The sequence below is a fragment of the Ananas comosus genome, linkage group 2 (assembly GCF_001540865.1).
Source record: "Ananas comosus cultivar F153 linkage group 2, ASM154086v1, whole genome shotgun sequence".
NCBI classification, from domain to species: domain Eukaryota; kingdom Viridiplantae; phylum Streptophyta; class Magnoliopsida; order Poales; family Bromeliaceae; genus Ananas; species Ananas comosus.
Window position 1 is genome coordinate 12,522,532 of NC_033622.1, and position 123,280 is coordinate 12,645,811.

Consider the following 123,280-nt stretch of genomic DNA (forward strand, 5'->3'; position numbering starts at 1 on the left):
AGAGCGCGAAGAAAACGAAGAGAGAGAGAGAGAGAGAGAGAGAGAGAGAGAGAGAGACTAAGAACAAATAGAAGAGGAGGAGAAATAAATAAATAAAGAAAAAAATCTTCTTTTTTTTTTTTATAATTCGTCGGTTTGAATCAAGGTGGCGTATTTATATTTGTTGCGACAAATTGACAAAGAAAAATCGCTGCTTGTAGAAGCGCTCCTGGTCAAAGCGACGGCTCAGTTCCTCTGGAAGAAAAAAAAGACCCTTCCTTTTCCTTTTCCTTTTTCAGAACAAGCAGCAATAATAATAACAGTAAATAAAATACATCCGGATTTTGCGTTGGAGAGAATTGGGAGCCTCACAGCGCCTCAAAATCAACGGTCCGTTCCGCGTTCAAATTATGAATATTTATTTAATAGCCGTTGGAGCCGTGGTGGCTGGTTGAGACTTGAGACGTGCTAGTTTTCCTTTATACTTCGCAGGGAAGCTACTGTATAATTTGATTTATTAATAATAATTTTTTTTAGAATTATTATCTTTGATTTTAGTCCAGTATAAATAACCGAAAATTCTAAATTCTAAACTTAAATGATTCACATTTCTAACTGTATTTTTTTTTCTCCTCTCTAGGGGGCACCATCATAACTTCTGAGACCTAATATGGCGGCTAATTTATTAGTGATGAGTAAATTGCACCATTGATCCTCCAAATTTTTGGTCAAAGTTTTATTTTAAGCCCTTAATTTTTAAGTACATTCGTATATCACACATTAAATCCCTTAATTTTAGATCTTAAATTTTCAAAAAAGTTGCAGTTTTGTCCGTAAATTGTTGTCTACATTTTGTGGACCTGTGTGTACATTCGTATATCACACATTCATATCTTATATTTAATCCTACTATTTATTAACTTATAACTTTTTAATTAAATAAAAAGTTAAACTCTTGAACTGAAAGCAAATACAATATGCATGGATGAAAAAAGACTAATAAATATGTAATGTGGGGACATATATATATACCAATAAACTAATAAGTGTAACAAACAATTTTTACTCTCAGATAAAAACTAAAGTTAATCATACATTATCTAAAAGTTAGAGAGTAAAATAAAATATTGTATGAAGAATTGAATACTCGAAAGTCAAATTGAAAAGATGAGGATAAAAATGTAACTTAAGTTAAAGTGAAGGTCCGAGGGGTTAGTAGTACAATTTACTTAAAAATTAAAAAACAAACCAAAGTTGAGAGGGTGTAACTTAGTGTTTCTCCAAACATTTTTGCCTTTTAAATAATAATATTATTAATTATTATTTAACGAGCAATTAGTGCTACTTGTACACCTATACTAGTTTCTTCATGGCTAGAATTTTTTTACTTATCTGATCAACTTTTTTTAAAAAAAAACTAAAAATCGAATACGGTGGTTTGACCGTTAGAATCTCAAAGACGTAAGATTTACACCTTACTCGAATGTATATGTAACATTTTTCTTATTTAACGGTCATTAGAACGGTACATAATTGCTTAACTGAGATATTTTAATTGTTGCCTTAGGTACACAAGCTATTGTATAATTGACAGATTTGTGATGCATTTACTAAAATTTTACGCGCACACAATTTATTTATGGATTGAAGCAAGAGTGTACACAACAATACCTTAAGTATGAATTGAAGCAAGAGTAGTTTAGGGTTTACTAGTACAATTAAAAGAAAAAAAAAAAAAAAAACCAAAGTTGAGGGGTTGTAGTTTAGAGTTTCTCCAAACATTTTTTTCTCCGAATCAAAGTTACATGTAGGTGCCAGAGCTATACATACAGTATAATTGTCCAAAAAAAAAAGCAATTTCATTTTAATTATTTGTCAATTAATAACTATTTTGGCAATTACTTATTTAAAATGAATACGGCAAACCATTCACGAGTATTCAACTCTCGAATGAGAGCATTGGTGCGATCATTGTTGTTGTTGCGATACAAATATCCGGTCTATATAGGCTCTTATACCTAAATGTATATAACAGTACGAAATCAATGGTAAAACCTGCAGATTCAGAGGATCGAACTTTGGGACTTGTTTGGCAGAACGGAGTGAGCTCGTTGTTAAACGAACCTCTACTTTGCGCCCTCCTCTCGACAAATCTAGACGAGCCACACGACACAGCTAGCTAGTCACTCCTCGTACAATACTGTACATAGTTACTTTGTGCGCGATCTCAAACTTCGAAAATTGATCAATCCAATAGGTGGTCTCCAAGATCGATCTTGTTGAACAACATGTGAGTTACGTCGAAACAAACAGACCCATTCCCAACCTCGTGAAATTCGAAGCATCAAAATCTGAATAACAATACCTGGTGGAAGGCTACAATTGGCGGCGCGTGCTACACGCGTCCTCGTTCACCTGGATTAATTACTCGTAGTTAGTAAATAATTAATCATGCTTTACCTGAACGCATTTACCTCTACGGTCCGGATTATTTTTAATATATTGAGAAATTATTGTGTAAAATGAAGTAAAAGGAGCAAACATGATTGACCAATAGATGTTGGCCACGTAGACTTTGAATTTATTCACTTTGACTGCGATTAGTAACATCTTATGTATCAAAAGGAGATGTGTATGCATAAGAAATAAATACCCAATATCCTTAAACTAATCCATTCCTTATTTCTTGGTTGCTTTACTTTACCTTATTCTTATATTTTATTTGACGCGCCAAACTCGGCAATCATAACACTCGGGGTACGTAAAAAATGGTGCTTACACAGCTGTATTTCAAACAACAACTATATATATTTATCATGTTCTACGTTAATCACGTCTGTTTCTAGTTGTTTGCGGATTTGGATTATTGTGATAAAATACTCACTTATATAAAATCTGTATTAAGCTAGAATCCAAAGGAATTTGTTAAGATTGGATGTTGTACCCAAAAATATGATTAGGTGCATCATGCACATGGTAGTAGAAACGGGACCAATCATGACAGAAAAAATATTGGGACACATCACAAGTAAGAATTGGTATTTGCACATTTTTCTTTTTATTTATTTTTTTAATGGGCATATTCTTTTCAAACCATCATTTTGTCTTGATAGAAAAGATTAAAAGAATTTAAGCAAGTTGAGTTGCACTGTTTAGGTAACAACTGGTGAGGTCAAAGATGAAGCAAAAATATATCCAAAGCTGAGCCAAATAGCTAAAATGCTAACATGGGATCCACTTCTTTCCAAGTAAACATATTTATGTACAATCTACTAAGCTATTATTATATATGCCTACCTAACAATTGATTGTGGATGTTACATTTGAAAATTATAAACCAAATCGAACATAATTTTTTATTGGGTTATAACTTGTGAGTGAATTAAGATACTGTGAAATACAAACGACACACTATTTAGAATTATATATATTAGTATAACAAAACAATTACAACGTTGCAACAAAAGCGTATGGTACTGAAGCAAGAGAGCTGCTATAGTAGTATGCAGGACAAAAGAGGGGGACCAAAAAGAAAGAGTTGTGTCTCGTCCTTGAAACCTATCTAACCTAGAGATTTGTGTTTTAGTCGTCTTAAGCTATCAGAGACCGGTTTTTCAATTCTTATATCCAACAAAACGATCTTTTAGGATTGGTTTTTCAAAGTTGAATTTATAAACTAGGAAGTAAGAAAATAGGTGCTAGCCCATAATTGAATGGATAAGGTAGGGCTCATCTGTCAATGCCATAAAAAGAACGTCGCGTACGTCTTCACCCAACTCCCCCTCCTGAACGTCCTCGAGTCCCATAACCGTGATAAACTTGATAAAGACGCATTGGGTGAACAGGTGGTCCACAGATTCCTCAGTAACCCTACACAACACACAAGCCTTGTCACCAGACCATCCTTTCTTACTTAGGCTGTCCGCTGTAGGTGTCCTTTTCTTTAGAATAAGCCAACAGAACACTTTGATCTTGAGAGGCATACGGAGCCTCCATATTGAACTGCCACGTCCATCCCTTGCCCCCGTCATTCATCATTCGATAGGCCGATTTGACTGAGAAAATACCATTGCTGCTCCACCTCCAATCTATCCTGTCCTCTCTGTGTCCTACCTGAAATCTGGTAACTCTCTCTTTGAGGTCCGAAATGGTGGGGTTCAGACTCAGCGGAATAAGGGCCTTGTCGCCCAAGATCCTACTCCAATTCCAGCCATCACTTCTAGAGCAATCCCTAACCAGAGTTGGTTTACTATCCAGCCGGCCATAAACATCCGGGAAAGCCACTTGAAGTGTGGTGTCCCCACACCATCTGTCCAACCAAAAGTCCACAGATCTCCCATTGCCCAGTACAAAATTGGTCCCCCATTTAAAAATAACGTTAGTGGTTAGCACTCCTTTCCACCAAAGTGAAAGAGGCCTGAATCCTGAACCCTTCCGTAGGGGCCTTCTTCTACGGTAATAAAGATCCCGAATAATCTTGGTCCACTGCAAGTGAGGTGCTGTGTGAAATCTCCACCACCATTTGAGTAGGAGGGCCCTATTCATGACAGCTACATCTAGAATGCCTAATCCGCCTGCCGCTTTGCTCACACAAACGTTTTTATTTTTTTTATTTTTTTTATTTTTAACTCTTTGTCTTGAGGCCCTGGTTGCCTCACCTTTGTAGCCGAATTCATACTTCAATGAATGAAGCAGGTAGCGTGCTACCTATTCTCAAAAAAAAAAAAAGAAAATATTAAAAGAAGTAAAGCAAATTGAGTTGCACTGTTTAGGTAACAACTGGTGAGGTCAAAGAAGAAGCAAAAAATATCCAAAGCTGAGCCAAATAGCTAAAATGCTAACATGGGATCCACTTCTTTCCAAGTAAACATATTAAAATATAATCTACTAAGCTATTATCCCTACCTAACAATTGAATGTGGATGTTACATTTGAAAATTATAAACCAAATTGAACATAATTTTTTATTGGGTCATAACTTGTGAGTAAATTAAGATGCTGTGAAACACAAACAGTACCCTATTTAGAATTATAATAGCAGAACAAAACAGTTACAAAGTTGCAACAAAAGCGTATGGTACTTAAGCAGGAGAGAGCTGCTATAGTAGTATATATGCAGGACAAAAGAATGGAAACTAAAGGAATTAAGTGTTGTGTCTCGTCCTTGAAACCTACCTAACGTAGAGATTTGTGTTTTAGTCTCTTAAGCTATCATAGACCGATTTTTCAATTTTTTATATCCAACAAAACGATCTTTTAAGATTGGTTTTTCAAAGTTGAATTTATACACTAGGAAGTTAAGAAAATAGGTGCAAGCTCATAATTCAATGGATAAGGTAGAGCTCATCTGTCAATGCCATAAAAAGAACGTCGCCAACCGAACAATAAGTATCTTCTTTGCTTCTTTTGCCTTTAGTTTGCGGTCAATTGAAGGAAACAAAGAATAACCAATTAAATGATCTCTTCACATTGCAGATGCCATTTGAAGAAATATATATGTATGCATGTTATGATAACAACGAAATATTTTAGTACGTATTAATTGCGTTCCATCTAGAAAAATGTTTGGTCAAAACATGTTTTTGTTATACATGAGTAAGTATCTATCACATCATCAGTACTTGTTATGAGTATCCTAGCTAGTTAGCGCAACTTTGTTCGGGCCGGGAAAACCTTCTTTGTAATGCTTATATTATGCAACACATTTTACGCATAAAATATAATGTAACAAATCTTTGATATTAATTGGTTCTATAAAAACTAACAAAATGAACAAACCGTGATATAACTCAAGGAAATGAAAAATGTCATAAAAAGTAAATCCCGAGAGAAAATAAGTGGTAGGGTACTTGGTGCAACTTCGCTGAGGAGCTCCTTAGCGTGATTTTCAACAAAGACATTGTGCTGAGCCCTATAATACTCCTCGCGCACTCCGAATCGTAATTTCAATCAAAAGGCTAACACCCCATATTTATGTGTGTAACCTAGCCCCTAGGGCATGTTAGGACATGCATTTGTGGGCCAAAATTTGCGTTTTAATTAATGAGATACGAGGCCCTAAAGGCCCAATAAAGATTTGGGCTCTGGACTGAGCTAGTTCTGGGCCTTCGGACACATCAATTGTCGTGCTGAAGCCCAATGTCAGCCCTGAAAATTATTTGGGCCCGGTTTTGGGTGTGGGGTGGTCCGACCAATCTTGCTTATGAACCCGTTCAGCCTTGTTAACCAATCAGAACGCGCCACGTTTCGTGTCGTAAGAATATTTCCGCTACCTTATATGTAGCGGATCCGCTCCGACCTGACGATCGATCGAAGAGCGTCTAGGGTTTTAGGCCTTGGAGGAGGAAAAGGGCGTAGGGAGAAGAGAGAGAGAGAGAGAGAGAGAGAGAATGGGTTTCATCGGGGACGCGGTGGACTCCATTCGCTCCCTTCAAATCCGCCAAGTTCTCACCCAACTCGTTAGCCTCGGTTCGTCCCCCAGTCCCATCCCCATAATGCGATCTCTCTATTTGTTTTTCCCCCCTTTTTAATCTCTTTTTTTTCATTTTTTGTGCATAAATTTGAAGAAAAGTTGGTTTTTTTCGAGTTAGTTCGAGCATAATTTGATAAAAAAAAAAGGGAGAATTGATGCAGGGATGATAGTTACATCGGCGTTGATCATATGGAAGGGTTTGATGTGTGTCACGGGGAGCGAATCGCCCGTTGTTGTTGTTCTATCAGGGAGCATGGAACCTGGATTTAAGAGGGTGAGTTAAACGCTGAGCGAATCTATTATTTTGGCTGTTAAATTGCTTTGATGTTACTAAGTGCTCATATTTGATGTGGAATTAGGGTGTTTATTGATCTGAAGTGTTTTAAGATCTTTATGTAATTTGAAATATTTGTTTCCTAGATTAATTTCATGTATTAGAACTAGAGGCACCATTGTTTGAAACAGGAAGATAAGGAGCTCAAAAAGTTGTGAAAAAGGAACTGATTTGATGGTCCGATAGCGATAGGTTGGATATGTCAAAATGGGATATTTTTCTTCTTTTGATCTATCCATTTTAGGTTTTGCTTTATTAAACTAATGTGTTTATTCTTCGTCGATCAAATTGGTACTCCTAAGGTAAGCTCAGAGTTTTTTGCATACAAATATATATAGTCCTGTTGATTGGTGGGTGTCAAACCTAGTTGGATTTAGGTTGTGAACCATAACCTAGGACATTCTATAGCTCCTGTTTTTTTTTTCTCTGTTATGTAGAGTGTCAGATAGGTTGGGAGGTTCATATTGGTATTTATCACCCTTGTTAATTGGACATACAAATTTTGAGGTTACAAAATTGGAGTAGATAATACTCATTAATGAAGTACTATCAAATTTTCTGTTAGAGGTATATATACTAGATGCAGTTTTTTTACTGATTGCAGCTATCAAAAGGATTATGGAGTTGAGCTTGAGCTTTACATGCATTTTGCTGTATATAATAACAACTATCTGAGTGCAATGTCTATTTGTATCATCTTTTTATGTATATATTACTCTAATAATTGTTAATCTTGTAGGGTGATATTCTGTTCTTGCACATGAGCAAAGATCCTATTCGTGCTGGAGAAATAGTTGTGTTTCATGTGGATGTAAGTAATGCTAATTTTCTTTTCCTACACTGTATATATCACATTGAGAAATTGGGGATTTAGAAGAAATTAACGCTTGGTATCGGTTTTCCTTTCAATTATTATGTATCAACAAATTTCTTTCGTCAAATAATGCAAGACTGTGTCAGAAAATGGTATGATAGCTCACTAGGACAGGGCAGTAAATATCCATTGTTTACGTTGTTCATAGCATGCGAATATTCTTGTATTGATCATTTTATTTTATTGACCTTCTGTTGTAGGGGCGCGAAATCCCAATTGTCCATCGGGTAATTAAGGTAATCAGGCTTCCCTCTTATTTCCTTTGGAATGGATTCTTAGTCCCTCTAGTTTTCTCATCTCTATTTTCTCTCTGAGCATTTCTATTATTACCTGGTATGAAGAGCATTATGCTTCTTGAGCACCATTTATAATGATCTAGCTTTTAATTGGATAAAACATTAATTTTGCTAATTTGGAGCTTGATTTATTCTTTGTTCTGCTTTTAGGTTCACGAGCGACAGGACACAGGAGAGGTTGATATTCTTACAAAAGGTATTCGAATTTCATGTCCATATATGTTTCTTCTATACTAAAATGATTAAGTATGAGAAGTTGCAGAATCCCTTATTGGGTGATCTGGCCTAGCTGGGTGTAAAAGTAATGTTTAGGAGCGGTTGTTTGAAAAAGCACTAATGTTTTTTTTTTTTTCGTTAAAATCAAAATTTCAGCTTTTTAATGCATCAGAATGTTCATCTTCTATTTTGTGTGCATAAATGAATAAGCAACAGCTCGTACGATCCAAAGATTTCTGAAGCTCCATTCAACTAAACTTTTCAGGTGATAATAACTTTGGTGATGATAGACTTCTATATGCTCACGGGCAGCTTTGGCTTCAGCGACATCACATAATGGGTCGGGCCGTAGGGTCCGTATTCTCGATCAGCAACTACTGCTAATTGCCATGACTTGAAATGTCCTCGAAATTTTGTTTAATCACAACATTTTAAACATTAAACTTGCTCTTTTCAACAGGTTTTTGCCGTATGTCGGATGGGTCACCATTATCATGACCGAGAAACCAATAATCAAGGTACGTTATGAGGAGAAATGTAGGTTTAAAGGCGGATAAATTCGTCGATCAATTCCCAGTATTCTAACTAGCATCCATATCATTATTTTTTTTTTTTGTGTGTGTGTTTTAATGCTCTCTATATATATATTTCTATTTTGTAGTACTTGCTCATTGGTGCTCTGGGTTTGCTGGTTATAACATCCAAGGAGTAGAAAAGGCGTCGTTTAGCATGGAGTCTGATTTTAGTTAGCATGGAGTCTGATTTTAGTTAGCTTGGCCCACATGTGGTGAAAATGAAATGATAGTAACTGTTGTGATATGTATTAGGGGAAAGGTTTTCACTGTATTATGAGGTTGTCTCTTTTGAGTGATTATGTGCTCCATCCATTTCCTTTTATATAACCGATCCCTTTTCACCTGGCACCCTAATCAATGAATTAATGAATTGCTAGACCCTCTGTTCACGTACGAGAAACAACCTTTACAGGATCTTTAAAATGCTCTATTTAGTAATTGTTGATGTATAATTAACAGATTAATAAGGGAGGCATTAAAGCACTTTTGGAAGAGGGGGAAAAGAAGAAGCACCAAGTTAACGAAATTTAAGGCTGGGATGTTTGTTGTTTGAACGTATGCTTATGATTTATTCAAAAAATGCATAGTATTTTGTAGATAGAAAATATAATTAAACATTTTAACCGAAAACTTGATTGATAGTAAAGCTATTTTATTTTTAAAGAATAAATTAGTTTATTGTAAATTCGGTATTCGATTGTTAAAATTTGGCAAATAGAAGCATTCAATTGGAGTTCTAACGTAAACTAATTTTGCCGATATACTCATAAGAAAAAAAATTTTGACTCCTCTTCTGCGCAATCCCTCCAATCTCTAAGGGTGCAATTGGTTCGGATTATCCTAGTAATCGTGTCAGGATTACTGTATAATCCTGTATCATCATGTAATCTGATTAGTAATGTAGCATTATAAACGATATAGTATTATACCAAAAATATATTTGGTTCGTCATGTAATCTGATTAGTAATGTAGCATTATAAATGATATAGGATTATACCAAAAATATAAACGAAAGGATTTGTATCTTGGATTAGCGGCTAATCTCACATGTTATATTACAAGTTTACCCTTCTCTCTTATAAAATTACAAGTTTACCCCTCAAACTCTTGAAACTCTCTCAATATGTCATTTTAAAAATTTTAATTCAAAATTTTGAATTTTCAAATTTTATATTTAAATTTTTAAAATTTAACTTTTACATTTTAAATTTTTAAACAGAAATTTTCAAATTTTAAATTTCAAAATTTTAATTTTCAAATTTCAAATTTCAAATTTCAAATTTCAAATTTTTAAATTTTTAAAATTTTAATTTTAAAATTCTAAGTTTTAAATTTAGATTTTAAATTTTAAATTTTAAATTTATATTTAAATAATTTAAATTTATAAATTTCATATTTATATTTTAAATTAAAATATTAAATTTTATATTTTTATTCAAATTTAAAATTAAAAAATTTAAATTATTTAAATAAAATTTAGTAAAAAAATATTATTTGTAAACGGTTTTAAAAAATTTCTCAAATATTGTTAGAGATAATTTTGAAATAGACTATATTTTATTGTCAAAATTATTAAATTTTATAGATTGAACAAAATATAATAATACTATAAACACTGCAATCCAACATTATATTACTATATTAAACCAAACGCGTTAATTCAGCATAAATAGTAATCTCATTTAGAAATTCAAAATATGTGAATATATCGAAACATTATGTAATATTACATAACTCAAATCAAAAACACCCTTAACAGGCATCCGTACATTTAGAGTACTAAACACTTCGACGGATCTTATGTGGACTTAGTTTGAGATGATGAGTTGAATAGCAAGCTTGAGATGATGAGTTGAATAGCAAAATAGATTTGAAATTACTTTAGTTTGAGATCATGAATGCATCAATTAGTTTCGAATAATATAAATATATGTATCTACTACTCTAGTTGTCGCCCTTCGCTTCTTTGTTCCGCAGCAACCGCCGAACTTCTTCTGCTTATTATTATTATTATTATTATTTAGAAAAAAAAAAAAAGGGAAAAGCTTGGTTCGCCGTCGATCGCATGGGGTCGCGGGGGCGCGCGTGGAGCGTGTTCGACGCCGTGCGCTCCTTCCCCTCCACGCCCGAGGCCCTCATGGCCCAGATCGACGCCGCCATCGCCGCCCACGAGTACACCCACGCCACCGCCCTCCTCTCCGCCTCCCCATCCTCCTCTCCGCCCGACCACGACGGCGAGGCCAAGGCGGCGGCGGCGGCGGCGGCGGCTGAGGAGGAAGTGAGCAAAGAGGGCGCCGCCGCGGCCCCTGCCGTGGGCGTGGGCGGCGGCGGCGGCGGCGGGGGGGCCTTCGACGCGCGGCTCGCCGACAAGGCCTACATGGCGGCGTGCGCAGCCCTCTCCTCGGGGAGGCCCGACGCCGCCGTGCGCTCGCTGCGCGTGGCGATCGCGAATTGCCCGCCCGATAAGGTCTCCGCCGTAGCGAAGCTCCACTCCCTCCTCGCCATTGCCTCCGCTCAGCTCCAGAAGCAGCAGAACAAGCGCTAGCAGAGAGAGTTCTCGAGATCCGATCTCCAAAGGTGCGATTATTATTATTATTATTATTATTATTACGGTTTTTTTCCGGCAAAACTCGCTCTTTTGGTGCTTGAGATAACCTAAGTTTAGTTTAGATAGGAAGAGATCCTGAAACCTTAGAGCTGTTCTGGTGATAGTAAGCACCAGTGTCAACAATCTAAAATAGAATCATGAACAGAATTACTTAATTCTCATGATTTGCTTCTCTTGTGATTGTGTCACAATGTAATTACTTCTTGATTTGCTTCTCTCATGATTTACTTCTTAGATTTCTTCAATCATTGCATTTAAAGTTTTAAACTCGAAAAGCCATCAGAAATAAAATGAAAGATCAAGTATGTTAAGACAAATAGCGCATGCGGCTCTATGACTTGCTCTGCTTCCGATACGATTTTTAGCCAATAAGAGAGCTATAAAATCCGCCTGTTCGCAATTGTGAAAAAGAAAACAAGAATAGGATATCGCTTTTCGCTTGCAGCACCAACAGCTCTTATGCATACTAACAGATTTCTGAGATAGATGTCCTTATTTGTAAGGCGATGAATTTATGAGGAATTTAAGTTGTGGCATGCCATAGAAAACCACTTATCAAGTATCTGTAGTTCATTTACGAATTTTTCACAGAAGAATTTTGTCTGTCAATTTTTAGTAAGCATATATCAGAAAAAGTTCTATACTGATATGTGGCAAAATAATATCCAAGTTCGGAGAATAGCCTAGTATAAAGTACAGTAAAACTTAGAAAAGAAGTGCAGTTTTTTTTTTCCCTGCTGCACTGTTTTAGGTTCAATCAGGCTTGAAATTGACGGAGACCAAATGGGGTTTTGGTTATGTTACAATAGGTCAAGTTTTAATCCAGTTTGAATCAGGTTTGATCAAATCAAGTTCAAAGGAGATTTGGTTAAACTTGGGCGGAATTAGCTCACTCCTGAAGTGTGCCTGAAGGGTAAACCTAGTCTGTTTCTGAACTTTTGAGTTCACGAGCAGGAAGCACAAAAGTTCGAGGGAATACAAAGTAAAAAGTCCAGCAAGCAGTAATCTACCATGTGTGTTGTATAGCCGAAGCCGAGGAAGAGCAGAGGAAAAGAACTCCAACTCGCTCTCAACTCAAGAACTATTGCTACCGACTCGACAACTCGAACCCTAGAAACACCAGCTACTTCTTCAACTGGAGGAGCTACCTATTCATCTGCTACTTCAGAAGCTACAGCGACAGCTATCGCATTTCTTAGTATTTAGATGACAGCTAATGACCTATTTTCTTCGTTAGATCAGTCGCATTAGGGAATTAGGGAATGTCAGAAGGGAGATTCTCGATACAAAAAGATCATCTAATTGACTTTGATGGGGCTCATGAGTAGGGTGCCCTCGGGTTTCAAGTTAAACATGCAAATGATAAGGCTTTGTGCTTTAATTACACAATAGGTGCTTGTGGTAGGCATCACTATTTTGTTAGCAATACAATTTTGGCCTCAGTATTTGTTGTCTCAACTTTTTCATTGCGCTACTCCGTAACCATGTAGGACGATTACATACATGTAGTTGTCGACTAATTCAGGACTATAATCCGTCATGTGCTCGCATCAACATAGGCTGAACCATACCATTACCTGTGATACCCTTGTTTTTTTTTTTTTTTTCCTTAACTGTTCTTGAATGTTCATGTTCCAGCACTTATCACTTGTCATGAATCAGAATTCATTTGCCCTGACCTATGGTTCTTTTCTCTTCGCTCCAGGTAGGGTAACAGTATTATCGACTGCTCAGAAGCCCATGATTGAAGAGTTACATTAACAGGCCCCTCTTTTAATGATTCATTCACCCGCTCTGGTGTAGCATCATATTTGTTCAACAGAGATTACATAGTGTGAACAATCAAGCTGTGACTCCTTGATGACTTAGATGGCGACATGAAGGAAGAAGTCTTGGAATCATAATACTGAGCCCCTTTTCATAGGGGAAAGATGCTATTGGAATGTCATATTGTAGTACAGGATTAGTGAAATTGTTCGGATAAACAGGGGCATACTTTTTGGTTTCATTTAATTATATTTCAGAGGAACTATGGTGCATTGTGAGTAATCAGGAAATGAACTGTACATATAATTCACATAGTCTCTTACTTTCTCAACGTTGTTCAGACTGAAATTATTTATCCCAAAAAAGTCATGTTTTAGTCTGAGAAGATATGTGTGTTCATCATGCTACACTGTTAGATTGCTGTTTACTTTCCAACTTAGCATGCCAAATTTAAGAGTGATGCTATTCATACATCCAAAAATGGATGTACATTTTACACTTCACCCATCTAATGCATGAGATTAACTTACTAGTTATATTGAGTGACTCATAGAAAGCACGCGACTCATTAAATGAGGAGGGTATAAGATTTACACTCCATTTAGGATGTACAAGTAGTATTTGCCTTCTGAAAATCATCTCGACAAATGGCAGAACATAGAAGAAAATATGACACTGAACTTTCAATCCTGATCATGTTAAGGGAGAGAGCTAATCTCTACCTTATGGATTCATTGGCAGGAAAATTTCGCCTTCTACTTGCATATGAAGATAAGATTTAAGGCACTTTCAAATAACTAATCAATAAATAATACAAATGCATCAGTAAGTTTCTTCATTCACAATACTTATATGTATTTACTCTCCACGGATGGTATAAGAGTTCTAGGTAATACCCAAGCACAATTCACACAATCTGGTCTAAAGCACACAGCACACCAATGAGTTCTGATTAATACTCATAAAATGCTGCAAAAATTTTTACCAAATCCATTTTCATAACGCTAAGTTGTGAAATATGTGATCCAGATATGAGATGTGATAAACTTGATCGACAAGAGTTTCCCAGCTTACGAAACTTCGCGGATTTTTTTAACATCAAAAAATCCAGGCCGCTGCTCATTTGCTAAAGCAACATCACTAGGTGATGCGACAGCAACCACAACCCACTTATCCTTTACTGCCTCAATTGCATCAGCAAACTCCTTAAAATCTTTCACACTGCAAAGTGCATGAGGATTAGTATCAATAACAGCAATTCTTTAAGGTCAAAAGAAGTCGACCGTTTGCATAACTTGAATACATTCAGGGTCAACACAAGAAGCATAGATTTGTTCCGGTATTCAGGGCGGACCCTTCATATAATAGAAAACTTACATGGTTGATAGGACTTCTTCGTGTCTTTTCTCTCGATATTCTTCCGTAACACCTGTTAAGTACCAAAGTAGACTGAAAGATACAGAAAAACAGAGAGAATTAATACTATTGCTCATATTTTGAAGAAAAATCAGAAGGATATCACTCCAGTTACTCAGGAAAAGAAGTCAACTAAAAATTGCAGAAGAGAATTGAAGCTACACGACAAATTCAAAGGGTATACATCATTATCTAATTTCCCCCTTTTATGTTTGAAATTAGAAAAGGTGTAATACAGTTACATTCACTAGTCAGCTTCGAAGGGTTACATCCTAAAAACGTATTTCAATTAGAACCACACCTGACAATTCTTGTTATTAGTATTATTTTTCTAATGGCTCTCACCTAAATATAAAGGATTTTACTGCAAAAACAAAATCTAGCTTTCTTTTTTTTTTTTTTTTGAACGCTGAAACCTGGAATTTTATGTATCTGCTGGAAGCTAACTCTAACCAATTTGAGGAAAGACACCTAAGATTTAGGCACCTCACCCTTACCAGATTGGAGAAAACAAACTTCTGGTGTATAAAGATAATATGCATTAGATTCTTCATTTGGAAAGCAGCATCTCATACCTGCTGTAACCTTTTGCATCTGGAAGTTGATAACCTTCTAAGTCTCTAATAGCACCTATAATTGCTTTTGTCAGACTATCATCATCTAGTTCTAGCTCCCGGAGGAAGTTGGCTGTCCCATCATATACGTCTAGGGTTTTCAACAAATTGGGATCGCGATAAGAGGAGTATGAGAAAACTCCTGCCCCAGGAAACCAATTATTAGTAGAGATAAATCTAACTGTGACTCTAACTTCTGAACAATTATTTTGATTTAAACCATGGACATACCGGAATGAGCATTAAGACCACATTCTCCTCCATATGCACCACCGCTAGTTCTAAGACGATCCCATAGCCATGTCGTGTCGACATAATTAGAAATGACATAGACACTTCCATGGAACTGATATCCACTCTCATATATATTAGCAGCTTTCACAACATAATTAACCTGTGAAGATGATGAGAAAACAACATTAATTTCATAGATCAAAGATGTAACTTACAGTTGAATTCTGTTTTACAATGTAAAGTGTGAAAGGCACCTGTGTGGGAATGACAATGGCTTCATTTCCAGGAGAAAGTACGGACTCCCAGGAAGTGTTCACAGCAAATGTAGTTGGTAGGGAATCAACAAAGTTGGAAAGATATTTCGTAGCGGCCATTAGATTTTCCTTATCAGATGTCATATTAATTATGCAACCATTCCTTGAGAGAAGGGATTTACGTATTTCCTCGAGGGAAATAGAAATTTTATCCCAATCATCGTCAACTTTCTTCTCGAGATTTTGTAAAAACTCCAAATAGCTGGTTAACATATAACATACACTTCAATATTTGATCGTCTTAGTTAGAGTCAGATTCACTGAAAGTATGACAAACCAGATGTGTTCCTCGCCACAGCACTAAAATGGTTATCAAAAGAAGCAGCTGTTCAGAATTATTTGCATTTAAAAGATCATGATGAATATTTTCATATAATCTATCATCCATAGAGATGTTACTGTTACTACTAACAATTACCACATTGATATTGTAAGTCACTGATGACAAAAATAATAATAATAATACAAATATGAAAATACCACAAACTAATTTATTAAAACCGTGAGGATTAGAATTGAGGCAACAGAGGAAGATGGACAACCTAATACCACTGATTTGTTCATCAATCCATCCTGCAACATTTAGCTTAGCATTTATTCTTGTAGCTGCAATGCTAGAACCGCTGCCTTTTATTTGTGTCTGCAAAATAGATATCAGTTAGAGCAACGTAACATACAGCATTTTGAGATCATGACATATCAAAAGGAAGTCTAACGAAAAAACCTCCATCTCTGCTCTGCTTTGAGCAACAAACTGTTTAAACCGTTGCTTTTCCTTGAATTCAACTTCTTGAAGAATGCAGTTTATCTGAAACAAAAACAAATCACTTATCTATGCAATAAAATATCACTTGTTAAAAAAAGGTGCTTTTCAAAAAACTAATTTGATGCTTGCTGTTTTAGCTGTATAGGTGAAGTTCGTGAATTCCTAGCATGTAAGCTAGGAAATATTGAATCACAAAAAGTACGTAGAGAGAATGTAAATCCTGGATTCTAAAGCTGAAAGGGGTAGTATTACCAGGTTGAAGAGGTCCTCCACTCTTTCCGACAAGGCTTTTCCATGAACAATGATATAGGAACATAGATCTGACTTCTTACCAATTTTAGAAGCTACAAAGGGGCAAATATCGATTCCTCCAGTCTTTCTTCCGATGAGATGGTTAAGCTGTACAAAATCCATATCTTTTGTTCCCATCTCCAGCAAACATTGACTGTTAGAAGAGTCATCCATATCAATACAAGTTTTGTGCAACCTCCGATAAGTTTAAATAATCTTGATACTAGAGGAAAATAAATTCTGACCAGAATAGTGGTACCAGTTGAAGAAGTTCTTGCTTCAAGGGACTCATATCAAATACAACCTCCAAGTAGACAATGTTGTTTGTAAAAAGGTTGTGCTTCAAAACTTTTACTCCATTAACATCTTCAATCTAAAGAAATTGAATACACGCCATTAATTAATTATGATTTTGCTGCTAATAACTTAATATTCATGTGCGCTCATGATACTAAAAAACAGTTAAAAGATAATGAGAACTTCATTAATCATCAGGAACTTGCAGAAAATATGTCATAGGACCTAAAATATAATTAAAGAAAGAACATAGTGGCATATATGAAAATTGCTAGAATTTGACGTATAAAAACATGGAAAAGAATACTCATACTGTTGTGGGAATGTGTATAGGTTTCTTTGGAATATCTTCTAATGAAAGTTTGGGGATGCATCGTAAAGCTTCAGGTGAATCTGGGGTTTCTTGTTTTAAACGAAGCTCCTTCGTCGCACGTGCCAGCTCAGCAACTTCCTCCTCTGTCATACTAGCTTTTAGTTTTTTGAGAAGTTCATTTTGATCTGCTTCATCACGAGAAGCTTTATCTGGATCAGGCTGGAAAAAAAAAGAAGGCCCACAAATCATGTTAGATGGGAAAAAAAATAGATACCCAAGATAATAAATGGTACAATAAAGCAATAGGTATGCACCTCCATTTCAACGGTGACACAATGAGAGTTGTTTAAGAAAAATTTTTCTATGAGTGGAGAGAATACAGCTTTTGGTCCTTCTCTGGAAATATAAGACTTTAAATTTAGCAACGGCTCCTCATATAGTAGAGGCTCAAATGGATCCTTACCGTATATCCATTTGTTCTGCAACATATGGAACATCTATTAGAAAAGACTTTAAACATGAAACTTAAAGCTAAAAATTTTCTTCTTTCTTTTCAAAAAATCAGAGCAAAATAAACCACGTACAATGGAGCGAAGCATCAAAGATAAGCCTCGAGGAAATGAACCACTGTTATTCTCTCTAAGGGAGAACTCAATCGTGTTCATGGAAGCCTCCACAGCATCAAGCTTGAAACCTTCCTCTGCTAGACTCTTAAAAGTCTTCACAATTAATTCTTCAACTTTACGAACATCGTCTTTGGAGAGACCTTTCATTCCAACGGCAAATATGTGTTGAGGATACTCGTCTTCAATTCCATTACCAATAATATCATCTCCTAATCCACTTTCCAATAAGATCTTTCTCAGCGAAGAAGCTGGTGTCCCAAGCAAAAGATGATCCAAAACATAAAGTTTAAGCTCAGTTTCTACATCTAACATCTCTTCAGATAAAAGCCATGATAGATATATCATGTATTTCTTTGCAAAATCGCCATGTCCGCCAACAGAATATTTCTCAGTAATTCTCTTCGGTGTTTTGAACACCTTTTGATACTGAACCTTCGATGTTTCAGTAGAATCCAATTCGAATTGATCAAGGTATGCTGAACTCAGAAAGAAAAGAAGATTGGGAAAGAATTGTTTAATCAGAAAACTGACATTTAGCTAGAATTAGTTTGCTAAAATTTAGTAAGGTATCATCCAGGCTAAACTCAAACTCCTTTCTTGATCCTAAATTCGATTATCACTTGATCCGAAATGTTAATGTAACAAGAACATCATGCATTCATTTTATAAATGAGGTATTATGATAAAGAAACCAATCACAAGTAGCCTAACTGGGAAAATACGCTACTTTAAAAGTGTGTGAAACATCACATATACGTGAAAATATATTAAAAGATGTCATATAGTCAATCACCTAAAGAGAAGTAATTTCTTACCGGCTAAGATACGTAGTCGTTCATTGGGATCATCATCTCCATAAAACCATATCTTAGCATTGCTAGGTTTGTAGTATTTATTATGGTATTCCTAGAACAAATGAAAAGCATCTTTTGAGCATCCTCATACTGAAAAGATTTTAAAGTAACGAAATTAACAATATTAATCAACTTATCCACCAGTAACAACCAAACTAGGATGTATGCATCATATCAAGGCAAAACAATGGGGAGGATACAAGAAATTGAAGCGGGAACTGGGTTGGTTTTGTTAACAGTTTCTATGAAATTTAGAGAATGGGGCCGGCAGAATTAGTTATTCTAACAATACAGAATTGTAGTGGTCTCAATAAAAGAAAGAAAAGAGATGTAAATTTTGCTACAATGCACTTTTGTTCTCCATTGATTGGCTTTGAATGAACACCTTAAATTCGCATCTTCATTAGTGCAACAGTTCTTAGGCCCATGAGTTTGAACTAAGAAGCTTTCCTTCCTCTTTCAGTTCATCGTAACAGAGACAAGTTTAATGGCATATTCATGGAACAAAATCATCAGAATATAGTGTTTTGCCCTATTCTTTTTTCTCAAAAAGAAGAATCATTGGGATATTGTAGGCAAAATATAAGTTCATATATAATAACCTTGACGCATGTATGTATTTGTATTTACACTTAAATTTACATTGGCGTACATGAAAATTGTTATCTTGCCGTTTCGAAATGCAATAATCCACATTTATTTTTTTGTCCGTATTTATATTAACATCTATGCATACTTTTTTTTGACTCGGTACGAAATTTGTAAGAATTAGTACTGTTAAATAAGAAGTTACTATTTTAGGATGTCATGCAAAATCATGGAGTTGAAAATGCATAATGGACCTTGAATTGCTCAAATGTAAGTTGTGGAATGACTTTTGGATCACCACCACTGTCAAGACTATAAATAGTGTCAGGAAAGAGAGCCTGCAAAGGATCAATAATATCAGATATCACGATCTTTCTTCTGCTTGAAATTACACTTCTGGCACAAGCGGCCAACTTTTACTGAAAAAAAGAACGCACAGTGATTTGATGGCAGCAAAATGTGAAATAAATATGTGTGCGAGTGAATTAACTGCATAACTGTTGATGATTAAGTTCAAAATATGATACAAATTTCATGGCAATAGTATAAACGTACTCTATATTGCCATTACAATAGGTTCAATGATTTTTAACAAAAGTTGATTGCAAACTCAAGCAGATAATAATCCAAGGGAAATCAACTTGCCTTCCGAGCAACATATTGGACAAGCAAGTCAGGTTGAGAGTAGTTTCCTTTCATTTCACTGTAGACAACACCTGATATTGTGTTTAGTGAGTAAATGAAATGAAATGAATAAGGCATCCAAAATAACAAAACTTTTGAGGTTATTCTTGTCGAGAACTTATAAGATATAACCTTTTATGGATATATCTTCGGCAGGATCATTAAGCTCATAATGCCAACCCTCCTGTTGAAAAATCTGGATGTCCTCAACACATTTAGGAAAGAATACAGCATCCAAATATACATCAACTAAATTGTAGAAATCCTGCAAAAAACGGAATATATTCAGCAAGATTAACCGAGTGTAAACCAAGGTGCTCCATAAGATGTTTATAGCTTGTGTGCGCCTTATGTTTACCTTCACATTTGTCGAAGCAACTGGATAGCAGGTCCTGTCTGGGCAGGTAAATGCATTTAGGTAAGTATAAAAGCTACCTTTCAGCAATTCAACAAAGGGTTCTTTCACAGGGTATTTCCTCGATCCACATAACACACTGTGCTCAAATATGTGAGGTTCGCCAGATGAATCTCTCCTGCAGTTACCGGCATTACGGATTTTAAACATCGTGCACCAAAAGTTAGATAACGATATTCTATACCAAATTCTTTAACATTTATTGGTGTACTCGAAATTTTCCTTTTAGTTGCAACAGAAACCGTGAAACTCCTTTTCCGCCCAAAACTTAAGTAAGGAATTAATGATAAACATACGGAGGAGTACTGAAGACAATGCCGAAAGCCTTGTTTTCGTCGGAATTCGATAAAGACATAATTTCCGCACCCGTCTTCTTATGTCTATAAAGAACAGCATGCGAATAGTACTCTTTGATCGCCTTTTCAGATAACTTCTCAAATCCGAGCTCTTCGGCGACATCATAGGCGTCATTTACCTTTCCTAGAAGGTATAGCAATATGTAAATGATTGAAAATGTATCTAAACTAACACATTGATACATGTATAACGCACGAAACGGAAGATCCTCCATTTTAAAAAACAGGGGCGAAGGTAAAAATGTATCTAAACTAACACATTGGTACATGTATATAACTNATATGTAAATGATTACACAATCAAATCTATGTAAAAAAACAAAAAAAAACCTCTCCTAGAAGGCAAAGCAATATTTACATGATTACACAATCAAATCTATGTAAAAATTGAACAGAAAAAAATAATAATAATAACTCTCCTAGAAGGCAAAGCAATATTTACATGGTTACACAATCAAATCTATGTAAAAATTGAACAGAAAAAAAAAAAAATTACCTCTCCTAGAAGGCATAGCAATATGTACACGGTTACACAATCAAATCTATGTAAAAATCGAAGAGGGGAAAAAAAAAAAATTTTGGGGCATATATCCACAAGGTGTAATAAATGAATCTTACAAGCTCATTAAAGATTAATGGATGATTAATTAATTAATACGCGATAGAAGCTAAAGAAAAAAAAACGAAATTATCAGAAAATAGGAAAAATGGAAAATGAATAATTGTCGCAAGAAATTAGGAGAAATTGGAGGGAAAAAAAAAAGAAAAAAAGAGAGGGTTTCTGAGAGGATCAACTTTGTCTCTCCACTTGTGCGTGATCGTAGCCGACGATCCGACGTTCCCGTGAGCTTACACTGTAAATTTTTTTTTTTTTAATTTTTCGTCTGTTAGATTTGAAGAAAAATAAATATTTTTTAAAATCTTTTTTTCATATTTCAGAGAAAACTAGTATTTTATTTTTTAGGGTTTTTAGAAAAACAAAAAAAATCAGTTTTTTATAAAATATGAAAAAAAACATTCATAAAAATTTGTTCTCTTTAGAACCATGTGGAAAGAAAACTAAAAAAAACAGTTTTTTTTTTAAAAAAAAAATTTACACTTTTTTGAAAAATCAAGTAGCCTCTAAACATATTTTATTCCGATCAAGTTTTGCAATTACCTGTTATGTCGGAATAGTTTGTTATAAATTATTCCATCATTTCGATAAAATAATGTCATTTCAAAATTAAATTCTAATTTTATTATAATTATAAATAAATTATGCTGACATGATATATTATATATTATATTAAATTTTTTTATAAAATTATTTATTATACTATATTAACATATATTGTTTATGTTTAAATATTATAATAAATTATTTTTATTAAATTTAAATTTAAGTAGAATTTTTAAAAAATTTATAAATTTATTATAATAAATTATTTTTATTAATTGTTCCCACCACTATTCTTATTTTAAAATTTTAAAAATTAAAAATTTAAATTTTTAAAATTTATAATTTATAATCTCAAAATTAAANAAAAAAAAAAAAAAAAAAAAAAAAAAAATTCTAGAAGTAAAAATATTTATCCTAATATATTCGTTATTCTTGAACCAAATTGCATCTTAACAAAGGATTCTTCGCCATTAGATTAAGGAGAAGTGAAATTTACACCATATTTTGAAATGTTATAATTATAATCCCCTTCATTTTTTTTCTAATTTTGCACCAGCCCCCTAAACTTGTATAAAGAATAAGGAAACGAAATACTTACGAAAATCTACGGCGAGCCCCTTGGCTTTTTCGCTCCCGAGCGGCGTTTCCATCGCCGAAGCGATCGATCAGAGTTAGTTGCTGATTCGATCTCTTCGTACTACAACGTTGTTCAGAAACATGTACACGCACTGAGAGAGAGAGAGATGGATTTTGGAGAAGATGGAGACCAGTTATGAAATGGGAGAGAAGGCCATGTTTGAGTTGACATGGTCTTCCTGGTCCTCCAAAACACATTTTCTATTTTAAGTTATCCTAATTTTAACTTTATAGATCATTATTGTATTAATCACAATAGGTTGTTTGGTTGCACGAGGATACTCAGCTGCAGCAGTGAAACTAGTCTAAAAATAATTTTAAGTGTAAGTTAAGCTTATCATTCTAATAAACATTTTTTTTTTTTTGACTACTATATAATAGAGTTATAAAATTTTGCAAATTTACTCCTAAACTGTATGCGACTAGATAAACTATTTATAGTTGCAGCACTTTCTATTACTTCCATCCAAATAAAATATATACTATTATAACTACTATATTGTTAACTGGATGTATTTTTAACTACACTATAATATATCGAACCAAACAGCCCATTTAGTATAATAACAATACAATTTAGCTAATTGAATGGTAACATATAATTATATAGCGATACGTGAATATATGGAAATAAGACTATTATATTATTAATAGCACTAAGTTATTGGTGCTATTAGGTTTTCAGCCTTTTGGATGAAAAGATATGCAGTTAGGATGATAATGGTATATTAGAATAGAGTTGATGGTTGGTGAAATATTATGATTAAAGTGGAAATGATTAAAGGAGTAGATCTAACGGTGAAAAATTTGATAATACTAAGTATTTTATGCTACTGATAGCATAGTAACCAGACATTGAATAAATGATAGTGTTGTGGTTAATAACATGGCAAAATTTAAAATATCATATCTGTGACGTATCTACATTCAGCCAACAAAATCGGGCTACATATTTTATTGTAATAATTTAGAAAGGTCGAGTTATAAATCATAATAAATTAAAATTTGAGGATATCAAAAGCGTTGAATAGCTAACAAAACAAGAAAAAAAATGAAGTGTCATCCGTTTTATTCTTTGACTTTGTTGAGAGAAAAGAAAAACGTTTTGTTCTTTAAATAAAAATATTATCTTTTCGGACAGTAAATAAGAATAGCAATTACCGTAAAATAAATTTGAACGTACATAGTATTAGATGCTCAATATAAAGTTTTAAGGATCAATACCTTTTAATTATAACTCACCAAACAAATTATAGAAAAATTTGTAAATAGATAATGACATTAACAGATTTAAAATTACCAATGATAGATATACAGAGATCTAATAACATTACATCTACTAAAAGCGATTAGATATATCGAATGTAATCTACACAAGGTATATTTATTTATTAATACAATCTACACAAGGTATATTTATTTATTAATACCATCACCATCAAACATTTGAATTAGGTTCCCATGTGCCTGAATTTGGTTTGACTGTTGCATATCGACACTAAGTAGTATTATATAGATTTTTGGGAAAAAAAATTTCCTCTCTACCAGGATCTGAAAATAAAATTTTAGGAACTTTTAAATGATTCGCACATATATAATACAAAAGCATCAGTAACTTTCTACATTCACAATACTTATAATGTTTTCAGTTACTCTCCACAGATGATATAAGCAGATATAGGGAATAAACAAGTACAAATCACTCGATCTAGTCTAAAGTACACCATGTGTTCTGATTATTAATGTCCATTAAGATGCTGCAAAGAAATTACCAAGCTCATTTCAATAATGCTAGGTTTGAGATTTGTGATCCAGATTATGAGATGCGATAAAACTGGTCGACAACAGTCTCCAGCTCACGAAACTTCGTGGACTTTCTTAACATCAAAAAATCCAGGCCGCTGCTCGTTTGCTGAAGCAACATCACTAGGTGATGCAACGGCAACCACAACCCACTTATCCTTTACTGCCTCTAGCGCATCAGCAAACTCCTTAAAATCTTTCACACTGCAAAATCCATGAGAAGTATCAGTAACTCAATTCTTTAAGGTGAAAGAAATCGACCATTCTGCGTGATTCGAGTACATTCAGGAGTCGACACAAGAACCAAAAATTTGTTCTGGTTTGTCCAATGCTAAAATATCACCAGACTAAATATGAAACTTACGTGGTTGATAGGACTTCTCCATGTTTTTTCTCTCGATATTCTTCCGTGATGCCTCTTAAGTACCAAACTAGACTGAGAGATACAGAAAAACAAACAGATGCTGATGCTTCAGAAAAGAATCAGGAGGAAGTAACTCTAATTCTCCAGAAAAGAAGGAAGTGATTATGGAAGAGAAATTAAAGCAAGATGACCTGAGCCATTGTTCGCAATCAGATGCTTTTCCCTTACATGTTAAAAACTAGCTGAACCATTACTCAGTTCAACTTAAAATCATTGGAATTGCTAGTCAACTTCAAAGGGCGCACATTCTAAATCAAGATATTTCATGTTACACTTCCTATCTGAATTTAAAGAAGTGATTGTAAAAACAAATCACGGCATTTTATGTTATCTGCTAGAAGTTATGAACTTTTAGAAAGACATGCACCAAATTCATATCAGCTTTCAGAAATTAAATTAATGGGATATAAACCTAAAGATGATATGCATTTGCTCATACCTGCTGTAACCTTTTGCATCTGGAAGTTTATATCTTTCTAAGGCTCTTATTGTACCTATTATTGCTTTTGTGAGGCTATCACCATCTAGTTCTAGTTCCCGGAGAAACCCAGCTGTCCTATCATATATGTCTAAGGTTTTTACCAAGTTGGGGTCGCGGTAAGAAGAGTATGAGAAAACTCCTGCCACAGGAAACCAATTATTAGTAGAGAAAAATCTACCTCTGACTCAACTTACTCAGCAATCATTATGGTTTAAAACATGGACATACCGGAATAAGCATCAAAACCACATTGTCCTCCATATGCGCCGCCAATAGTTCTAAGACGATCCCATAGCCATGTTGTCTTGACAAACTTAGATATGACATATACACTTCCATGGAGCCGATATCCACTCTCATATATGTTAGCAGCTGTCCCAACATAGTTAACCTGTAAAGAAGATGAGAAAAGAATGTTAATTTCAAATATCAAAGATGCAACTTTAGTTGAATACCATTTTAAGTTGAAAAGTGAGAAGTGCACCTGTGTGGGAATGACAATTGCTTCATTTCCAGGAGAAAGTACGGTGTCCCAGGAATTGTTCCTAGGAAATGTAGTTGGAAGGGAGTCAACAAATTTGGAAAGATGTTTTGTAGCAGCTGCTAGATTTTCCTCATCCGATGTCATATTAATCGCGCACCCTTTCCTAGAGAGAAGGGATTTACGTATTTCCTCCAGCGAAATAGAAATTTTATCCCAACCATCATCAACTTTCTTCCCGAGATCTTGTAAGAACTCCAAATAGCTGGTTAACATATAAAATAGACATCGAATTTACTGAAAAGTATGATAGACAAAATGTGTCCCTCCCATAGTACACTAAATTGGTTATCAAAAGAGCAACTGTTCAGAATTATTTGCATTTAAAAATGGTGATGAAAAAAGAAAACACAAACTAATTTTATCAAAAATATTGTGGATTAGAGAAAGGCAATGATGGCAAGATGGACGACCTAATGCCACTGATTTGTTCACCAATCCATCCTGCAACATTTAGCTTAGCATTTATTCTTGTAGCTGCAATGCTTGAACCACTGCCTTTTATTTTTGTCTGCAAAAATAGATATCAATTAGAGCAATGTATGTACTATACAAATTTTTGAGATCATGACAAAATATAATGAAAAACCTCCATTTTTGCTCTGCTTTGAGCAACAAACTGTTTAAACCGTTGCTTTTCCTTGAATACAACTTCTTGAAGAATGCAGTTTATCTGCAACAAAAATAGATCGCTTATTTATGCAATAACCTAATATTCCAATGCTATAATGTACCGAATTGCCTAAACCACATTACGTATGCAGAGAGAACGTAAATCATCAGTTCTAAAACTTAAGAGGGTACCATTACCAGGTTGAATAGGTCCTCTACCCGTTCTGACAGGGCTTTTCCACGAACAATAATATGGGCACATAAATCTGACTTTTTTCCATTTTTAGAAGATACAAAGGGGAAAATGCGGATTCCTCCAGTCTTTCTTCCAATGAGATGGTTAAGCTGTACAAAATCCATATCTTTTGTTCCCATCTTCCGCAAAGATTGACTGTTTTAGAACTCATGCATATCAACTTAAGTATCATGCAAACATCCTATAAATTTAAATAATCTTGATATTGAAGGAAAACAATTCTAACCAGAACAGTGGTACCAGCTGAAGAAGTTCTTGCTTCAAGGAACTCATATCAAATACAACCTCTAAATAGACAATGTTGTTTGTAAAAAGGTTGTGCTTCAAAACCTTTACTCCATTAACATCTTCAATCTAAAGAAATGCATCATACTCTATTAGTTAATTATGATTTTGCTGCTAATAACTTAATATTCACGTGAGCTTAAGATACTAAAAACTCCATTAAAAAATAATAGGAATTTCATTAATCAGCACAAACTTCTTCTGGAAAATATGTCATAGGACCTAAAATATATTTAAAGAAATAATGTACTTAGTGGCATATATGAAATCTGCTAGAAAAGAATGCTCATACTGTTGTGGGAATGTGTAGAGGTTTTCTTGGAATATCTTCTAATGAAAGTTTGGGGATACATCGTAAAGCTTCAGGTGAATCTGGGGTTTCTTGTTTTAAACGAAGCTCCTTCGTCGCACGTGCCAGCTCGGCAACTTCCTCCTCTGTCATGCTAGCTTTTATTTTTTTGAGAAGTTTATTTTGATCTGCTTCATCACAAGAAGCTTTATCTGGATCAGGCTGGAAAAAGAAAAAAGGCCCACAAACCATGTTAGATGGCAAGTAATAGATACTCAAGATAATAAATGGTACAATGAAGCAATAGGCAATGCACCTCCATTTCAACCGTGACACGGTGAGAGTTGTTTAAGAAGAATTTCTCTATGAGTGGAGAGAATACAGCTTTTGGTCCTTCTCTGGAAATATAAGACTTTAAATTTAGCAACGACTCCTCATATAGTAGAGGCTCAAATGGATCCTTACCATATATCCATTTGTTCTGCAACATATGGAACATCTATTAGAAAAACCTGACTTTAAACATGAATCGTAAAGCTAAAAATTTTGTTCTTTCTATTCAAAAAATCAGAGCAAAATAAACCACGTACAATGGAGCGAAGCATCAAAGATAGGCCTCGAGGAAATGAACCAGTGTTGTTCTCTCTACGGGAGAACTCAATCGTGTTCATGGAAGCCTCCACAGCATCGAGCGCAAAACCTTCCTCTGCTAGACTCTTAAAAGTCTTCACAATTAATTCTTCAACTTTACGAACGTCGTCTTTGGAGAGACCTTTCATTCCAACAGAAAATATGGGTTGAGGAAACTCATTTCCAATTCCATTACCAATAATATCATCTCCTAAGCCACTTTCCAGTAAGATCTTTCTCAGGGAAGAAGCGGGTGTCCCAAGCAAGAGATGATTCAAAATGCTAAGTTTAAGCTCAGTTTCTACATCTAACATCTCTTCAGATAAAAGCCATGATAGATATATCATGTATTTCCTTGCAAAGTCACCTTCTTTGCCGACAGGATATCTTTCAGTAATTCTCTTTGGTGCTTTGAACATTTTTTGATACTGAACCTTCGATGTTTCAGCAGAATCCATTTCGAATAAATCAAGGTATGCTGAAATCAGAAAGAAAAGAAGATTGGAAAAGAATTGTTTAGTCACAGAACAGGCATTTAGCTAGAGTTAGTTTGCTAAATTTTAGTACTTGATTCCCAATCCTGTGAAACATGACATATACATGAAAAGATATTTAAAGATGTCATATTGTCAACCACCTGGAGAAAAGTAATTTTTTACCAGATAAGATACGTAATCGTTCATTTGGATCATCATCTCCATAAAACCATATCTTAGCATTGCTAGGTTTGTAGTGCTTACTGTGGAATTCCTGAAAGAAATGTCAAGCATATTTTAAGCATCCTCATACTGAAAAAATCATACATGCAGTAATGTAATTAACAGTATTTGAAAGACCTTCAACAGCTCTACGGATATTTCAAAATAATTATCAAAGCTCTCCATGAGGATACTGTTCCTTTATCCTTGGTGTGCAGATTAACTAGAACCTAGCTCCTCTGTTGGGCAGTTTTGTATTTGGTTTTTCCTTCTTCCTTTGTTTTATTTATTTATTTATTTTTGTTTGTTTTACTCTTTTGATTGTTTTTCTTTCGATAGATTTCGGGACCAGATAGGTCTCAAGCTTGTTCATTTTTTCAATGAATTAAGCTAGTTGGGTTTCCCAACTTTTTCTCAAAAAAGAAAATAGAAGTATTTGATCAAACTGTCAACTAAAAACAAATTAGGATGTGTGCAACTGTGCATCATATCAAGAGGAGTATCACAACAAGTTGAACCGGGAATGATGTTGGTTCCGTTAACAGTTCTATTTTGCAAACAGCACAGAATTGTAGTGGTCCCAATGAGAGAAAAAAGTGTAGATTTTGCTTCAATGCAATTTGGCTTTCTGTACTTGGCTTCAATATTCAAATTTACATCTAATATACATTAAAGTGCATGAAAATCGCTATCTTGTCATTTCAAAATGCAGTAGTCCACATATAAACAGAATTATTAGATCATGAAATGACCGTAGATCTCATTTATTTATTTGTTCATATTTATATTAACATCTTGTGCTAATTTTTTTGAATTAGCTAGAGTCTTATAAGAATTAGCACTGTTAAATGAGAATTAACTATTTTAGGCTATCATGCACAAACAGACCTTGAATTCGTCAAACGTTAATTGTGGAATGACTTTTGGATCACCACCACTTACAAGCCTATAAATAGTGTCTGGGAAGAGAGCCTGCAAAAGATCAATAATATCAGATATCCTGATCTTTCTTTTACTTGAACCTGCACTTCCGGCACAACCAACCAGCTTTTACCCCCAAAAAAAAAAAGAACGGACAGTGATTTGATGACAGCAAAATATGAAACAAATATGCAAATGATTGGATTACTGCATAACCGTTGATGATCAATAGCAATAACAGTTAAGTTCAAATTATCATACAAATTTCACCGCAATTCTACTAATGTACTCTAAACTGCCATTACAATAGGTTCACTGATTTTTAACGTAAGGTGATCACAAACTCAAGCAGATAATAATCCATGGGAGATCAACTTGCCTTCTGAGCAACATATCGGACAACGGAGTCAGGTTGAGAGTAGATTCCTTTCATTTCACTGTAGACAACACCTGATATTGTGTTTGATACAAAAGGTGAGTAATGAAATGAATACGTCATCCAAAACAACAAAACTTTCGAAATTATTCTTATAGAGAAGTTATTTAATTAGATGAAACCTTTTATAGAGATATCTTCGGCAGGATCATTAAGCTCATAATGCCAACCCTCCTGTTGAAATATCTGGATGTCCTCAACACATTTAGGAAAGAATACAGCATCCAAATATACATCAACTAAATTGTAGAAATCCTGCAAAAAAGGGAATATATTCAGCAAGATTAACCGAGTGTAAACCAAGGTGCTTCATAAGATGTTTATAGCTTGTGTGTGTCTTATGTTTACCTTCACATTTGTCGAAGCAACTGGATAACAGGTCCTATCTGGGCGGGTAAATGCATTTAGGTACGTATAAAAACTACCTTTCAGCAATTCAACAAAGGGTTTTTTCACAGGGTATTTCCTCGATCCACATAACACACTGTGCTCAAATATGTGAGGTTCGCCAGATGAATCTCTCCTGCAGTTACCGAAATTACGGATTTTAAAAATCATGCACCAAAAGTTAGATAACGATATTCTATACCAAATTCTTTAACATTATTGGTGTACACGAAATTTTCCTTTCAGTTACAACAGAAACCGTGAAACTCCTTTTCCACCGAAAACTCTAAGAAGGTATGAACTTAAGCAAGAAATTAATGATAAACATACGGAGGAGTACTGAAGACAATGCCGAAAGCCTTGTTTTCGTCGGAATTCGATAGAGACATAATTTCCGCACCCGTCTTCTTATGTCTATAAAGAACAGCATGCGAATAGTACTCTTTGATCGCCTTTTCAGATAACTTCTCAAATCCGAGCTTTTCGGCAACATCATGGGTGTCATTTACCTCTCCTAGAAGGCATATCAATATATGTACATGGTTACACAATCAAATCTATGTAAAAATGGAAGCGGGGACAAAAAATTTTACCTCCTAGAAGGCAAAGCACGCAATATGTACATAGTTACACAATCAAATCTATGTAAAAGTTGAACGGAAAAAAAGAAAAATCACCTCTCCTAGAAGGCAAAGCAATATATATGTACATGGTGACACAATCAAATCTATGTAAAAATTGAAGGGAAAAAAAAATTCTGGGGTATATATATCCACAATGTGTGATAAAATCTTTACAAACTCATCAAAGATTAATGGATGATTAATGAATGCATGAGCGATAGAAGTTAAAAAACCAAAATTAACCGCAATTATCAGAAAATAGGAAAAATGGAAAATGAACAATCGTTACCAGAAACTAGGAATTAGAAAACGAGTGGGTTTTCGAGATGATCAACTTTCTCTCTCCACCTCTGCGGCGGGTCGACACTTCCCGAGGGCTGTTTTTTTAAATAACTCGATCAAATAAGAAATTTTTTTGGCCAAATGAACCTTCTTTTTGCCGACCACAGCAGATAAATATACCAAAAGTGTTGAATAGTGATTACTAATAATAAATATAATATGATTACTAATAATAAATATAATAAAATTGGTGACTCATTTAGATACGTTTGTTTTATGAAAATTAGATTTTAGATTGAAATAGAGTTTCGTAAAAATTATTTCTCTTTTCTTCTGTTCTACTGTTTTTTTTGACAGAATCTCAACCATATTTTTATTAAGACAAAATAAATAATAAAAATAATTATTTATTGAACAAAACGGACTTCACCTTTTTTTTTTACTTTCACCCAAATATACATACTTTTATTCTATTCAAGCATCACTTTTTAAATTTTCTATGAAAATAATAAATTATTCCTAGTTTCTTTTAAAGATGGAGAATAATTTATCACTTTACTAAGTGAACTTAAACTGTAAGAAATATTTACGGTGTCAAAGAGAAGGAAGTCACTTCCGTCTTTCGCATGCAAGATGCTGGATTTTTTATTTTTTTTTTTGAAAAAGAGATAGCACTTTATTTTATTTTATTTATTTTATTTAAAAATAAATTTAGTTAAAAATATGAATCAATTAGGATTCAAATTTGGAACCTCTGATACCAATACTAAGTCTTTTGTCACTTTTTTTGGAGACAGTTGGTAAGATGCTGGATTGTTGTCCATCAATTCAGATGGGAAATTCTACTTTATATATACCCAAAAAAAAAACAAAAATAGAGAAACCGCCCCATATAAGTTTGTTTGGGCCGGATGGGCGCCGTGTGGCGCCCCCATGCCACGCGGCGCTCATCGCCTCCGCTGCTGTCCCTGAGGAGCTGTGGAAATTTTTGGTGCACCCGGTGCGCCATAATTTATTTTAAAAATTATTATTTTTAAAATTTTTAAAAGTTAGTAAAATATATATTTTATGACATGAAAAGATATATATCTAAAAAAATTAGGGTTTAAAATTTAAAATTTAGAGTATAGATTTTAGGAATTGGAATTCTCGGATTTAAAGTTTAGGTTTTATAATTTTTAATAAAATCATATTAATTATATTATATTTTAAAAATAAACTTTTTTAAAAAATAATGATGCATCAGGTGGACGGAATAATTACCCGCTGCGCTCACAAATGGAAGAGCTGGAGCCCGTTTTTGATGGGCCCCGCACGCATCTCATGCCATATATTATAGATTTTTATTGTTTGAATTTCAGGCTAACTTATATGTAGAAAGATAAATTTCAATTATTTAAATTTTAAGTCACTCTAAATATACAAATATCTATAGTGTATATATTTTAATTAAATTAATATTTTAATTTTAAATTTTTAAATTTTTATCTAATAATAGAGATGACAATCTAATTTACTGTTCAAAAACTTGCTCATATTCGGTCCGTTAATAAATAAACCGAACACGAACTAAATTTTTCAGCTCGATATTTTAGCGAGCCAAAACTAAACCCACCCCGCCTGTAGCTGGTAGACAGCCCTATTATATAATAATAATAAGACATGAAAGGACTCTCGGTTATTGAATTAAGGGGGCATAAGATTTACACAAGTTTGGAAATGTACAGTTGTGTTTTATAACCCTTTCATTTTTTGTTCTAATTTTGCACCAGCCCCCTAAACTCGTATAAAGAATAAGAAAACAACCGACCGTCCCTAGAGCAAATGGTAAAAGATTTGGTGGTTGATATCCGAAACCCAAGTTCGAATCCTAGTTGATTCATATTTTCAGCTAAATTTATTTTTAAATAAAATAAATAAAACAGGTAGCGTGCTACCTATCTCTCAAAAATATGAAATACTTACTAAAATCTACGGCGAGCCCCTTGGCTGTTTCGCTCCCGAGCGGCGTTTCCATCGCCGAAGCGATCAGAGTTTGCTGATTCGATCTCTTCTTCGTACTACAACGCTGTTCAGAAACATGTACACGCACTGAGAGAGAGAGAGAGAGAGAGAGAGAGAGAGAGAGAGATGGGTTTTGAAGAGGAGTTATGAAGTGGGAGAGAGGGCCACGTTGACGTTGAGTTGGTCATCCCGGTCTCCCAAGAAAACTATAATAAAATGCATGTTGACACTTTTTCTATTTTAATTCATCCTAATTTTAACTTATTAGATGATTATTTTATAGTTATTATAGTAATGCTGTTTGGTTGCATGATGATGACTATTGCAGCAGTTGAGAGTACAAATGCATTGGCCGTGGCAAAATTTAAAATGCCAAACCCCACCGCCATATTTTCATCTACCCTCCTAGATCAGATTATAAAATTTTATTATAATAGTTTAAAATTTTTGAATTATAAATTATAATAAATTAAAATTTAAGGTTAGAATTGCTTAAAAAAAAGAGAAAAAGTTAGGTGTCATTCATTCTATTCTTTTATGAGAGAAAAAAAAAAAGAATTCGTTCTTTAAATAAAAGTATTGACAGCGGCACACAAGCTATGATTGTTGCCAAAGAAGTGCACTAAGCCAAACAATAAATTTTCCGGTTAAAGGTTAGTATGAGAAGATAGTATTAAAACCCCTTGTTTATTGTGATTTACGCTGTTAACTTTGCTGTTTAGACTAGTAAACTCTGCAATAAGTTTGTTTTAAGAGCCACACATAGATCAGTTCGTAGTTTGTTTCAATCCATCGTGACTCGTGGGACAATGGCCTTTAGTATTTGCCCCTTTTTTTTTCAGAAAGTTTTCTATTATCATATNTATATATATATAAATAAAAGGACTAAGAAAGAATTCTTCGTACTCATAAGTTGTTTTCAATGATATAATTTTTGAATCGACAATCTACACTGTTAAATATGATCTAGAGTATTTAAAATTTTTAGAAAATAAATTTCGTAATTTTTTGAAACCATAATAAAGTCCATCAAGCGGGTAGAAAATGAACGGTCAAAATTGAACGACGCTCTAAAATTGATCGTATTCTTGTTCTTTTTCTCTTTTTTTTGAGAGATAGGTAGCACGCTACCCGCTTCGTTTATTTTATTTAGAAATAAACTTAGCTGAAAATGTGAATCAACTAGGATTCGAACTTGGGTCTCGAGTACCAACCACCAAGCCCTTTGCCACTTGCTCTAGGGACGGTCGGTAAATTGATTGGAGTTATTGATTTTTATTTAGATAGTGAATAAATTTTTTTATCAAAAATTTAACCGATTTCGATACTTTTACATCGTTAATTAAACTAGCAACTATCCTTTATCCAAGGGCTGAAAACATAAAAGCAACACTAACTTGGTACTTTTAAAAATATAAGAGCTATATTATATATATATATTAACTTGAGTAGAGCTACTATTTTTTTCGAAAATATAAGGAAGTTGCCATTTCCAACTTTTTTAATCTTTAGATTCACTTTTTTAATTATTTTTTATCTTAAGATTAATATTATTATCCTAGATTAACCATTCAATCCTAAGGAGGATCGCTATTATCCTCATCCTATAATTTTTTTATCTAAAGGTCAAGAAGTCGAAAATGCCAACTTTCTTATATTTTCGATAAGATAATAGTTCTACACTAATAACTTTACATCAACAGTGAATGTGTAAAAATTTAGTAATTCCCCGTTGATTAGAAGTGATTAGATTGATCAAATATAGTCTATACAAGCTATATCTATTAATACCCTCACCATCTTGAAAAGCAAAATTATCTAGTTTGTGCTAAAAAATTTTTCACTCGTTTTTCTTATCGACACTTTGATACATTCAAAACCTTTCTGAAAACTTCTGCATAGTAAATTGGGAAAACTTCAAAAATCCTCCCGTAGTTTCATACTTTTTCATTTTAGTATCCTATGATTTAAAATGTATCAAGTTAGTTCTATGGTTTCTCACTTTATCACTTTAGTACTCTATGGTTTAAAGTGTATCAAGTTAGTACCTTGTGGTTTTGTACTTTATCACTTTAGTACCCTGTGGTTTCATACTTTATCACTTTAGTATCCTATGGTTTAAAAAATCATAGGATACTAACTTGATACAAAATTTAAACCATAGGATACTAAAGTGATAAAGTGCAAAACCACAGGGAACTAACTTGATACACTTTAAACCATAGGGTACTAAAGTGATAAAGTAAAAAATCACAGGGTACTAACTTGATACATTTTAAACCGTAGAGTACTAAAATGAAAAAAATTGAAACCACAAAGAGGATTTTTGAAGTTTTTCCTAGTAAATTTACTAAGCGAGAAACATACAAAAACAAATTGAATGTATAAAATGTCTAAATAACTGAAATATAACGAGAGAAAAATTTTTTAGCACAAACTAGATAATTTTGCTTTTCAAGATGGTGAGGGTATTAATAGATATAGCTTGTATAGACTATATTTGATCAATCTAATCACTTCTAATCAACGGGGAATTACTAAATTTTTACACATTCACTGTTGATGTAAAGTTATTAGTGTAGAACTATTATCTTATCGAAAATATAAGAAAGTTGGCATTTTCGACTTCTTGACCTTTAGATAAAAAAATTATAGGATGAGGATAATAGCGATCCTCCTTAGGATTGAATGGTTAATCTAGGATAATAATATTAATCTTAAGATAAAAAATAATTAAAAAAGTGAATCTAAAGATTAAAAAAGTTGGAAATGGCAACTTCCTTATATTTTCGAAAAAAATAGTAGCTCTACTCAAGTTAATATATATATATAATATAGCTCTTATATTTTTAAAAGTACCAAGTTAGTGTTGCTTTTATGTTTTCAGCCCTTGGATAAAGGATAGTTGCTAGTTTAATTAACGATGTAAAAGTATCGAAATCGGTTAAATTTTTGATAAAAAAATTTATTCACTATCTAAATAAAAATCAATAACTCCAATCAATTTACCGACCGTCCCTAGAGCAAGTGGCAAAGGGCTTGGTGGTTGGTACTCGAGACCCAAGTTCGAATCCTAGTTGATTCACATTTTCAGCTAAGTTTATTTCTAAATAAAATAAACGAAGCGGGTAGCGTGCTACCTATCTCTCAAAAAAAAGAGAAAAAGAACAAGAATACGATCAATTTTAGAGCGTCGTTCAATTTTGACCGTTCATTTTCTACCCGCTTGATGGACTTTATTATGGTTTCAAAAAATTACGAAATTTATTTTCTAAAAATTTTAAATNATTTAAGGCCGAAACTCATTTCTTTAATTTTAACATTTCCAAATATTCTAATTTCCGACGTAATATAAATTAATAAAAAATTTCTGAATAATATAGTACGACAAGACATTAATAATTAATAATTTAAATTTATTGAGATTTAGATAACTGTAACGTTTTGGGGTACGCGTAACACTACACTTCTGGGAACTTCGTTTCTTCCGCGAAAGCAAAACGGAGCTCCAGTGCAGAGAAAACCCTAGAAAACCATCGTCTTCCACCGACTACATAAATCCTGGTTTCTTTCTCCGGAGCCAATCCTCCAACGAATTCGGAGATCGGATTCGGGGGCACCAGATTCTCGTTTCCTCTTCGATCGCTCAATTGAGGTCGTAGAAGAAACCGTGGCTATTGGGAGAAGTAAGATTGATCTTTTTCTTTTCTGTTTTTTTTTTTTTTTTATTTTTGTGGATTGGAATCGTGCGACGCAAGAGATCTAGAGTTTTGATTGCGTGGATTATTTTCTCAGTGTGGATTATGGGTTTAGGGATTTTGTCATGTACATTTGTTGATGAGAAAAGAAGAGTTTTGTTATGTTGTGGCATTTTTTTAGGGAATTTAGAATCTCAACCTGTTCATGATTTTATTTTTTTTTAGGAGGAATTCTTTCCCTTTCGTTCTTGTTGGTAATTCTTCGCGTGATTTTAATTTGAAGGAATTCAGGTCTCTGGTTAGCACCTATTAAAGATCAATATTTCTTGATTGAAAAATTGTTTTTTTGTTCTTTTATTGTGATTATTGTATCCTACTTTGATTAGAAAGAACCCTCTTCTCGCGGCTTATTCCCCTCGTAACAAAGATTCCTCAAATTTTGTGAAAACAATGTAAAGATTCATGTTTGTTGATGTACATCATATTTCACTCTATATCTCTAGACATATAGTGATTCTGCTTATTACAAATTTTGTTATCTCACATTCTCTTCATAAGGACTTTTTGTTTCGATATCAAAAATTCATTTTGAATACAATTTGTGCTTATGCAGATCTGAAGTGATTCACTTAGATACTACTTCCCTGCTTTGCCCAGGAATTTGACACAGAAACTCTAGTAGCAGTTATTCCTTGACACCATACAAAAATGAAAGAATTCCTTGACCTTGAAGCACAGGACGGTGTCCGGATGACCTGGAATGTGTTTCCTGGCGCAAAGCAGGATGCTGTCAGCTGTGTGATCCCTGTAGCTTCAATTTATACTCCTCTCAAACCCATTCCTAATGTGCCTGTTCTCCCGTACTCCCCCCTTCGCTGCCGAATGTGCCGTGCTATCTTGAACCCTTTTTCCATTGTCGACTACATAGCCAAGATCTGGATTTGTCCATTCTGTTTTCAGCGCAACCACTTCCCTCAGAACTACTCTTCCATTTCTGAAGACAACCTTCCTGCTGAGCTCTTCCCTCAATATTCCACCATTGAGTATGAATCCAACCCTGAGACAGGACCCACTGTGCCACCTGTCTTTCTCTTTGTGGTTGACACGTGTATGATAGAGGAGGAAATTGGTTTTTTGAAGTCCGCGCTAGCCCAGGCTGTTGAGCTCTTGCCGGAGAAATCCCTTGTTGGGTTGATTACGTTTGGGACTTACGTGCAGGTTTGTCATACATTCACTGTTTCGTGTTTCTTTTTTCCTTTTTGTTGTTTCTTCTCCTTATTATTTATATGAGATTTGTTTTATGCAGGTTCACGAGTTGGGTTTCGGCCTGTTGCCTAAATCCTATGTGTTCAAGGGAACAAAGGAGGCGACCAAGGAACAGATTCTGGAGCAAATGTGCTTCTTCACCAGGAAACCAAGGCCCGCTGTGGGGGTGATTGCTGGTACCCGCGATGGACTCTCAGCAGAGAGCATCGCTAGGTTTCTTTTACCTGCGTCAGAATGCGAGTTTGTATTGAATTCAGTTAAGTATCACTGTCTCTGTCCAGCTAAAAGTAATGCAAAGTTTATCTACTAATGTGGGTTTGCTTGTTAGTAGGGATGCTTGATTCAAGTTTCCATGTGTTGTTCTGAAACTCCTTATATTCTTTGGATTAAACTTTCATAAACTTGATTGTGTTTGGTCCAAATGATTCTTTGACGTTGATAAATGAAAATATGGTATTTTCAAGAATGTATTTTTAAAGAGAGATTCTGTGTAGTGTGTTCTATTAAACTGTGGACTCTAGGAAGTCCCGGGGGTCTTGTACAGGACTTGGGGCTATACTTATGCCTATATCTCTTTATACATTTCTATTATATATGGATGATAGATTTACTTGTTGGTTATTTATGTTGAGTCAGGTTGTTGTAGTTTACCACTAATTAACTCGTTTGGCATACTTATGTTTATATGTCGAGATTCATAAACTTCTGTGTTGGATTTTTTTCATAACATATAGGTTATAGAAGAACTTCAAAAGGATCCTTGGCCTGTACCAGCAGATCAACGCGCATCAAGATGCACGGGTGCTGCATTGAGTGTTGCAGCTAGCCTTTTAGGGGTGTGTGTTCCTGGCTCAGGGGCAAGGATTATGGCATTCGTAGGTGGTCCATCCACTGAAGGACCCGGTGCTGTAAGTTCCAATGCCAAATTTATTAGTTCCATATTGCTATTTAATTTACTTCTCCAATTCTTCCACCTTAATTTGTGAAATGCTAGCTATTATCGATAGCATCGAACCTTCTTTTTCTAGTAACTTAATTATTGTCGAATAGCTGACTGGCTGACTGTGAAGTCCTCGGTGGTTTTAACATGTCTTAGTGATATTATTATTCCTTTTGTTTTGGGATTTCTGCTAAAGGCAGATTTGATGGTGGAGTAACTTTCTTTGTTGGTTGAGACAATTATAAAGTAATGCTGCGACCTAGATGCTCCAATCGTTGCCTTTGCCTATAGTTTGTAAGGTCTGAATATGAATTAATTACTATTCTATTAGATAGAATTAGTTTGAAGTAGTGTGCTTAGTATGTATTATGGAGCGACCATGTATTGTCAGTAGTTATTTCAGCTGATGTTCATGTTGCCAGTTAAGATGGTAGCTGCGGATGGATGTGCAATATTTGTCAACAGTAGAAAGAAAATGATTAGGTGATTCAGTCATGGCAAATGTACTAAACATTTTATGTGTTTATAGTCTTAATTGTTACTCTGCTAGTATTGAACTGATGCGGAATGTTATAAAGACAGACACATGTATCATCAATATAGTGTAGGTTAAGTAGCGAAAATTGCCCAGATCTGTCTGTAGAACCAGGTATCTTTTATCAATGGTGTTTGGTCTTGTTCCTTTTCTTGCTCTCATGGAAAATTTGGAATTCCTTCTTAGTTTGTTTCTGCATATGAGAAGTTGGTAGTATACTGAAATCATTTATGGATTTGGTGTTCCTGCTATAGAACTATTCATCTCATTTCACATGTATGCCCTTCAATACGACAGGATGCAAGTTTATTATTTGAGCTTTAATTATTATCTTACTTTTTTCTCTATGTTATTTCTGTCCTGATGTTTGGAGATTCTTTTGCGAGCCAGCTATTGATATATGCTCGTAACACTGCAGATTGTATCCAAAACTTTATCTGAGCCAATTCGCTCACACAAAGATCTGGATAAAGGTTCGGTTCCACTTTATAGTAAGGCTGTCAAGTTCTATGAAGGGCTTTCAAAGCAGCTTGTGCATCAAGGGCATGTGCTGGATTTGTTTGCATGTGCACTTGACCAGGTTTATTGATTTCCCAATAATGTCTCTTTTACTTTTCCCCTGATTTCTTGTTTTAATTTTTAAGTTTTATGCAATTATACTTATTTACTGGTCAGTGAACCTCTTTTGGCAGATTTGCCATCAAATAAGATTTTGACTGGAGGAACTCGAGTCCTCCCTAAAATGTTTCCTATTGTATTCAAGAATACAAAACACTTGATATTGATTCGGACTCAAGTCATTGGAGTCACTTGTACGCTTGAAAGCAGTTTCTTCTTCTACTTGTTAGTTTGTCATTTTCCCATAATGTGAAGAATAATCTATTTCACATGTTTGGGTGGAATAATTTCTTCTATGTTTTATTTTTAATGGAATTGAGTGTTCATTAGAAGACTCTAAACCTCCTAATAGCCTTGACTTATAGGTAGTCTATCATAATATACTCTAAACAATCCTTATTTGTTTCGTAATGACTGACAACATAAAATTAGTGGAGAATCCTACTTTTGTGAATTTGTAGTTATGATTACAGTTTATAATTTCACTCTAGCCTAGTCAAACCAGTTAAATTCCATGCTTCTGTCTTGCAGCTGCAATACTTAAATTCATGAGTGAAGTTATAGCTTGTCCCTTGTGGATCATGTTGTACTTATTCCTGCCTATCGATGAATTAGTGGACATTCTTAAATTTGTAATAAGTAATAGATACATGAGGAAATTTTGTTTTTTATATATATTTATTATTCTTGATTATCGGTCTTCTTTTAACTTGTTTAATGTGTGTTACTGGCTTTACTTTTTTGTTGATTCATGATTCATGTTAAATGGAGGGTTTATAGTTTCTTTGCATCAATTAAATTCTATCCATCAGGTTGGTGTGGCAGAAATGAAAGTTGCAGTGGAGAGGACGGGGGGAATTGTTGTTCTTGCAGAAAGCTTTGGCCATTCTGTTTTCAAGGATTCACTCCGCCGCATTTTTCAGTCAAGTGAGCATGACCTAGGTCTATCCTTCAAGTAAGAAACTTCTTCTGTCTTTTTTATATGTGTCTCGCATGTAAATCTGTAGACCTCTCTAGCTGGAAGGCCTTGCAACGATTGGCATTTCATATTATTTCCTTTCTTTTAATTATATTGTATGTTGTTTGATTGTAGACCTTTATGAGAAAGGGAGTAATATGCATTGGCCTTTTTTCCTATTGATTTTTTTTTTCTATTTAGTTGTTTTCAACTAAAGATAAGATTTTGAAATTGTTTTGCAGTGGTGTATTTGAAGTTAACTGTTCAAAAGATGTCAAAGTTCAGGGCATTATTGGACCATGTGCTTCACTTGAGAAGGTATGTTGGCAAAATCATTGGTCTTTAACACTGTAAATTCTGTATATAACATGCCATTGTTGGTGAATTTTGCAGAAAGGTCCTTTGTCCTCGGAAACAGTTATAGGTCAGGGAAATACGAGTGCTTGGAAGATGTGTGGTCTCGACAGGAAAACATCTCTTTGCTTAGTATTTGACATTGCAAGAAAAGATGGTCCCGATGCAATTGGCCAACCGACAAGCAATCAATTTTATTTCCAATTTTTGACCTAGTATGAGCACTACTTATATTCTTTAATCATTTCCAGGGTATGGTTGCTATTGTGTTATCTGGGGAACAAGATATCTCTAACATATATCGCATGAGTGTAGTTACCAGCATCATGAGGGTCAGATGAGGTTACGTGCAACTACGCTTTCCAGAAGATGGGTTGCTGGACCTGGTAGTGTACAGGTAAATTTGACTCTAGTCTTGTTTACTGCAATAATTATTGTTTCAGGTTGTTTCCCTCTTAATTAACCTATTTGTTGCCTCTTTATTACATAATTGATTGTGGCTTACCCTAGTGCAACTTAATTACTATGCTAATTTAGTGTGAAATTTCTTGTTAACAGTTACTCTGTAAATTTCTTTGTGACTATAAGAGGGGTTCTTGGAACGCTTGGATCATTCGTGTTGCATTTGGTGGTATCTGTAGGAAATCTTGGTGCCAAAATGCTCTAAAGAGTTATGTCATATCCGACTCTGTTGATATCTTATTTTCAATGGCTGTTTTAGAAAGCTCATGAGTATGGTATGCCGACCATATGTATTTTAATTATGAATTAATAATTGACATCATATCCAGTCTTATAACATTAATAAATCGTATTGGGTGTGTTCTAGATGATGACTATGTGATTCTTTGTGCAACTTATCTACCAATTCTTTTTAGTAGCTACTATGTATTTTGAATAACTATTATCTGCTAATTCTTATCTTTTACTTTTCAATGCACATTTTATCATCTGGATTTTTGTGTTGTTTTCCTTGTTAGTGGTCATAAAAATGTTTGCCATTTATGGAACTTTAACGTGTTCTTGTCTAGCAGAGGCCAGAGAGAGACAGACTTTTTCTTCTTATGTGCTTGTGTCTTGGATGTTGGATGTTTGTGTATGGTGAACTTTTGGAAGCTTTGTATTGGTCTACATATCAAGTTACCTTGCATGACTGATTATGATTTTTTTTTTTTTTGGCTTGTGCTATGTTAATACCTCTTGTCCATATTTTGTCGTTTTTAAATTAATTTGAAATGCAAATTAATATTTCTTGGTGACATTACATTATATAGGAGTTGGTAGCTGGTTTTGACCAAGAAGCTGCTGCTGCAGTAATGGCACGAGTAGTTTCCTTTAAAATGGAAACTGAGGTACTTTTCATATGTTAAATTTACTGCATGTAGAACGTAATGATTGGACTGTAACGTAAATGCTACTTATTGAACAATAATATGATGATATTTTATTGTTTATCTTGTTTTTGCTTAGATTATGAGCTTAGTCACACGTTACAGAAAGTGTATAATTTGGTATGTTATATTTTGCGTGTATTGATTTTTTTTTTCTTTTTTTCGCATCGCATCGCATGCATCGAGGCCTAGTTGCATCAAACCATGCAACCTAGTTTATTTACCTTATGAATGAAGCGGGTAGCATGTTTTCTCTCTAAAAAAAAGAACATTTTGCGTGCTTTTAATCGTTTTCATCAATCAAGGAACAAGATTTCCTATAGAAGTCACTTCACTTTATCAGTTCTGTCAGTTTATCTGATATCTTTCATTAGATGTTTGTACTCTACACATGCTGACCTACTTTTTCATTCTCCATATTGTTTTTCATCTGGTGTTCCTTTAGAATTTCAGATTATCCTTGAACATATCATGATCATCTAACCTCATCCTAACAATACTGGTTGGCTAGAGCACGACTGGAAAGTTCATCAGGAGCAAAAAATATTGAATATATGTTCTTGTGTGATGTAAATGATAAATATATTGCTAGTCTGGTAGAACACTAGGAAGGACCATGTGATCCATTTTTCTGAAGGAAAATGAGAAAGGCAAGCCAGGTGAAATTATTATTTCTTATCTTGCAAGTGCAAAGGTAGTTGGATAGCTCTATCATAATGAACAAAACCCAAAAGATAGTTCATCTGTGTTTCTCTTTAATGAGAGATGCGGACAATGGAGATTACGACTGAGGATAATGTTTGATGATATAACAATGAGTTTTTTAATTGTTTTTGCCACTTATAATCATTTATATTTGTTGGCTCCCTAGAAGTGTACCTTATCTCGTCTGTGTTCTCATTTTGCCCATCTCTCTGTACAGGCTGATTTTGACCCCGTTAGATGGCTTGATCGATCTCTGATCCGTTTGTGCTCCAAATTTGGAGATTATCAGAAAGAGTCTCCTTCCTCTTTCAGTTTATCCCCGCGCCTATCTATATTTCCTCAGTTTATGTTCAATTTAAGGCGATCGCAGTTTGTCCAGGTGTGACACTAATTACTTCTGGTTCTTGTCGGTCATTCTGATGTGGAAGAACCAATTATTTGGCAGTTTGTTCGATTTACTATGACTGCTACTTGTGTAGGTTTTCAACAACAGCCCAGATGAAACTGCGTATTTCAGGATGATGCTGGATAGGGAAAATGTGAATAATGCAGTCGTCATGATCCAACCTTCACTTATATCGTACTCATTTCATTCAGCCCCGGAGCCTGTACTCCTGGATGTAACTGCAATTGCTGCTGATAGGATACTTCTCTTGGATTCGTATTTTACTATTGTAGTATTCCATGGGATGAGCATCGCACAGTGGCGAAATGCTGGTTACCAAAGTCAACCAGGACATGAGGTGATGTTTATCAACTCAATGCCCTATAAAAATGTCGTCGCTTAACCTTAGTGTTGATTTTGGTCAACATCACCTTCGTTTTAAAACATGAGGTGATGTCTGATCAACTGGATGCAAAATGGCTGGATTAGTATCTTCAAAACATAGTCGTGCTAGAGGCTAAAACTATGTTTATATGTGAAGTGCTACATTTGTGGTCGTACTACAAGTTTAAATGTGTATTCTCTGCAGGCATTTGCTCAATTGCTTCAAGCTCCACGGGATGATGCTGATGCAATTATTAAGGAGCGGTTTCCTGTACCTCGTTTAGTCATTTGCGACCAACACGGTTCCCAGGTTATTGTTAAATTCTCTACAAATGTTCCGCACATAACAGTTTTCCATTCTGATACAAAAAGGGTGTTACAGATAATGATTGCTGTACAGTTTGATAGTTAACCATTGTGAGGCAGCTGACACAAATATGATCAATTTTCATTTGTCTAAATTACCATTCTATATTTTAGTGTCCTTGGCAGACTACAATTTATCTAGTGTTTGCTATCTTTAGATTTTGTTGGCGTGATATGATCAGTTATTAGATGTTTGATCTTGGAGTATGCAGGCTCGGTTCTTATTGGCGAAATTAAATCCTTCAGTTACATATAATTCGGATAATCCTCCCCCGCACGGCGGGGATGTCATATTCACGGATGACGTGAGCTTCCAGGTCTTCATGGATCATCTCCAGCGATTGGCGGTTCAGCAGGCATACAGCTAGTTCCGCTAACTGCCAAATTTTGTACCATTGTTGTCTCTTATATCTCTCTGTACAGTTGTGCAACCGTATTCTTCTGTTTGATCCCATTATTGACCTAGCATTTAAGCTTGTAACGAGGTTGGATTTGTTTTTTAAAAATTTTTTTATCGCTTTCGTAAGTGGCACAGACATGCGGAGTCTGTTTTGCCCGGCCGATTTTCAAAGTGGTATGAATTTTTTGGGTGGTTGTCATGTTACCGTGAAACATGTGGTGTAAATCTCGATTTCGTATTCGTGAAATGACATCATAGCTTTGATTACACATTGTTTACTCTGAAAATGTATGGACAAATTGTAATTCAACAGTATACTCAATGTTGATGATGTCTGTAAGCATCGTTTGCCGGAATCCGTTGCAAGAATATTGCACGCCAGCACCCACACATCCAGGTAGCAGGAAGTATGCGCATCACGTTTAGTTTTGAAACATATGTTGTATTATTATGATTATATTTGTTAATTTTGTTGAACTTTCGAACTCTTTACCTCTCAGAATTGCTTTCTTGAGCCGCAGCCTTAAAAGCCAGAGAAGAAAGAAAATAGATTTCACACAGGACGGCCACACGAGTTACAACGGTGTTCCCCATTTGTGTTGTTTCTCCCAGTAGAATTGAGTTGCTAATTTCTTTGACGTTGTGGAGAATTGGGGTTTGGGAGCTCCTCGGAGGCCTTTAGTAGAGCCTACAAGCTGAATCAGAAAAAGTACCAAAAATAAAAGAAAAGAAAAGAAAAGAAAATAAAATAAAAGGAGGCATCTGATATGTGCGTGCGAGGTGCGACAACATGCACGTACAATAAAAAATACTCCACACTGCACATAGATATAATATTATTATATTCTATTATAAAGAATAATAATAGGGTCGAATTTGTAAGAAATAGCTCCACCCCATCATCGTCCACCCAATGACTGGGATTTGATCCATTATTTTCTCGTCCAAGAATTGGACCGCTCCGTTCGTGCTTCTAGAAAGCAGCAGCCTCGTTCCCTGGACTTCGCATTTTTAATCTAGTCTAGTCTAATATTATTACAAGCGCTGGAGCTGAGCCTATCACTACGACACTCAGTAGAAAAATATTGCTAAATACGATAAAATAGCGTGTCAAAGTACAATTTGAATAAAGTTGTCAAGAGAATGTCACATTGTTTAAGGGGTTAATTTCATACATGTTTTTATAAACATAGTGAATAACAAATATGTCTATATAGAGTTTAAAAATTCTGATATTTTTAAATATATCATTGTCGTTAGAATTCGTTAGAAAAATTTAATTAAGTATAGATTAAATATTTAATCATGATTAGTTTTTGACATATTTACTCATTTATATTATACTATTATGATTTTTTTGGAGGGTTAGGATAATAGCGGTCCTCCTTAAAATTGAGTGATCCTTATTGGATAATAATATTAATTCAGTGATTAAAAATAATTCAAAAAAATAATTTAAGAGCTAAAAAATCAAAAGCACCATATCATTTGTACTTCCCATAGTATAATAGCTCTACTCAAAATAGAAAATAATAGTAGAATTGCCCACCTAACTACACCCAGTACAACTAGCTTTCTGATTTTGGGAAAAAATTGTGAAAGTTTTTTAATTTTTAGTTCATTTGATTCTAAAAAAAATAAATTATTATAATTTTTTTTTTGTGCATATTTTATGAAAAAATTAGTATTCTTACTTTTCTAAAAAGGGAGTTAAATAAAAATAAAAAAATAGTTTTTCATAAAGGATAAAAATTGAAATTATTTTTCTAAAAATAAATTTTTTATTAACAAAAATTTATTTATGTTTTTCTGAAAAACCTAACAGCAGCTCACGAGTTCGAGACCGCAAACCTACCTAACTCAAAAAAAAGCGACAGCAGCGACTAGCGAGCGAGCACACTTACCTCCTTTACGCTTCCGAGGGGGCACTTGCTATTCTCACTCCTCTTCTCGAAACATCCACGCGCACACGCGCACACACACCCAAAGCCCTCGCCCTCGTCCTCGTCCTCGTCCTCGTCCTCCCCCATCCCCCATCCCCTTCCTCATACGATCGCCATGGATCCCGACTCCGAGCTCCAATTCGACTTCTCCCCCTTCGTCCGCCTCTACAAGAGCGGCCGCGTCGAGCGCCTCTTTACCACATCCTTCGTCCCCGCCTCCCCCGTCGACCCCGATCCCGCCACCGGCGTCCTCTCCAAGGACGTCCCCATCGACCCCGACCGCGGCGTCTCCGCTCGCCTCTACCTCCCCGCCGGCGACGGAGCGGCGGCGGCGGAGGCGGCGAAGCTCCCGATCGTCCTCTACTTCCACGGCGGCGCCTTCTGCGTCGAGTCGGCGTTCTCCCCGCTGTACCACGGCTACCTCAACTCCCTCGTCGCCCGCGCGAGGGTCGTCGCCGTCTCCCTCGAGTACCGCCTCGCCCCGGAGCACCCGCTCCCCGCCGCGTACGACGACGCGTGGGCGGCGCTCCGGTGGGCCGCGGCGAACGACCTCCGCCGCGTCTTCCTCGCCGGGGACAGCGCGGGGGCCAACATCGCCCACGCCACCGCCATGAGAGCGACGAAGGAGGCGGATCTAGGGTTCGGGATCAAGGGCCTGGTGCTGCTGAACCCGTACTTCGCGGGGGGCGAGGAGCCGAGGGACGCGGGGGCGAGGGCGCGGATGGAGAGCGCGTGGCGGTTCGTGTGCGCGGGGAGGTACGGGGTCGAGCACCCGCACGCGAACCCGGCGGGGTGGCCGGAGCAGCTGAAGGAGCTGGCGTGCGAGCGCGTGTTGGTGGCGGTGGCCGAGAGGGATCACCTGCGGGAGCGGGGGATCGCGTACGCGGAGGGTTTGCGGCGGAGCGGGTGGGCTGGGGAGGTGGAGCTCCACGACGCCGCGGGGGAGGACCACGTCTACTTCCTCTTCAAGCCCCACTGCGACAGAGCTTCGGATTTGATGGACACCGTCGTTTCCTTCTTAAACCGCAATTGATCTCGCACATTCTCGATTTTAATGCAAGTTTATCGAATTAATTTGATCTTGATCTTGATCTTGATCTTGTGAAGACATATTTTGGGTTGTGCTGTATCTGGGAAGCGTTTGGTACTAAGCTTTCTCCCCATAGAAATTGAGTCGGATAAATGAATAAATCTTTAATATTTTATTAAAGACTAGAATGTTATAAGCGTACTTGTAACAATGGTTAGAAAAACAAAATGATGAGACAGAAGGGGTAGTACAATTTTAACTGTTGAGTGTTGATTGATAATCCACATCCTACCAAATATTTACGAGCTTATGAGATGATTAAGAAGCATTATTATTATCGGACAAAAGTCCGATAGTTCAGAGTCTTCGACCTTAGTAAAGTAATAGGATGGATCGTGATTTGTGTACAGGTCATGAATGCGGGTCTGCAGAGTTCTTGCTAATACTTCAATTCCCTTTGAATTGGATGGCCTTTCAATACCACACACACTCTCTCAATGAAAACACGCATGCTCCCAAACAACCTCTCAAAACAGATTAAAATTGTCAACCATAATCCACCGTATTTAATTGTCCTGTGGACTGTTATTTTTTCAAAGTTTTTTTTTTTCAAACTTTAGGATTAAAAGTCCAAGGCCACGTGTATGAGATACATGCAGCCTGTACTTCTCTGTTTGAAAAGTAATAGTAATATACTAGTGTAGTGACTCGCGTGTAACACGCGTGTAGATACTGTTAAAATAAAAATTTATAAAGAATAAAATATCAGTTTAGTACAAAAATAGTAAATATAGTTTATATTATAGACAAATATTTTTTTAAAAATAAAATTATAATAAAAAAATTTTATCATTTCAATAAAACTATTAAATCTTATGTAAAAGAAGTAGCATATTATACAAATAAATGATTAAAATTATTTTTATAACATAATAATCAAATGAGAAAAGAAAATGAGAAAAAAAATAGGCCCACTCTTCTCCAAATTAAAGGGGTGGGTACAGGTAGGATGTTGCTGTGAGGACTAATGTATACGTATAGATATAGAAATCAGCATTTGCTGTTAACGAACTAATTTATTAAAAATTGCTTATATTGTACTAGTAGAGCTTACCTAGTCTCTGTTCTTTAAGTTTTTTGTGTGAGCTTCTATCTTCAATTATATTTTAGGTATTAATTAATATATCAGTTTTTATGACCTTACATCTATAGATATAATTTATTTATTAACATTAACATTAATTATATTTAATAAAAAATACTTTATTTATAGATAAAATTTATAATATTTTACAAACTCTACACCTAAATGGTTGAATTTATATCTTGAAATTATGTCATACTTATCTCCTCCTAATTTACACTTTTTCACTAATTAATACTACCATATATATTATTTTCTAAAATATTATAAAATTTATTTGTAAGTATAGAAATAGAATGATTAATATTTAATAAATAAATTGTAAAATAGCATATTTAGAATCATTACCTTATATATATATATATATATATATTAATTTCCGGTGGTTACTTTTCCACCATCCTTAATTATGTCCTTAATAATTTATGGTACACAAGTTGGTGAACAATGCTACATCACTGCGCCTCAACTCGTCCTCTTTTCGCGGAGCGATCCCCTTCCCCTGTTAAACTTCCCCCACCCAACCCAACCAACTTGTCTCCGTCCTCTATAAATATATATCCAAAGGCCGGAGCAAAGCGAAGCGTATCAAAATCCTAACCCCAGTTCACCGTTCCCCTCCACCTCACCTCCGATCGCCATGGATCCCGACTCCGAGCTCCAATTCGACTTCCCCCCCTTCCTCCGCCTCTACAAGAGCGGCCGCGTCGAGCGCCTCGACGGCACCGGATTCGTCCGCGCCGACGCCGACCCCGATCCCGCCATGGGCGTCGTCTCCAAGGACGTCCCCATCGACCCCGACCGCGGCGTCTCCGCTCGCCTCTACCTCCCCGCCGGCGGCGAGGCGGCGGCGGCGGCGACGGCGAAGCTCCCGATCGTCGTCTACTTCCACGGCGGCGCCTTCTGCATCGAGTCGCCCTTCTCCCCGCAGTACCACCGCTACCTCACCTCCCTCGCCGCCGCGGCGGGGGTCGTCGCCGTCTCCGTCCACTACCGCCTCGCCCCCGAGCACCCGCTCCCCGCCGCCTACGACGACGCCTGGGCCGCGCTCAAATGGGCCGCGTCCAACGCCGCCTCCGGCCCCGAGCCCTGGCTCGCCGCGCGCGGGGACCTCCGCCGCCTCTTCCTCGCCGGCGACAGCGCCGGCGCCAACATCGCCCACAACATGGCCGTGCGAGCCGCGGCGAAGGAGGAGGACCTAGGGTTCGCGATCAAGGGCCTGGTGCTGATGAACCCGTACTTCTGGGGCAAGGATCCGGTCGGGGAGGAGACGCGGGACGCGGAGGTGCGGGCGCGGATGGAGAGCACGTGGGGGTTCGTGTGCGGCGGGAGGTACGGGATCGAGCACCCCTTCGTAGATCCGTGGGGGTCGCCACGGGCGTGGAGGGAGCTCGCGAGCGAGCGCGTGCTGGTGACGGTGTCGGAGATGGACCTCTTCAGAGAGCGTGGAAAAGCGTACGCCGAGGGATTAGAGAAGAGCGGGTGGAGAGGGGAGGTGCAGGTGTACGAGACCGAGGGGGAGGATCACGTTTACTACCTCTCTCAGCCCCACTCCAAAAAGGCTCTCAACGAGTTGCAGGTCGTCGCCTCCTTCATCAATCGCCCTTGATGAGTTGATTCATTCTCACTCTCATCATTATACTGTTTAATTTCTTCTTATTAATTAGTGTCCTCGTAATCGTATAAGCTTCGCTTCGCTTCGCGTAGTGTGGGTGTGTAACGCTTCGTTTTCTCTCATTTTGATACTATCATTATTATTATTATTATCACTAAGCTTCTGTATTTCTGATGTAGCAAACTTCGCGAATGTATGAATCCTAAGCAAAGAATAATCAAACCTAGAATAATTTTCTCTCTTTGCTGCTGGTTAGCCTCTTATTAAGTGACTGCAAAATTTTCAAGCAACTTAGTTTGGTATGCTGAGGAAAGGTTTCAGAGTGGGTGGCTGGTGAAAGGAGCACATGGATTAAATAAGCTTGGGTAATATACCCGTATTAACAAAACTAAAAACAATTGACTTTGTGGCTTTAAAAGAGTTTCACCTTCACACAAATTAATCAATATCTGTTTGTTTGGTTACCAAGTTCACCCGCTCCCGAGGGGATATATTGAACCAGTATTATATATATTGCGCATAATATATATTATTAGTTAAGCCAACAAACGTGCATATACGCCACCAAAACTTAGTGGTTGTTTTTGACGTAGAGGAGTAGGCGTGTCTCCTTCGGAAGTGTCTTGACTTCTGCTTACATTATTAGGTTTAGTGTCCAAACAAACAAGCTGTACTATCATCTTGCTTTGGCAACAGAAAAAAGGGTTTCATCAGCCAAGGGCTCCACAGGTCATTAACTCATCAGCAGCTTATTTCAACTATATTGACATTTACTTGCAAACTAATTATACCAAATTTTTTCATTTGTCCTTTTTTCCTGTAAAATGACGCATCTATTGTTATATTATCTAATAAGGTTTTCGACTAAGGTAGGAGATGTCATCAATACCTTGTGTCTTAGAGACTAATTGAGTGGCTGGAGTTTTTTTAGAAATATTTCATAGAAAGTTTGTAATTATTTTTGTTGAAGTGCAATTATCTTCTATCTTGTATCTTTCACTATTCGTTCTGATGTTCACGAGTCCTAAAACTACTCATGTCCTAAGTACTCTCGGCTACAGAGTTATGATTGATCTGTTGATCTAATGCTCATATGATTTGGGAACTTTTTTTTTTTCCTTAAGACAAAAAGACTTTAATTCTCGTAGAAGAGATAAATTAATAATTTGACTTGTCAATCAGTAAGTTAGTTGCTTTTCTCAACATTAGAGAGTTAGAAATTTGGTCATTTGTAGATTACCTAGCATTGCACTACATGTTGCCTTTTCTTCCTTGATTGTTTAATTAGTTCAGATGCTCTTCTAATTATCTACTGGTTTCAAAGGAAAGGAAGAGAACCTTAAAAACTAAACTGTTACTTTATCGTGCACTTGTGCCAACCAAAAAGGCATGCATTCAAAACTTGGTCCCTCGAACAATGCAGCTCCTTTTTGATGTCTTAGCACGTGAAGTACACTAACCCAAAAAGAAAAAGAAAAAGAAAAAGAAAAGAAAAGAAAAGAAAAAAAATGGCAAGAAACTAAATGGTCAGTATTCGATATTTCAAATTTGAAATCTAGTTGGTCCACGTTTTCAAATAAATTTATTTCTGAAAAAATAAACGAAAACTCACTTAAATTTCAGTCTGTCACCATCATAGACTTTTTGAGTTTGCTCCATCCAGGCCAAACGGTTTGCTTGGTTCATACACACGTTCTGTTGACACAAAAGCTGGGCCAAATGGCGCCATTTCACATTCACTCAACTTTGATTTTGCCATCTTTATTAGATTCTAACGTTCAAACCTGCGGATGCGATCCACGCATGCAATATTGTTAAAAGGGACGGGAATCGGGAGTGAGCAATTACATCGAAAGCATCCGGAAGCGTGTGTGGACTGTGTGTCGCAAAGTCGCTCATTTTGGATTTATCAGCGAGCAATGGGTATTAGGTTAGGGCCTGTTTAATTCAAGCAAAACTTTTTATATTTTGCATCTTAAATTTTAAAATAATATAATAGATCTCTCCGAACTACGGTCTAATTATGCTTAGCCATTCAGATCTTAAAAAGTAACACCAAGGCCATGCCATAATATTTTTCATTACTGAAACAAGATCATGTGACAATGAAATGCTATCGAACATAAGATTGTGTGTGAGAAACTATACATTTCTTTACTTGCAAAGCAATCTTTTGTTTGATAGCATTTTATTATTATAGCATGATACTTTTGTTTGATAGCATTTTATTATATCATGATCTTTTTTCCATAACAAAGAATATTATTTTGGTGAGTATCTTCATTAAGTAATTAATTATACCTTTTATTAGTTGTAATACATTTCAATTAGCCCCCTAAATTCAATTTCTTGCGGGGGCGTTTGACTCGACGTAATTGTAAATACAATAATTATAATACATGTATTTTGTTTGATGGGACATAGTAAAAAAGTGTTATAGCTATAAATACTTTATTTGGTTGCATGCAGTTGAGCAGTATATGTATATAAATTTATATCATTTTGTATGTGAGGTTGTGAGATTACTCCCTATATGGGAAAGGACAAATTAAAATTATTTAAAAGGCTATTAGGAAGGTAAGCTTATCTTTGGTTAAAATTATTCTCTTCAATTGTTGTGGTTGAAACTGCCGTCAATTTGGGCCTAGTTTCAACTTTCAGCCAGTAATGCTGATCCTCTACGCATAGTTGCAACTATAGCAATTGAATACAAATGCATAAAAAAAAAAAATACCAGATTTAGATCTACATGTAATTACAACTATAGTGCAGTTAAAACCATTTTAATATGTCAAAATAAATAAACATGGATATTTAAGTGTCAAACGACCGTTATGAACTATAATTCAATAAAAATTTTACAAAAATTAGGAACACATTGGTAACTTTAATTTTTTTGAAGTTTAGACGACTAAGGCGTAATTTGATAATGTTGTGAGAAGAGCATCATTTTTTTTAAAAAAAAAATTAAGAAAAATTGAAGGGCGCTACGGACCTTTCCTTTTATATCATAAAATTAAGGGAAAACTTCAAAAACCCCCTCTGTGGTTCCACACTTTTTCATTTTAGTACCCTGTGGTTTAAAGTGTATCAAGTTAGTACCCTGTGGTTTCTCACTTTATCACTTTAGTACTCTGTGGTTTCACACTTTATCACTTTAGTACCCTATAGTTTAAAAAACCACAGGGTACTAATTTGATACAAAATCAAAACCACAGGGTACTAAAGTGATAAAGTGAGAAACCACAATGTACTAACTTGATACATTTTAAACCACATGGTACTAAAGTGAAAAAAATTGAGACCACAAGGGGGGTTTTTGAAGTTTTCCCTAAAATTAAAGTGGAAATCACTAGTGATGAAGTATATAGGCATTATCAAGCTAGAACTAAGCACACTTAACCTAATAGTTTAGATGAGTTTATTCCTCTATAAATATGTGTATAAAGTTTTATTTTAATTAAAATTTTTATTATTTTAAAGAGAAATATTTCGATCTCGATCTTTTTACTTAAACCAACTAAACAAAATGAAGAGCCCGGCCCAGGCCAGCCCGTTCCATCCGGGCCGCAGGGCCGAGCTCCACGGCCTATCGGATAATCCGCCCCCGTATTAGACCCGTCCGCGAAGTCAAACCTGCTACTGCCTACCCCACCCGATCCACGAACTGAGAGAGCTTCCTCTGACTAGTCTGCCATTTTCGCCAGAAATGGATCCGGACACCGAAGTCCAATTTGAGTTTCCGGGCCTGATCCGCTGCTACAAGAGCGGCCGCGTCGAGCGCTCCGCCGCCCCGGCGCCCGCCCCGCCGTCGCTGGACCCGATCACCGGCGTCGCCTCCCGGGACGTCGCCCTCGACGCCTCCTCCGCACCTCTCCGCGCTCGCCTCTACCTCCCCTCCCTCCTCGCCCACGAGCAGGAGCAGGAGCAGGAGCAGGAGCGGAAGCTCCCTCTCCTCGTCTACTTCCATGGCGGCGGCTTCGTCGTCGGCTCCGCCTCCGCCCCCGCCGAGCACTCCTTCCTCAACCTCCTCTGCGCCCGCGCCGGCGCCCTCGCCCTCTCCGTCGACTACCGCCTCGCCCCCGAGCACCCGCTCCCCGCCGCCTACGACGACGCCCTCGCCGCGCTCCGCTGGGCCACCTCCGCAGCGCCCGCGCCCGATCCCTGGCTGTCCCGCCACGCCGACCTCACCCGCGTCTTCTCGATCGGCTTCAGCGCCGGCGCCAACATCGCCTACAACGTCGCACGGGCGCTTCCCCCGGGCGCGCTGAAGGGGCTCGTTCTGATCCACCCCCTCCTCCTCTCCAGCGCTCTGTCCCCGTCCGAGCCCCGGGACGCGGCGCTCAGGGCGAAGATAGAGGAGGGGTGGCGGTTCGTGTGCCCCGGCACGTGCGGGGTGGACGACCCGCGCGTGAACCCCATGGGACCGGGCTTGAAGGATCTGGGGTGCGAGAGGGTGATGGTGTGCATCGCGGAGGACGAGTTGATGGAGCGGGGGAGGGCGTACTACGAGGCGCTGAGGGCGAGCGGGTGGGGCGGGAGCGCAGAGTTGGTGGAGTCGGAGGGCGAAGGGCACGAGTTCTTTCTCCAGAACCCGGGATCGGAGAAGGCGGTGGCAATGATGGAGCGCTTGGCCGCGTTCATCAATCGCTGAAGTTGAGATCATATTCTTGCCAAAACAAAAAGAAATGGTTGGTTTCGCAACAATTTAGTAGCGCTGCTGTTATCTCCGAATGCTGCTGTTATAAGCTGTTTATGTGCTGATACTATGGCTTGTATAATATTTGTTGTTAGTACCTTAAATGTGAAGAAAATGTAATGTGATGATGCATTTGCACTCGAAATAAAAGTGTACATGACTATCGATATAAGATTGGCCAATACTGATGCAGATTGGATATGATTGAGGCGGAGCTCGCTTCATATAATCCTTGTCGTGTGGTTACTTATTTTCTGCCGATTTTTGCGATTGAGTTTGACAATTCCCTGAAACTTGGATTTTTGGACATTCAATATAAATGGCGCAACGGTTGATAGAAGGGGAAATAACTGGGTTATTCTTATTCTTATCTGTTTAATGCATTCGCTAGCACATGTTAGGCAAGTGGAAAATTCAGACTTCCAAACACAGGTACCAAGAAGCAGGAAGGTAATAACTATGTTGAGACGTGAGATTGACTGATTCGGTCCGCAGAGTTGCAGCAGCCTCTATTCTCTGCTTCTTGGAATTACAATTTCAGGTTTGTTAAAACTTTTCAAAGTATTTTCTAAATAGTTTTCATTTTGATTTTGTGCTTTGATTGATCAATTCAGAGGCTTGATGGGGATGATGCAAGAATTGCCGATTACTCTGATTAGATTGCAGTACGAGCACTGGCGTTCTCATTCCTGCTGTGCTAGCCGCACCAAACAAGGAGAACTGTCCACTTTTTACAGTGAAAGACATTCAGGATTTTCTCCCTAGTCAATAACTCATTATCTGGAAGTATTTTCTATGTTCAGGTAAGTCGCATATCATGTGATGTTCTAGCTGCGTGGTCAATTAACTGAGATTTCATGTTACTAACTTTGGATTTTTCCTCCTTTTCCATGTGCCTTATATCCGTCTCTATTTTGTTTAGTACAATACTTGGCTGCTTTTGTACTAAAAACTGCTATTCATTGTTTCAATACTACATCATGGCTAATACTAATTTGCCGACCATGCGGAGTGTGCACTATAAACATCTAGTTGAAACCTGTTCTACTCCAAATTTTGAAACCTTGTAAGTTATCAATGTCACCATTTATTAGGGTACACAAATTATATGAAGTCCAAAATTAAATATATCTCTAAAATGCGTTATGTATAAAACCAATATCAAAAGATGCAGAAACTATTAGATGTTCATAAGAATGTACAGAAAAAATGAAAATCACCAAATCCGAGATGAGCTCAACACTTCAGTAGTGTCTGAACTGAATTAAAGAAGGCCTTTGCTTTTTCCCCCTTCAGTGCAAAACAAAAAAGTTAGGTGTGAGGGGGTTTCTCATGACAGGGGCTGATAATGAATGACATGATCTGTTTGTCCACGAGAGGTATAAATCCATGTCATAACTAATTTTCCCCCTGACGAGCTTTCAATTATGATTATGTATGAAACGATTAATCGCATCATTGGTTAGGCTCGTGGATAGACATCAGTCACATAGAATTGACTAGCCTGTATCATGTCTATATTCATCGTGTCAACAGCAATTACCTAACATCTGTGCGACAATTCAACAACCTCGTCGTCTCAAAAAGATCTTTATATCCTGGCTCAAATATGTGCTCTTATTACTAAATCAAAATAACTAATTTGGAAAATTTATACATTCATTCTGATGTTATAGTAATACTTACAGATGGAGTTAAATGAACAAGATTAATCATTCGTCGTTTGAGTATCATGTATGATTTATAGGAAGGAAGTGAATACATAAATATTAGTTCAAGATATTTATCCAAGTTCACGAGGAGATATTATACGACTAAGGAGCCAGCACGATATCGATAGGCAATCCCTCTCTGATGTGTATGGATTCTGCAGTAATTTATTTGAAGTTTTAAGTTATCTTAATTTAGAAATCCTGTACAGAAATCTCAAAATAATGTTCGACTTTCGAAACAGCTAAGAAAAGATTCAAGTTGATTTCAAAGAAGTTTCTTCTATATACAAGATGTATATTCAAATGAAATGTTGTGCCTTGAGAATGCAGATAATTCAATTGGTTTGAAAATAGGCATTCAAATTTCTACTACCTATTCATGTTTTACCACTGAAAGTAACAATGAACAATGTGTGCCATGCAGTGGATAATGCATTTCTTCAACTACTTCTGTTGGAACTTCCTTGTCGTTGTATGATCGTCATAGACCGGGTGATTTAGATTCCGTCTAGTTTAATTGGGGCTTGCTGGAAATTAATAAGCTTAATAACTAAATTTAAACAAGGAAAACTTTTCTGTTTTTCTTACATAAAGCTAATTCGTTCTTAGATGTGAATTTTTTGCTTTGAGATGCAAATTTTTTAAGCAAGCATTATTTTCAGTAATCCTCCTTTTTCTTTTAACTTCCACACGCTATAATCTCTTTTCTTGGAAACATAGATTTTTGATGTAGGACAAAATATAGGGTCCTCTATTTTAGAAGGATCCAAAATATGATTTATACTTTTTTTTAAAAGGTTTTGAATTTTTGGGAATTTTTGAAATTCTTTTTTGAATTTTTTTAAATTTTCAGAATTAAAAAAAAAGAAACCACAGTAATTACAAAAATTGAAACTTTTTTTTTAAAAAAAATCAGAAAAATTAAAAAAGAATAAAAATAAAAAAAATATATGGAAAATAATAATGATTCACTCCTGAACTGAATCTGCTTCAGGACTAGATTCATGAATCTGCTTCAGGACTAGATTCACTCCAAGACGATGCATTTACGAAGTGAAAAAAAAGACATCATTGCCAAAACATTTGTCTTCATTATGGATTTATAAATTCATATTCATTATCATACACAAAAGTCTTATGCCTTATTTATATTATGCTAAACTTTACCTATACAGAACCTAGGATTCAATCTTATCCTAAATAATCAATTTTTTCTAAAAAACCCTTATCTGGAGATTAACTGAAAAATGAAAATCTGAAATAAAAACTAACTAGAAGACAAGATCAACTACTCAAATTTTATTTTTTAAAAAATAATGAATTCGATCGATTTAAACTGATTAACCAAATCGGGTCAGGCCAGTTCTACACCAATTTCAGTCGAAAGTTCATACATTTTCCTAGTATTTTCTTAGAACACTTTAAATTCTATAACTTTACAAATTTCGAAGTCCTTAAATAGTAGTCTTTTCTTTAGCTGTGAATGCTTTTTAGTATCATTAAATGCCAAACAACTGGTAGGAATCTAGTGTGCGTCGGTTCTAACAATCCAATTGATTTTGCATTTTTGAAAATAAATTTTGCTGATTAATACTATTGTAAGTCGTCCAAATACTAGTAATCGAAGCTTAGCGGCTGTGCAATGATAAAATCCCTCCATGATGGATTTTATTACAATTTTGACTAATTTGCCATGGTTTCCGTCTCCTTTCGGTAGATGCTCTATTTCTTGAGAATAAAGATTGGTTTTCCGCTACCCGTGCAGAGAAAGGTACAAAGTGAGGGATCTCTCTTTGATGATTACATTGATACAGACCATCAGCCAACCTCTGCAGTTAATGGAAATTTAAAGCCTTAGCTGAAAAGGTTGACCAAGAATTAGAGAATTCGTTCTGCGACGATTTATGTTCAAAACTATCTATTACCTACTGAGTACTGATGGACCATATTGAACTGATTTGTTGTTAATCTTTTCTGCCCCTTACTTTAGAAGTGCTCCATTCGTTGCTCAGATCTTCTTGATCTTAGGAATCACGGAGAGACCAATCAGTGGATATCTTAGTGGCACTTGTCTAGTAATATTCCTATGGATCTGAATAAACTAGTCAAAAGAGGATGTTACTGTTCTGTTTTCTGGAAAATACAAAAGATAACAGTTTCGAACAGCGGAGATTTAGGGTTTTAGGGTACCCTCTTGAGTATCTTGCTAGATTTTCTTCGATTCATAAACTACTGCATGACATGAACCTTTTTTTATCTTTTTACAATTCCTAAACTGAGAGGTCCATCAAGGAACAGGTGAAAAGAATATGTTCAACGCGAACTTGGATACGTATTTGCTTTTGCTGGTGTAATTATGATTTAGTACAAATGGGAGCTTCAAGGGAGTTTCAGAGTTTGCCGTTACAGCTGTTACGCTGCGCTCAGAGAGATCGTTAAAAATTTGACACATCGAATTTTCCCCATTCATTTTTGACCCCTCACATTTGATGTATAAATTTAGTAGCTAGCTTTATAATAGGATCTCACTTTTTTGGGAACTTTTTGCCATTATATATGTGGGGAAGTCATTGAACTGAGGTGTGTCAAATCTCTATCTCTCTCTCTCTCTCTAAATGGCTAACCTCAAGCCTTCAAATGCTTATATCTTTCTTCTATGTTTACTCCTTGCTGGGGAAGCACTTCTGTCGGAGGCGAGGCACTTGACGGAAGAGAAGCACGAGAATGAAGAGTGTGGAACCGAATGCTCGACGAAAGGCATTAGCAGTAGTGATCGAAGCATACCCAGAGGAATTCACTCTCAGAAAGTGGATGAGCGCCATAAACCGATGGTCCCTACCGATGATACTCGGCCCACCGCACCTGGGCACAGCCCAGGCATTGGTCATACTGTTGAAATCGAGCGCCGTCAACCGGTGGTGACTACCGATGGTAATCGGCCCACCTCGCATGGGCACAGCCCAGGCATTGGTCACACTGTTGAAACCAAAGTTGTGGGAAAAATGCCGTAGAATAGGCATCAACTCAATGCCGCTTCGTCATTTCGAACAAAGAGATTCACTGTCTCTCCTTTGTATCCAAGAATTTGTATTTTCTGTGTCAGTATCTTCTATTTTTGAAAGTTTGTGTAGATCTTTGAATTAGTAAACTCTATGTAATCTTCAACTGATTAATGAAATTGTAAATAATCATATATTTATGAACTTGTAGAGTTCCCCCCTCACCCTCTTTTTTTTTTTTTTTTTTTTTTTTTTTTTTTATGGGTTTCATCCTTGTGTAGTGATCTTTTGCTCATGAAAGATGATCAAATGACATGACATGTTTTGTATTACATAACATAATTCTGGGGTGTCAAATCCAAATTAAAAAAGTGAAAAATGTAGCAGAACAAGTTCGTTTAACATAACCCATATATTACGTGCAAATAAGACAAGTTCCAATGGGGACTCCTAAGAAAGATGAATATATTTGCTCATCATGCTAGTGTTCTTTGAATAAAAGGGCTTTATGTGTATAATATTATTATTAAGTACTCATGATTTATTCCTCCAATATGTAAAATCTAACTTCTCGAGTAACCATTACATAAATATTCTCTTCCTAAGGAGTTTTCCGAAGGAAATTATTTTCTTTTAAGAACTAAATAAAACTATAGTTTCATTGTTGAATAGAGATACTATACAGATGGAGACTGTTTAGCTAGAAATTTTTACGGGAAAAATATTTTGTGTCTTCATAAATAGTTTTCAGTAAATTATGTATTGGCGTTTTAGATTATACGTATGAATCAATTAAAGTCCTTAAAATTATTTGCGAGTTGTTGATCGGTATCCTAAACTATGAACAAAATCAACAAATAGATTTGAATTCAAATCTCACTTCGTGTGGAAATAAAATGTATGTTCTAATTAATAAAGGGTATCTTAAAGAGGAGGAAAATAAAAGAAAAAAAAGAAGAGACCACATGGTGTTTCTTGAACCCTGCTGCCTATGTTTTGGGCAATTCTTTTATTCCCTTTCCTTATTATTATTTTTGCCTAAACCAAAACATATTTTTACATATGACTCCCTCAGAAACAATCTAAATGGAAACATAATAATATATCACACAAGTAATTAAATTCAACTATTATGGAAACGTCTCTGACCCTCCAAATTAATGGCCTATTTGGGTCAAACTCTTCTTTTGTGAAGTAGTGAAGTTCCTCTTGATCTCAACCACTTCCAATTAACTGTTGATAGGACATTTGGCGTTATTTTTATAACAATGTAGTGGCAAGCTAATAAAGCTTCATTTTGCATTTGTTTTTTAATTAATGCTTGATTTGAGTAGTGATTAGATGAGTTTAAAATAATTGCATAAAGCTTATGCACTACAGCCATGTGGAGCACAAAAAAGAGAGGTGCTCAATTGTTCAGAGGGAAAGGGGAGGTTCCAGGAGCTTTGGAGCCAACCAAACATTAGAGAGCAAAATGAAGCATAATCAGAACCACACAAAAGCACTAAAATAGAATGTTTATAACATGCTTTACGGGCCCTAGCGCAGACTGTATAATTGGTATTCAAGATTTCAAATTCGAAACCTAGTTGCGTTATTTTTCTACCTCAGTTCATTTTTAACAAATAATGAATGAAACTTGCCGATCATGTAATTGTACAATAAAACACCATCATCATCTTATAAAAATATGGATTTTTTTTTTTAATAGAAGTAGGGAGTTTGAACCATGTCCTCTCAAAAATATTTCTATCAGCAAAAAGTGTATCATAATTATGACCTATTAATTTTCTTATATAAAATCTTTCAAGTCACTTGCAATGGCATTTTTTCTACATGTTATCTAATGTAGATCTTCATCATGTTAGAAATATCTTACTCTACNCATCGGGCTCGCAAGACGTTAATCTCCTATGAAGGATGGGAATACATTTTAAGATAGTGCTTCGCTTCTAGATCGAACACTTTCTGTTTTCGTTTCTTCAGCAATTTCAGAATTTTTCATAGTAATTTTTGTGTAAATTTATTTTTATTTAAATAACAAGATTTTGTTTCATAGTTTAATCACAATCGCATTTTGTAGAGTAAGATATTTCTAACATGATGAAGATCTACATGTTATCTAATGTAGATCTTCATCATGTTAGAAATATCTTACTCTACGAAATGCGATTGTGATTAAACTATGAAACAAAATCTTGTTATTTAAATAAAAATAAATTTACACAAAAATACTATGAAAAATTCTGAAATTGCTGAAGAAACGAAAGCAGAAAGTGTTCGATCTGGAAGCGAAGTACTATCTTAAGACGTATTCCCGTCCTTCATAGGAAATTAACGTCTTGCGAGCACGATCGTGATAGAGATTGTCGAAAATTCTTTCAACATCCGACGATAAAAAGATTAATTAGAGAGAGTTAATAGAGAGAGAGAGAGGGACAGAGAAAAGCTTGTTTATATTTTTTTTTATCCTTTTATATTCGTAGGGAACATTCGACTTCACGGTCTTCTTTCGCAAAGTAGTAATAGATAGTTTTTTTTTTTTTTTTAGAGATAGGTAGCATGCTACCCGTTTCGTTTATTTTATTTAGAAATAAACTTAACTGGAAATGTGAATCAACTAGAATTCGAACTTGGAACTTAACTGGAAATGTGAATCAACTAGGATTCGAACTTGGGTCTCGGGTATCAACCGCAAAGCCCTTTGTCATTTGCTCTTGGGACGGTCGGTAAGTAGTAATAGATAATTAATAAATGTATAAGCAGAAGAATAACTTAATAAATCAATAAATAAATAAGTAAAACCTAGTCATTATCTTCCTATCAAGCAAATAGAGGCGAAAATTAAAATAACTTTTACATTAGCTTTAATTCAGTTGATAGTTATTTTGAAACTGAAATTCAACGTCGGACAAAAAAATATACCATAAATAGAAAACAAATAAGCAAAATAGAGCAAAAAAAATGTACATAAATATTTCTTCTTTTTTTTGAGAGAGAGATAGGTAGCACGCTACTCGCTTCGTTTATTTCATTTAGAAATAAACTTAATTAGCTGAAAATGTGAATCAACTAAAATTCGAACTTAGGTCTCAGGTACCAACCACCAAACCTTTTGCCACTTGCTCTAGGAACAGTCGGTTACATAAGTGTTTCTTAGTAAAAACATATAGAAGCTTCTTAACCTAATGCATAGTTTGAAATAAATAAGTAAAATTTAAGGTTTTACATTTAATTTTTCTTTTTTTTTTTGTCCAGCAACTCTCTGTTAAAACTTAACAATTTGTTAAGATATTTTATAGCTTATTATTTTGTAAATGATATATATTTAGATACCAATATCAACATTGCAGTATCTATGCGACAAATAAACAAAAGAATAGAATGGGACCCAGCGAGTGATTATCCAACACAAATGACAACCAGCCATTGCAAAATCACAGATTAAGGAATATTCCCTTTTCCTTTTCCCTTTTTCCTTTTTTTAAAATATATGTACTAACACAAGTCAAAAAGTTATGGGGCTGCTAATTAATACGTAGATAACTTAAGAGAGATCACGCCCATCAAGTTGAATAAAATGGTGCAAATTGAGTGTCTATAGTTGTTTGTTAATTAATGTGCCTATTTGAATACAAGAGTGACAAATTTTTATGCAAATTTTTTTTTGGAGAAAAAGTGCTTGTATGTATGGGATCATTAACCCAAAGTTGAGCTTTCAAAAAGAATTTTCTCTTGAAAAAAAAAAATCTTTATATTAAGTGGTCTATGCATGACCCTCCATTACAACAAATTAAGTATGTTTTGAACGATCCTTTCTATACTATACTCTATTCTAACATCTTCAATATTTAGTATGTACTGACATCATAATTAAATATCACGAATAAATATTTTTTTATTAAATACTGGTAAAACTTTATTGACGCTATATTAAAGCGTCGGTATATTTATCGTGACATGTTTACTTAATGATTTTTTGCTTGACGCTTTTATAAGCGTCGGAATTATTTTTATCGATGCTTTAAAGCGTAGCTAGTTATTTTTTAACGTGTTCTTAATTTCAAGATTTGCTGTAGTGCTCATTTTCAGTTAGATACAGTAAAACCTAAAATCATGGCCGGCTAGAAATAAATTAAAAAATAGATAAGTAAAAATTATTAATCTATTTACGCGCAATTATTATTATTATTATTATTATTATTATTATTGGATAGAAAAATAACATGTTATCCACTTTGTTTATTTTTTATAAAAATAAATTTAACTAAAAATATGAAACAACAATACAAGAACCTCTAATATTAATTATCAAGGCCATTGTCACTTGTAACTCCCTTCCAAAGAAGTGCTCGGCCTTCTTATTTAACTTTGGGCCAATTAGATGGCTGTTTTTACTCTTTTAAGAAAAATATGACCATTTTTGGGTTCAAATTTGTAAATACTCCTGAAAATGCATGCAGATCACTGCAATCCTATGTATACACAAAGGCTGAGCGTACGTGCAAATATACATAACAATTAAAAATAAATCAAGAATGATTTAAAATTCGAAAATAACTTATATTTTTATTGGCTCTCCTTCCTAATTCTTTAAGGCTTCGTTTCGTTCGGGTATAAATAAGAACTATTTATTCCAGAGAAAAATACAAGTTTAGCTATAAGCGAGAACTAGACCAATTTTACGTTTGGATGAAAATTAGGTTATTTCGGAAAATAAGAAAAATAACGTTTAGATAGGAAACATGTAATGAGAAGAATAGTGGGTAGTTATAAATAGAAAATAATGATATTATCCATCTTATTATATGTAAATTTGAATTTTTAAATTTTACATTTATAATTTATGATTTTAAATTTTTAAATTTGAAATTAAATTTAAAATTTAAATTCTTAAAATTTTAAATTCAAGACCAAATTTAAATTAAAAAAAAATAAAATATCAAATTAAAATTTAAAAATTTTTAAATATCAAATATTAAATATTAAATATTAAATTTTATATTATAAATTTTAATTTTGAGATTATAAATTTTAAATATTAAAAATTAAAATTCTAATTTAAAATAAAATTCTTTTTCCTTCTATAGAGAGAGAGGGAATAAGGGGTAGGAACAAACTTCGAACCAACCAAAATTGGTGTTTGGGTACAAAAGGGGGATAAGGCCCTTATCCTCCCTCTTGTACCCAATCCAAACACCACCGGAAGATAAATAGAGAATATGGACAACAAAATATTTTAAAATTAAATAGAAAAATATATATTTTTTTCATCCGATATCTGTTAGTGAGAAAATTAAATTAAAGTATTAAATAGAAAAATAAATTTTTTCCACCAGTTATCTATTAAAGAAAAAAATAAATTAAAAGAAATAATTTGTATTCATTTCCAACAATTTCTATTCTTATCTTTACGTATTCATCTTATATTTGAAATTTTGAAAAGAATTTATCGATAGATTGAAATTTTAATCATTATTTAGAAAAAAATATTTTGAAATTAAATAGAGAAATAATTTATATTTAAATACTTATTTGAAAAGAAAAAATATTTTGAAATTAAAAATATTTTTTTTGCACTCGTTATCTTAGTTGAAAGTTTGTTTGTTACGTATCATTTATTATTTATTCATTTTCAGAAAAAAATAAATTAAAATTTATTTGTTATGTATTCATTCTTATTTTGAACTGTTTCTATTCTTATCATTATATTTGGAATTTTAAAATGGATCTATCGACAGACCGAAATTTGAAATATGTGCTTTTATATATAACATAGATAGATATTTGTTCAACATTAGGATTAGCTAATTTTCTATATCACCTTTCAAAATTTTGAATTTTATCATCCAACCTTTCAGTTTGTTGATTTAAGTATTTTGACTTCAAAATTTAAGCTTTTTTTTTATTTTAATAAATATATAATTATAAGAATTGTATAAAGTATATTAATTAAACCTATAAAGATAAATGACATATTCAAAATTTATAATCAAGTATTGTTGACCCATTCAAATCAAAATAGTAAAATTGAAATTTTAAAAGATTGAATAATCGATTAAGGCTTAATTTGGTATTGAGTTCTATCTAACGCTATTAGATAAAATGAGGTTGGATAAAGTATATAGGGATATGTTTCCGTGTTCTCCGGTGGTTCTGTAGAAAATATTTCGTAAATAACTCATCATGACATGCGAAACGCAATATTACATACAAAAATAAATATAATATTTTTCGATCGTACTTTCTTATCGCACGTAACGTAATTTCCTTACAATCCCAAACAAAATCTAAAAATGATACATAATTTAAATAAATTCTAAAAATGATACATAATTTAAATAGATTCTGCATACTTTTTAGCTGAGAATAAAAAATATATATATATATATATAATTATAATATATTTTTTATTTTTTAAAATTTTAAAAGTTATATTCAAATCACACATTAGCGGATAGTCATCAACGTAGATTTGGTCAACCTCATCACTTCCCTCGGATTCTCCTCCATCAACGGCCATCAAAGCATCCCACACGCTTGATCGAACGGTCCAGATTACACCACCGCCCGAAGTGGCCTCCCTAATTAATCTCCAAATCTCTCTCTCTCTGCCTCTCTCTCTCTTCACCTCTCTCCACGACCTTTTCTCTCTCCCCAACCCAATATGCAACAACCTACGGCGGCGGCGGCGGCGGCGGCGGCGGGAGGATCTGAGACGCAGCGGCCGCCGCAGTGGGGGACGATGCAGTACCCGGCGGCGGCGACGATGGTGATGCCACACCAGATGTTGCCGGCAGTGGCGGCGCCGCCGCAGCTTGCGCAGCATTTCATGCCCTTCCACCAGCCCCCGCCGCCGCCGCAGCCGCAGCAGCAGCAGCACTACCACCACCACCCGGCGGCGGCTGCGGCGGCGAACGGCGGCGGTGGGGACGAGAATAAGACGATCTGGGTCGGGGACCTCCTCTACTGGATGGAAGAGAACTACCTCCACAATTGCTTCGGCCACACCGGCGAGGTTAGGGTTTCCATAAAATCCCCTCCGCTTCTCGTCGTTGATGTCTTAACCCTAGATCTTATGTATGTTTAAGAGAATTATTTTGTTGATTATAGTTGATCTGGTATAAACAGAAAAGATGGATTGGTTTATAATTGATCAGCACAACACTATTTATGAGCCTGGAATAAGAAAAGGTCATTTCTTTTTTATCTTTTTGGCACCCAAAAATGGGAAGTGTAATTTTAGACAGGTAGTTCACTGCTTAATAGCACTTTTTACTATAATGTGAATCAAAGAAATGAATGTGGATAATTGACCTGAAAAATGATAATCGTGTCTCAGTTCGCATGTAAAATCGTCGAGATCTATTAAATCAGCATTGACAAGTGAAACTTTTGATGTAAGAGCTATCTAGATCAGTGGATTTACGCTTTGCTTTTTGGGTCATCGATTTCTTTGATTATCACATTCCCCAATCTCTTTGACTAGTGGAAGGTTATAATCATGGAAAGTGGAAAATGAGTCAGATCGGTTAATCATGAATAGCGTTAAACTGATAAAATCTGGGCGACAGAGAGAACATTAACTATCAAACCATAATGATATTTTAGGCATCATGATGAAAATGCTTGTGGGAGAGCAATTAGCTAATATTTCTTACCTTGCTTGATATGGTCAATAAGTATCTCCATTTCATAGAAATGTGATTTGATAATTACAATAGAAGTCAATTGGAATGGTAATAAGGTTTCTCAAACTAATCTTGCAACTTCACTATTTGCGTCAATTCACAATATTATGTTCATGATTTCCATAAAATTGTGCAGTACTTTATTTCATAGTACTATGTCTTTCTACGTGACGATAAATCAAATTTGGCACTCTTTCGTTCCTTATATTTTCTGTTGTTGTATTTCACTTGAAGATGAAGTTAATTTCTTCTCCTTATGACTAGTTTAAGCATTTTGTAGGTTGTAACAATTAAAGTAATTCGCAATAAGCAAACTGGACAGTCGGAAGGATATGGTTTTGTAGAGTTTTATACACGTGCAGCAGCTGAAAAAGTATTGCATAGCTTTGCTGGTCATATAATGCCCAACACAGATCAGCCCTTTAGGTTAAATTGGGCATCGTTCAGCATGGGAGAGAGGCGTTCAGATGTTTCTTCCGATTACTCCATATTTGTAGGCGATCTAGCTTCTGATGTCAATGATGCAACACTGCAAGAAACTTTTTCCAGCAAATATTCTTCTGTAAAAGGCGCAAAAGTTGTTATTGATGCGACAACTGGCCGTTCAAAGGGTTATGGATTCGTGAGGTTTGGAAATGACGAGGAGAAGACACGTGCCATGTCTGAAATGAACGGAGTGTATTGCTCCAGTCGGCCAATGCGTATTGGCCCTGCAACTCCCAGAAAGTCTTCAGGTGAGTGCAAGTTTTGCTATTTTATTCTCATTTCAGCCATACCTGCAAATACATCAAGTACTTCAAAAGTTTGAACTACCATGGATGCTTCTGTAAATCCGAAAATGCCCTTTCTGCAGGGTATTAATGAAAATCGCTTGTGATCTGACTTACTATTTTTTGTGGACTTTCATCCTCACTCTGATTTTCAATTATTTTTTTTACATTTCTGTTTCATATCTGAATATACTATGTGATTCCGTTTTGTTTTTTACCCTCAGTTTCAACTCATTACATATCCTTACTAACGTCAAGTTTTGCTTGCAATCACTAATATTACATTCTCTATCTTCTTCTTCTTCTTCTTCTTTTGGTTCTAACAATCATTTAACCGCAGGTGGGTCTGGATCCAATGGTGCATCAGCACAGTCAGATGGCGATTCAACAAACACAACAGTAAATCCTTTGCTCTTGTCTGCTAAGTTACCGTTCTGCCATTTATATTATCACTTTTGTAGGTATTTGTTGGAGGTCTCGACCCATATGTCAGTGAAGATGATCTTAGGCAGGCCTTTTCTCAATATGGTGACATTGCTTCTGTCAAAATTCCAGCTGGTAAACAATGTGGGTTTGTGCAATTCGTTCAGAGGTATATTCTATTAACTTCTTGATTATGTCTATCCTCTACTTTTTCTCCTTTTAAGGCTACTTTTTTGCATTCTTATCAACACAGAACCCCAATAATGCACGTTTTGTTTGTTTTGGTAGAACACATGCTGAAGCAGCATTACAAGGTTTGAATGGAGCAGTAATTGGGAAGCAGGCTGTTCGTCTTTCATGGGGTCGCAACCCAGCAAATAAACAGGTATAGCTTGTAAGGTCTACTTTCACCTCTAATAGGTGCTGGATATATTCATTTGATGGGATAATGTTAAACTCAGTAGCTAAATATATTTAGACCATTATGCAAGGATTTAAGTACTGTGGCACAGTACGGCACAGTGCATGCCGGGCCATGCCGATGAGTGTTGGTCACAATAAATACATAGGTGCCAACACATAATGACATGATTTTTTTTTTAATAAGAAAAATTTCTAATTGTTTATTATGTATCTTTATCAATTTTTTTGAACTTTATTGAGAAAATTACTTACTAGTTTAAAGAAAAAAGGATTTTGAGCTATGCCATCGGCACAGGGGCTATATCGTGCCGGTATCTTGTTGGCATGATACAACACTATGGATATGGTCCGTAACGATGGGCACTTGAATTCTTGCTATTATAGAATGGTATGTTATCTATATACCTATTATTTTGTCATATAAATGAAAATCCAGCATTTGCTCACTTGTTTTGCCCTCTTATTACATTATTTTTTTAATTCATCATTTATTCTTTTTTGCAGATAAGGGCTGATGTTGGTAATCAGTGGAATGGTATGTATTATGGGCCGCAGTTCTACAATGGATACAGTTATGCCTCACCTTTTCCGGATCCGAGCATGTATGCTGCTGCATATGGGGCTTATCCCTTCTACCGGAATCAACAACAGGTGAGCTGAAGAGACTGCAAATAAAGAGAGTAGGAGAGAGAATGAGAACTCATTTGAACCGGCATAGTTGTGGCCTCCAAAGATCAGTGGATGGGCCTTAGCGTGAGTTAGAGGTAGTGACTGGTTGTGTACAGTACATTTCCATGGCTAGCACTTCTAAGGTTTCATTTTACTCGGAATTTTCCTGTCAACTTAAAAATTTTGACTCGCTGGTGAAATTAATTAAACTTAGAGCTATTTAATCCTGTTTGTGTGCCTCAATTTTCATGGTCATACCGTTATTGTCTTATGTTTTGGAGAAGTTCAAATGTTGCTTATGCTTGTAATCCGCTAGTTCCTCACTAGTAGACTGCTTTTATTAAAGATTTTATGGCTCTTCTAATCATTATTGGGCAGCTGACAAAGATGCATCAGAAATTAACAACCTCATCTACTCAAATTGTGCCCTTTGATGTGTCATGTTTTGTCGATCATCTTTAGCTTTTGGTTTGTGATTTTAAAATTGGTGTGGTACGAACCATTAGGAGTGATACTTCAGTGAGATGAAAATTTACTGCAGCTGCGAAGTTTATGAAGATGAATAACTGAGACACGGTTAGCTAATGTAAAGATCACTCGATTACCATTATGTGAGCCCCATGATGTGTAGGAAAACAGAGCCCTGCAGTTCTTTGGATATGCAATTTCTTGTCGCATAGATGGATTCATAGAAGGAACAGAAAACATATATCTTTGAAGTAATTAAAAATGTTAGACAATATCTGATGAACATTTGTATAATGACCTTTAGTCACTGATCAAACAGGTTTCATTGTCACACATCTCTCATAAGTCCAAGTTCTTTATTGATTAGCTGCTGAGTTTAGTTAGGAAGTAGGTGGAAGCTTGGCCCTGAGGAAGCAAGCGATCATAGTTAGTGCTCTCTCAGGCTGATAGCTTGGAACCATATGCCCTGCTCCTCTCACTGTAACCAGCACCAACCCTTTGTACTCCTCAACATAACCTCCGACCTGCGAAACATAGTGTTTTTTTTCCCTTTTTTTACTTCAATTTTCTCAACAATTGCTATATTTAAGATTAGTGCAGTTTTATTACTACCTCTTGGTTGGAGTACCATGGTCGCCATTTGTTACTTATCGATAGATTAAGCTTTTTGAGAGCATTTTTCGTCGCTGTTATTGGCACTATTCCATCGGTATCACCACTGTTTGAAAAAAAAAAGGGCATAAATGACAAATATTGAGCTTTAAATTGAAAAAATGAAGGTTATGTTCATGGTAATATTTTTACCTGTACAGCCAAATTGGTAAGCCACTTTCAATGAGATTCTTGATTACCGGCAGCGTAGTCTGTGGCCTGTCTTTCCATTGTAGGAGACTGCGTTTAAACGCCAAAATTATTGAGATTTATCGGAACTAACCACAATTTACTGATCTTAATAAATTGCATGATTTTCAGCAAACTTAGAGAGGGTTATTACTTGCAGAATTTCCAATCGCGTGCTTTCGCATGAAGCGCTTTCTGCACTGCACGATCGTTCAGATAAAGAGAGACGAAGTCGTCCGTGCATGGGTCGAAATCTCCCACCTGATCAGTTCCAACTACAGTACTTAAAACTGGTTCGAGGGAACGGAACTGTAAGTAGCTGATTTCTTACCCTGTCGTCGGGCTTGGTTTCGCGATTCTCAGCAGAACGACAATTTGGAGCGTAGATGTTGTACCAGTCAATGGATCCAATGTCGATTTCAGATTCAGCATCAAAGCATTCGTTATTCGGTGCAGAGAAGTTGCATTTTTCTCGAATTTTACTGTAACTCTCATCAGAGATCAAAGCATGTCCCCATTGGAACTCATATGTCCCCTCCATGTTTGTTGGAACATCTACAAAAGCATTCCCTATCTGATGAACAAAAAAAACAACCAAAGTTTACCAATCAGCTTCTTATGTTCTTTGCTCTTTGAACACATTCAGGTGCAGTTCACTCACAGCGACGCCGCGGAGATTGATGGCCGCCTGGTTGCTGCCGCCTTTGTTGTGACGAAGAATGGTAGCAGCGAGCTGCGGGATGTAATGCCCCGCGTAACTCTCTCCGCTGATGAAGAAATCTCGGCCCTTGTACTGCGGAAATCTCTCGAACCAGTTGGCGAGAAAAGTGTAGGAATCCTCAGCAGTTCTGTTATCTCCATTACTGTAAATATCATCAGATGTGTTCGAATACGAGAACCCCACGCCCACAGGCGACTCCAAAAACAGCACATTAGCCACTGTAAAGAACAATTACAGCTCTTGTTAGCAATAGTTCTCAGTTACTAATATGTAAATTAAATTCTCGTATAAAACATGTTGGTTTAGGTTGAAGAGAATTAGCCACCATTATTCCATGCATATTTGTTCCTGTAAAGTGTTTTTCCATCACTCTTTACTCTGAAGGGGCCTATTTCCTCAAAGGCTCCATACCCTAGTGATGAGCAACCTGGTCCTGCAGAAAAAATTATAACAATATATATGTAAATCAAAACAACAGTAGGTTGAGCTTCTCTACAATATGTGATCAGTTAATGCATGAACAAGAAAAAGGTTCGTAGTAGTATTGCCAAAGTAGCTAGCAATAATAAATTTCATGAGTATTCCTGTTAAGTCCTCTTTATTAGTATTAGTATTGCACGAATTTTGAAATAATCCGACGATTAAAAAATCACAAACATATATATTAAACTCAGAGCTCAACTCATATATATATATATATATATATTGAGAGAGAGAGAGAGAGAGAGATGGACTTGTGTATGAGTACGGAGGCCTTTATGTTTCTAAGCCGCTTTTGATGATGGAATTTTTAAATCAACGATCAGTTTTGTTAGACTTCATCTAGTATATTTGAACTATCTAGAAAGTAATTTTTGTAAATTTTCGATATTATTTACCTAGTGCTCTAAAGGATTCAAAATCAATAATTTTTAATGATTGATGTGTGTCCTTTGTAAGTTCAACTGTATAGAAATATTCAAATTAGATTAAGTTTTCATAAAAAAAAATTATACTATTTACAACAAAATCAATATTTTAGTAATTTATTTATACCTCCATTAAGCCACAAAACGAGAGGCTTCGTCGACGAATTTTGTGGAGACTCAGCAAAGTAGTAGAAGAGAGCTCTTCCCTTCTTCGGCTCCACCGTCACGTATCCGCTGTACTGCACAAAATCGACACCCTCGGGCTGGCCGGGCAAAGCATCGATCTTGTCGGCCGCCATTAGCCCCTCTTGTTGGCCAACAAAAACCGGAGAAAGTGCGCCATCGGCCAATGAACACAATTCTGCAGGCCTCGAAAACATAGTGGATTTCATCAGCTTCAACAACTGCTCGACCTGCATGTTAGCTTCGTTGGTTTTTGGAAATGCGAAGAAGCATAGGAAACCGAAAAGCAAAGACAAGTACACCACCGTCATCTTCTTTTTTAGTTCTTCTTTCTTTTCTTTCGGTCTCTTTTATAGTTGGTTCCGGTGCTGTGGAAAGCCGGATTTACAGCTGAGGAAAAACATATCGAAAGAGAGGATTGGTTCCTTTTTTTCTTTTAAATGCAGTGCCTTAATACCTGTTTTGACCATATCTTCGGAGATCGAAGATCGTAAATGTAGTCCCTAATTGTTGTTTGGCATTTTTCATATGAACTTCAAAGAAAGTTGTGATAAGAAAAGTTATTGAGGCCCCAAAAATGTAGGCCTAGTTATGCTCACATTATTAATACACTAGGCATAAGTAGTTACACTTGGGAAAATGGTTGTAGTTACCATGTGTTGAGTTAAAGCTGATGCTAATAATGTGGTTGCTTTTATATGTCATGTAATTCACGAGTCAACCTAAGCAAATCTCGAGCCTGATAAGGCTCAGGTTGGGTTAAGATCGCGGGTCAAGAGAATATTTTCCATGCGCAATTTGGTTCGGTGCGCGATTTATCTAATTAATGTAACTTTTCTTAATCCAAATTAACTTTAACCCGATATTTGGATCAAGTAATTAAGCAAGCATTGGGCCTTTTTTTTTTCTTGATCACTCTGAATTGTAAAATTTACTTACAAAGTAAGTCAATTAGGTAACATCTTTACACTTGTTCACTAAAAGCAATAAAACTAATTAAAGAAAACAGAAACAATCACTAATAAAAGCAAAAAGAAATAGACAGAAACTAAAACTAAAATCGATATCCTAAACTAATTAATCGACCAAACTTATTAACTCAAATCAGGTGGAAGTATTCCTTTTAGGAAGGAATGAAACAAAACTAGGGCTCTCTCAGGTTGGTAACTTGGAACCATGTGTCCTGCTCCCCTAACTGTAGCCAAAGTTAATCCTTCATATTCCTCAACATAGCCTCCAACCTGGAAACAAAAAAAAGAAAAAGAAAAAAAAAGAATAGAATATATTAAAAGCTAATCAAATATGAAATCTAAAATGTCCATACATATATTCAAATGCTCTTGTTTTTCTATTTTTTTAAAAAACAAATGTTATGTGTTGTAGTCAAATGCTATGTGTTGTATTTCTCAACACACTTGGTCATATATAATTTTTTGTTTGTGAAAACAAAAAATCGATAACAATACCAACCAAAGCCTAAGTTAATAAGTAAAGGTTAGTGTGCTCCGGACGTGCATTTAACCACGTAAAATTTTTATTAGAAAAATAATAACAACAATGAAACCAAGTGGAATGTTATTAATTACCTCATATTTGGTGTACCATGCGCGCCATGGAGTCTTAATGGGCAGGTTAAGATCTTTAACCGAATACCTAGTCGCAGTAATAGGTACCACATCATCTACATCTCCACTGCACAAGTATTTAATGAATTATATCGCAACTTTAATTTTCCATAATTAATCTTTTTATTTGTTCTAGATTAGCAATTAATTAAGTTTAAAAGGAAGTAATTACCTGTAAAGCCACACCCTTAATCCGCTTTGTGTTAGTTGCTTAATGGTGGGCACAGTGGAATAGGGCGCATCTACCCAAGGAAAGTCACTGGAAAATACACAATTAATAACTTGAAAATGTGCGTGTGTGTGTGTGCATATATATATGATTTGATTCGGTTTAAAAAGAATGAATTTGAATATTAGAAAAAAAAAAAACAAAAGAGAATCCGCCAGCAAAAGCTTAGAACTTTAAAATCAGTAAACTTATATCAAATTAAAGCCAAAATATTGATAGGTTAATAGATTAGTAAAAAGATATCGTGATGAAAATTAAGGTGCAAATCATGCATACACCTTATTTATTAAATGAATAGGATTTGTCTAGTAATAACATTGGTGTGACTACTGAAAAATTTAACACCATCTGAGGTTTATTCCAGATGGTGTATTTTTGTAAAAGGATATTCTCAATAAAGAATTAAAATCGATTAAAAGTACAACGTGCTTTACAATCAATAGGTGAAAAAATAAAATAAAAATGTACAAAACTTGAACTATGGACAATTTCGAATAGGCTATCAATTCTTTCAAAATTTTGGTTTTTCTGTCCATCTTTTAATTTATTTCATTTGAGTGATACTTTAACTTCCAAATTTAAGTTAATTACTTATCTTTGATAAATTTATAGCTGCAAAAATTGCACAAAAATATACTACGTACGTATAAATAAACAACGCATTCAAAATTTAAAGTCAATATACTGTTTACTGATTTAAATTAAACAAACCGAAAATTGGGTAGTAAAATTTAAATTTTAAGATATTAGATAGTCAAATTAAAATAAATAATAATAAGAAGAAGAATTTAGATAAAACATCCATAGTTAATTTGAGGAGGAACGAAAAGAACTTACACGCATTCGCCCCAATCTGTAGGAACTGCATGAAGGGCCTTTTGCACCGCAGGCGCATTTAGATAAGCAGTAACGTAGTTATCAATGCATGCATCATAACCTGGTATCTGCGTGTTTCAAGAGCTATTTCAGATAAAAACTAGTTAACAAGCTAGGACACGTATTATCTTTTCGAACTTGTTAATTCAACAGTGACTCCTTTTTACGATTCCTTTAACCGTTACAGCTTTATTATTATTATTAGTATTATTATTATTATTATCCCGCGGGCCATAAGCAACATGTAACTTAAAAAAAGAAAAGGATTTATAATAATGCAGGATAAATTAATCATACCTCATTGTATGAGTAAGATGTACCATTGCTATAACTAATGCAAATAGGCGCATAGACATTGTACTGATCAATATTCCCAGCCATGTTGTAGGTCTCGTTCTGAGCTTCATTGCATGCGTCTGTGTAACTCGAATTGTCGTTGAAGATGCATTCCTTCACTACCTTCGCATAAGCCTCGTCGGAGATGATCGCGTGATTCCATAAAAACTCTATCGCCCCCTTGTCGTTCATCGCATTGTCCACGTAAGCGTTGCCCACCTATAACAAATGCGCAATCGAGCAGTTTCTTAAACCCTAGACTCTAAATCCTAAATACGTGTATTCCTTTTTCTATTTTGGTAGTTTTGGGGGAATGAATACATACGAAGATTCCTTTAAGATTGATGGCGCTTGCGTTGTTGATTTTGTTGTAGTGGAGGATGGCGGCAGCGAGCTGAGGAATGTAGTGGCCGGCGTAGCTCTCGCCGGTGATGTAGAAGTCGCGGTTCTTGTACTGCGGGAACCGCTCAAGCCAGTTGACGAGGAACGTCAGGGAGTCCGCGGCGGTGCGCTTGTCTCCGTTGGTATCGTAATCAGAGGAAGTGTTCGAGTACGCGAATCCGACGCCGACCGGCGATTCGAGGAAGATTACATTGGCCACTGAACATGTATACAAAGGATCAAATTGAACGATCATTATTTAATTTAGAGCATTACAGTGCAAAGTTGTGACTTAGACACACAGAGTACAGAGTTTTAAAAGCACAGGAGTACTTATTTTTACGACTTTTTATCTGTTGAATTGTTTCGAAATCTGTACTATACTATTAATAATGTGTCGTTTTTAAGTTTTATTTTATTAATATTATACGAATTTCAAAATTATTCTGTGACTAAAAAATTACAAATATGTTGAGCTTCTATATTTTTAAAACATAAGAGGTCAACTCTCTCTCTCTCTCTCTCTCTCTCTCTCTCTATATATATATATATATATAGTAATTACCGTTATTCCAAGCATGTCTATTTTTGTAAAGAGTTTTCCCGTCGCTGTTCACTCGGAAGGGGCCGAGTTCCTCCATGGCTCCATTTCCTAATGATGAGCATCCTGGTCCTGTGCTCACCACAAAATAAATAAATAAATAAATAAAATAAAAAACGAAAAAAACAAAAAAAAAATTAAATACAAGTAATTTGATGGTGAATAGGAAGGAACCGTCTCGATGGAACAACACAATTATTGACGAATCATAAAAAAGTACCTATACTATTAGATTCTAATTAATTAATTAATCAAGTATCTGTATGAGAGTTTTATCTTAACAATCTCATTTGAATATCATTTTTTTAACACTATTTTCTCCCAAAATATGTTTTGCTTTAGTACAATGACTAGGAGATTCCATGGGGGCCGCATCCAATTAATAATAAAACAACCCACCTCTACTCATTTCTTTCTTACCAATGATAAGGAAATTTTCTAAAGGATGTAACTTAATGTTGGAAAATGCTACTTATTCTCCACAAAATATAATATATGCATATACAATTGGCTATTGAAAAATTGAAAAATATTCAAGATTACATATATGCATGATATAGACATGCAATACCATAATAACCATATGGAAACAAGTGAACAGAACAGAAATATTAATTAATTTATCAAAAAATTTTGCCTTGTGTGTTGTATTCATAGCAATGTTGTATTCATAATAAATGCGTTCTTTGCTTTTTTTTTTTTCTTTTTTATTATTACCATAAGCTTCATAACATAAACTATTCAAACTAATCTACTTTTAATATTTGAGAAGGCTCAGAGATCAAATCTCGTAAATATTGAATTCCCATTATATAGAAATCTTTCCAAAATAAGAATCACTGCACTGTACAAAATTTCTTAATATGATGTTTACATATATATGGCATAATGCAATCATACAAAATGATACTATAAACAATACATCAAGGCTTTTAGGCTTAAAATAGAAAGTGAAAAAGAAGCAATCAGCTATTTAAGACATGACAAAATATATTTGTTTTAAAGGACCATTAAACCATTGATTCTATATTAATCACTTTACATGATTTGGACCTAACACCTACCTATCCCCTTCAAAAAAAAATAAAAAAAAAGGAAACAAATCTCATCATATATCACTAAAATCAACTTATATGCCATTAAAATTACTATTGTGAATTGCGATGCACTCTAGCTAGCCACGAATAAAATTATTCTTTTAAGAAAAAAAAAACCTTGTACTGTTTATCATCAAAATGTTATAACCAACATAGTAAATCTTTAGAGAATACTGTTTTACTAAGCGTAAGATAAGCAGAAACAGAACCAAACAAGCCCACTGCTTAAAAAATAAAAAGAATAGGAGTTTACCTCCATTGAGCCAGAGAACAAGAGGCTTCACGGCAGCGCCGACAGGCGCCTCTGTGAAATAGTAGAACAGCGCCCTCCCGTTCTTCGCATTGACGGTCACGTAACCGCCGTACTGACCGAACGGCAGATACCCGTGCTTTGGCTGGCCGGGCAGTGCCTCGATCTTGTCGCCCTCGGCCGACCCATCCTGCGGGACGACGACGTCGCGCTTCACAATCTCCGAGGCATCAAAAGCCGCCGCCGCCGAGTCACGCCTCTCGAGCGCCCACGACGCCTTTTTTGCGTCAATCAGCCTCCGCAGCTGGTCCTTCTGTCGGGCTTCGACGTTGGCTGCGACGAAGATGGTGATGAGCAGCAAAGAGACGCGTAGAACCCTCATCTTATATATCTTATCTTATAAATTAATTAATCATGCGGATTAATGAGTAGGGAAATGATACGAGCATGGGTGCTTATATATAGAGGGAGATGATACATAAGGAAGTTTTAAAGATATATGAGAAGAGAGAGAGAGAGAGTCGTAGAAACGAATTGAGTGCATGTAGATAAGTATTATTAGATGGACCCTAATAACTTATTTCCATATGTGTAATGGAATAGCTGGATCCTTATAGATATTTAAATTTAAACTTAAGTTTTTGGCGAAAAATTCTGGGTACTATTTGAAATACAAAAGTATTCCGGAATCTGTTATGGAATAGTTAACAATTGATAACTGTTTCCTAAATTTAAAATTAAGGTTAAATTTATATATATATATATATATAAAATTTAGCTAGAATATTTTTAGAAACACCACCTTTTTTATACTTTTAAGTTTTTTACCCTTGGATCTACTCCTTGATTATTAATAGTCTTTGGATCAAACACTATTCCACCTACCACCACCTACCACCATCATCCCAATCCTACATTTCTTCATCCAAAGGTTAACAACTCAAAAGCATCATCTTTTTGGTGCTTCTGAAAGTATTCTAACTCAACTATATATATATATAGAATACTCAACTATATATATATATATATATATATATATATATATAGTTGAGCTAGAATACTATCGATAGCAAGCGGGCTCCATTGTCATCCATTTATTTTCGATGATAAAGCTTCCAAATTGACGATCGGCACCGTTGAACATGATCTATACCACTTGAAGTGTTTAGAAATCAAATTTTAAATTTTTTCGACATCATTTACCTAATAATCAAAGGGTTTCAAAATTTTACATTTTATGGTCGATATGACGGCGCGCGTTCTCTCCGTCTTATCAACGGCTGTTAACCGATCACCAATCAATTAACTTTTTGTTGACGAAAATTCTCTCTAAACTAATTTTTATAATCAACTGATCTGGGTGAGTGCTTCCTTTGATCGCTTGGGATGTGATGAAGACTCTGCTACTGCGATCATTTTTTAATATAATATTATCTCGCTCATTTCCAGTCCTGTCTTTATTTCCTCTCTCTCTGTTGTAACTCGATGGATAAGAGACAATATCGATAATGTATGAAATTGATTACTAAACAATTCAAGTGGTATAGATCATGTTCAACGTGCCGATCGATCGATTGGTAGGCTTCACATTCATCGAACAACAAAATTAGTGGACAAAAGAGCCCTGTTTGCCTTATTCGATAGCTATTCTAGCCTCAACTATATATATATATATATACTATATATATACTACCCTATATATAATACTATATATTTTCATATATCTTATACGTATAGTACTAACTCATAGTCCTTGGAGCCCCTATCCTTCTGACCACCTCCCCCCCTTCTTTCTCCTCCTCTCTCTCTCCTCCTCCCTTCTCTCCCCTAAAATCGCCCACCTTAGGGTCTCTCTCCGTCTTGCCCTCCTCCCGTTGCTTTTCATTGAATTTTTACCTTGGATGGAGAGATATAGGATTGAGATGATGGTGGTAGATAGTGAAAGGTGGTGGTAGGTGGAATAGTGTTTGATCTAATAGCTATTAATAATCAAGGTGTGAATCCAAGGGCTAGAAACTTAAAAGCACCAAGGGGTTAGTGCTTCTAAAAGTATTCTAGCTCAATTCTATATATATATATTTATATATATATAGAGTCCAGCTACTATACTCTTATGAGTACAATCACTCTGGTACTCATAAGTTGTTTTCAATGATAGATCTTCCGAATCGACGATCCACACCATTAAACGTTATCTAGAGTATTTAAAATATTTAGAAATTAAATTTTATAATTTTTGGATATTATTTACCTTACGATCAAAAGGTCACAAAATTGACAATTTTTAACGGTCGGTATGAGATATTTGCTAGTTTAACGGTGTAAAAAAATCAAAATCAGTTGAATTTTTGATAGAAAATTCTATTCACTATATAGATAAAGATCAATAACTTCGATCTTAAATTGAAGGATTCGATCATCCATTTTTACATCATCGTTCGATTTTGACCGTTCATTTTATACCCGCTTAATGGACTTTATAATGATTTCGAAAAATTACAAAATTTATTTTCTAAAAACTTCAAATACTCTATATTATGTTTAACGGTGTGGATCGTCGATTCGAAAACCCTAACATCGAAAATAACTTATGAGTACGAGGGGCTCTATACTCATAAGAGTATAGTAGCCCTACTCTCTCTCTCTCTCTCTCTCTCTCTCTATATATATATATATATATATATAGTCCGGCTACTATACTATAGATAGTACAAAGCCTTTGGTACTATTGAGTTTTCTACCGTTAGATCTACCCTTTGATCATTTCCACCCGTTAGATTATACTATTAAACCAATCACCCACTCAACCCTACGGGACCATTATTAATTTAACCGGGGACCACTATCATCCTAACCGCACATCTTTTCATCCAACAGCCGAAAACTCAATAGTACCAATGACTCAGTACTATTATTGATAGTATAGTAGGATAATTCTATACTAGTGAAGGTACCCGCGCTATGCGGCTGATCGATTTCATAGAAGTAGATGATCAATTTTCATAGAAGCGATAAATCGAAAAGTAGTCGATAGTAGCAAAAATGAACAAATGAGAAAATATAAACAATTAGCAATAATTGGTGGTACACAAACATACCAACAGTTAAGAACCAATAGTCAGCAGTAATAATGAACAAAGTAGCGCATTAGCAGTAAACAAAAACATATAGTTGAGGAGAAGTAAACAATGGAGCAATTGAAGAACCCCCAAACTAGAGTTAAAACATCAAAAACAATCTAGTAACTTTACATTAGGTAGAAAGTGATGCATATCTGGAAGCTTGAGTGTTCTTGTTACCCAGTCATCACTTCGATCAACGGCATTGCCTGCGCCAAGATTGTCGTCCTCCACCTCTACCACCACCACGCCTGTGCCGCTGGCTCATCCACCTCGTCTTCCTCCACCGTACGATCCAACCCCTATTATTTCAGACCCTATTCCCTCGCGCGTCACACTCGCCGCACCCACCAAAGGTTCCTCACTGATGGCGGGGAGGATGGGTCTGGCAACTCTTTTTTCGGCGATGGCAATAGCAACGACAGCCCCTTCGGTAGCAGCGGAGCGGCGGAGGGTGGGGCTCTAGCGACGGCGGAGTGGGCATGTAGGAGCGTGTCAAATCTAAAGAGAGAGAGAGAGTGAGAGAGAAAAGATGGAAGACGACATATCGTAAAATTGCATAGTAAAGAAATTAAAAATAAGAAGAATGCGAACACATTAATTATAAAATAATGGATAGGAATGTGAAAAGGTGGCAACACTTAATAGTAACAAAATAAAACTTTTGAAAGTGAAACCTATTCTAATATATAATTTAAATAAGAATATGAAAAGAATGATCAAAATAAATTTGTATACATTTGAAGGTATTGACACTATCATTATTTTATTTAATTGAATCCACAATTATAAAAAGAATCAAAGCTATTTTGTAAAAGAATTTCTTTTTTTTATAGTATGAATTTTATATTCACAATTCACTCTTGATGTGTTAAAAATAAAATTATATTGTTCATATAAGGTTGTGGATTTTAATTAGGTTTTTTAAAACTTTTTTAAAAAAACCAAAAACGCCTTTTGCAATGTTCATGTCAGTTACCCTGTACTTAATGCACAATTAATATGTTTCTCAATAGTATTAATTAAGTTATTTAATAAAATCTAAGATTCATCAGTTTCATATATTTTCTTAACTTTTTATTAGCATTAGTCATTTGCATTAACCTATTCTCCCAAAATAAGGAGGGTATGCCATGTCAGCTCATGCTATTGAGCTTTCATATAGTTATATATATATATATATATATATACTCAATTATATGAATTTGCACAACAGAGTTAAAATTTGTATTTGTCCTCTTGGAAAACGGCATTTTTATTTTGAGAAATGAAAAATAGCAAATGTATATGTATATATATATACATAGTATATAAGGGGTTTTACATGCAAAATTCTTCATGTTGTCACGCTTCAAACGTGGAAAAAAAAAAAACAAAGTAGGAACAACAAAAAATCCTGTTGATCTTAGTAATGTATTTATACCTCCATTAAGCCACAAAACGAGAGGCTTCGTCGATGAATTTTGCGGAGACTCAGCAAAGTAGTAGAAGAGAGCTCTTCCCTTCTTCGGCTCCACCGTCACGTATCCGCTGTACTGCACGAAATCGACACCCTCGGGCTGGCCGGGCAAAGCATCGATCTTGTCCGCCGCCATTAGCCCCTTTTTGTTGGCCCACAAAAACCGGAGAAAGTGCACCATCGACCAACGAATGCAATTCGGCATGCCTAGAAAACATAGTGGATTTCATCAGCTTCAGCAACTGCTCGACCTGCATGTTACCTTCATTAGTTTCTGGAAATGCGAAGAAGCATAAGAAACCGAGAAGCAAAGACAAGTACACCGCCCTCATCTTCTTTCTTACTTCTTCTTTCTTTTCTTTTGGTCTCTTTTATAGTTTGTTCTGATGCTGTGGAAAGCCGGATTTACAGCTGAGTTAGGAAAAACATAACAAAAGAGAGGTTTGGTTTTTTTTTTCTTTTAAATGCAGTGCCTTAATACCTGTTTTGACCAGATCTTCGGAGATCGAATATCGTAAATAAAGTCCCTAATTGTTTTTTTTTTTGAGAAATAGGTAGCAAGCTACCCACTTCATTCAATAGGAGGATGAACTAAGCTTACAGAATGGAAGCAGCCAGGGCTTCCGAAGGGGAAAGAGTAAAACAAAGTAAACAAGAGAAAGGAAAGCAAACAGAAAAGAAAGAAAAAACAAAGGAAGTCAGGAGTCAGGGGCGTTCCAGTCAGCCAAAAGTTGCGAGACTCGATCCAAACATCGGGTAGGATTGGGGAGGGTCTCGCGAAATAAGAAGCCATTCCTCTCCGACCAAATTACTCACCAGATAGCTGAAAGGAGGGACAGAGAAGAAAGTCTCTTTTTGGTGTCAGATATGTCCATCAAGTTTGACCAGAGAGCTCGAAGATCGACCGAGAACTCGGTGAGGGACTCCAACCTGATTACACTATGAAAAAGGAAACGAACGAATACACATGAAGCCATTAGGTGGTCGCAGCTTTCCAAATGATGGCCACAGAAGACACAAGATTGTGTCGGTAACCACCCATGATTGTGTAGTCTATCAACTGTGGGGATTCTCTTCCGCAGGAGCAACCATAGGAAGACTTTGATCTTGAGGGGAATTTTCAGCTTTCCAAAGTCCCTAATTGTTGTTTGGCATTTTTCATATGAACTTCAAAGAAAGTTGTGATAAGAAAAGTTATTGAGGCCCCAAAAATGTTAGACTAGTTATGCTTACATTATTAATACACTAGGCATAAGTAGTTACACTTGCGAAAATGGTTGTAGTTAACGTGTGTTGAGTTAAAGCTGAAGCTAATAATGCGGCTGCTTTTATATGTCATGTAATTCACGAGTCAACCTAACCAAATCTGGAGCCTGATAAGGCTCAGGGTGGGTTAAGATCGCGGGTCGAGAGAATATTTTCCATGCAAAATTCGGTTCAGTGCGCGATTTATCTAATTAAATGTAGCTTTCTTAATCCAAACTAACTTTAACCCGATATTTGGATCAAGTAATTAAGTAAGCATTGGGCCTCTTTTTTTTCTTGATCACTCTGAATTGTAAAATTTACTTGCAAAATAAATCAATTAGGTAACATCTTTACACCTGTTCACTAAAAACAATAGAACTTATTAAAGAAAACATAACCAATCACTAATAAAAGCAAAAAAAAAAAAAAAAGCAGAAATTAAAACTAAAATCGATATCCTAACCAAATTAATCGACCAAAATATTACATTACAATAAAATTAGGTTATAGCGACACATATTTGGGACACTTTTGTATAAGTGTCCCATTTATACCAAACTTTTTTAAAAAATCTATTAAGGTCTAAATATAAAAATTAATCCAATCAAAAATAAAAGATTACTCTACTCAACCCCCCAATCCAGCCTATTCGGTCTGATTACAAACAAAAAAGAAAAAAAAAAATCGATCATCATCTCCTTTTCTCCTCTCGCTCAATCCACTAAGACCCTAGACCAAGAGCCCCTCACTCTCCTCCTCCTCCGCCACCGCAGCTGACGAGATAGGATTCCGGCGGTTGTTAATTGCTTAAATAAGTGTCAATAAATTAGCAGCATTTTTTTAAGTTATACCGACATTCTTAAAATGTCACTATATACCTAGTGACCCCACATATAGTAACACTTTTTAAAAGTGTCGGTAATTTAGCCAGCAGCACTTTTCTTGACCTATACCGACATTTAAAAGTATCACTATGCACTGTTTTTGTTGTAATGTTAACTCCAATCAGGTGGAAGTATTCCTTTTAGGAAGGAATGAAACAAAACTACGGCTCTCTCAGGTTGGTAAGTTGGAACCATGTGTCCTGCTCCCCTAACTGTAGCCAAAGTTAATCCTTCATATTCCTCAACATAGCCTCCAACCTGGAAACAAAAAAAAAAAAGAAAAAGAAAAAGAAAAAAAGAATAGAATATAATAAAAGCTAATCAAATATGAAATCTAAAATGTCCATACATATATTCAAATGCTCTTGTTTTTCTATTAAAAAAAAATCAAATGTTATGTGTTGTATAGTCAAATGCTATGTGTTGTATTTCTCAACACACTTGGTCATATATAACTTTTTGTTTGTGAAAACAAAAAAGGGATAACAATACCAAACAAAGTCTAAATTAGTAAGTAAAGGTTAGTATGCTCCGGACGTGCATTTAACCACGTAGAATTTTTATTAGAAAAAATCAACAACAATGAAACCAAAAGTGGAATGTTATTAATTACCTCATATTTGGTGTACCATGCGCGCCACGGAGTCTTAATGGGCAGGTTAAGATCTTTAACCGAATACCTAGTCGCAGTAATAGGTACCACATCATCTACATCTCCACTGCACAAGTATTTAATGAATTGTATCGCAACTTTAATTTTCCATAATTAATCTTTTTATTTGTTCTAGATTAGTAATTAATTAGGTTTAAAAGGAAGTAATATAATTACCTGTAAAGCCACACCCTTAATCCGCTTTGTGTTAGTTGCTTAATGGTGGGCACAGTGGAATAGGGCGCATCCACCCAAGGAAAGTCACTGGAAAATACACAATTAATAACTGGAAAATATATTTTTAAAAAGAATTCAGTTTTAAGTTTCTGCATGCATAGTCCCGTTTGATGAATTACGTACAATCAGTGACTTCGGAATTGAAATGGGTACTATTTGACAAGATGAATTAAAAAAGCCAATATAAGTTATTCATATTTAGCCCTTATAGAAATGCTATCCATATATTCTTTTTAAAGTGCAAATCATGCATGCATACACCTTATTTAGTCAATGAATAGGATTTGTATAGTAATAATATTGGTGTGACTACTGAAAAATTTTGCACCATCTGAGGTTTAATCCAGATGGTGTATTTTTGTAAAAGGATATTCTCAGTAAAGAATTAAAATCGATTAAAACTACAACGTGCTTTACAATCAAGAAGTGAAAAAATAAAATAAAAATGTACAAAAAACTTGAACTATGGACAATTTCGAATTGGCTATCCACTCTTTCAAAATTTTAATTTTTTTGTCCAATCTTTTAATTTATTTCATTTGAGTGATACTTTAACTTCAAAATTCAAGGTAATTAATTACTTAACTCTGATAAATTTATAGCTTCAAAAATTATACAAAATACAAAAATATACTAAGTACGTATGGATAAACAACGCAATCAAAATTTGAAGTCAATGTGCTGTTGTCTGACTCAAACTAAACAAACCGAAAGTTTGGATAGTAAATTTTAAATTTTAAGATATTAGGTAGCCAAATTAAAATAAATAATAATAAGAAGAAGAATTTAGATAAAACATCCATAGTTAATTTGAGGAGGAACAAAAAGAACTTACACGCATTCGCCCCAATCTGTAGGAACTGCATGAAGGGCCTTTTGCACCGCAGGCGCATTTAGATAAGCACTAACGTAGTTATCAATGCATGCATCATAACCTGGTATCTGCGTGTTTGAAGAGCTTTTTCAGATAAAAACTAATTAACAAGCTAGGACACGTACTGTCTTTTCGAACTTGTTAATTCAAAAGTGACTCCTTTTTATGATTCCTTTAACAGTTACAGCTTTATTATTATTAGTATTATCATTATTATTATTATTATCCTGCGGGCCATAAGCAACATGTAACCTAAAAAAAGAAAAGGATTTATAATAATGCAGGATAAATTAATCATACCTCCTTGTATGAGTAAGATGTACCATTGCTATCATTAATGCAAATCGGCGCATAGACATTGTACAGATCAATATTCCCAGCCATGTTGTAGGTCTCGTTCTGAGCTTCATTGCATGCGTCTGTGTAACTCGAATTGTCGTTGAAGATGCATTCCTTCACTACCTTCGCATAAGCCTCGTCGGAGATGATCGCGTGATTCCATAAAAACTCTATCGCCCCCTTGTCGTTCATCGCATTGTCCACGTAAGCGTTGCCCACCTATAACAAATGCGCAATCGAGCAGTTTCTTAAACCCTAGACTCTAAATCCTAAATACGTGTATTCTTTTTTCTATTTTGGTAGTTTTGGGGGAATGAATACATACGAAGATTCCTTTAAGATTGATGGCACTTGCGTTGTTGATTTTGTTGTAGTGGAGGATGGCGGCAGCGAGCTGAGGAATGTAGTGGCCGGCGTAGCTCTCGCCGGTGATGTAGAAGTCGCGGTTCTTGTACTGTGGGAACCGCTCAAGCCAGTTGACGAGGAACGTCAGGGAGTCCGTGGCGGTGCGCTTGTCTCCGTTGGTATCGTAATCAGAGGAAGTGTTCGAGTACGCGAATCCGACGCCGACCGGCGATTCGAGGAAGATTACATTGGCCACTGAACATGTATACAAAGGATCAAATTGAACGATCATTATTTAATTTAGAGTATTACAGTGCAAAGTTGTGACTTAGACACAATTAATACAGAGTTTTAAAAGTACATGAGTATTTATTTTTACGACATTTTATTTGTTGAATTGTTTCAAAATCTGTATTGCACTATTAATGATGTGTTCTTTTCAAATTCTCTTTATTAGTATTGTACGAATTTTAAGATAATTCGATGATTAAAAAATTATAATTTTGTGTTTCTAAAATATAACAGCTATATATATATATATATATATATATATATATATTTGAACTCCTATGTTTTTAAAAGTACCAAATTATTAGTGCTGATAGATTTTTAACTATTGGATTAAGGGATGTGCGGTTAGGATAATATGGGACCCCTAGGATTGAGTGGGTGGCTGGTTGACTAGTAATAATCTAACGTACCAAATTATTAGTGCTGGTAGATTTTTAACCATTAGATTAAGGGATGTGCGGTTAGGATAATATAGGACCCCTAGGGTTGAGTGGGTGGCTGGTTGAATAGTAATAATCCAACGAGTGTAAATGATCAAAATGATAAATCTAACAGTAAAAAATTTGCAAGCACCAAATACTTTGCTTTTACAAGCACCATAATTACCGTTATTCCAAGCATGTCTATTTTTGTAAAGAGTTTTCCCGTCGCTGTTCACTCGGAAGGGGCCGAGTTCCTCCATGGCTCCATATCCTAATGACGAGCATCCTGGTCCTGTACTCACCACAAAATAAATAAATAAATAAATAACATGTGATATGAAAGATAAATGCAAATATATAATATGTTATGTTAGTAAGCTCATTCTTTATTTTATTGGCCTCAATTCTTTTTTTTAGAAAAAGATTGGGCCGAGTTTAATTAACATCAATTATAAAAAACAAAAAACAAAAAAAAATTAAATACAAGTAATTTGATGATGAATAGGAAGGAACTGTCTCGATGGAACAACACAATTATTGACGAATCATAAAAAAGCACCTATACTGTTAGATTCTAATTAATTAATTAATTAATCAAGTATCTGTATGAGAGTTTTATCTTAACAATCTCATTTGAATATCATTTTTTTAACACTATTTTCTCCCAAAATATGTTTTGCTTTAGTAAAACGACTAGGAGATTCCATGGGGGCCACATCAAATCAAATTAATAATAAAACAACCCATCCCTACTCATTTCTTTCTTGCCAATGATAAGGAAATTTTCTAAAGGATGTAACTTAATGTTGGCAAATGCTACTTATTCTCCACAAAATATAATATATGCATATACAATTGGCTATTGAAAAATATTCAAGATTGACTTGACCGAATATTTACCACCCGGACTGGAGTCAAAGATGTTGTGGCCCCTGTCATCTGACTGAAAATTTCGACGAAACTCAAAATTTTTCTCTGGCTAGTACTAAAAAAGTGAATCCTTATTGTAGTTAATTTTTTTTTGAGAGAGATAGATAGCACGCTATCCGCTTCATTTATTTCATTTAGAAATAAACTTAGCTAGAAATGTGAATCAACTAGGATTCGAACGTGGGTCTCGGGTACCAACCACCAAACCTTTTACGACTTGCTCTAGGGACGGCCGGTGGTTGGGCAAGTTTCAATGGGTGTGTTATGTGTGGCAATGAATTCGAGACTGTTGACCACTTATTGATGGAATGTGTACGTAGTCAGCAAGTTCATTTTTCTTTCCATTCTAGAGGCGCCCTACTTCTACCCATTATGTAAGGATGTCAAGTTCGTTTAGAAAAAGTTAGCGACGAGGGGTCAAAGACGGGCACTTCGAAATCTCAAATCCTTGTGGCTGTCATCTAGTGAGCAATTTGGTGCGAGAGAAATAATATTATTTTTCGAAACTTACCTATGAAAGCTATTTCTACTGCTCATCATATTACAGCTCTAGTGAAGGAGTGGTCTGATTTTTGCGGAGTAGGGTGATGTTGGTTATTGTTCTTTAGTATCTTTTTTTGTTATTCTTTTAGTTTTGTTTTTTTAGTTTCTTTCTCCTTTTTGTCGTCTCCATGAGGCCCTAGCTGCATCACCCAATTTAACTAAGTTCATTTATCTAATGTATAAAGCAGGTAACATGCTACTTTTCTCTCAAAAAAAAATAATATTCAAGATTCCATATATGCATGATATAGACATGCAATACCTTAATAACCATATGGAAACAAGTAAACAGAACAGAAATATTAATTAATTTATCAAAAAAAATTGCCTTGTTTGTTGTATTCATGGCAATGTTGTATTCATAATAAATGTGATCTTTGCTCTTTTTTTTTCTTTTTTATTATTATCATAAGCTTCGCAGCCAAATCTATTTCAAACTAATCTACTTTTAATATTCGAGAAGGCTGAGAGATCAAATCTCGTAAATATCCACCTGCGAGATTTGAATCCCCATTATATAGATATCTTTCCAAGATAAGAATCACTGTGTTAGACAATATATATTCTTTAATATGATGTTTATATATATATGGCATAATGCAATCATACAAAATGATACTATAAACAATATGTTTGATATGTCTCGAATTCTAATACTGTAAGATTTTCTAACCCTATTCCGTTTTGATTATCCCATTAAGTTAAATTTAGATTATACCTAATTTTATTGAGATAATTCTATTCTTAGCGGATTTGTATCTAATTGTATTAGGATTTAGCCATTATTATAAATATACCCTTTACTCTATTAGTTCAGTGCGGAAGATGAGAGAAGGAATATGAGTGTAGTTTTGGGATTAGGGTTTTGCGAGAAAGACATATTTTGTACATCACTTTGATTATAATGAAAATTAATACTCCGTCTTCGTCATTGATGTAGGCCAGTGGCCGAACCACGTAAATATTGCGTGCTTTATTTTTCTTCTCTCTTTCTCGGATCTCTTTGGATATTCTCGCATCCGACGAATTAAATTTTTTCAGTTTTAGTTCTATCACAATACAACCAGGTTTTTAGGCTTAAAAAAGAAAGTAAAAAAGAAGCATTCAGCTATTTAAGACATGAAAAAATATTTGTTTTAAAGGACCATTAAACCATTGATTCTATATTAATCACTTTACATGATTTGGACTTGGCACCTACCTATCCCCTTCAAAAAAATAAAAAAAAAAGAAACAAATCTCGTCATATATCACTAAAATCAACTTATATGCCATTAAAATTACTATTGTGAATTGTGATGCACTCTAGCTAGCCACAAGCAAAATTATTCTTTTAAGAAAAAAAAAACCTTGTACTGTTTATCATCAAAATGTTATAACCAACATAATAAATCTTATATAGAATACTGTTTTACTAAGCGCAATATAAACTGAAGCAGAACCAAACAAGCCCACTGGTAAAAAAAAAAAAAGAAAGGAGTTTACCTCCATTGAGCCAGAGAACAAGAGGCTTCGCGGCGGCGCCGACAGGCGCCTCCGTGAAGTAGTAGAACAGTGCCCTCCCGTTCGTCGCATCGACGGTCACGTAGCCGCCGTACTGACCGAACGGCAGATACCCGTGCTTCGGCTGGCCGGGCAGCGCCTCGATCTTGTCGCCCTCGGCCGACCCGTCCTGCGGGACGACGACGTCGCGCTTCATGATCTCCGAGGCATCAAACGCCGCCGCCGCCGAGTCACGCCTCTCGAGCGCCCACGACGCCTTCTTCGCGTCGATCAGCCTCCGCAGCTGGTCCTTCTGTCGGGCTTCGACGGTGGCCGCGACGAAGACGGTGATGAGCAGCAAAGAGACGCGTAGAGCCCTCATCTTATATATCTTATCTTACAAATTAATTAATACTGCGGATTAATGAGTGGGGAAATGATACGAGCATGGGTGCTTATATATAGAGGGAGGTGATACGTTGATAAAGTATTAAAGACGTAAGAGAAGAGACAGAGAGATACAGAGTCGGAGAAACGAATTGCGTGCATGTAGATAAGTATTATTAGATGGACCCTAATAACTTATTTCCATATGTGTAATGGTATAGCTGGATCCTTATAGATATTTAAATTTAAATTTAAGTTTTTGGGGAAAAATTCTGGGTCCTATTTGAAATACAAAAGTATTCCTGAATCTGTTGTCTAATAGTTAACAATTGATAACTGTTTCCTAAATTAAAAAGTAAGCTTAAATTACCGTCCTAGAGCAAGTGGCAAATAGTTTGGTGGTTGGTATCCGAGACTCAAGTTCGAATTCTAGTTGATTCATATTTCCAGCTAAGTTTATTTCTAAATGAAATAAACAAAGCGGATAGCGTGCTACTTATCTCTAAATAAAAATAAAAAAAAAATTAAGGCTAAATTATATATATATATATATATATATATATATATATATACATTGCTCCCCTATGCTTTTAAAAATACCAAGTCTTTGGTGGCTTGTACAAGTTTTCGACCTTCTGGAATAAGACTCTTAATATGTGGCGCCCTTCGTAGGATTGATGGGTGGATTAGGTTTTGATGATATATACATTTACTACGGGTAGAAAATGATCAATGCCAGATCTCATGGAACAAGATGTACCAAGCACTTAAGTGCTTGGTTGCATTTCAACCGAAGCACCACTTCACCGGACTATATTATAATATATATACTAGTATATATTATATAGTGTCGACTACCTATGCTATCGGAAGTATAGAGATCTGATGCTTCGCAACTTTTACTATTGGATAAAAAAGTATAGCGATTGAGATGATTACGGTCCCCCTAGAGTTGAGTATATCCCCCCCCCTAGGAGGTTGAGGTGTCCCCCACAGAAGAATCAGTATTAATCCAAAGATTAAAAATGATCAAAAGGGTTGATCTATAGGACCAAAAAATCGGTAAAGCACCGAGATACTCTATGCTCGATAGCATAGTACTCTCTACCTATTATATATAGCATGGCTACATATCTATTAGAGTATTGAGCCCTCGTACTTAAGTTGTTTTATGATGAGCTCCGAATCGCAATTCTGCACTCTGTTAATATGATCTAGAGATTTGAAAATTCTAGAAATAAATTTCGATAATTTTCGAAATCATAATAAAGTCCATCAAGGGCATAAATGAACGTTTCAAGAGAATCGAACCGACTCTCACACAAGGCAGAGCCTAGCCTTCAATTCAAGCATCGGAGTTATTGATCTTTTATCTATGTAGTTGAATTAGAATTTTCATAAAAAATTCAAACAATTCCGATTATTTACATACCGTTAACTAGCAAGATATCCATTACTGCGCGTTAAAAATTGTCAAATTTTGTGATCCGTCCTGATCGTAAGGATAATATTCGAAAAATTATAAAATTTGATTTCTAATGGTTCTAACTGTTGTAAATAATATTTACAGTGTGGACGTCGATTTGGAAAGCTCTTATCATTCGAAAAATAGACTTAGTGAGTACGAGGCGATCGTACGTCATAATAATATAGTAGCCAGACGCACCTATTTAATGTATATATTATATATAATAATATATAATATATATATATATATATATATATAATATATATATATAATTATATATATATATATATATATGTAATTATACTATATACTTATCAAGACTTACGTCCAAAGCTCTTGGTATTATTGAGATTTTCGGCCGTTTGATGAAAGGATGTGCGGTTAGAATGAAATAGTCCGTTAAATTGATAGTGTGCTCCCAGGGTTGATAGAGTGATTGGTTAATAGTATAATCGTAACGGGTGGAAATATCAACAGGATAATCTACATGGAAAACTCAATAGTACCAAGGCTTGTACTATCGATAGTATAGTAGTCGGACTCATATATATATATATATTAGTAATTATATATATATATTTGATTGTAGAATATTGGTTCATTGAATCTGGTCAAATTTAGCCCTAAACCCTTATTAAACCCTATATATTTGTTGATTCAAAATATGACAACTTTACTATTCTGAAATTGTTGCTATTCATGTTTCTAGAAGATTATTATATATTATTCTGTTGTATAGGATAGTAAACTACCAAGTTTTCTGGATTACAGGGTGGTAACGTATATGCAGCAAACCACGCTGTAGTAGAATATTTAGCATTGCATTTTATTGCACTTTATTAACCTATATAATAAGAAAATTGTTATAAGAGTTTTTTCCCAATATACCACAAAGTGTATATCACCTTGCGATTTTCAAAAAAAATTACTTTACTATTCTATCTGAGGATAAACTCTTTTTTATTGAAATAAAAATAAAATCACTTCCTGAAACACAAGACGACATAGTAAAAATAAATTAAAGTTTATCCTATTTTTTATTGCAATTTTTTGGCCAAGTTCTACACAGTATCGGTGTTGAAAGCGTGATTTGCTCTGATAGTACTTGTAGGAACTAGTATTTGTGCTGATACCGATTATATTATCCAAGATCTAAAATAAAATAAAATAATATAAAGAAGAGATATTGAAAGAGGAAGAAATAACTAGCTAGTAAGTAATTAATTATATTCTGGACAATACCTATGCAATCATGTCTATCATGATTTATTTATCTAATTAATCAATGTCTAACTATATATAGCCACTAAATCATAATCATAACAGATGATAAATCTAATTTTACTTTGAATAATTATATATCCTAATTATAATCAAATAAAAGATTTAAACTTATCTCTAATTATATTTTAATTAAATTTGGATTATTATTCCAACAATCTGAAATAGCTAGTAAAATTCCAAAGTAATTAATACGTGAAAGCAGTCCTCCTCACCTCTCTCAATCCAAAGAAGTTGAAAGAAGAAAAAGAGAGGCAAAGAAAAATCATCAACTTGACGGCTACAAATACGGCATCGCTCGGAGACTCCGGATTAGTCACTCTTCGGCTACTTCATACATGCCTTTCAAAGTCCCTTTCTCTTCAAACTTTGTACACTAGTTCACATTAGAAAATTATTTGCCCAAGGCTCTGTTTGAAATTACAGGGAGGCCACTTTAGGCGTGCTTCTACAGGTGATATCATATTTTTGGTTACGATATGTTTTCTGCAATAATGCTTAAGCTACAACCCTATTTTATATGCTAGGGTTAGGTAAATCTCAATACCAAACAAGCCCTACGAAGGTCTCATCAACGAAAGAGTTAAAAATTGCACCTGGAGTATTCAATCAAATTTGGCCGACAATCTAGGCTCTCAGACATTAAAATTCGCATCCAATTTTGGCCTTTAATTGCTATTTTCAACTTTACAACTGTTGAGTAAACTAACTGCATATGAGTCTTACATTTCAGTCTCTTTCGATTAAAAAGAAAAAACAAATAGAAAAGAAAAAGATAGTGGTGCTGTCGAGTTGTACAAACAGCTCTATTGGCGCACAAATCGAGTGCGAGACGAATGCTTGAATAACTTCAAAACATTAAAAAATAAAATAAAATTCAAGCATCAAAATTGACGAGAAGGGCGGAACTATTTTTAATTTTTATCGCATTTTTCATGTGTTGGAATTAAAGAAATTAGTTTCTTTACAAATAAAGAAAAACTCTCTGAATAACTCATCACGAATAAGATAATTATCACTTACTAACACATTCAGTTTTGGCCTTGAATGATTAACAATGCAAAAAGTTTTAAACCAATTACGGATTTATGAACCTGTGACAACATTTGCTATGGTGTTCTGTAGGGAGGCAACAGAATCTATGGCAGATTTTGTAAACCAACTGACCCCAACCTTCAGTCGATGTTCATCTGTCGGCAACCTTAGCAGGTATGCAAACTTCCTTACTGCATTGTAAACAGCAATCTTAACATCTGATTATTAGTTTAAGCGTTTCTGCATTTAAGTTATGAGAGGACGGTTCGTACCGGCATGTCCGACAGGACCCTCCAAGGTCAAACCCTCGATGAAACTAGGGGTTATTGCCGCATCGTTCCTCCCAAGAGTCATCATCTCACCCAGATTTTGGAACCTAAAATGCAAAAATAAGATCAGTTGTGAGCTAGGTCTACAAAAGTATAATTTTCAAGCTGATCAGGCTCAATATGAGAATATTCAGGCTGCACTCGTGAGCAATTTTTGACCCCCTACTATCTTTCGATAAAAGGACCATAAGAGGAGGATGACAATGTTGTATGTAATACAATTTTATATGAAGCTTCCTGACAAAACTTATATTCACAGCACCATTAAATTTTACTATAAAAATTTGCTCAAATTAGTCAAAAGCTTCACATTTAAGAGACAAATCAGACCCACAGAAAACATTCACACTTCACAAATTTGAACATATGCCTTATTTCAGAAAATTTTGAACATCTGCTTAATTTCATCATAAAGTTACAGACAAACTCTTCAGTCCTCTCAAGTTTCATATTTAAGGCTCACATTTAAACCATGCATGCGGCTAGATCTACAGACATAAAAAATTCAGGGCTGGAAATGTACAGTAGGCCAACAGAGCAGAGATGCACAACTATGCCAGCTCGAACATATCCAGAACAACCCATAGGGCTGGAAATGGCAAAAAAAGAAGAAAGAAAAAGGTAAATACCTGAAAGGTAAGAGAGGCCGCTCATTAATCGCCGCCCAAATATTCCAACCAGCAAAATCGGCTTGCTGAAAAGCAACCTGAGAAACAGTAACAATGCATATCATCATAGGGTTAGATGATCACATCTAAATTGCTAAATTAAGAACAGAGCCATACTTGCGCAGTCGCAGGTAGCAACTTCCCAGAAGAATCTCTTAAAGCAGCTGAGTCACCAATAGCAAATATCCGTGGATGACCTTTCACACGAAGGGTTTCATCCGTCTCTGCTTGGCCCCTACCATTCAGCGGGATTACATTGGGCTGCTCAGGAGGTTCTATCTGAGGAATCAGAGATTTGGAGCCCACTGTCCATAGTATTAAATCTGCCTCCAAGAGCTGACTTTGAAGTCCCCTCTGGGCAGGTTGAAGTTCTAAAATGTATTTCTTCGGGCAATTCTCTGGTACAGCACCAATTTCTTCTCCATTTGGTAAAATTGTATCTGAATCATCACTAGTTGAAACCTCCTTAATGCAGCTAACAAAATATCCCAAGAAAAGTTTTATGTTTCGAGATTGAAGAACCTGATGATAGAATATGTAGAATTTCAAGTTACAAGGTTATTATCTTGGAAACATATCAAAAAACTGAATAGAAAGAAGCTTGCAAATGGCAAGAACAAAACAATAGCCATTGAGGTTGGAAACAAAAGTCAATGTTCCTACTCGTAATATGTTCACAAAACATCAAAAGTTTGTTCGTAATCGACCAAAAACTACATTAGTTCTGTAGAATTAGGTTAATCAGCTATACTAATTATCACACAGAAAGACAATTTCCTTAAGCTCCATATGTAGTAAGTATAAATAATGGACTACATACTCGAAATCGGAAAAAAAGACAGGGAAATAATGACCGGTTTTATTAGTTATGTACTTTACTCAGTAAATCAATACAAACACAGAATAGAGCTTACTTTCAGAGCAGCTTCCCTGTTGCCAGGAGGAGCATTAGGACAGATGGTAGTTTCAACATTGATTGCCTGAACTATCCCATTATCTCGTAGCCTTTCAGAGACAGTAGCAGCTAACTCAACTCCTGAATAACCGCATCCTACAATAGCCACACGTATCGGAGATGAACTCTTGCCAAACCTCCATCTTTCCAATTTTCTTAACTTCGTATCAACTTTCTACAAAAGAGAAGAGTGCAATGTTCTACTAAATATCAAATTAATTTACACTATCTAGAGCAAAAATAACTTTACATAAACATCATTGACAAGTTTAAAATCATCACAAAATAACTTTGAATGTCAGTTGGAACACCACCATTTCACACCAAAGTAATCTAAAGCTAACGTATTTTCACCACAAAACATGGAGTGCATAAAACAAAACAGTTTCACAGGAATTCTGAGGTCATGCATAGATGCAGGCCTAAGTCTCCTATAGTGTAGCACAACTAAATAAGCAATAAATAAGACAATTCCTGAGCCAACTACGTAGAAATATGGGAATAGGCATGAAGACACTTAATTTAATATCACAACCCTAATGAGGGACTAGATTGAAACCTAATTGAGGGACATTCCAAAAGCCACATATGATCTCCTTAAAATTGTACCCACTTGAGGGACATTCCAAAACTTCTGAGTTTCTCTAACTCAACTCTTAAAAATAGGTCAGTCGCAAAATATCAAACAAATAACTTTTCAAATAGCAATTGTAAACAAGCCAGCAACTGAAATCGTAGTAGTACTGAAACTGTTCTCAGAAAAGAACAGAACTAATTAGCCAACAATAACACAATTTAGTGCATAATTGTTTAAATGGGAAACAAAAGAAAAAAAATCAAAACCAAAAACCCTCACAACTTACACAAGCATCTTCTAAGGTTGAGAATGGAAAGGCATATTCAGCAGATCCTGGAACAACATCAAGCTTAGCTTCAGCTCCTAAAGCTAGAACCAGCCTGGCTGCCCAGTTGAAAAGAATGCAACATCAGCAAGAGAATTTGGAAATAAAAGTCAGCAGTATGCACAAAAGTGGACCATACGACATAAGAACATGCCAACAAAAAAATTATATTGATAGTACGAAGCTAAGGAGTTCTTCCTAGTTCAACATGCAATATCAGCTTCAGAGGCCAAAAATTGCCTACAAGAAGCATCATAAAGTAGTAAAATATCACATAAGCATAGACGAAGGTTTCCCATGAAACTCCAATTCATCAAGTAATAAAACAGAAAGTGCCCAAAAGACTGAATTAAACATTTAATGACAGCAAATAAACATTAATCGAAGGTTTTTTTTTTAAAAAAATGGAACTTTAGCAGGCCAGTATAACTTCTTACCAATCATATTCAATGACGTTTCCACTTTCAAGATATACGGTTCCTCCAGAGCATGAACTCCTGCTTTCTTTCATCCCTATATGATTTAGATGGTCAGAGGGGCGTAAAAGCTTCACTCTGTCTCTGACAAACTGAATACTGGTGTTCCTCAATAATTCAGTGAATGAAGGAGCAATTTCCCAAGCATCTACTTCTGCCAAACAACAATAACCCACAGAAAATAACATCAAAAAAAGAATCATAACAGTATATAAATGCATATGATAGGAGAGTGGATAGTCTCTTACCTCCTGAAAGCAGTTCATACAGCATAGGCTTGAAGACAAATCGATCAGACTGATCCACAAGAACTACCTAAATTTGGTTTACAGTTGGGCACAATTCAACTTCAAAGTCAGCATAACAGAAAACGACACACAAGCGTGCGCGTGCACACTCACACATAGATGCAAAATCAAATTTCATACATTACCAGAGAACAGTGATAACAAGAAACTAACATAAAGAAAACTACTGATAGTGAAAAAAAATCAGTTATGTTCAACAATTACTATGTAGCACACAAATAGATAGTCTGAGAAAATGAACACCAGTAATGGCAGTGATGGTGAACATGTCATATAAATGATGACCCATATATTCACGGCGAACACATCCACAAACATGAATTGCTACAAGCAAGTGTTAGGAACCAAATTGGCTAAAATATAAAAAGCTTCACCACTGTCAAACACGCTTTTCTGCAACATGCACACACGCAATCTGCAGAAATGCGGAGCTTTAAAAGGGTTCCATTTAGCAAGAATTTAAGGTATCGTTGACTACATGATTCAAACAACCATCTTGAGAAATATATTCGTTTGCCATGCTGTAGAACAACCAGATTTACAGAGATATTATGAGATAAAACAATGATATATCAATGACTGAAGTGTTGCACAAAACAAAGGAACCATAGAAGTAATGTCAATCAGAATAAAATCTACCTGAGGCTTTTTATCATCAGGCCATACTAGAGATTCCAACCTTAGAGCAGTATATAAGCCTCCAAACCCACCGCCTAAAATGCAAACACGTGGTCTCTAGAAAATAATAGGGCATCAGTACTTAACAACAGAGAGCATAACACAAAAATATGTGCCCAAGAAAAAAAAAGAACAGAGAAAAAGAATGTAGAGAAATACATTTCTGAAGGCCAAAAGGCTTTTATTTCAAAAAAAAAATCTGAAGAAATTAAGAATGAGAATCTTGAAATTCTACAAATCTTTTATCACTGAGAGCAGAAAGTAATGTACTGAATTATTGCAGTAGGACATTGGCTAGAAGGATTTGAAATAACCATACTTGTCCCCCCAATTATATCTTCTAAATTGTACAAAAAGATGAGGAAATTGGAGATGAAGAAACGAAACAAGAGCAAGAAAAGTAACAAGCATACAAGAAGAAAACAGAAAAAATAGGAGAAAAAGACAAATACTGATTTTTCATGCAAAATCACTTCACTTTTCATGGAATGAGACCTAAATCAGTAAATTCAGCATATATCACATCACATAACAATAAATTACTCATAAATGCTCATGAATAGATAATTGATCTATATTTCAGACTAAGAAACACAGAAAACTATCAATGTTTGAAATATGCAATTACCTGCTTATCCGGCCATGTAAATGACGGAATTGGTGTTTCGCCATCTGATGCATATCGGGCAAATCTATCCGCCCCAAATCTATTCAAAGTAACACCGCAGAAGGGCCCTAATGGAGGTCTACAAAAGATCGAAAAATGGCCCGAATATCTCCTCGAATATTCAGAGAACGATCCCCGGCAGCAATTTCTTGCAACTGAGATGTTTACAACGAAATATTTTTAAATGGTGTCCATCTTGAAATAGAATGGCAAGAATTATAACTACATATATCAGAGGAAAAAGATATTATACCTACAAAACAGAACAGTTGTTTCGATATACCAATTGCGCGCAAATTAATAGATTAAATAATGCAATTCAAACTCTTCAAAATCCCTCGCCCTGTCCACAGCACTTGTTTAAAGATTTGGATCTCCATTTACAGGTTGAATATTCAAATACCTAGGAGCATGTAAAACTATAAAAAGTAATCTTTACAATGTACAATGTATAAACAAGAAAATGAAAAAAAAATAAAGTAAAAAAAAAAAAAACAAAACAAAACAGGGAGTCTTTAAAAATTAATAAATATTCCGAAAATAAATAAATAATAAAAATGGAATCTTTCTTGAAAACCAAAGCCCCTAACATATTGTTACATTAAGATTAAAGATTTGAAAAAAAAAAAAAAGAAAAAGAAAAAGTAAAACACTAAAATTCCTCCAGTTACGAAGTTAGAACCAGTAAAAGTGAGCAAATTAGAGTAACAAAGAGATCAAACGAATACAGTAGTGAGTAAAAGAACGTACCCATGGACGATTCTCTGGAAGCCGAAGACATGGCACTCCACCCACGCGGCGACGAAGAGGAAGCGAGCCCACTCGCACGTGCGCGGGAGGCGATGGCTCCCGCCCCGCTTGTGCGGGGAACGCCGAGGAGAACCGGACCGCGCCACGCGGCTGAGTGGCTCATCGCCGTCGCCGGAGATGACGAAGATGATGGGGAAGGGGACGACGAAGAGAGAGAGAGAGAGAGAGAGAGAGAGAGAGAGAGGCGTGGAGTTTCTCGGGCCGTGTAGTCACACTCTTCGAGGGTTTCTTGGATGAGGAGGGGTTTATTTAAAAGGTGCTTACGAGGCTCGCGATCCACCGCCTAATAAACTTCCGGTGGTCAATCTCGGCCGTCCGTTACATTCTCTCCGCTTCAGGCCCAATAGGCCCAACATCCCGAGGTGAGATATTAGCAAATTATCCAGCCCAATAGGCCCAACAAGAAACCGCTAGATTCGGGCCTAGTAGTTCATATCGGCCTATTTAGGCCCATAATTGTGATGATCCAATAATTAGAAACTAGGTCTCACTGGATTACTGGAATATCTCCTAAAAGTGTATTTAGGTACCCAAGTGTCGGCCATGAGATCAGAGATTCGAGCTCCTGTATAAGCTTAAATTAACGGCTTGTGTTCCAAGGTTCTAATTAGCATATGTATAGGAATAAAAAAAGTTCAAGGACAATGGAGTCTACAGATAAAATAAAACCTCAAAAGGAAAAGTAAATCTGCAATATTGTACCACCTACTGGGGTGGCCAAATTATATTTGATCAAATACAAGAGATTTTCAGATCAAACACTAACAGTAGCGGTCGTAGCTCAAATCAAACTTGTGAATCCTTCACTTGGTACAAGTCTGAAACCTACAAAACTATGGAAGTTAAAAAAAATGAGAGATGTTGTTAATTTGGAATATACATGCACATTAACTTAATTAATTGTTTGTCCACTATTACTTCCTATCTTCACACATAAACATGCTAAGAACTCCACCATCATAATAATTCACAAGATAATGCCTATCAAAAAGCTTGAAAAGCTCTAAGAACCTATGAGCCAACAAAACAATTTGGAGCACAAAAAGAAACCAACCACCATCTTTTCAATCAAATCCCTACCTACCAGAAAGAGCAAATTAAAACATTAGCTCACTCACTTTTCTTCTCATTTGGAATGGACAACCACTCCTTGTTGCCCCAGAAGTTTCATGCATGGCCCTTCAATTTTGGTAGATGGATAGGGCCATATAGTTTTGGATGTTGATTTATCAAATCAATGCACTAGCTAATTGACACTTTTTTCGCAAATCAATGCACTCATTCTCCCTTTTTATGCTGATCCCTTCTTTATAGGCTAGTTCAATGAAATATAGACGAAAAATATGTTAACTCACAAATTAATCATCTTGTAATAGTTCGCTTATGAGCGCTCTTTTTCCGAAACTATTATGTGTTGAATTGGAGAACTGGGGATGATCATCGGATTTGCGAATAATCATGATCCAAACTTTGCATTAGATAAGGGATTTAGATCATATATATTGGGTAACGAGAAAATACAGTGCTTGTGAAAATAAGATCCTCTAGTGTCCACATGCATGTTGGGGACTCAACATTAATATGGTGGAGACAAAAGGCATATAACAATCAAGTCTCAACAGTGTAAAAATGTTTGAGGCGCGCATATTGTTACACTGCGTCGTCGGAGAGAATTGGAAAAATATCTCCACCAATTTTACTGTGCTATAGTTTCCTTCATAAAAAAAAAAAAGAAGAAAAAAAAAACATTGTTGGTAGTAGTAGATCGTTCTTATGTAATTTAGGATATGTTTGATGAGTTCCTGATTAGTATAATTTTTCAAATAATTACCCAATTTAGAGAAGCTGGAAACAAATGTTTGAAATATCGATTTAGATAATAAGATATCAAAATAAGCTTTGATTTTGAGGGTCAAATTGTATCTAAAGACATATGTTCAAAGGATTATCTGAATTTCATGTTAAAAAAAAAATGGAATGGTCATTCGACACATACTCTCTTTCATGGTACAGCTCATGCCTTTTTAATAGTTTTAAAACATCAACTTGAATTATATAGAAGAAAATTGTATAAAATTAACGGTGTCGTGAAAATTTAAATTCAAGATCTCCTGCCTAATATATAACATATTAAAAAATATGCAACAATCATTTACTTTTAAAAACCTAAACTATCAGAAAATAATATTTTATTTTTTAATACTTATACTTCCCTAGTAGCATTTTAATCAAAAAGAAAACCTCAAATTTTCGCACACAATTTTAACCTAAAAGCTACAGTAAATACTTCTCCGAAAAGCACTACTCAAACGCCTACCATTTCGAATCTAACCTAAACCAAACAAACTCCAAACCACAGCCTTTGTAGGCCACATTTTTGCCAGGGACCAAATCCAAATTCTGACTCAAAAGAAACTTCGCTGTCGTAGAGTGTAGAAGCCACCAAAGAGTATTACCATGGCGCGACCCATATTAATTTAGTAACAACGTATAGAAACTTACACGAATATATAGATAATGGTATTTTGACTTTCAAATCTGAATGCATTATTTATTTTTATAGATCTAATTAATATACTTTACGTTAACCGGCTCAAATCGTACAAATTTAAAAAATTAAATAAAAAATATATATTTTTAAAAGATTAAAAATAGTAAAATCAAAGTAGTAAGTTTTAGATTTTACTGCTCTCATATTTTACTACCACGTACAGAGTTCAATAGTAATTTCCCAAGAAGGGTTTATTAGTCCCCGCATCATCGGACGGACACCACGGGCGATGCGATCCCCGGATCACGTGATGAACAATCCTACGCCGTACGATCGGGACCTCCGAACCAGGGGGTCGGGTTCTGCGTTTCGACGTGTGTGTCCCTCGACGTGGGAGTGGGGAACAAAAGCCTTTAATGGCAGGTTGGGCTCCAACTTTACATTGCCAGGATAAAGCGTGGAAATGAACATCCTTTTTGCACATGACCTCTTTTGCTTTGGCTAACACTTTTTTAGGTACTGGGAGTGCTGCGACCTTCTGTGGGGGACAAAACCCAGAATAAATATATTTTTTTTAAAATAAATAAATAAATACATAATAAAAAGAAGAAGCTAAATATTTATCTTCTATTACATTATTATTATAGAAGTGCAGCTAATTTACCGACGCCGGCGGTGTTTCAGAGTATGTACGTGACGCGATCAATCTCACATTGTTTGATCATAGAGTTTGAACTAGTTTGAATATTTTACGAGTGTTAGCATATCAACCGTCTTTAGGATTGATAGCAGCAGCAGCAGTAGGATCGCTAGGATTCTTTCTTTTTTTTTCTTTTTTTTTCTTTTTTTTTTTAACTCTTTCGAGGCTCGTGTTGCCTTACCTCTATAGCTTAGTTTACTTTTTCAATGAATGAAGCAGGTAGCGTGCTACCTATTCCTCAAAAAAAAAAAAAAAAGATAGTAGCAGCAGCAGTTATAGCAAATTTGGGTCTTCTTTTTTGGCACTAAGAATTGGAGGGGTTAAAATTGAAGATTCTTGGTGTGGACGAGGGGAAGAGTCCCAACAAAATTTGGGCAGCGCATAGTATCGTCTAACTCCTGCAGATAAAAATCTTTACATGTTGAATTTTGGGTTTTGATGCACTAGTCTTGTCACATCCCTCTTGCATTTGTATTGTATTAATTAATCTCTTCATCTTTTTTTAACATCTCCTGAAAAAAAGAAGAGAAAAATAATCTCTTTTTTATGTCATCATACCTGTATACCTCTCAATGCTTCTGAAATATTTAATTTATTTTTATTTTTTTGTTTCAAATAATACCCAACGTATATTTTTCTGTTATTTGAAAATAATCCTGCTGTTAGTACTCGTTAAGTTATCTCAGGTTAATTCTACCAAAGTTAAAAAGAAGTCAAAATACCTTTTTTTTCCCTTATTTAGCGGTAAATAAAAAAATGGTGACGGTAGAATAATATATTTGAAAAGAAAAAAAATCAAAATACTTCTTTTTAGCCCTAACTTAAGGGCAAATAAAAAAATTGGTGACGATAGAAAGCTATATTTGAAAAAGTAAAATAATAATTTTACAGAGATATCGTTTGTTTACTTGAAACGTTAAAAAGGTTTTTTTTTAATATTAATTTTCTAAGCGGGGTAAATAAGAAAGTCAAAATTTTTCCAGAAACATATAAGCAATTGCCACTATTTTTTAACCAACCTTGTGCAACTTTGTCCAAAGCCCTCCCATTTGGAGCTCAACACTGAATCCACGTACCGACCGTCCCTAGCGCAAGTGGTAAAGGACTTGGTAGTTGGTATCTGAGATGCCAAGTTCGAATCCTAATTGATTCACATTTCTAGCTAAGTTTATTTCTAAATGAAACAAACGAAACGGATAGCGTGCTACCTATCTCAAAAAAAAAAAAAAAAAAAAACATTGGATCCACACTTTGCTCCAAAAAGTTGTTCGTGAGAATTGAATCTATACGAAGGCATGATAGGCCACCATTTAACCATGTTCACCCATGAGCATGCCTGCTTATTATTGATATATTTTTCTTTTTCTTTTTCTTTTTTTCAACCCATGTGGAGGTGGTGATTCATCACACCCCATCAATTGATTTATTTGCTAATTAAAGCATGTATTATTTTGCAAACTCTTAATTGTTCATTAGAAATATAGTCAATTTCGTAGTTATTATATATATTTTGGACCGAAATATTTTTTTTTTTGATAGAAATGTTGGAATCTGTTTTGCCTTGATTCTGCATTAAGGTGGTATTATATCCAACGATAGAATTCGGGTCAAAGCATGTTTAATCAAACGCGGCCTCATTTCATTCAGAAGCTGAATCAAACACATCCTTACTCCTAAGTAAAGCATGTTTGAACAAAGGGATAAACCGATCTAAGCAGCAAAGAAAACTTTCTTTGTTTGTTTGGTCAGATAATTTTTCTTGTTTTATAAAACCCAAGACCATTTTCTATTTTCAAATACAAGTTCAGTAAGAGCATGCTTAGAACTTCAACCTCATGTTAGTTGTGCATCCTGCATCATATTGCCAAATTGAAACAACTTACACTCTTTGTTCTATGTCTCTTTTAGCAAAACCAGAGCCCTATTCATGGGTTAATTTTGCCCTTTTACTTCAAGAGGAGGCATGATAGATTGATAGGCCAACTTACACTCTCCGCATTAAGGTGCTATTTGGTTCGAGGTGTCCAAAATTATATAGCAAGGTCTCTTTTGTTTCTTATCGAGACTTAATAAAATCTAGCACTGATCATAAGAATTTAAAGTATATTTTAACTAGCCCCATGAGGTTAGTGCCCTTACACCAACTATCGTAAAGAGCCACGCGCACAATTAAATCTCGAGGAAAATTGATCTGTTGTCATAAGTTTGGGAGCCTTGGCATGAGCTATAGATGATAATCATGTGCAATGGAAGATCATGCTAAGAACTGTGTTACATTTAATGATATAAACTCCTCGATTATGCCACACCCTGGTTTAGTACTAATTCCAACTGCAAGATGATTACAATCATTAAATTGGATTCGTTACGCGATCATTCTACCTTTCGTATATGTGGACAAGGAGTCTGAATCTATTCAATTGCTCTGTATGAAGCAAGGAATACGCCATAGGACAAAAAGCCACTTCTCAATGGTATTAGTATATAAGATAAGAGGGTAATCTATGAAAGTGATATAACAACTACACACGTACCTAATTTTCTATCAAGCACTTGTAGTTGTAGCATAAACAAAGGAGAAAACAAGAGGAGGAAAGAAATTAAGACCTGAGCGTTCAGAGCAAATCGATAGATCCATAAATCTTTGGTTGAAAGCAAGAAAATATATAGTTATGCGGAACCGTCAATTTGGTTAAAGCAAAGCTTTAAAAGTAAAGTTCTACTCTCTTTTTCCGCAAAATGCACAGTGTTAGATTTGTCACTTTTTTTTTTTCCTTTTTTCTGTTTTTTGAGACTAAGTGCAGCAGTTATATTCATATTATGCATCAATCAGTACTCCCACCTATCTATTATTTTGTATTTTATATCTATACACTATCAACAATCAATTTGGTTTTTCAATCTATATATTCTCTTTCTAAAATAATTAAAATTGTAGGTAAAGAAAAGATTAAAGCAACACATGCAGTGAGCGGCAATAATTGATGAAAAAGGATGGAACGGAAGGTCGAAGGATAAGACAACAATGTACGGCTTGTGAATGTACTAGCTAGTGCAAGGACTGATTATTTCTCAAGGCACCATATTTTTCATTTTATGTACATTTAAATTAAATACACGTAGCATTAAAACCGAAGAGTAGAGACGATCGAAAATGAACAAAAAAAAAAAAAATAGTACCAGCTAAACTTGCTAAAACGAAATCAATTGACGCATTAATAAGGTAAATTTACCAAGATAAATTTATCGAGATAGCATCTTACGTTAGTACAATCAAAGTTTGAATTCCCTGACAAAGTCAAAGCCTACTGAATTAAAGTTATGCGCCTTTTATATTAAATTATTGGCGAAAGCATAGATTAGTGAGACAGACATAGCCTTTAAGCTATTGAGCTACAAGTATTAGCATTAAATTATGTTGATTATAAGGACAAGGCCTAAGAACATTGTTTTATTTGTACGTTCATGTGCTAACATATAATATTTGCTTGTAATGACACTAAAAGGCCGTTCGGAAAAAAAGAAAAAAAGAAAAAAAAGAAATGAAATGAATAAAAAAAAAGGACTATCATTTTAAAAAGATGCTATTTGCATTGTTTCGTTCGTTGTCTAGGGGGGAATAATCACTGTGTATTAATTCATTAATTAACATCATAAAAGGTGATATTGTCTGCAGAACACTGACATTTCTGTAAATTAAATCCATGCAACACAGTTCCACCACATGCACAACATAAAAAAATTCACAATCATGTCCCGTTCTTGCTCAGGATCTCGATCCATGCTTATAATGTAAACCAAATTAGCATCTTCGATCGAGAGAGAACGCGACAATGAACAGTCGACTCCGAGATGTACGATCTCCTTCTTTTCTTGTTCGAATTTGAAACTACTATTGAAAGAAAGATTCGCATAATATCCCTCTCTTCTGACCCCTGTACCTCTGTTCAAATAGGGTATACCTCTGTTTAATCAAAAAAAAAAAAAAGAAGAAAGATTCGCGTAAGTGTATAGTATTAGCTCCGCAGCCTCCACTGTAGGCGCTTTAATTACTCACTGATTGAGGTTAATCTAAAGAACAAATTAAGACCGTGCTAATTATAATTATTGAGACCGCGCATGTGTAGTTGTTGAAGGAATTTTGTCCTATTTCTACAAAGAACTCTTTTGTGCTTTTTAGGCTTCCGTAGGCTTAATTGTTTGTGATCTTGCATAACCAACACAAAACATAAACAAAAGCAAAACCCCCCCCAAAAAAAAAAGGGATCTATATATAAAACTCTTTTCCACTTTGATGCGGCAATAACAATGAGAACAACAAAGGCAACATGAATGTTAGTAGTAAGAGCCATAAAGAAAACTATATAAAAATGCCCTCTTTTGAGGCTAATTATATAGCAATTTCCCATCCAAGACTTAATCAAAGTTTTGGCTCGAACTTGTGTCATCCATCTACAAATCCAGGTTGCATTCGAGTTTAACCTTAATTCAAACTCTGCTTGCGTTTTGTTTAGCTTCTAACTCATCCAAATCGGGTATGGTCAGATTCTGATTTCTTCGTAAAATATTATTGGGTTAACTGCATACAGCTCTCTGTAAACATATCGAATAGCAAATATATCCATACAAAGTTCAACTTTTCATATTTAACCTTGCAAAAAATCTTAACATTTTCAAATACACCTCTGCTGTTAGGACCCGTTAGAAAAATATAGTTAATCATAAATAAAATATTTAACCTTGATTAGTGAATAAGGTAAATTGATCTTTTTACCCCTCTTATATTATTCGTGATGGTAGAAAGAAAGAAGATAATTGTTAGAGATTTTTGAAAGAATAATTTTGTATAATTTTAACAGTTGTGATTTTTGAAAGGACATGTTTGTGATAATAAAAATATCATTTTATTTATTTTCTGTTAAAATATAAACAGTGCTTAAACGGTAACAAAATAGAAAGACAAATATAAATATTATAAAAATTTTATAAGAATAAATATAAAACATGAACTTTATAAAAATATATATATTTTTTTTGAGAGATAGATAGCACGCTACCCGCTTCGTTTATTTCATTTTGAAATAAACTTAGTTAGAAATGTGAATCAATTAGGATTCGAACTTGGGTCTCGGGTATCGGATACCGACCACCAAGTCCTTTGCCACTTGCTCTAGGAACAGTCAGTAAAATATATTTATTATTTAATATGTTTATAAGAAGCTGCATGAAATTAACCCAATATTATAATTCTACGCGAGTCCAACCTAAACCCACACTGAATCGATTCGATCTGTTCCCACTACTAATCAGTTTGGTGGTCCCTTGTGCGCGACATAAGTTAGTTGTGGTCCGCAACCAGAATAGGACCATTCACAAATTTAGATGGGAGGTCCAAATAGGTCTATATATTAAAGGATGAATTATTGCCCATGCAATGCTCGTCCACCACGTCATTCGTGAACCGCCCATCATCTGTCCGTCGATCAGACCCCTTCCTGCGATCACCGCCGCATTTAGAAAGAGATAATTTCCGAGGATCCATTTATTCGCTCGTATATGAACTTGTGGAAATGTTCAAGCTGGCAAATAAATGGTTTTGACTTTTAAGATAGGCAGTGGCCCTTCGCGCCATTCACTTCGCAGGTCCAAACCTATCTAACCATTTGCAATCGAATTCATACACCAAATTTCTCGATTCAAGCTCATCGCAAACTTCATCTTACTTCGACACATCTGGTAAAATTTTTTTATTTATTTATCTGCTGTTATTATTATCACCACCGCCCCAGAAATACCGTCCCAGAAACACGTAACATAACTGCTGCTGCATCATTTGCGACCACTTCATATTCATGCATGTATTGTCCCTGCAAGGACAACTCTTTAAGTTGTCGTATATTATACAAATACATGCAAGTGTGTGTGTGTATATATATATATATATATGTCCATGTCACGTGGGTAGCAAACGGATCGCGAGCTTAATTTCTGCTGCAGCAGCGTGTATACATAGCTGGCTTGGAAAGTGAAGCATGATTGTGCGTTTGCGTGTACACTGGGCCAAAGTTACATGTGCATGCGAGCTACATACATACATACATACATACATACATACATACATATATATATATATATATATATATATATATATATTACTTATCCCTTGTTTACTTTACTTGCTCGTCCACACCCAAAGCTAAAAGAGACAGAAAAATATAAATATTTATTCAAAAACATTATTTGAATATGTGCAAAGTAGAGAGAGCCAAACGTTCGGTTACAGCAATTTTATTTTTTACCCACCATTCGTAAAGCAAGTGATAAAAAATTTGGTGACTGATATCCAAGGTCCGTTCGAATCCTAGTTGATTTATATTTTCAGCTAAATTTATTTCTAAATAAAATAAATAAAACGGATAACGTGCTATCTATATCTCAAAAAATATATATATAATTTCTTTTTTTTTTCAAGGTAAAAGTGGCACGCTACTTTCATCATTCACTCGGTAAATAAATTTAACTATGATTATAAAAAAAAAGGCAAAAATGATTTTAGTTACAATGATTTTTTGTTATAAATATAGCACTCACGCTGCACTAATGAGAACACCTTTCGAAGAATACCCCTCTATTTTTTATTTTTTTAAAGATAAAAATGTTTGTAGGCCTCCACAGCTATTAAAAAAAAAGGGAAAAAAAAATTTCTGCGAAAGTAGGTATAAGGTCTAAAAAGAGATTCATGAAATTTTAGTAGAAAGTTCTCCAACAATATCTTATTAGGAAGCTTCTAATATGCTGTCAGGGTATTAATTTTGCGTGCATTCAATGGTTCGGTGAATGGGTGTTTTTTTAATACTAAATTTTTTAAAAAATATTTGAAATTAGAGAGAGAGAGAGATTATAATTTTTTGGATAGAAACAAAAGTGACACAGAATAGCGGATCGTGACTCCTTAACAAGACATCGGCTAAAAACTCCTCAATGAAATTTTTTGCATAAGAGGCTATATATGATAAATTTACATTAAAATAGTTTTTTTTATATATACTTGTCTTTAGAGTTGAGCTTCTATACTTTTGAAAGCACAAAAGCATATGTACATATAATTTTGTAGCCGTCGGATGGTCTTAAAATCCGTATAGCACTATTAACGATTTATTCCATTAAGTCTTCTTTATTAATACTGCACTAATTTTAAAATGATCCACGACTAAAAATTACAAAAGTGTTAAGCTAGTGTACTTTAAAAAGCATAGGAGCTCAACTCCTCGTCTCTAATATGAAGGCCTTTGCCTGAATATTGCTTTTCTGTGTAGAGTAACTCGAACTAAAAAGATTTTCTTAGACTCTAGGCATTTTGAAATGAATCCTTAAGTTATAAATATTTTACTAACATCAATTTTTTTTATTTAAGTTATTTAGGTTAGTTGAGTAAAAAAAATTATTAAAATATAATTATTTTATGTAGCTATCAATTATTAAATATTTTAAATTTATTTACTAAAAAGCAATTAAAGTTTTCAAATTTGATAAATTTTATCTATCAATGTATAAAATTCTTAATTTAATTCGCTTAAATATAAAAAATATATAAACATCATTCTCTAACTGTTTAAGTTTTTATAGTACAACGGTTATTTCATATAGTATCAGAATAAAAGGTTCTAAGTTCCAACAACTCCAGGCTCCTAACATTATTAATTTATTTCTATTTAATTCAAGTTTACGTCATGAAGCTTGCAAAAGTCTCGAGTCCAGAGGTGAGGGAGTTTTAAATATAATATATATATATATATATATATATAGCAGGGCTGCTGTGCTCTCAGGAGCACGGAGGCCTCCATGCTCCTGAGCCGTTTTCAATGATAGAATTTTCGAATTGACGATCGGCTTCGTTAGACTTGATCTAGCGTATTTGAAGTTTCTAAAAAATAATTTTTATCATTTTTTAATATCATTTACCTAGTGATCGAAAGGGTTTAAATTAAATCAATAATTTTTAATGGTTGATATCTGCCGTTTTCAAGTTTAACGGTGTAAAAGTATTCAAATCAGATGAAATTTTGATACAAAATTCTTTATACTATCTACAACAAGATCATTATTTCTGATCTAAAATTTTAGTGCTATATCACCACTTTTTATAGGATTTTTATTTTCAACCGTTAAAAATTATTGATTTTGAATCCTTTTGATTGCTAGGTAAATGATATAGAAAAATCGCAAAAATTATTTTCTAGAAACTTCAAATACGCTAGATTAAGTCTAACGGAGCCGATCGTCGATTCGAAAATTCCATCATCGAAAACGGCTCAGGAGCACGAAGGCCTCCATGCTCCTGAGAGCACAGCAGCTCTGCTCTATATATCTATATATATATATATATAGAGAGAGAGAGAGAGAGAGAGAGAGTTGGTCTGGGCTATTATTAGTAGCAAAATTTCATTGTTGCTACCAGTTTTTTAGCCTTTGGATCAACTATTTTCATTATTTCTAACCATTGGATTAAATACTATAACCCAGTGGAAACCACTCAACCCTAGGGGGACCACTCAACTCTAACCGACTAATATCATTCTGACCTTACAATTTTTTATCTAAGGATTAAAAATTTAATAGTAAAAAAAATATTTTACTATTAATAATATTCCAGCCTAATTCTATATATATATATATATATATATATATATATATATATAAAAAGAAAAGTAGCTCTAGTTATTGGCTTTAGTAAAAGGGTGGCAACGCGTATCTTAGCATGACTCGAGCAAAAGATTTCACGTGGCGGTGGGTTCGTTCATTTTGGCATGCAATGATGAAATGACAAAAATGCCCTTATTTTCCCCTATTGGAGAAGGTAAAAATACAAGGTACGTACTCTTTATTTCCTGTGATCTGGTTATTAAAACAATTTCTATTTTGGGCCCTAATGTTAGGCCAATGTTTCCCAATATGATTAAAATTTTGGTCCCAACTAAATTTGAGGTTGTTTCCTATATTGTAGATGTATGCAACAAATATGTTCCATTAATTATTAGAATTTTATTAAATGGGGGCTTTTGTTTTTTGGCTCGTCCTATTAATTTGTTATTTAACTGGTGCATTCATGTTATTTTTTTTACAAATTTATTATTTATTGAGATAATATTTTGTATGAGATTTTTATTTTAGTAATATATAAATGATATAACAATTGATACTGTCAAAAACAAGTATTACTGTAGCTGAAGCATATATACTGTATTTAGTAATAATTGGATCTTTTCGCTCCACCAATGATAAAAATTACTTTATTATTTTTATTAATTTGATTTCGAATTTAAAATTTTGAATACTAAGTATCAATTGTTATATCATTTATATTAGAGACAGTCAATCGAAAAAAATAATTTTATTAGTAAAATTTGGTTTGTTATATATGGTATGGTATTAAAAATTCTTCGGTGATTGTCTAAGGCAAGGGACACTTTTTTTTTATGTGGATTCTTTTTACGTTGAAATTTCTTTTTAAAGTCACTTGTTGTATGAATGGCAATATGGTCAATTCAACCGCTGTTAGAAAAGAAAATAAAGGGAGAAAGATAAGAGAGAGAGAGAGAGAAAAATAAAAATAAAAATAAAAAGTGTGGTGGAGCTGGAAAGTGTGCTAGCGCACGTTAGCCAATGATGGGCCGCGTGGCCGGGCCCATCGCTAACCTGCGCCACTCTCGCGCACCCGTTCCCTACCTAAAAATGCGCCGGCGCGAGCCACTTTGCGAGAATTAAAATGTAACGTTGCCTCTCTGCTCACAGTAAATAATAATATGCACGACTTTTAAAGCGATACGAATAGTGAATTTGATGTGCGGCCGTAAAGTTAAATTGTTAGTATTTTCGCCAGTAAAGCATTTTAGGTGAGAAATTGGTGGAAGTTCGTGAACTCGCGTAGCAGTAAATAATAATAATAATAATTATAAGTATTATTAAAAATTAATAAATAATAAAAGTTACCGATCATTCCTAGCGTAAGTAGCAAAAGATTTAATGATTAGTATCTGAAGTTTTAAGTTCGAATTCTAGTTGATTCACATTTTCAGCTAAATTTATTTCTAAATGAAATAAACAAAACGAATAGTATGCTACTTATTTTTTTAAAAATAAATAAATAATGAAAGTTCTATTCACCACAGAATAATTAAATTTATTCAAAAATTTATACATTGTACATTATAAGCAACAGATAAAATAATTTTAAGACTTATTCAGTATAAAGACATATTCGGTATAGAGGTTCAGCTAACGCTAATAAAACAACGCTTTTCAATGAGACTATAAAATCTGTATTGTAATCGACTAGTTACGATATGCAAAGTACGATATTTTTATTTTTCTGCAACGTCAAGTCTAAAATATAATAATCATATTAGTAATACAGTGTCCTCCCAATTAATGAAAATTTTTTTTTAAAAAAAAATTATTTATTCCATCATAATTTTTTTTAAAAAAAATATTTTTATTATAATTTTAAAAAAATAAAAAATAAAAAATGTGATTGTGCGAGTATTAGACAGCAGGCTTTCTCTGTACTGGGGAGTGTTCCCACCAATATATTTTTGTTCGGTAGCTGCGGAAGCGACGAAGCGTACAAATCCGCATCGATTGGAGGGGTGGGGGCGGAGCGAGCGAGCGAGCGAGCGCGACGACAGAATAAGAGAAGAAGACCCGCAGCGTTTTCAAGCATGCGACGCATCATGCTTCGACATTTCTCCTAATTCCCCCTCGCTCTGAGAAAAGTGCTGTAGGAAGAAGCGCTTAACAATAATAATATATATTAATGGCTTCTGGATTTGGCTTTCCCGCTCCGAGAAGGGAACGCGATTACTCCTCCCACAAGGTTTCTCCTTTTTTGTGTTTTTTAATATATACCCGCGCGAGCTCTGTACATCGCCAGTTGTTGTAATTATACGCCGTGTTGGGTTGTTAACGTTTGCAGCTTTTGTTTCCCCCTCTCCTCCTCCTCCTCCTCTCTCTCTCTCTCTCTCTCTCTCTCTCTCTCTCTCTCTCTCTGTTTTTCAGGAAGCGCTTTTGAAATAAGCAGTGGAGAGTGTAGTGAGAGAAAGGGAGATGGATACGAGAGTGAGAACTGCGTTGCGGAGCATGAGAGCGGCCCCGGAGCACGATAAAGTAGGCTTCTTTTGAGCAAACCCGAGATGGGTCTTTGTTTAATCTCCGTTTTTATTGCTCTTAGTTTTACAAAGTCGGTTCCTTTCGTGAAATTGAGAGCCCTCGTTGGGCGAATTCGAGATGAGGCCCTTTTTTTTTTCGTAATTGTTTGGAATTGATTAATAGGGTGCGCTTGGATGCTGATTACGAGGTGGTCTTTTGATCTTCTCCAGGGGGAATTTGTTTTTTTTTTAAAAAAAAAACTTGTTTTTTATAAATCTTATGTACTCTTTACTGATTATTATTACAAAAGGTTTGAAAATTTGGCGGTTTTTGATCGAAATTTCGAAATGGGCTCCTCGATTTCGGTTGTGGAATCGTTTTCTTTGGGAAATGGAGCGACCTCGGATTCCAATTCGAGCTGGGTATCTCGATTTCTTTTGCAACCAACTTCGTGCATTGATGGATTAATCACAAAAAACCGTTTTTTTTTTTTTGTTTTTGTTTTTGGGGGCCAGTTTGATAATTTATACGAGTACTTTGTTATAAAAATTGTCGCTTTTGTGAAGGAGATGGAGAAGGAGAGGACGAGTGAGATGCAGGGGAATCGATTTGCGGATTCAGGAAACGGGCCCAACCGAAACCAATCTAGAAGAGAGAAGAAGATTGCTTTACAGCAAGATGTACCATTTCTTCTTAATTTTTCACCCAAAGAAAATAGGAAAAGGATTGATTTATTATCAGCATTTGATTTTCTTCGTCTTCTTCTTTGTGTAATTTTGCAGGTTGATAAGCTTAGGAAGAAGCTTCGGCATGAAGAGAATGTGCACCGAGCTTTGGAAAGGGCTTTCACTAGACCTCTTGGTGCTCTTCCTCGGCTTCCTCCTTATCTCCCTTCTTATGTAACTTCCCATTCCTTATTCTCTTGAGGAAATTCGCAATCTGTACATATGAAAAGTTTTAATTTTGAGTATGCATCCTCTTAAGACACTAGAGCTTCTGGCGGAAGTCGCTGTACTGGAAGAGGAAGTGGTTCGGCTCGAAGAGCAAGTTGTAAATTTCCGGCAGGGCCTTTACCAAGAGGCAATTTACATCGCGTCATCTAAGAAAACGAAAGAGGGTGCATTGGATTTGTGCAACAATCGATGCCCGCAACTGAAACCTTGCGCTCAATTGCTCAATTACGATGGAACACCAAATGGGGCTTCATCTAATCGGCTCGCCAATGGCAAGCAAACACCGCGGAAGCAAAGTTTGTACTCGTCCTCTCATGATGATCGACAGGGGAAAGAGAATCAGCTAAGCACGAACCTGACTAGAAATTGCAAGCAATCGCCGACAAAGAAAGTGTCCAAAGTGAGGATGGCTCGGGTAGATTAATGCTTCTTTTCTTTCTAAAATTACATCTTAATTCTTTTAATTTACTCCTTTATATGATAATTTTAGTGTGTAAAGTTATTTTATCCTATTGTTGCATCCCAGCCAGAATGTGCGGTAGCAGATAAAAGATGCAGTGAGAACAGCAATCTCAACAATTCAGATGAAAAGCAATCTGATGATTCGAGCGGCCCAAACAAATTGTCCGAGGAAATCTTAAGGTGCCTTATCAGCATTTTTGCGCAGATGAGTTCCACAGAGAGCACGGAAGAGGAGATGGGCACATCTCCTTCGGTTTCTGGTTCCTGCGAGAGTTCCGAAAATGTAGATATGCGAGACCCTTACGGTATTTTGGAACTTGGAAGGAGAGATATTGGCCCCTACAATCATTTTCGAGTAATTGAAGCAAGTTCGGTTAATTCAAATCTAGTCACAAGTTCTTCTATGCTTCATAGGAGGCTAAAGTGAGTTTCAGCACTTTAATTTTGTTCAATAATTGAAATGAATTATTGCGCCTTATAATTGCTTCTGCTTTACTTCTTAATTCAGAGCTTTACTTAAAAAGCTTGCATCGGTGGATCTATTGGGGCTTACTCATCAGCAGAAGCTGGCATTTTGGATCAACATATATAATTCATGCATGATGAATGTAAGTTATTTATTCCTAATAAACTCTGAGTCTGAGGTGAATTAGTGCTTAATTAAATAACTAATCTTCAGGGCTTTCTTAGTTGGTTATCTAACAATTATAGAGTTTCCTTCATATCTACGCATGTACGTGTATTGTACCTTCAAAACTAATAAACCATCTACAGATGCTGGTTGCCTCCAAACGCAACAACAGAAGAATATAATATTACGTGGTTTCCTTCAATAATCTTCGACTAATCGCACCTCCTTAATAGTTAATCATATAAATACAGAAAGGAATATTGTTTGATCCACTCTTGAGCTATTTCTTTACTGTATGTTCTAGGCATTTCTTGATCAAGGGTTACCTGCTAGTCCTCAAATGCTTGTTGCATTGATGCCGAAGGTACGATGTTAACCTATTGTTCTCTAGTAAGTTTTTGGGAAAGATTTAAACCAGATGTTTAAGAAGCTGAGGTTCCTCATTTGATGAACCCAAATCTCTATCTAATCCAACTTCATCTACTGGTTTTCTCAGGCTACAATAAATGTTGGTGGCCACTTGCTCAGTGCGATGGCAATTGAGCATTTCATTTTGAGGTCCCCGTATCACTTAAAAAATGTAGGCAGTGTCTCTACTTGTTCTCATTTTTCGTTGAACGAAAGGTTTAGGTTTTATTAACTAATTGATTTCTTCTATAATATGAATCACTAGGCGTGCCCAAAAGGAATGAAGAGTGATGACATGACAATGCGAGGAATACTTGGATTGGAGTGGCCCGAACCCTTAGTTACATTTGCGCTCTCATGTGGAAGTTGGTCTTCTCCTGCTGTAAGTTTCTTATTAAAGAAAATTACATAATTATCTTTAACTTTTCACATATACTGAATTCTTTTACTTTATTATGTCGGCTGTTCTGTCATGATTAATAATATGCAGATTAAAGTACACCACTTCATTTTTAAACACGATATAATCAACTAAAATTTTATGATAGTTCGGTTGCTCGTAACCGTCTCTTTCACAACTAAATTCTATTTGGCAACATGCTTAAACTAATTACCGGGTATTATGCAACAATTTATGAATGGGTTCTTCTGACATATGCGGTAAAGAGGTTAAAGGGCATAATGAAGCATCTCATGCAGAGCGGAATTGGTTGTACCTTGTTGTCGGCCACATTAACGCAGCTACGTACTGTTAAACTGTTCAAAACTACAATACCATTATTCCGCTGACACTTCGACGTTAATCTTAAATGAAGGTGAGAGTATACACCGCATTTCAAGTTGAAAAGCAGTTGGAAACAGCCAAGAGGGAATACCTACAAGCCGCAGTGGCTACATCAATGCCAAACAAATTGGCGATTCCGAAGTTATTAGATTGGTATCTACTCGATTTCGCAAAGGATTTAGAGTCACTAATGGACTGGATCTGTTTGCAATTGCCGAGTGAACTAAGGGACAGTGCAGTAAAATGCCTTGAGATGAGTAGAAGAGGTGTGGTTCCACATCCAATACAAGTTCTGCCCTATGAGTTCAGATTCAGGTACATTTTGGCCCCATAGAAGCCGCTTTTTACTAAAATAGTACTTTGTGGTCCAAAAGTGTTAAGGACTCTTGAGGTTTTTTGTATACGTCTTTTTAATAAAACAGATTGAAAATTTATTACAGATCATTGGTTTTGTCGGATTCCTGGAATAGGTTGCTCGTTAGGTACCTCTAATTACGCATGCCCATGTTATGAATGCGGCCTTTGTAAAGACTACATAAATATTTAAATGTGTACAAGTTGTTGTGGAAAGGAATGGAAGTGATTGGATCTCATTGTTCATGGCCTTGGTTAGTGTTTTGTATGCTCTACTTTTCTGAAGATTGTAATGAGATTGGCCTTTTGAAATATTTAGTAAACTATACAAATTTACAATGAAACAGGGATACTAATGGCTAGTACATGCAAGCTATTCGGATAAGTCGATGCGATGTACATATGGTTCAGGATATATATAGATTGTCCAAATTTATAGCTAGTGTCACCATCCTGCTAAAAGGTTTGAAGTAAATGCACACCTGAAGGAAGGAGCCCAAAGAGGGTCTCCAGCCATTCATCTAACATCTTGCAAGGACACAGTTTTGGTGTTGGCAGTTGGCTCCTAAAGAGAGATGACATGCAGAATTCTTTCTGTCACTTCTTTACCCAGCATTTGATTTGGGTGCTGAAGAAGTAATTGAGTATTCAGCAAAAGAGTCTTCTCCACTTTTTGGTAAGCCTTTGGCTTTTTATTGCTCACATAATGGTGTCATTACTGTAGACACAAAGATTCATTGAGCTGGTTACTATTTAATCACTTCAGGTAACCAAAGTCGACAAATCTGTATGTTTCTAGCTAGACCGAATTTATCGTTGCTAATCAGAATAAAATAGTAAAATTAGTTCTGTTAATAGCACGAGTCAGTATGACCGCATGAATAGTCAAACTGTGATGTGTGCCTTGGGGTTTTTGAAGATTCTCATACAGTGGTAATGGGCAATTCATGGGAATGCTACAGCCTGTTCCAAATTCCAATTGAATTGAGTGGCCTCCTTGGATGAGTCCCAGCCTCTCACTTAATTAATTTGACCTTCATGAGTACTCCTCCCAAATAATTGCTTTTTTTTATATATTTGTGACAGGTCATCAACCACATAACTAGGAAATTCTTAGGGGATTAATTATAATTTACTAATCCACTAAAACGTCTCATTTTTTCTTTTTGGATACGCTAAATCACCTCTAGTGGGAATAATCTTTTCCTTAAAACATAATGCCGGAGTGTGACTAGTAGCAGCCAAGTAAAGAGATTCCCAGTAATTTCATAGAGGAAATTAAGTGCAACTTGTTGAGTTGGGTTGGGTTGGGTTGGGTTGGGTTGGGTTGGGTCGGGTCATGATTTGATCAATTAAAAGTGTCTAGCCTCTAAAACTTTCTCAAAAACTAGAAAAGGAAAAGTAATATATAAATCCTGGGTCTTTTACATATTTTCAAGTAAGAGTTAAGTATAGGTTTGTTCTCTATCATAGCTTCAAATGGAGAGCATTATAGCAACAACATATAAAGGAAAAATGAACAACATCTTTTACGAAAGAAGCATGCATTAGGGCTACATTTGTGAGCAAATCGAATTCTCTGCTTTTCCATTCGCGTTCGTGCTTTTCAATCGACATTATTATCCTACATAAAAGCATACTTAGTTAAGCATCCTTAGGTTTCGAATTGAAGGACTAGTTATAACTTGCATCTAGAGATTACACAAAGCTTTAAGGAATATGCAGGGCCCAATGGCCCATATCATGAATAACATTTTCACTATATATCCCAGTCCACTTAGGCCTCCTTTGGAATTACGCTCAGATATATTTCTTTTCGTTTCAGCTCCTTTCTACGCGATAACGTTGTACAAGTCTTAATACCAAATGGATTTATCAGCTTGTCTGGATTAATTGATGCTTCTGCATAAGTATTAGTTAAATAGAGTTGACTGAATAAGCACCATTAAATTTCTATTGAAAATTCCTCCAATAGCTTTAACAAAAGCTTCAATTTAGAGTTTTTATTTTTGAAAAACTGATTTTAACTTCCTTCCTATTAAACAACTCTGGAATGCAACTTTAGAGGGGAAAACTTTGAAATTTATGCAGTGTTGATTCAGGTAGATGACCTTATGTGATCATTGAAATGCATTGAAGTTTTGACCTTGCAATTGGTTATATGCATATCCAATTCAAACCCAAGTAAACCCAACCACGTCCCAACCCAGCACTCGTTGTTCAACAGTTGTGTACAACTTAAATTGCCTGGGCAAAATCATCATCATCATCATCATCATCATCATCACACACACACACACACACACACAGCACACACACAAAGAGTAACGTGTACGCAACCACTTTGATGGTATATATGTATTTTATTTTTAAAGAAAAACCATCATCAAACATCACGAATTAATATAGAAGGCAAACTATTCTCATTAATTTTGTGGTGGCCATTGCATTAATGGTCCTCACGAACACAAAAGTAAATGGTCAGAAAAAATAAAAAGGAAAACGTCTAGAGGTGATCATATCACTGTTTGAAATAATGGATTAGGATATTATCAGCGTGCTAAGCATTAATTATATATATATATATATATATATAGAGAGAGAGAGAGTTGAGCTGGAATACTATCGGTAGCAAATAGGCTCCGTTGTCACCCATTTGTTTTCAATGATGGAGCCTCCAAATCGACGATCGGCACCGTTGAAAATGATCTATACCACTTGAAGTATCTAGAAATCAAATTTCATGCTTTTTCCATATTGTTTTCTTGTCCATCAAGTGGGCGTAAAAATGAATCGCCGAAAATGAATATTCTCTGAAAAGTGATGATAAAAATGTTGTAATCATGATCGAGAGTATAGATCTTATTCTAAATAGTTTAAAGAATTTTCTAACCAAACTTTAATTGATTTGGATAGCTTTACACCGTTTAACGAGAAAACTCCTCATATCAACCATTAAAATTACTAATTTTGAAACCCTTCGATCATTAGGTAAATGATGTCGAAAAGATTTGAAATTTGATTTCTAGATACTTCAAATGATATAGATCATGTTCAACGGTGCCGATCGTCAATTTGAAAGCTCCATCATCGAAAACAAATGGTTGGCAACGGAGCCCGTTTACTACCGATAGCATTCCAGCTCAACTATATATATATATATATATATATATAAAATTGAGCTCCTATGCTTTTAAAAGTATCAAGTTATTGGTGCTTGTAGATTTTTAGCCATTGGATTAAGAGATATGCGGTTAGGATGATGTGGGCCCCCTAAGGTTGAGTGGGTGGTTGGTTGAATAATATGATCTAACGGATNTACAAGCACCAAGTGCTTGGTGCTTTTACAAGCACCATAGTTGGACTCTCTCTCTCTCTCTCTCTCTCTCTCTATATATATATATATAGAGTTGGGCTGCTGTGCTCTCAGGAGTACGGAGGCCTCCGTGCTCCTGAGCCGTTTTCGATGATGGAATTTCCGAATCGACGATCAGCTCCGTTAGACTTGATCTAACGTTTTTGAAGTTTCTAGAAAATAATTTTTGCGATTTTGTGATATAATTTATTTAG

At 35.3% G+C, this 123,280-nt stretch overlaps 15 protein-coding genes across 23 annotated transcripts in view; 8 read left to right on the top strand and 7 right to left on the bottom strand.

The window, feature by feature from the left end:
- Positions 1-11, bottom strand: part of LOC109725038 (uncharacterized membrane protein At3g27390-like) — a 4,519-nt gene extending 4,508 nt beyond the window's left edge. Inside the window, exon 1 of the mRNA XM_020254089.1 lies at positions 1-11. This exon is cut by the window's left edge and continues 221 nt beyond it. The gene's annotated coding sequence lies outside the window, so the exon portion shown is untranslated.
- LOC109724546 (signal peptidase complex catalytic subunit SEC11C-like) lies at positions 6,295-9,139 on the top strand. Of its 4 annotated transcripts, none has more exons than XM_020253406.1 (8): positions 6,295-6,447; positions 6,613-6,725; positions 7,525-7,596; positions 7,860-7,895; positions 8,106-8,151; positions 8,437-8,524; positions 8,632-8,689; positions 8,833-9,068. In XM_020253406.1, the coding sequence occupies exons 1-8, from the start codon at positions 6,369-6,371 to the stop codon at positions 8,881-8,883; spliced, it is 543 nt and encodes a 180-aa protein (XP_020108995.1). In that variant the 5' UTR covers positions 6,295-6,368; the 3' UTR covers positions 8,884-9,068. The 4 variants fall into 4 exon arrangements, with proteins under 4 accessions (XP_020108995.1, XP_020108988.1, XP_020109002.1 ...); XM_020253399.1 differs by having other exon boundaries at positions 6,302-6,447; positions 6,598-6,725; positions 8,833-9,139; XM_020253413.1 differs by having other exon boundaries at positions 6,307-6,447; positions 6,546-6,725.
- Positions 10,618-13,453, top strand: LOC109724996 (putative squamosa promoter-binding-like protein 19). Its single transcript, XM_020254032.1, has 2 exons — positions 10,618-11,324; positions 13,061-13,453. Exon 1 carries the CDS (start codon positions 10,813-10,815, stop codon positions 11,290-11,292), a length of 480 nt encoding a protein of 159 aa, XP_020109621.1. The 5' UTR covers positions 10,618-10,812; the 3' UTR covers positions 11,293-11,324; positions 13,061-13,453.
- On the bottom strand, positions 13,895-22,883 carry LOC109706521 (presequence protease 1, chloroplastic/mitochondrial-like). Of its 3 annotated transcripts, none has more exons than XM_020227412.1 (19): positions 22,651-22,883; positions 20,831-21,014; positions 20,478-20,652; positions 20,252-20,384; positions 20,081-20,151; positions 19,690-19,773; positions 18,809-18,899; positions 17,952-18,241; positions 17,682-17,846; positions 17,368-17,586; positions 17,003-17,130; positions 16,719-16,911; positions 16,425-16,508; positions 16,243-16,340; positions 15,641-15,902; positions 15,384-15,546; positions 15,114-15,294; positions 14,500-14,571; positions 13,895-14,343 (listed from the first exon to the last, which is right to left on the bottom strand). In XM_020227412.1, exons 1-19 carry the CDS (start codon positions 22,700-22,702, stop codon positions 14,193-14,195), a joined length of 2,796 nt encoding a protein of 931 aa, XP_020083001.1. In that variant the 5' UTR covers positions 22,703-22,883; the 3' UTR covers positions 13,895-14,192. The 3 variants fall into 3 exon arrangements, with proteins under 3 accessions (XP_020083001.1, XP_020082999.1, XP_020083000.1); XM_020227410.1 differs by having other exon boundaries at positions 17,952-18,469; XM_020227411.1 differs by lacking the exon at positions 22,651-22,883 and adding an exon at positions 21,387-21,417 and having other exon boundaries at positions 17,952-18,469.
- On the bottom strand, positions 24,249-33,450 carry LOC109724096 (presequence protease 1, chloroplastic/mitochondrial-like). The gene is made up of 19 exons (XM_020252772.1): positions 33,322-33,450; positions 30,782-30,965; positions 30,413-30,587; positions 30,187-30,319; positions 30,008-30,078; positions 29,596-29,679; positions 28,669-28,759; positions 27,970-28,487; positions 27,696-27,860; positions 27,383-27,601; positions 27,032-27,159; positions 26,748-26,940; positions 26,527-26,610; positions 26,351-26,448; positions 25,881-26,142; positions 25,625-25,787; positions 25,355-25,535; positions 24,856-24,927; positions 24,249-24,695 (listed from the first exon to the last, which is right to left on the bottom strand). The coding sequence occupies exons 1-19, from the start codon at positions 33,371-33,373 to the stop codon at positions 24,545-24,547; spliced, it is 3,024 nt and encodes a 1,007-aa protein (XP_020108361.1). The 5' UTR covers positions 33,374-33,450; the 3' UTR covers positions 24,249-24,544.
- Positions 36,803-45,629, top strand: LOC109726395 (protein transport protein SEC23-like). 2 transcript variants are annotated; one of them, XM_020255957.1, is made up of 14 exons: positions 36,803-37,046; positions 37,672-38,276; positions 38,365-38,580; positions 39,059-39,232; positions 40,218-40,379; positions 41,230-41,372; positions 41,618-41,693; positions 41,769-41,944; positions 42,045-42,126; positions 43,004-43,081; positions 44,043-44,204; positions 44,305-44,568; positions 44,800-44,904; positions 45,173-45,629. In XM_020255957.1, exons 2-14 carry the CDS (start codon positions 37,767-37,769, stop codon positions 45,326-45,328), a joined length of 2,304 nt encoding a protein of 767 aa, XP_020111546.1. In that variant the 5' UTR covers positions 36,803-37,046; positions 37,672-37,766; the 3' UTR covers positions 45,329-45,629. The 2 variants fall into 2 exon arrangements, with proteins under 2 accessions (XP_020111546.1, XP_020111555.1); XM_020255966.1 differs by having other exon boundaries at positions 37,716-38,276.
- LOC109726405 (probable carboxylesterase 12) lies at positions 47,181-48,592 on the top strand. Its single transcript, XM_020255979.1, has one exon. The coding sequence runs from the start codon at positions 47,419-47,421 to the stop codon at positions 48,334-48,336; it is 918 nt and encodes a 305-aa protein (XP_020111568.1). The 5' UTR covers positions 47,181-47,418; the 3' UTR covers positions 48,337-48,592.
- LOC109724751 (probable carboxylesterase 5) lies at positions 49,951-51,336 on the top strand. Its single transcript, XM_020253686.1, has one exon. It carries the CDS (start codon positions 50,118-50,120, stop codon positions 51,084-51,086), a length of 969 nt encoding a protein of 322 aa, XP_020109275.1. The 5' UTR covers positions 49,951-50,117; the 3' UTR covers positions 51,087-51,336.
- Positions 54,734-56,020, top strand: LOC109706752 (tuliposide A-converting enzyme 2, chloroplastic-like). The gene has a single exon (XM_020227723.1). The coding sequence runs from the start codon at positions 54,802-54,804 to the stop codon at positions 55,744-55,746; it is 945 nt and encodes a 314-aa protein (XP_020083312.1). The 5' UTR covers positions 54,734-54,801; the 3' UTR covers positions 55,747-56,020.
- LOC109706485 (polyadenylate-binding protein RBP47-like) lies at positions 67,078-70,705 on the top strand. 2 transcript variants are annotated; one of them, XR_002215217.1, is made up of 7 exons: positions 67,078-67,520; positions 68,474-68,927; positions 69,304-69,362; positions 69,425-69,555; positions 69,675-69,771; positions 70,105-70,197; positions 70,314-70,441. XR_002215217.1 is itself a non-coding variant. In XM_020227329.1 (6 exons), the coding sequence occupies exons 1-6, from the start codon at positions 67,170-67,172 to the stop codon at positions 70,467-70,469; spliced, it is 1,248 nt and encodes a 415-aa protein (XP_020082918.1). In that variant the 5' UTR covers positions 67,085-67,169; the 3' UTR covers positions 70,470-70,705. The 2 variants fall into 2 exon arrangements, 1 of the variants encoding a protein (XP_020082918.1); XM_020227329.1 differs by lacking the exon at positions 70,105-70,197 and having other exon boundaries at positions 67,085-67,520; positions 70,314-70,705.
- LOC109727791 (serine carboxypeptidase II-3-like) lies at positions 71,327-72,327 on the bottom strand. Its single transcript, XM_020257973.1, has 5 exons — positions 72,118-72,327; positions 71,941-72,047; positions 71,751-71,837; positions 71,559-71,664; positions 71,327-71,470 (listed from the first exon to the last, which is right to left on the bottom strand). The coding sequence occupies exons 1-5, from the start codon at positions 72,325-72,327 to the stop codon at positions 71,327-71,329; spliced, it is 654 nt and encodes a 217-aa protein (XP_020113562.1).
- On the bottom strand, positions 72,247-73,909 carry LOC109727801 (serine carboxypeptidase II-3-like). The gene is made up of 3 exons (XM_020257986.1): positions 73,543-73,909; positions 72,833-72,940; positions 72,247-72,725 (listed from the first exon to the last, which is right to left on the bottom strand). The coding sequence occupies exons 1-3, from the start codon at positions 73,907-73,909 to the stop codon at positions 72,403-72,405; spliced, it is 798 nt and encodes a 265-aa protein (XP_020113575.1). The 3' UTR covers positions 72,247-72,402.
- Positions 74,569-92,462, bottom strand: LOC109727809. The gene is made up of 19 exons (XM_020257997.1): positions 91,822-92,462; positions 89,048-89,155; positions 88,131-88,405; positions 87,767-88,024; positions 87,428-87,534; positions 86,533-86,619; positions 86,317-86,422; positions 85,820-85,961; positions 83,834-83,845; positions 83,536-83,778; positions 80,884-80,955; positions 78,997-79,191; positions 77,611-77,718; positions 76,990-77,264; positions 76,626-76,883; positions 76,290-76,396; positions 75,396-75,482; positions 75,185-75,290; positions 74,569-74,839 (listed from the first exon to the last, which is right to left on the bottom strand). Exons 1-19 carry the CDS (start codon positions 92,198-92,200, stop codon positions 74,693-74,695), a joined length of 3,072 nt encoding a protein of 1,023 aa, XP_020113586.1. The 5' UTR covers positions 92,201-92,462; the 3' UTR covers positions 74,569-74,692.
- On the bottom strand, positions 95,864-102,005 carry LOC109706659 (alternative NAD(P)H-ubiquinone oxidoreductase C1, chloroplastic/mitochondrial). Its single transcript, XM_020227604.1, has 11 exons — positions 101,723-102,005; positions 100,934-101,127; positions 100,267-100,362; positions 99,568-99,634; positions 99,281-99,473; positions 98,805-98,898; positions 97,901-98,116; positions 97,104-97,508; positions 96,948-97,024; positions 96,262-96,365; positions 95,864-96,180 (listed from the first exon to the last, which is right to left on the bottom strand). Exons 1-11 carry the CDS (start codon positions 101,883-101,885, stop codon positions 96,041-96,043), a joined length of 1,749 nt encoding a protein of 582 aa, XP_020083193.1. The 5' UTR covers positions 101,886-102,005; the 3' UTR covers positions 95,864-96,040.
- LOC109706701 lies at positions 115,623-119,956 on the top strand. 2 transcript variants are annotated; one of them, XM_020227658.1, is made up of 11 exons: positions 115,623-115,846; positions 116,029-116,136; positions 116,685-116,798; positions 116,901-117,017; positions 117,103-117,471; positions 117,598-117,956; positions 118,042-118,141; positions 118,469-118,528; positions 118,661-118,744; positions 118,838-118,954; positions 119,388-119,956. In XM_020227658.1, the coding sequence occupies exons 2-11, from the start codon at positions 116,077-116,079 to the stop codon at positions 119,688-119,690; spliced, it is 1,683 nt and encodes a 560-aa protein (XP_020083247.1). In that variant the 5' UTR covers positions 115,623-115,846; positions 116,029-116,076; the 3' UTR covers positions 119,691-119,956. The 2 variants fall into 2 exon arrangements, with proteins under 2 accessions (XP_020083247.1, XP_020083246.1); XM_020227657.1 differs by having other exon boundaries at positions 115,625-115,846; positions 117,103-117,486.

Coding starts and splice junctions, on each gene's coding strand:
- LOC109727801 (XM_020257986.1), bottom strand. CDS start 73,909: ATGACGGTGGTGTACTTGTCTTTGCTTTTCGGTTTCCTATGCTTCTTC. Junction 72,941..73,542: donor CGTTTTGTGGCTTAATGGAG/GTATAAATAAAT, acceptor TTTTTTCTGCAG/GACCAGGTTGCTCATCACTA. Junction 72,726..72,832: donor CAAATATGCATGGAATAATG/GTGGCTAATTCT, acceptor TGTTCTTTACAG/TGGCTAATGTGCTGTTTTTG.
- LOC109726405 (XM_020255979.1), top strand. CDS start 47,419: ATGGATCCCGACTCCGAGCTCCAATTCGACTTCTCCCCCTTCGTCCGC.
- LOC109724751 (XM_020253686.1), top strand. CDS start 50,118: ATGGATCCCGACTCCGAGCTCCAATTCGACTTCCCCCCCTTCCTCCGC.
- LOC109706659 (XM_020227604.1), bottom strand. CDS start 101,885: ATGAGCCACTCAGCCGCGTGGCGCGGTCCGGTTCTCCTCGGCGTTCCC. Junction 99,474..99,567: donor GTATGAACTGCTTTCAGGAG/GTAAGAGACTAT, acceptor GTTGTTTGGCAG/AAGTAGATGCTTGGGAAATT. Junction 98,117..98,804: donor CAACCTTAGAAGATGCTTGT/GTAAGTTGTGAG, acceptor TCTCTTTTGTAG/AAAGTTGATACGAAGTTAAG.
- LOC109726395 (XM_020255957.1), top strand. CDS start 37,767: ATGAAAGAATTCCTTGACCTTGAAGCACAGGACGGTGTCCGGATGACC. Junction 38,581..39,058: donor GCGAGTTTGTATTGAATTCA/GTTAAGTATCAC, acceptor CATAACATATAG/GTTATAGAAGAACTTCAAAA. Junction 42,127..43,003: donor CTGGACCTGGTAGTGTACAG/GTAAATTTGACT, acceptor TACATTATATAG/GAGTTGGTAGCTGGTTTTGA.
- LOC109706752 (XM_020227723.1), top strand. CDS start 54,802: ATGGATCCGGACACCGAAGTCCAATTTGAGTTTCCGGGCCTGATCCGC.
- LOC109727809 (XM_020257997.1), bottom strand. CDS start 92,200: ATGAGGGCTCTACGCGTCTCTTTGCTGCTCATCACCGTCTTCGTCGCG. Junction 88,025..88,130: donor TCAATCTTAAAGGAATCTTC/GTATGTATTCAT, acceptor CATTTGTTATAG/GTGGGCAACGCTTACGTGGA. Junction 77,719..78,996: donor TGTTCTCTGGCTCAATGGAG/GTAAACTCCTAT, acceptor TGGTGAGCACAG/GACCAGGATGCTCATCATTA.
- LOC109724996 (XM_020254032.1), top strand. CDS start 10,813: ATGGGGTCGCGGGGGCGCGCGTGGAGCGTGTTCGACGCCGTGCGCTCC.
- LOC109724096 (XM_020252772.1), bottom strand. CDS start 33,373: ATGGAAACGCCGCTCGGGAGCGAAACAGCCAAGGGGCTCGCCGTAGAT. Junction 30,320..30,412: donor TTGCTTCGACAAATGTGAAG/GTAAACATAAGA, acceptor CCTTTTTTGCAG/GATTTCTACAATTTAGTTGA. Junction 26,143..26,350: donor GAACAAATCAGTGGCATTAG/GTCGTCCATCTT, acceptor TATGTTAACCAG/CTATTTGGAGTTCTTACAAG.
- LOC109706521 (XM_020227410.1), bottom strand. CDS start 22,702: ATGGAAACGCCGCTCGGGAGCGAAAAAGCCAAGGGGCTCGCCGTAGAT. Junction 20,385..20,477: donor TTGCTTCGACAAATGTGAAG/GTAAACATAAGG, acceptor CGTTTTTTGCAG/GATTTCTACAATTTAGTTGA. Junction 14,572..15,113: donor GATGCAAAAGGTTACAGCAG/GTATGAGATGCT, acceptor TGTATCTTTCAG/TCTACTTTGGTACTTAACAG.
- LOC109724546 (XM_020253399.1), top strand. CDS start 6,369: ATGGGTTTCATCGGGGACGCGGTGGACTCCATTCGCTCCCTTCAAATC. Junction 7,597..7,859: donor TAGTTGTGTTTCATGTGGAT/GTAAGTAATGCT, acceptor CTTCTGTTGTAG/GGGCGCGAAATCCCAATTGT. Junction 7,896..8,105: donor TTGTCCATCGGGTAATTAAG/GTAATCAGGCTT, acceptor TTCTGCTTTTAG/GTTCACGAGCGACAGGACAC.
- LOC109727791 (XM_020257973.1), bottom strand. CDS start 72,327: ATGGAGGGGACATATGAGTTCCAATGGGGACATGCTTTGATCTCTGAT. Junction 71,838..71,940: donor CGCGATTGGAAATTCTGCAA/GTAATAACCCTC, acceptor GTTTAAACGCAG/TCTCCTACAATGGAAAGACA. Junction 71,471..71,558: donor CATGGTACTCCAACCAAGAG/GTAGTAATAAAA, acceptor TATGTTTCGCAG/GTCGGAGGTTATGTTGAGGA.
- LOC109706701 (XM_020227657.1), top strand. CDS start 116,077: ATGGATACGAGAGTGAGAACTGCGTTGCGGAGCATGAGAGCGGCCCCG. Junction 118,142..118,468: donor ATAATTCATGCATGATGAAT/GTAAGTTATTTA, acceptor TGTATGTTCTAG/GCATTTCTTGATCAAGGGTT. Junction 118,745..118,837: donor CCCCGTATCACTTAAAAAAT/GTAGGCAGTGTC, acceptor ATGAATCACTAG/GCGTGCCCAAAAGGAATGAA.
- LOC109706485 (XM_020227329.1), top strand. CDS start 67,170: ATGCAACAACCTACGGCGGCGGCGGCGGCGGCGGCGGCGGGAGGATCT. Junction 69,556..69,674: donor TTTGTGCAATTCGTTCAGAG/GTATATTCTATT, acceptor TTGTTTTGGTAG/AACACATGCTGAAGCAGCAT. Junction 69,772..70,313: donor GCAACCCAGCAAATAAACAG/GTATAGCTTGTA, acceptor TCTTTTTTGCAG/ATAAGGGCTGATGTTGGTAA.